At 47.6% G+C, this 139,152-nt stretch overlaps 8 protein-coding genes, 1 non-coding gene and 2 pseudogenes across 14 annotated transcripts in view; 7 read left to right on the top strand and 4 right to left on the bottom strand.

Annotated features, from left to right (window-relative positions):
* The first annotated feature begins 4,151 nt into the window (after positions 1 to 4,151).
* LOC133060057 (U1 spliceosomal RNA) lies at positions 4,152 to 4,315 on the top strand. The gene has a single exon (XR_009693722.1). It is a non-coding gene; the product is annotated as a U1 spliceosomal RNA (small nuclear RNA).
* Positions 4,316 to 13,282: 8,967 nt separating this feature from the next.
* Positions 13,283 to 17,805, top strand: POU5F1 (POU class 5 homeobox 1). Its single transcript, XM_061146128.1, has 5 exons — positions 13,283 to 13,687; positions 16,397 to 16,517; positions 16,819 to 16,949; positions 17,277 to 17,435; positions 17,539 to 17,805. Exons 1-5 carry the CDS (start codon positions 13,283 to 13,285, stop codon positions 17,803 to 17,805), a joined length of 1,083 nt encoding a protein of 360 aa, XP_061002111.1.
* Positions 17,806 to 19,116: 1,311 nt separating this feature from the next.
* TCF19 (transcription factor 19) lies at positions 19,117 to 23,086 on the bottom strand. The gene is made up of 4 exons (XM_061147127.1): positions 22,749 to 23,086; positions 21,761 to 22,328; positions 20,144 to 20,699; positions 19,117 to 19,889 (listed from the first exon to the last, which is right to left on the bottom strand). The coding sequence occupies exons 2-4, from the start codon at positions 21,996 to 21,998 to the stop codon at positions 19,649 to 19,651; spliced, it is 1,035 nt and encodes a 344-aa protein (XP_061003110.1). The 5' UTR covers positions 21,999 to 22,328; positions 22,749 to 23,086; the 3' UTR covers positions 19,117 to 19,648.
* Positions 23,087 to 23,165: 79 nt separating this feature from the next.
* On the top strand, positions 23,166 to 34,516 carry CCHCR1 (coiled-coil alpha-helical rod protein 1). Of its 5 annotated transcripts, none has more exons than XM_061147123.1 (18): positions 23,169 to 23,319; positions 24,367 to 24,433; positions 24,512 to 24,725; positions 26,840 to 27,143; positions 28,499 to 28,662; positions 28,778 to 28,913; positions 29,099 to 29,209; positions 29,413 to 29,562; positions 30,040 to 30,150; positions 30,235 to 30,341; positions 31,671 to 31,783; positions 31,955 to 32,000; positions 32,159 to 32,295; positions 32,429 to 32,617; positions 32,714 to 32,815; positions 33,641 to 33,792; positions 33,944 to 34,073; positions 34,277 to 34,516. In XM_061147123.1, exons 2-18 carry the CDS (start codon positions 24,418 to 24,420, stop codon positions 34,384 to 34,386), a joined length of 2,292 nt encoding a protein of 763 aa, XP_061003106.1. In that variant the 5' UTR covers positions 23,169 to 23,319; positions 24,367 to 24,417; the 3' UTR covers positions 34,387 to 34,516. The 5 variants fall into 5 exon arrangements, with proteins under 5 accessions (XP_061003107.1, XP_061003106.1, XP_061003104.1 ...); XM_061147121.1 differs by having other exon boundaries at positions 23,170 to 23,319; positions 33,902 to 34,073; XM_061147122.1 differs by having other exon boundaries at positions 23,199 to 23,319; positions 24,301 to 24,433; positions 33,902 to 34,073.
* Positions 34,517 to 36,585: 2,069 nt separating this feature from the next.
* PSORS1C2 (psoriasis susceptibility 1 candidate 2) lies at positions 36,586 to 37,639 on the top strand. The gene is made up of 2 exons (XM_061146129.1): positions 36,586 to 36,637; positions 37,284 to 37,639. Exons 1-2 carry the CDS (start codon positions 36,586 to 36,588, stop codon positions 37,637 to 37,639), a joined length of 408 nt encoding a protein of 135 aa, XP_061002112.1.
* Positions 37,640 to 52,093: 14,454 nt separating this feature from the next.
* CDSN (corneodesmosin) lies at positions 52,094 to 55,900 on the top strand. Its single transcript, XM_061146130.1, has 2 exons — positions 52,094 to 52,178; positions 54,267 to 55,900. Exons 1-2 carry the CDS (start codon positions 52,094 to 52,096, stop codon positions 55,898 to 55,900), a joined length of 1,719 nt encoding a protein of 572 aa, XP_061002113.1.
* A 3,894-nt stretch (positions 55,901 to 59,794) lies between these two features.
* On the top strand, positions 59,795 to 60,915 carry C7H6orf15 (chromosome 7 C6orf15 homolog). The gene is made up of 2 exons (XM_061146260.1): positions 59,795 to 59,861; positions 60,095 to 60,915. The coding sequence occupies exons 1-2, from the start codon at positions 59,795 to 59,797 to the stop codon at positions 60,913 to 60,915; spliced, it is 888 nt and encodes a 295-aa protein (XP_061002243.1).
* A 17,880-nt stretch (positions 60,916 to 78,795) lies between these two features.
* On the bottom strand, positions 78,796 to 80,051 carry LOC133059263 (ras-related GTP-binding protein C-like; annotated as a pseudogene).
* A 4,045-nt stretch (positions 80,052 to 84,096) lies between these two features.
* On the top strand, positions 84,097 to 87,714 carry LOC133059691 (BOLA class I histocompatibility antigen, alpha chain BL3-7-like). 2 transcript variants are annotated; one of them, XM_061147145.1, is made up of 8 exons: positions 84,098 to 84,287; positions 84,572 to 84,841; positions 85,044 to 85,316; positions 85,931 to 86,206; positions 86,323 to 86,430; positions 86,869 to 86,901; positions 87,042 to 87,097; positions 87,262 to 87,714. In XM_061147145.1, exons 1-7 carry the CDS (start codon positions 84,215 to 84,217, stop codon positions 87,071 to 87,073), a joined length of 1,065 nt encoding a protein of 354 aa, XP_061003128.1. In that variant the 5' UTR covers positions 84,098 to 84,214; the 3' UTR covers positions 87,074 to 87,097; positions 87,262 to 87,714. The 2 variants fall into 2 exon arrangements, with proteins under 2 accessions (XP_061003129.1, XP_061003128.1); XM_061147146.1 differs by lacking the exon at positions 86,323 to 86,430 and having other exon boundaries at positions 84,097 to 84,287.
* A 26,405-nt stretch (positions 87,715 to 114,119) lies between these two features.
* LOC133059693 (histone deacetylase complex subunit SAP30L-like) lies at positions 114,120 to 114,635 on the bottom strand (annotated as a pseudogene).
* A 37-nt stretch (positions 114,636 to 114,672) lies between these two features.
* MUC21 (mucin 21, cell surface associated) overlaps positions 114,673 to 139,152 on the bottom strand; it is a 25,250-nt gene continuing 770 nt past the window's right edge. Inside the window, exons 2-6 of the mRNA XM_061146261.1 lie at positions 138,984 to 139,152; positions 138,268 to 138,399; positions 121,734 to 123,181; positions 121,195 to 121,372; positions 114,673 to 115,028 (exon numbers count right to left, since the gene is read on the bottom strand). The exon at positions 138,984 to 139,152 is cut by the window's right edge and continues 25 nt beyond it. Of these exons, the coding sequence (XP_061002244.1) occupies positions 114,673 to 115,028; positions 121,195 to 121,372; positions 121,734 to 123,181; positions 138,268 to 138,399; positions 138,984 to 139,152 (2,283 nt within the window). The remainder of the gene's footprint in view (positions 115,029 to 121,194; positions 121,373 to 121,733; positions 123,182 to 138,267; positions 138,400 to 138,983) is intronic.

Below are 139,152 nucleotides of genomic sequence, written 5' to 3' on the forward strand. Positions count from 1 at the left end.
TATATGTAGCCTGGCAGCTTTGAGCAAGGAGTTACAAAAACCTTATGAAAGAGACAGCATATATGAGCTGCATTTTGAGTATAAGTAGGAACCCAATGGACACACAGGACTAATGAACACGACTCATAATCCAGGACATGCATTCCTTTGCCTAGGCCAGGACACGACTCAGACTAAGCTGACTGGGGAGCTTTGCCAGTTTCTTTCCTGGCAAGAAAGAATGCCCCCAACATCTGACTGCTCAGGAATCACAATTACTAAATATTGAGATGAGGAGTGGGCAGGGCAGGGCTTGATTTGAACAGGAAAATTCTGCTGGAGGGATTGTTAAAATGCAAAGGCCTGGGCCCCCACCCCTGGAGTTCTCATCTGTAGGTCTGGGGTAGGTCCTGAAAACTGCATCCCAGGTGATGCCAGTGTAGCCTGTTTTGGGTCTGCACTTTGAGAACTACACTAGAACCACTTTCTTGCAGGAAGAGCAAAGGTTTGTGAGTCTAGTTTGGTTTCTAATATCAGAAGGTAACTATGAGGTGTAGAATAAACCAGACCACACCTGACCCACCCTGGCACCGCATGTACCCCAGTGACCCAGTGTTTGATTGCCTTGGGGTCACAGGAGCGGCAGATAGCCAGGAAGGGACCTGACATTGAGGTCAGAGAGGGTGCCCTGGAAGCAGAGCTCTACACTCATCACCTGGGGCTGCTGCAGCTCCACAGACTGGCTCCTGCCCCCTCAGGTCCTTCCTCACCCCTCAGGACACTGACCTCCAGGCCTTCCTCTCACTCTACCTCAAATGTTTGGGCCTCTGATGACAAAGGAGCTCTGATCACACTTTCTGATCCAGACAGGGAAACATAAGGTGACAGACATGGACAAACTTGCAAGTTAACAGAATGGGCTAATAATGAGGGCCCTGAAAGTGTTGGCAAATGGCTTCAGTCAGGTATCCTAGGAGAAACACCAAAGAGGCACGTTGTTCTAGGAGTGTGTCTTCGCTTCGGGTGTGAGAGGTCCTGGGTTCAAATCCTGGTTGAGCCCACATCTGTTTGGGCTTCCCTGATGGCTGGATGGTAAAGAATCTGCCTGCAATGCAGGAGACCTAGGTTTGATCCCTGGTTTGGGAAGATCCCGTGAAGAAGGACATAGAAACCCACTCCAGTATTCTTGCCTGGAGAATCCCCCATGAACAGAGGAGCCTGGCAGGCTACAGTCCATGGGTCGCAAGGAGTTGGACTTGACTGAGCGACTAAGCACACAAGAGAAACACCTAAGTGATTTATCTAATTATTGAGACCTTGACATGGACGCTAGAGGGCGACCTGAGATTGCTGAAACTACAACGGTTGGTCCAAACACCAAAAGAATGCTTTGTAGGTTGGGCGAGCATGCTCAGTCATGAACCACTCTTTGTGACTCCAGGCTGCCAGGCTCCTGTCTATAGGATTTCCCAGGCAAGAATACTGGATTGGGTTGCCATTTCCTCCTCCTTGGGTTGCCATTTCCTCCTCCAGAGGATCTTCTAACCCAAGGATTGAACCAGGGTTTCCTTCATTGGCAGGAGAATTCTTTATCACTGAGCCACCTGGGAAACTCCTAGATTGGGCTTTTCTGCTTAAATCAAAAATTTGTCAAATACTATTAAAAAAAAAATAATTTTTTAAAGTGGGAATTGCCTGGCAGTCCAGAGGTTAAGGGGCTTCCCTCTGACTCAGATGCTAAATAATCTGCCTACAATGATGGAGACTCATGTCTGATACTTGGGTTGGGTATGGCTACCCACTCCAGTATTCTCACCTGGAGAATTCTATACAGAGGAGCCTGGCAGGCTACAGTCCTTGGTGTCGCAAAGAGTCACAAATGAGCGACTATCACTTGCAGTTTCACCAGTGGTTAAGACATGGAGCTTTCACTGCTGTGGGCTGGTTAGCATCTCTGGTCTGGGAACTAAGGTGCCACAAGTCACACAACTAGGCCAAAAGAATAACAATAAAATAGCCAATTTCCTTGACCAAACAACTTTCATTTGTTGATTAATTGTGCCCTTATTTTATCTTTTAATGAACGAAAGACAGATATGTAAAGAAAGAAAATGCAACTAAAAGAAAAACAACATACTAAAGTAAAATGGTAGTAATAATTCAAGGACTAATATATCTATTTCCATACCTTAATCTATTTTTCTTCCAGTTTTACTGAGATATAATTGACATACAGCAGTACTGTACACATTTAAGATGTAGAGCATACTGATTTGACTTACATACATTACGAAATGATTATCAGAGAATGATATAATTTTGAGACATTAAAAAACCTTAATGAAGGTTAAAACTCTTCAAGTTATTTTTAATTTTTTTCAGTTCCATTTTTCTCCTTTGGAATTATCTTTTACTTTATATTTTGATTTGGTTCAAAATTCAAATGTGTCAAAAAGGCTAGGAGTCTCTCTCACTCTTATCCCATCCTTAACAGGCAACCACTGATAGGAATTTCTTGTTTAATCCTCCAAAGACATTTCATGCATATGCAAGCAAACAAAGTTCTATACATATATATTCTTTTCCCCTTCATATAAGACAATATATGCTTTCCTGCAACGTACTTTTTTACATTTAACAAGATACCATGAAGATAGATATCAAGAGCTTCCTATGTCTTTATTTTTCGTTTTTGTTCTTGTTTGTTTGTTTGTTTTGGGCTGCACCAGGAGGCAAGTGGGATCTTAGTTCCCCGACCAAGGATCCAACTAATAACCCCTGCAATGGAAGCAGAGAGTCTTAACTCCTGGATCTCCAAGAAAGTCCTTTTATTTTTTTAAAAATTGCTTATGGTACTTTATTTATAGATATGCAGTGTTTCTTAACCAGTTCCTTACTTGTAGGCATCTGGATTTTTTTTCTTTTAAAGTGAATACCACAACATATAATTTTGAATACAGTCATTTTGCAGATATGCCAGTATGTTTTTGGATATACTCCTAGAAGTTGTACTGCTGGGTGTATGCGTTTTAAAAACTTGGACAGAGATTGTCATATGCCCTTTGAGAAAACACTACAAGTTTACAATCCCATCTGTAATATATTTGAGTACCTATTTTGATATGGTTATTTTCTAAACTATGAGAATATGTGTGTGTGTGTGTGTGTGTGCGTGTGTGTGCTTAGTTAAGTCCAATTCTTTTCGACCCTTTGAACTGTAGCCGGCTGGGCTCCTCTGTCCATGGAATTTTCCAGGCAAGAATACTGGACTGGGTTACCATTTCCTCCTCCAGAGGATCTTCCGGACCCAGGGATCAAACACTGGTCTCCTGTATCTCCTGCATTGGCAGGCGGAGTCTTTACCACTGAAGCACCTGGGAAGCCCATGGAAATATGCAGGCATACATATTTGGAAGCCATCTGTGTATAGATGATATTTAAAACCCTGGGACTGGATAGAACTAGACCAATTAGGAAGTTAGTAGGAACAGAATAATAAGCCCAGGTAAAGCTCTTAAACATGCCAAAATTTACAGCAAAAGGAGCCAGCAAAGGAGATTGAGAAGGAACAGCCAGTGTGGTAAGAAGAAAGCTAGAACAGTATGTCATAGCTTTAAGGGTGCATGGGGTGGGGGTGGGGAGTTGGATCATAAATATAAATTCATACAATCACTCTGGAGAACAGTTTGGCATCTCATGGTAAAGATGTGCAATAATTCCACTCCTACAGACATATTCTAGCGTGACACATAGGGACCAAGGAGACGAAAGTTCACTGCAGGCAGCAGGTCTGCGATAAAAAACAAAGGAAAAGTCAATGAAAAGTAAAAAGAGAGATAAATTGTAGCAAATTCATACCATTCCCCAGGTGGCTCAGTGGTAAAGAATCTGCCTGCCAATGCAGGAGACACAGGAAACAAGAGTTCCATCCCTGGATTGGGAAGATCCCGTGGAGGAGGAAACGGCAAACTACTTCAGTATTTTTGCCTGGAGAATCCCATGGACAGAGGAGCCTGGTGAGCTACAGTCTATGGGGTCAAAAAGACAGGATTGAGGGACTGAGCATGCATTCATACCATGGCTATTATCCAGCAATGGAAACAAATAAACTATTCGCATAAGCATGGTTCATCTCATATACAATGTTAATTTAAAAAGTAGGCTAAAGAAGAATACTTACCTGGCAGGGGAGATACCATGATCACGAAGGTGGTTTTCCCAGGGCGAGGCTTATCCATTGCACTCCGGATGTGCTGACCCCTGCGATTTCCCCAAATGTGGGAAACTCGACTGTATAATTTGTGGTGGTGGGGGACTGCGTTCGCGCTTTCCCCTGGTAAAAAAAAAAAAAAAAAGTAGGCTAAAGAATGATAGATTAACAAGAAACAATTTAGACAGTCTTTCTACACAGGGTCTGGGCTGCCACATGCAGGATCTTTTTAGTTGCAACAGGCAAACCCTCAGCTGGCAAGCTTTGGGAGAGCAGAGTTTTAGTTACTGGACCACCAGGAAATTCCCCAGAGTCAAAAAATGCCAAACAAAAGGACTTAGTAAATCCTTTTTACTAAAAGTCTTTAGTAAGATAAAAGCATACATCAAATTCAAGACACACATACACACATCCCAGGCCATCCTGGCCAGGAAAATGTTAACCGAAACATGAATATCAAAACCACAAATGAAGACTGTCTACATAAGTTTCTACTGTTGACTATGCATACCACATATTACAAGTAATATTAAAATGTTACAAACTGACAAACCTGGGTGGTGAGTCTATAAAACTTTCTTGTAGTTCTTTCTCTATTCTAATACTTTGTAAAAAAAAATTGTGGAGTAAATCCAAAAGAACTGAACAAACTAAATAAAGGGAAGAGTTGCCAAATGTGGGGAAGGCTGCTGAGAGGTAAAGAAAGATGAGGACATAGACATCTCCACTAGAATTAATAACACTTTGTTAGTGACCTTGACCAGAAGGACTTCCTTGAGGAATGTGAGCAGAAACCAAATGAAGTGACTGAAACCAAGAAAGAAGGATGAGGTAAGGACCACAAGCACAAATAGGCCTTGGGTGTCAAACTCTGGGGGTGGGTGGGCAGGCAGGACTGGGAGGCGGGGTTGGATTCTGAGCATTCTTTGGATCCAGAGCCTAGAGAAAGGGAATTAACATTTATTTAGCTCTTTCCACAATCTTCAGAGAGATCTTCTGAAATAGGTTTTACAAACTGAAGAATGAATTCCTCCAATAGCTCCTGGGTCCCTCAGAGAAATGAAGTACTTCGGCCTGGTTTCTGAATACAAAGACAATAATGTGAAGTTCCTGGGGGCTAGCTAGAAACTCACACTCTGGTCCATTTTCTCAATAATGTGTGAAAAATCAGTAGATTTTGCTCACCTGAAGCTTTAAAAAAAAAGTGGGGGGGGGGGGGGTCTTTGTTAGAATGTTTGCAATAGAGTATCTGACAAAGGATTTGTATCCAGAGTATATAAACAACTTTCATGACTTGATGATAAAAAGACAAACAACACAAATAAGTAAAACCCTTAAATAGGGACTTTACAAATGTAAGTATAGTGAACACTTTAGTGAATCTATTGATGATTTTTTTTTATTGATGATTTTTAACAAATACATGCAGCTGTGTCATCCACAGCCCTTTTCACAATATAGAATGCTCCCCCCCAAAAAGAGAAAAAAAAAAAAAAAGACTGTTGCCTTCACCCTAGAACATTCCCTTTGCTCCCTTTCATTTTCACTGATCTGGTAACTATCACCATAGAGTCGTTTTACCTGTTTTAAAACTTCATACAAAGGCACTCACAGAGTATGGCCTTCTCTGTGTCTGGCTTATAATAAAGATACATGAATTGAAATTCGTATGTGAAAAAGTTCTCAGAAAAAAAAGTCAGGGCAAAATACAAAGTCAAAACTTAGAAATCACTGGCTTCCCCTGCAGCTCAGTGAGTAAAGAATCTGCTTGCAATGTGGGTCAGGAAGATCCCCTGGAGAAGGAAATGGCAATCCATTCCAGTTATTCTTGCCTGGAGAATCCTATGGACAGAGGAGCTTGGCAGCCTACACAGTCCACGGGGTCACAAGAGTCAGATACAACTTACTAAACCACCACCACACACCCATCAAAAAGTAAAAAGATTAATAACTATAAATGTTGGCAAAAATGTGAAATAACCTGAACTCTTATCCATTGCCTATAGGAATATAAAACAATCACTTTGGAAATTATGTTATGGATCTTCAAAGAAAATAAAACAACAAAGACTTTATAACCAGTATTACATTATGTCTGTGTATTTACTCAAAAAAAATGAAGATGTCCCTGAAAACAATATATAAGGATGTTCTTAGTTGCTTTATTTGTAGTAGCTAAAAACCGGAAATACCCTCAAATGTCCAAAAATCATGGTCCAGTCTGCAAAGGAATGTGGTATGCTGTGTTCCGTTGCTTCAGTGGTGTCCATCTCTGAGTGACCCTGTGGACTGTAGCGTGCCAGGCTCTTCTGTCCATGGGATTCTCCAGACAAGAATACTGGAGTGGGTTGCCATGCCCTCCTCCGACCCAGGGATCAAACCCATGTCTCTTAGGTCTCCTGCATTGGCAGGCAGGTTCTTTACCACTAGTGTCACCTGGGAAGCCCAGCAAGGGAATACTACTCAGCAATTAAAGCGAAGAACTACTGATGCATATAACAACATGGATCCAATATCTATGGATCACAGAGATATTATGCCAAATGCAAAAAGCCAGACACAGAGAAGCATACTCTGTGAGTACATTTGTATGAAGTTTTAAAACAGGCAAAACGACTTTATGGTGATAGTCACTAGATCAGTGAAAATGAAAGGGAGCAAAGGGAATGTTCACCATTCACTAGAATGGTGAAGGCAACATTCTATCTTTTGATAGGGCTCTGGATGACATAGCTGCATGTATTTGTTAAAAATTATCATTAGATTCACTGAAGTGTTCTATTCATAAATACATAAATCATACCTCAATTTAAATGTGTTTGTAATAAAAAAAAAATTCTTTCTGTTTTGTTGTGGTCGTGCTGCGAGGCATGCCTGATGTTTCCGAATTTCCCAAATCAAACCCAATCCTGGCAGTGAAACAAGGAGTCCCAACCACTGGATCTCCAGGGAATTCCCTGCCAGGAATTTAAGATTACTGTCTCCTTTAATCTTCACAGTGTTCCTGTGAAGAGGAACTTTCCATTTCAGAAATCTATACCTGAGATTCCAGGGTTTAAATAATCAGTCTACAACATTGCCCAGGAGCAAAGCTGGATGGGTACCCAGGACTCCTCCCTTCAGGCCTGCCTTGTTTCCATGATCCTATCTCAGGACCCCAAAGAAGGAGGAAGACTTTGAATGGGTGGTGAGACTGGGGATAATGAATCAGCTGCATCTGCGCCAAAAGAGTGGAGAAGCCTCCTCTCTCCCCTCCCCCATCCCCTCCAAGGAACTAAACTCAACCCCTCTGATTCACCGGGCACCCCTCTCTCTACAATGGCTAGAACTGGGAAGGAAGGAAGAAGAAATTGCTTTTGCGTTTTGTGGGCCCTTCTCCTTCTGGGGTCTCTGCCTTTCCACCTTTTATGCCCCACACTGGCCCATCCACTTCACAACTGAGTGCCTACTGAGTTCCAAGAGCTGTGCTTGTCTCTGGGGGTAAGCAAAAGAGTAAGACAGCTCCTGCTCTCAAAGAGTTTACTGTCTAGGGGCAATGAAGACACTAGAGAAGGCTGCAATAATCTTCTGTGTTCAAATTGGGTGCCATCCCCATCACTGGAGTGAGGGGGCTTAGTATCTTCAGTCGTGTCCGACTCTTTGCAACCCATGGACTGTAGCCTACCAGTCTCCTCTGTCCATGGGATTTTCCAGGCAAGAATACTTGAGTGGGTTGCCATGCCCTCCTCCAGGGGATCTTACTGACCCAGGGATGGAACCGGAGACTCTTATTTCTCCTGCATTGGCAGGCAGGTTCTTTACCACTAGTGCCACCAGGGAGGACACGGACAATTCAGGGAAGGTCACCTGGATAGAGCTGATACAGAGGTTATGACAGGTTCCAGAACTCTACTGGAATTCAAGTCTGGACACAGGTAAATAATGTCTTTCTGACTGAATTCTTTTCAGGCTTCCTGAGAGATGAGCAAGCTCATTTCAGAACAAGGAAGACAGGTGGGGTGAAGAGACCATTCCCCAAGGACATAGGCCCAGGTCACTTCTACTAGTTACCACTGCCTACCCACACTTCACACTTGTAGATCCAACCTTCTTCCAAACTTCTCAAAGCCCTTGACTACATTCTGTGGTGTTCAGCATGGGTACCATGACCTTAGCCAGCTGCAGAACCAGGCTACTGAGGAACAAAGTAGCACTGATCCTGGCTGAATTACTAGGGGAGGTGAAGTCCCTTTGAGGCAGAGATAAACTTGGCAGTTCAGCCTCATTAAAAGCTTTAATTATAATTCCAAATGGTCTACAGACTCATGAAAGATCACTCAACTGATTAGCCATAACATCTACAGCTGATAAAGACAGGGACAGGGGTGTTCTTTAAAATGGAAACTTTGGAGACTGGAGACAGTTTCCTTGATTATAAACATAATCTGACAATGTAAACGAAAATACTTACCACCCTCTGACCCAGCAATCTACGGTGGGGAGTATCTCCTATAGAGATACCATGTTAAGAACATTTAAGGATGTTTATTGTAGATTTATTTGTAGTGTTGAGCTGGAAACAGATCAAATATTCATCAAGTGAAAGGCTAGATAAATTGTGATATACCCATATTATAGACTGATATGCAGTTATTAAAAAGAGGAGTTTAATTTATATATACAGAGGGACATCTATGAATTGCAGACTATTATGAACAGTAGGTTCATAATATTAATGAACTCAAGTTCGATTTTTGGGTCTAAAAGATCCCCTGGAGAAGGAAATGGCAACCTGCTCCAGTATTCTTGCCTGGAAAAGTCCATGGACAGAGAAACCTGGTGGGCTACAGGCCACAGAGTCAGAGATGACTGAGAGACTGAACTCATGAACAGTATTAGCCTATTTCTGTAAGAACAACAACAAAAAACCCTCAGATATGTAGACATATGCTTATATGTCATTAAAGAAACATTTGGAGGGATATAGTGCAGACTTAATGCAGTTACCTCCTGGTGGTGGTAACAGAATATATTTGTTACCTTTGCTTTTCAACTTCTTCTCCTGGCTTCCCCTTCCTCTTACTCTCACCTCTCTATCTCCCGGCAGACTACAAGCAGAGAGCTGATTCCTAGATTTGGGGTAACACTATCTGGATTTGGGAAAAGATTTCAGTTTGCAGACCTCTCAGGAGAGGTCATAGGGTCAGTTGTTGAGAAGAAGGGGGTTGGTTTACTGTGAGCAGTGGAATATGAGTAAATTGAGATACAGGGAGTATTTTCCCAAACTGCACAAAGCCTGAACCCTTCTCTCTTCAGTCCTCCATTCTTTCCCTTTCTTCTTTCTGCCTTGATAGAAGCCAGAAGTCAAAATAAGTGGTTTGCTACCCTGGTTTAGAGCAAGACTCCATTGGTCCCCATGAACCATTTCAGCAGGTTCTCCCAACCAGTGAAGTGATGGCTGGGCTGACAGCAGCAAGACCACCATCACACCTTTAGGCAACCTTGCCAGGCCAGCCACACTTGGCAGGGAGTGGTGGCCCTCACCTGCCCTCCCTGGGTCACGTTCTATAACCAGATACTTGCATTTGTCTTTGTGCAGGGTCTAGACATTGCACTCATAATAAAGGATTATGTGGAGAGTTTGTTAGCCCAGCTCTAAATTCGCTTGGAGGACTTGTTTTTTAATGACTCCCTAAGACCCAAGAGGACTTCCCTGTAGCTCAAATGGTAAGGAATCTGCCTGCAATGCAGGAGACCAGGATTCGATCCCTGGGTGGAGAAGAACCCCTGGAAAAGGGAACAGCAATCCACTCCAGCATTCTTGCCTGGAGAATTCCATGGACAGAGAAGCCTAGCGGACTATAGTTGGTGGAGTCACAAAGAGTCAGACACGATTGAGCATCTCTCTCTCTCTCTCCCTCTCTCTCTCTCTCTCTCTCTCTCTCTCTCTCTCACACACACACACACACACACCCAAGAAGGGCTTCCTAGGTGGCGCTAGTGGTAAAGAACCTACCTACCCTACCTACCAATGCAGGAGACTCGAGTTTGATCCCTGGGTTGGGAAGATCCCCTGGGGGAGGGCATCGCAACCCACTCCAGTATTCTTGACTGGAGAATCCCATGGACAGAGGAGCCTGGCAGGCAACAGTCCATGGGGTTGCAAAGAGTTGGACACAACTGAAGCAAGTGAGCATGCACCATGCACGCACAAGACCCAAGAGGGTGGAGGAGCCAGGTCTGATGACTCAATTGGCTTGCAGTCTCCTCTGGGCTTGCAGAGAGCTGGCCTGGGCAGAAGTGAAGCTGCCTACCCTTCAGGTTTAACAGGAGGGTGGGGAGGGGAGGGGAGGGTGCCTCAGCCTTGCCAGCCTCAGCACCCCAGGACAGGGCTGGAAAGAACTGCAGACAAACTTAACTTTCCACTAAGGTTCTGGGTCGGACTCCAGGCAAGCACAGGACTGATCTGACTCAGATGTCTGGCTACCAGCCAACCAGGCACCCAGGCACCCTCCCCTCCTGTCTCTCCCTCTGGTATGGGACTCTTGCCAAGAAACATACCACTTAGAGCAATCAGATTACTGATTGTAATCTCAAAAGGGTATTGTTGAGTGGGGGGAAAGGCAGAAGGTGTTTCAGGGGCTGCTGGGAAGACAGCGGTGCAGGGGCCACATGGGGAGAAGGGATTTTGGGAGCCTAGAGGGTGGCAAGGAGCGCTGCTGTAGATTTCCTAGGTCCGCCCCTCCCCCTCCTCTGGGAGGCTGTCTTCTCGGCAGACAGCAGATAGATGCATGACAAAGGGGCCCTGATGGCTCTGTCTTGGGGGTTGGGGAGATGGCTGGGGAGGGGCCCCTTCTGGTCCAAAGCACATCTCCCCACCCCCACCAGGTCCCTTAATCTATCAGTTTTTTTGGTAGTTAGTGGTTTAGAGGCAAATATAGCTCCAGTTTCGCTGCCCTGTAGATCTTTCATCAGATCTATGGGAAGTCTTGAAATGCACGCATATATTAGTTGCCCAAAAAGTACTCAGATGGGCTGGAACAGGGGCTATGTGATATGATTTTAGGAGAGAGGGGGAAAAAAAACAAAAACAGGCTCAAAGGATTCCCAGATGTGACCAAGGTGAAGGCGGCAGGCCACAGTCAAGAGGACCCCCAACAGGACCCCCAGCACCTCAGAAGGCAGATGCTGAGCAAACAGCCTCAGACAGGGCGGGGATTAAGAGATGTCTAAGTCGACAGAGTTCCATGTTCCAGGCTCAGGATTCTGGCCTTCCAAGGTGTATGGAGCTCTGGTCCACAGCCTTTCCGGAGTCCCCCCAGTTCACCTCGGGGCCTTCATCTGGGGCAAGTTTGGGGAGCAGACAGACAAACATCATTCCTAGCAGACAGGCAATCTGAAAGCTATTCTCTTGCAAACAGAGAATAAGCACTAAGCCTGCAGTGTGAGCCCTTAGGACCAGCCCAAAACCTGTGGGAGAGCTTAGTTAGGGCAGGCTTCCTGCACCTCCACCCCAAGTCACTCTCCAGCTCCTCCTCATCTTTTTGCCAGCCCCCCTAAACAAAGGCCTGGGGGGCTGGGGGAGGGGTAGAAGATGAGGCTGGATGCCTGTGTCCTCTAGAGGGGGACGGGATACCTAGGCCCCAGTGGGCGGCCCTGTCTGAGGCTCACAGTCTTTGAGGGGTTGGGGGGGGTTGCTTCAGGAGCTCTTTTAGCTGCTCTGAAGGGGATTCTTGGGAGGGGATTGGGGCTGGGGGTTGGGGGGCAGGAAGCTGTCCCCAGGGGAGCCATCCAGGCCCATTCAAGGGTTGAGCACTTGTTTAGGGTTAGAGCTGCCCCCTCTGGGGACCAGGATTGTCCAGCCAAGGCCATTGTCCGGGCCCCTTCCCCCAGTCCCTCCCAAGCCCCTTTGAACCTGAAGTCAGATATTTTTTTTTCTCCCCTTCTCCCTCCTAGGCTTTCCCCACCCAGGGCCTAGGGCTGGAGGTCTGGGCTGGTAGGAGGGGGAGGGAGAACCTTCAACTATGGTTCTAGATATCTGGGTCTCTGAAGAGGGGGGCAAGGAACTTGATGTGCGGGACCCACAGTGGGGGACCCGTGGGGTGGTGTGTCCAGTCCCTCTGGCTGGACAAAGGTAGGGAGACTCAGGCCTAGTCAGTCCACATCCCGGCCCCTAGAAGGGAAAGTAGGGTTTCCATCCCTTGGTCTGGTAGGTGAGGGGCCTCTGGAGTCAGGAAAGCTGGGGATGGAATGGAAGCTGGTCTGGCAGCCTGTCCCTGGTGATGGGGTGGATTTTAGCAGGCTGGGCAGAGGGGTGCCAGGCATCACAGTTTTGAAAAGTGAAAGTGTTAGTCATGTCCGACTCTTTTCGACCCAGGGATTGTAGCCAGCCGAGTTCCTCTGTCCATGGGATTTCCCAGACCAGCATACTGGAGTGGGTTGCCATTTCTTTCTTCAGGAGATCTTCCCAACCCAGGGATACAACCAGGGTCTCTGGCATTTCAGGCAGACTCTTTACCATCTGAGCCACCAGGGAAACGAATCTGGCCAGTTGTCTAAACGGGAATTGCCTAAGTTCCTGGACTGCAATGCTGGAGGACAATGGGGAAGGAGCCTGTTAAAAATTGAGGAGTAGCCCCAGCGGGACTTGACACATACAGCATAAATGTTTGAGGAGTTGAGAGGGTGGCAGGGCTCGGGTGAGGAGACGGTGCCAGGGTGTCTGTAGAGGGGTCCTGAAGAACGTGCAGGGGGTATGGAAGGGACCCCTCACCCTGCTGTGTGTGAGCGTGGGGAGGGCTGGGCGGCCTGTTGGGAGTTGGAAGTGAAGGCCCGCATGGGGGACCTGCACCGAGAGCCTAGGAGTCTGGGGCCTGGAGAGGCGCCTGGGTGGAGATCCCTGGCTTTCCCCTTCCAGACACCGCTGCCACCAGCAGGCAAACACCCTCCGCCTCAGTTTCTCCCACCCCCACCGTCCCTTCCCCCAACCCATCCAGGGGGCGGGGCCAGAGGTCAAGGCTAGTGGGTGGGATTGGGGAGGGAGAGAGGTGTTGAGCAGTCTCTAGGAGATCCCTCGTTTTCCTAGGCCCCCGGCTCGGGGTGCCTTCCTTCCCCATGGCGGGACACCTCGCTTCTGACTTCGCCTTCTCGCCCCCGCCGGGCGGTGGAGGTGATGGGCCGGGAGGGTCAGAGCCGGGCTGGGTTGATCCTCGGACCTGGATGAGCTTCCAAGGGCCTCCCGGTGGGTCGGGGATCGGGCCAGGGGTTGTGCCCAGCGCCGAGGTGTGGGGGCTTCCTCCGTGCACCCCGCCCTATGACTTGTGCGGAGGGATGGCCTACTGTGCGCCGCAGGTTGGAGTGGGGCCGGTGCCCCCAGGCGGCCTGGAGACCCCTCAACCCGAGAGCAAGGCGGGAGCCGGGGTGGAGAGCAACTCCGAGGGGGCCTCCCCGGACCCCTGCGCCGCCCCCGCAGGCGCCGCGAAGCTGGAGGAGGAGAAGCTGGAGCCGAACCCTGAGGAGGCGAGTGAACTGCTGGGGGCGGGAGACCGGTGACCGCGCGGGCCGGGGGCGGCCACGCGAGGGGAGGTGGTCGGGGACCCAGGAAGGGAGCGGGCGGAGGCAGCTCCCCGGAGCAGGGACTGGTGTGTGGCGGCTGCAGGCCGCTCTGAGCTGGAGCCAGGTGGGAACCAGGGGCCGGAATTTAAGAGAGAACCGCAGGTGAGGGCAGGGCGGCCTGGGGCAGTCGGAAGGCGGCCTTGCTTCCCCCCTCGGCCCTTGTCAAGTAGGTCCTTCCACTTCCTAGGTCTGACCTGGGTCGGGTCACTCATTACCAGCCAGCACCAGACCTAGCTTGGGGTCTGAGCCCCTTCTACCTGGATCCCTTCTGGGAAATTTGCGCCTTATCAGACCCGGGATCTCGGGCCTTAGGGTTAAGTGTGGCCCGAGGGTGAAAACAGTGCTTATCCCAGGGTTATTGTTCCTGAGAGTCTAGGGTGTGACTGGTTTCTGATAGAAGCTCCTGTTTGGGCTGTGTGAATGTGTGGAGTCTGGGTTTTCCTTCCATCAAGTTTAGGGCTTGTCTTCCCTTGACCTCTGCCTTGCTCCCAATAAGTCACAGTCAGGCAGAGTGCACACCCTGACACCCCCTTATAAGAAAGCTGGAACACCAATTTCAGCCATAATTACATAAGCAGTGAACAGGGGGAGAAAAGGGGAACAAGTCATCTGCAGGCCATTCCTCAAATGGAGAGTTTGCTGAGGGATTGAAGTCTTCTGCATCTAACCCGCTGGGGACTATTAAGGATATATCTTCTAGTCTGAGGAAGAGACAAGTGCAAGCAATTAGAGATGAAGTACTAAGCCTTTAGACCTCTCCGGAGGAGGTGTGATTGGTTTCAGCTGACCAAGTAGCTCTAGACTCTCTTTGCTGGAGGCGACTGCTGAGCCTTGAATGATAATGGCTGCCAATTGTGGTCCATTTCCTAAGTGCCTGGCTGTGGGCTCAGTTTCTACATCATTATCTCATTAACCAGCACAAAATCTCCTAGGGAGGTATTATTAGCCTGTTTCATGGGTCTTAACTGCTAAATGGTGAAGCTAGAATTTGAACTGGGGTTCATCTTATTTCAAATCCCCAAAATATGATTCAGAAAAGCCAAGATGGGAGGAGCTGACATTTACAGGCTTGCGACATTGGTTGAGCAGAAGTTGGCCTATTTTGAGTTTGACGGGACTGACGTCCCATCAGATAGTGGGTTGGCCGCAAAGTTCATTCATGCTCAAATGAACTTTTTGGCCAACCCAATACTTCTTTAGGTTTCTAGGACTGCACACAGGCCTGACTACTCTTCTTCATCTTCTGGCCACTGGCCTGCTATTGGAGAGGCTCCATTCATCCACCTTTGTTCTGTCTACCTTTCCTTTCATCCACTGTCAGGGCTCAAATGTCTTGTAGACATAACCACCACATGTTCAGTCTCCTTCTGGGATGGCTCCCTGCACTGCCCCCCCCTGTCCATTACCCAGAAACTCAAGGCTCAAATTAGTCATCCTCATTCCTTTCACATCCTTACATCCAGTCCTTTGGAAATACCGCAATCTTTACCTTGGATAGAGATGCTGAATGGATCACTTGGAGCCATCCTGGTCCCAGTCGCCATCATCTATTTATGCTGGGATTGCTGCAGTTGCCTCCTTACTCTGTGGTCAGTACATCAACCAGAGTAATCAAGAGTCAGGTCATTTCACTGCACAAAACCCTTCAGCGACTTTCCATTTCTCTGAGTAAAACTTAGTCATGATGGCAGCTGCAGGATCTGTCTGGCTCACTTCTCTGATCACATTAGCTCCTCTTCCCTTTCCTCAGCCCTCACCCTTCTCTGGCCATGCTAGCTTTGTTACTGGCCTTGCTGCTGACTTTGCTACTGCCCACCTCGGGGCCTTTCCACTTAACTCCTTCCTTTTGCTCAAACATGACCTCTGACTGTCTTATTCAAAATTGTCCCCTTCCCCATAATTCCCTACTCTGCTTTACTTTTGCCCGTAGCACTTCTAACCTACTGAATAAGAATTATTTCATCACGATGAAAGCTCCATGGGGCCAGGGTTTTTTGTCTACTTTGTGTAGCCACTGGCTTACAGAAGGTGCTTAATAAATCTGTGGAATTTGTCAATGAGGATGCTTTTATATTGCAAGAAAATAAATAAAAATATTTTATTTAAAAATAAGGGATAATCAGGTTTTTAAAAATTGAGCACTAACTATATAGAAAACACTTTATTCATACCTCGTATGACATGTTTTGTAGTGTGCATGTGTTTGTGAATGTGCATATCTTGTTGTGGTTTGTGGGACCTTCAAAGTAATCTGGAGAGAATCAGAGACATGGTGCTCTGTATTTCTCTAGATGCAAAACTTCCTCAAACTGGGGTTAATACTAGAGTCAAAAGCTTTTGTGAGTACTAAAGAACTGAAAGGCAGGAGCCCCCTTCCTAACCTGACATGTGTCCTCATTGAGGTTAGGGCTTCTGTTTCCATTATTGAATGGTGTTCTGCATCTGGTGGATGTGTTGCTTTCTGGGCTAGATGACATTTGTGTTATTTCTGGTTGTTAGGTGGGCAGCCTAGAGGCAGAGATACTCTCACATACCTTGGGGCCCAAATGGAAGAGAGGGTGAGGTGGATAGCTGTCACATGTTCTTACATATCCTCTGCCTTTTAAAATGCAGTCCCAGGACATCAAAGCTCTTCAGAAAGACCTTGAACAATTTGCCAAGCTCCTAAAGCAGAAGAGGATCACCCTAGGATATACCCAGGCCGATGTGGGGCTCACCCTGGGGGTTCTCTTTGGTGAGTCTCCTGCAGCATGTTTTGACCCATGAAACACGAACTACATCTGCCCTGGAATGAACATCCCTGAATTGGGGCCTTTCCTCCCCACCAAGGGAGTGGGGGAGGGTGTTGCTACCCTCTTTATGGGTGAGGGTGGGGTGGGGGGAAGATACTCGACATGGACTTTTGAGTTCTCTGGGAAGAGTATCCGGTGTGGGGTCTTGGAAGGGTGGGAACAGGTGGCAAGGCCTGTGTCGGTCTTGGGGCAAAGGGGCCCTACCTGCTACCTCACTTTGCTTCTTCCAACCCACCTCCCCAGGAAAGGTGTTCAGCCAAACGACTATCTGCCGTTTTGAGGCTTTGCAGCTCAGTTTCAAGAACATGTGTAAGCTGCGGCCCCTGCTGCAGAAGTGGGTGGAGGAAGCTGACAACAACGAGAATCTGCAGGAGGTGAGGGTGGGAGGGATGCACAGGGACGGCCCTATCTCGTCTGATTTTCACTGCTTTCATCTCTGGCTGGCAGCGTGCCCTCTGGGAGCCAGTGGCCCTCAGTGGCATGAAGTGTGATTCCTCTGTTCTGCTGAGAGCAGGTCCAGGGTCACTTGTCTAAACCTGTCTTTCCAGGATCTTTTTCATACCTCCTGGCCCTGGTGACAACTGGCTGGTACTCCTGAACAGTTGGCTCTTAAAGTCATTGTCCCCCTGATACTGATCCTTAGCACGTTTGGGGCTTGCCCACCCATTTCTTTCCTTGTCATCTCCTCCCCACCTGCCCAGATATGCAAGGCAGAGACCCTTGTGCAGGCCCGGAAGAGAAAGCGGACGAGTATTGAGAACCGAGTGAGAGGCAACCTGGAGAGTCTCTTCCTGCAGTGCCCAAAGCCCACCCTGCAGCAAATTAGCCACATCGCCCAGCAGCTCGGGCTGGAGAAGGATGTGAGTGCACCTGTCTCTGTTCCCGTTTTCCATCTCCTCCTCCCCAGTCACACCTCCCAGATCTCATGACCCAATGCCCCTCTCCCGTGTCCTCCACTCCTAGGTGGTCCGAGTGTGGTTCTGCAACCGTCGCCAGAAGGGCAAACGATCAAGCAATGACTACTCCCAACGAGAGGATTTTGAGGCTGCTGGGTCTCCTTTCGCAGGGAGACCCGTATCCTTTCCTCTGGCGCCAGGGCCCCATTTTGGTACCCCAGGCTATGGGGGCCCTCACTTCACTACGCTGTACTCTTCAGTCCCATTCCCTGAGGGTGAGGCCTTTCCCTCGGTGTCTGTCACCGCTCTGGGCTCTCCTATGCATTCAAACTGAGGTGCCTGCTCACCCCAGGAATGGGGGGCAGAGGAAGGGGAGAGCTAGGGAGAGAACCCTGGAGTTTGTGCCAGGGCTTTGGGATTAAGTTTTTCATTCACTAAGAAAGGAATTGGGAACACAATGGGTGTAGGGGCAGGGAGTTTGGGGAAACTGATTGGAGGGAAGGTGAAGTTCAATGATGCTCTTGACTTTAATCCCCACATCACTCATCACTTTGTTCTTAAATAAAGAAGCCTGGGACCTAGTAGGTGGACATTTTTGTCTTTGGTTTATCCTCTAGTTATTGAAGAGTGGATAGGATATTTAATAGTGTGTGTTAACAGCTCTCCGACCCAAACGACCCCGAAACGAAGGTTGCTGTTTACACTGCGCAGAGTCACAATGTCAGAGGGAGGTGTGGGGTTGGATCCCAAGTTTATATGGATAGGGCTCTTTATAAGTGTGAGCTAGTTCTTAGGAGCCTGTGACTTGCGGTCCTGTGGAAATTGGAGATGGAACACCTTTGCCCAAAGATGCAGTTATTACATAGTCTGCTCCCTACTAGGATCTGGTTTTTTGCTTTCCCCCATTCTACTCTGTAGTCCTCAGTGGCCTTTGTGCTAAGAAATCAAGCCTTGACTCATTTCTTCTGTATATCACCCCAACCAGAAACTCCACTTTGGGCTTTCTTGATACTGGGGTCCATTTGGTTTTCACTTAAGGTTTTTGCCTTGTCTGTGACTCACCTACCACTACACACCCTTTAGTCCTGACTCTGCCACTTCCTAATTAGGGCTCTTGCTCTGGAGCCTTTCCTTGATCCATAAAAAAACTTTGGTTGGTAAGTCTAAGTAGAGAAGGAAGGGGATGGACATGCAGGTTGCAATAAGATAGGTCAAGACAGGACTTTCCTAGTAAGAACTATAGAAACACTGCTTTGACAGTGTGCTGGCTTGGTGTGCGACTCAGAAGAGACTCAATGTAGCATATGTGGGTTATATCGATACTGGACCAGGTTGGCATCTGCTCTAGCTGGTGTCTCAGGTTTTCTCTTCTTGGTAGTACTGATGAAACTTGTAGAAGTTCCACCACCCTCATGAATTTGACCAAATCCAATTTACCTTATTTTAACGGCAGTGAATGTTTTCCTTTAAATTAGCAACTGTAATTACCTAGATTCCCCTTTTCCTGTTTTCCTCTGCCTCATCTGCTTGTCTCTTCCTGTAAGTATCTGAATTAATTTTCCAGACTTTAACCAACTCCATTCTCTCAAGAGCTGGAAAGCAAGGAGTATCAGACCCACACAAAGAGCAAATACCTTAGAGCGTATGAAGCTGCTCATTCTTTATTTGGAAATGGAAGCAAAGCTCTGAAGTCAGGTCACAGTCAGCAGCAGGATTACCCACAATGTAAGGAAGTTTGGGGTCTGTGCTCTAGGTTTTCCCAGAGATACCTTAGGCGATACCATCAAAAACATTAAGAACTTGCTTGTTCAAGGCTGGAGCTTATAACTTCCCAGGCATGACCTGTACAATTGATGGGTGCTCTTGACCACAGACATTCTAATGTCCACACAGCAAGGACCCACAGCTTGTGACAGTGGGAATTTCCAGCTCACTGGTAACATCCTGGAGGCAGCAGTATCTTTGGCAGGAAGCCATCTTTTCTGTCACCGTGGCCACGAGGCCCTGCTCCAGGCCTTGAATTGATAATCCACAGGAGTGGACACTTCTCCTGTAGTCATTCCCTCCTGGAGAGGCAAGGACAGAAGAGGGCAGCTCTTAGCATCCATTGGCACCCTTAGTGTCCACCCCTGGCCTGGAGGTGCCGGCTCTGTCTTCTGTTGCTTTGGTGGTGGGCCTTAGGTCTGGATGCCTGCACGACAGCCTGGGCACCGGAAGTCAGCCTCCCTTGCAGCCTGAATGCTGCAACCAACACAGGCCACGTGGAACCAGATGTCACAGCCATCACACTGAACCCAGGCCACTGTCTCTTCTTGGGGTAGGCAGCAAAAAGGGGCTGCACAGGGCTCCCCGCCCCCAACTGCAGGGGGAGCCCTGGGGTTGCTCAGTGGGTGCTTCCGAGGACGCCCACGTCGATTTCTGAAGAATGGGACACAAAAACCAAGGTCACTGGAAACCTGCAGAAGCCTGGAACTTCCCCCCTGGGATAACTGCAGAGGGAACCCATAGAGATTCACTAGACTAATGGTGAATCTGGCTAGCAGAGCTATCCCAGATCTTGTCATTGCAACAGGTGTTCTACCTCCCATACCCACCACCCAAGCAGATAGGTACATCTCAGCCTAGGGCTCTAAAAGAACCAAAGGCAGTGAAATAAAGCCAAGTTCACTTACCCACTGGGTGTCAGTGGGGTTTTCTCTACACGGAGTTTCTTCTTAGGCTCTGTCAGGACTGGTGAGGGGCACTTGGGAGCCTCTCTCTCATCATCCAGTTCTTCCAACACGCGGTGAGCAGACTTCCTCCGGTTTCTTGGGGGTGGGGCAGAAGGGGCGGTCCCCACTTCCCCGGTGGGAGTGGGAACAGGCAGACTCTGTGGCCCACCCCCACTCCGTGAGAAGGTGAGGGGCTGGGAGTGGAGCTTGCTGAGGCTGCCAATGGAGTTGAGGATCAGCGTTGCTTTGGGGGCTGGGGAGAGGGTGCTGAGGAGGCGCTGTGGAGCCCCCTGGGAGGGCAGCATGGGCCGGAAACCAACCCCGGTTCCCTCTTCTCCCCTAGATCGTGGGGTAGTAATGGCAGCAAAATCTTGAGGTTTGACTCGGACTTGCTGAAACAAGTAGAACTCTGAAGGGCTGGTTCCTGGGGGCCCTTCAGGGCCAAAGGTCAGAAGATCACCATCACTCAACTCCAGCCTGTGACCTCTTGGGAGTCGGACGTTATTGACCAAAGTCCCTGTTGATTATGGGGCACCAGACAGATACAGAGAATGAAAAAAACAAACGACCGGTCAGAAGTGGAGAAATCTGGTCCTGTCTGGTTTTCTGGGGAATACGAGGAAGAACACATGCATGTCATGAAATCCTCACATTCTAAGTCCCTCAGTAGTAGGTGTCATCAGATAAGAAACTCCCTGTGAGCTAAGAATGAGTTTTTCTCTTTTTTTTTCTTATGCTTTCCCTCAAGGCACATGGAATGAACTTCCCTCAATCCACTAAGGTCTGGGTCTCAGAGATGCTCACTCTCAGCTCCAACTCGGCACTTATCAGCATAGCTCAGACTATCTGGGTTCAAATCCAAATTCCACCATTTACCTGCCACGTGACCCTGGACATGTCAGCCTCTTTATGCTTCATTTTTGTAAAATGGGGCATTTGTGCTCACCTATATTTAATGCACATAAAACAGTTCTTGTCTCATAATAATCAGGAAATGAATGTTGGCCAATTGAAGTTGTCCACTCCCCACTTGCAAAGACATATTTTATTTTATTTTTTTCAAAGATATATTTTAGCTAAGAGGAAACTAAGACTTAGAGAGGTGAAGTGGCAGGCCTGAGTGATGTTACCAGGGGCCAACAGCAGAACTCATGTAAATCCAGGCCTTCTGAGGCTGCCTAACTGCCTCCAAGACAGAGAGTAAGGCACATGTCCAGATAATTAAAACAATTCAACATATATCACAACTGCCCTAAGGCAAGAACAAGTGTCTAAACAATCTGGAAACTGAAGTCTAAGCTTGCCCCTCCTCCTCCCACCATGGTCTCAGAACAACCCCACTGTGACGCTCCAGGCTGTGGATCTACCTCCCACCCCCTCTAGGAGCTAAACAGGATCAGCCCCACAAAGAGCTTCTGACACTGCACATTTCTGGTGGAAAGACAGTCTGCATGACAACCGTCCATCCAACCTGATGGGGAGTTTGGGAGGCCGGCAGAGTCCCTATGGAGTCTCTTAATTCATTCCAGCCCAGAACTGCGACTGCCCCGGCATAAGGCTGCCCTGCTCACTCCTCACCTTGGCTGCTGTGGTTCTCCAGGCTGACCCTCCAGTCATCACCCTGGCGCTCCGCATGCAGCTCTGCGTGGACCCCAGAGATGAAGCCTGGCTCGTGCTGTGGCCGCAGGGTCACATCACAGAGATCGGCCCTGCAACCCAAGCGGTAGGTGCAGCCAGCTCCACTGGGGGGGTGGAAGGTGTGGAGATCGACATCCTTGCCGACCCCTATGCGCAGCAGCTGGAAGCAGGGCAGCATGGGCGGGGCCCCCTCGGCACCACCTCTTCACTTCAGGAATCCATCACCTTGTCCACGCCCTGGGCCATGCACAGCTGGCCTAAATTCACTTTCCGTCTGATGCAAACTTGAGCTATCCTTCGTGCAATTTCGACTTTGAGCACACTCCCTGAGTAGGGCAAATTCAGGGTGCAGGGACCCTAGGATGCGATGCAAAATTGGCTGTCAACAGCTTTGCGACTGAAAAAATTTGGTGAAAGTTCCAGTGTAGTGCAAAATAGAAGGCGTCCTGTGGCACGAAGTTGAATCGGATCCTCCCTCAGGCCGCAAAATATTCCAGGAGCCTTCAATCTGTGCAAGTCAACAATACATTAGGCAGCTTCTAGGGCAATTCGAAGTGTAGGTGTGGGGGGCGGGGGAGGGGTGCTGCCTCTGTGTGATATACTAACTTGTCACTTCAGTGTAATTTGGAGAAGCTTCTTCCTGTCAAACCTGCTTTTCCTAATAGAGTAACCCTCCTGCTAGCTCACGCTTCACTCTTCTAACCAATCCCTCATTCATAACTAGCTAGCTTGAACCCCAGTGGGAAGTGTACTCAGTCACCCCTCAAAGGCAGTGCAAACGGGGCTCTACGTTGTCCAACAAAGTGGAGCCAAACCCCTGCTTTCTGGTTTCTCCAGGTGGGATAAAAACAGAGGAAAGGGCTTCCCGGGATGATTCAAGACAAATCCAGCCTTTTCCCTCCCCGCCCCAGCCCGGATTTGTATCTACCGCGCTGTGCAGTCTCGGAATGGTTCCCTCTCCAGGCAATGCCAGCCTGTGCCGCAGCCCAGGACCTGTCGGGATACGGCCGGGGTTGGTGCTCCTGCGGCTGTTTGACAGCGAAGAAGCCAGGGCCAGGAGGGGCGCGGCCTCCGCGCGCGGGCATCGCCGACCCCGCCTTCGGAATTCCCGGATCTGGACTTCGAGCGGAGCGAGCCCGTCCCCCGAGCCGTTTCTGATTGGCCATCTCGTTTGCCCTGCTTCTCTCCATTGGGTGGCGCCCTGGGATCTCCCGCCTTCCGCTTTTTCTGATTAGTTCACAAGTTTTCCCGGGTTCCCGGAGTTGGGAGGAGCCGCCAAGGCGCGGAGATGCCCCCAACGCCTTAATTGGGCCTGGCTTTAGACACTACTGCGCCTGCGTGCGCCTCTTCCCCGCCTCCTTCCGGAGTGGTAACCCTGCAGGCTTTAGAGCGTCCCGCCAACTTGCCCGCTTTGCGCAGGCGCGGTCAGGGACCCTGGCCGCGACCGGGAGCTAGGTGTAGGGGGTGTGGCCAGAGGACTGTGGGGTCTCTCGCGCTGGGTAAGGGGCATTCGGGAAGAGTCAGTTGGGGGCGGGAAGGGGCTGAGAGGGGGGTGCGGGGGTGGGTTCAGGGGTCCACAGGGCCGAGGTGTAAGAGCAGGGTAAAGGAACAAATGAGGTGGTCAGAACAGCCTTAGAGCTCAGCGTCCAGCAGGGCGAAGACTCAGCAGGATCTGGGGGAGAGGAGGGAGGGAGTGCAGGCTACTGAGACATGAGAGGGTGAGGGGCCAGCATAATTCCTTCAGGATAAAAGCAAGTAGTGATGTAGGGAGGGATAGGGGTCCCAGATTGGGAGAAAAATAGATGAATTCGGGTGGGAGGGTGGGGAGATCTTGACAAGACTTCTCTCTGCTCTAGGACTCTGGAGAGGCAGGTGGGAGGTAGGAATGGAAGCTGAAGGGGCGATAGAGAGAAACTGAGTGGAAAGTTGCTGGCACGGTTTGGATGAGATGTCCGAAACTAGCTGACTTTTCTGCTAAGGAGTCTAGGACGCCTGGATTCCCCCAGTGATTCTGGGGAGGCATCCTGTGCTACATGTGGCCACATTCATCAGGGGCCAGGCCTTGGGCCAGCGCTTTGATAGGGAAGGACCCGGGAGTCATGGCTTGGTGGTGTCTGGAAGGGCTTCCCCAAGGCCTTGGTGAGCCATGGAGAGAACTCTGGAGACTGGGCTCACGGCCCCTGCATCGCATACCTCAGTTGTCACCTTCGTCCAGGAACTGCAGAGACTATAGAAACTTAAGGAGGAGGGTAAAGGCACTGTCCAGAATTCTAAAAGTATGAGTAAAACTTCACAGCCCCTCAGCCTGTCTCAGTAAATTCTCTCCACCTCATGGCTGTTGCCATAGTCTGTCAGGAACCAGACTGAGACAAGCAAGGGATCTTGGGGTACTTCCTGCTTCTTTTGGGAAGTAGGATAAGAAGAGCTAAGAGTCGGATGGACCTGGCTGTTGTTTAAGGATTATGACTTTGTTATTGTAGGGGCCCTCTCTTTGGAAGGAGGCCTGAAAATTGAATTGGAGTGTCCTTGTTTCTCCTATTGTTCAGGGGGGCATAGATGGCTGTAGACCGACTCTAGAGACTTCAAATAATGTGGAGATGTTTCGACCTTCAGGTCAGTGGGACCTGCCATGGGGACTGGTGATGGTGTCTCCCTGGAGAACTGAGTACCTTTGTCCTTATGATTCTTTAGGTTCCACTGGGCTGATTCCCCCATCCCACTTCCAAGTTCGGCCCCTTCCAACTCTGCCGAGAATGGCCCCCACATGGGCCTCAGACACTCCCCTGGTCCAGCGCCCAACCCATCAAGATGTCTTAGAGAGGCGGCCAGACAACCAGAGACCTCAAGTGACCATGTGGGAACAAGAAGTTTCTGGCAAAGGGCAGGAACCAGAGTGGAGAGGCAGGTACGGATCTAACGTTACTGTTCTCTTGGACTTGCTTGTCAATGACCCTTCTTCACTGTAATAGAGTCCTTAGGCTATTTCAACCCTTAGTTCCACAGTTTGTTCATTTTTTTAATAAGCAGTTGTTGGTGTCTACAATGCATAAATAATAGCAGTGTGCTAGATGCTAGATAACAAAAATAAGAGATCATGATATCAAAGAATTTAAAATCCTAAGGGAAAAAATTGGTTGACCCACAGCTGATTGTACTAAGCATAGTATAAGGCAGGCTGAAGAAGTGTGGGCTGGATATACAGACTGGGTGCTGTGGTAGCATGAGTTCATTTGGTGGAACTGGCCATGCTCTCTGTCAATGTGTTGTCTATGAAAATTCTTATTCTTGATGTTTTATGTGAGTCTTTTTCCAAATGTACTGGAACATCCTTCTGCCACTTAGTTCTTGAGCAGGATTGCAATTGGTTCTACTTTGGACCTTGTCAAAGGGAAAGAAGCAGGATGATGAAAGGGGAGTGTGAGAGCATCAGGAGATGGAGACTCTCTGTGGCTTGTTTGGCTACCCCCTAGTGCAGATGACACCACCCTTATGGCAGAGAGTGAAGAGGAACTAAAAAGCCTCTTGAGGAGAGTGAAAAAGTTGGCTTAAAGCTTAACACTCAGAAAACTAAGATCATGGCATTTGGTCCCATCACTTCATGGGAAATAGATGGGGAGACAGTGGAAACAGTGGTTGACTTTATTTTTGGGGGCTCCAGAATCACTGCAGATGGTGATTGCAGCCATGAAATTAGAAGACGCCTACTCCTTGGAAGGAGTTATGACCAACCTAGATAGCATGTTAAAAAGCAGAGACATTACTTTGCCAACAAAGGTCTGTCTAGTCAAGGCAGACAGACCTTGGTTTTTCCAGTGGTCATATATGAATGTGAGAGTTGGACTGTGTTGGACTGTGAATAAAGCTGAGCGCTGAAAAATGGATACTTTTGAACTATAGTGTTGGAGAACACTCCTGAGAGTTCCTTGGACTGCAAGGAGATCCAATCAGTCCATCCTAAAGGAGATCAGTCCTGGGTGTTCATTGGAGGGTCTGATGCTGAAGCTGAAACTCCAGTACTTTGGCAACCTCATGCAAAGAGTTGACTCATTGGAAAAGACCCTGATTCTGGGAGGGATTGGGGACAGCAGGAGAAGGGGACGACAGAAGATGAGATGGTTGGATGGCATCACCGACTCAATGGACATGGGTTTGAGTAAACTCTGGGAGTTGGTGATGGACAGGGAGGCCTGGCATGCTGCGATTCATGGGGTCACAAAGAGTCGGACACGACTGAGCGACTGAACTGAACTGAACTGAAGGAGCCTTTGTCCAGTCACTTAATTTCTGTAGGCTACAGATCCTGTACAAAAGTGTTGGGGAGTCCAGTGGTTAGGATTCCAAGCTTTCACTGAGAAGGACACGGTTCAGTTCCTGCTTTGGGAACTAAGATTCCATAAGCTGCACGGCACAGCCAAAAAAAAATTTTTTTTTTAAGTGCTGTGGTTCTGGGCCTCAGTGAGGGAACTGTGTGAAGAATCATCTTATAAGCTGGTTTCAGCTCTCTAGAGGTTGAGACTTTGTAATTTATTGGGGTGATGCCCTCTCAGACTTCTCATGCAGGATATCTAACAGTTAAATAATCCTAACTGGCACCTGGCCTTGCCATACTGATACTGGAAGCCATCACTTCTCTTTGTACCTCCATCAAACTTTTCCCTGCCCTTAAGTCAGAATTCAGCAGTCTCAGTGTCCTTCAGACTTCTCCAATTCAGAATGTGTAGCCTAATGATGTACACTTGAGATGGTTAACACATCTGCCTGTATATTGCCTTCAAGAGAGGTTATGGTCCATTAACTCAGCTAACTTTTGAGGTCCTGTGGACCCAGGTATGCTTAGTAGGGCTGCCTTGAATGATGATGGTGACGGAATGCAGAGATCCCCGTGGCCCAGCTTCATTCCCTGCCATCTCTCCACATAGGAGCAGAGGGATCCTCTCCTCTTCTCCTATCTCCATTTATGCCTTGGCTGCTTTCACCACCAGACTAACCTGTCTCACCTATGCTAACCTGTCTCTGAAGGTCCGTGGAGCTGGCAGGATCGCAGGCCCTGAGCCAGCAGGCTGAGCTGATCTCTCGGCAGCTGCGAGAGCTGCGGCGGCTGGAGGAAGAGGTCCGGGTGCTACGGGAGACCTCGCTTCAGCAGAAGCTGAGGCTGGAGGCTCAGGCTGTGGAGCTGGAGGCACTGGCACGGGCGGAGAAGGCTGGCCGTGCTGAGGCCGAGGGCTTGCGTGCTGCCCTGGCTGGGGCCGAGGTTGTCCGGAAGAACCTGGAAGAAGGGAGCCAGCGGGAGCTGGAGGAGGTTCAGAGGCTGCACCAAGAACAGGTGAATGTGGGTGTGGGGAAGGCTCGACTGCCCAGTGGGGAGCTGGGCAGGAGCTCCCCAGCAAAGAGCAGGCTTTGCCGAAAAGAGTGATGAGGTGTTTGGTGAAGGTAAAAAAAATAGAAGTGACCTGGAAAGAGGGAGAACTTTGGTGTGTTGGTCTTATTCAGATTGCCTTTTCCACTCAGACTCAGGTGACTTCCCATCACCTGAAGCCTTGCTTCCTCTTCCAGGGGGAAGTAGTTTGTCTTTCTGCTTTACTCCAAGTACCCAGTTCATCTGGGAGCATCGGGAAGGGGAGTGAGGGGTGTGGAGGGGTCCTGAGGTGGACTGGGAAGGGGAGATTATTCAGTCAGCAGGCATGTATCCATGCTTCCTCTTTGCCATTCCTGAGACAAGAGCTGGGACACTGGGGTGAGCAAATCAGTCAACTCCCTGTCCTCGTGGGTGGAGCTGACAACTCAGTGGAAGACACACACATTCGGTGCCTTATTTAACTATAATTAATTAACTGTGATCGGGAGAAGTACCATGAAGGAGAACAAAGGAGCCCCACTGGTCTAGGGGCTGGGGAAGGCCACAACATGACTCCTTCAGCGTATCTGACACCTTTATCACTGCTGGAGGTGCTGTGAGAAAGAGACAAGCTCTCTGCCTTCCTTGGGCTTCCTTCCGGATGGCAGGAAGTAGATAGTAAGCAGGTGCAGAAGCAGGATCATTTTGTAATGATAAGTGCAGGAAGGGCACGAACAGATGACAGGACCGGGCAGGTGATAGGTGGGGAGTAGCGGCCCCGGGAGGCGATGTCATGGAGATCTGAGGAGCTGGGGGAAACAGGCATCTGGGTAGACTCTGAGGTGGGAAGGAGCAGACTTGTGGGGGACGATGAGAGAGCACTGTGGCTGGAGCAGAGTGGGCAGTGGAGAGACAGGATGTGAACTCAGAGGCCAAGAGCTGGCTGAGGCCAAGGCATGACACAGGCTTCCCTGACCCAGGGGAGAAGCTGGTCTGAATGCCGTGGGAAGCCACTGAAGGATTCTAAGACTGGTCAGGTGATTGCTGTCATTGTCCAGGCCAAAGATGAGGTGGTTTACCTTAAGTTGGTGGCACTGGATATGGAGAGAAGTGACAGTGTTCTGGGGGGATACCTGACAGGAACTGCTGATGGACTGGAGGGTGATGGGAAGTGAAGCACCAAGGATGGTCCCTGTTTTGCTGTGGCAGTTAGATGATTTCTCGGGTGATTGTCCAGGGTCACAGAAAGCGGGAGTGAAGGCCAAGGTTGAAGCAGGGGGCAGATTTGGAAAGCCCAGATGTGGGCCAGCTGGCTCCTGCTGAGTCCTCCCTTCTCTCTGCAGCTCTCTTCCTTGACCCAGGCTCACCAGGAGGCCATTTCCAGTTTGACCAGCAAAGCTGGGGGCCTGGAGAAGTCTCTGAATAATCTGGAAACCCGGAGGTCAGGGGAAACCAAGGAGCTGGCTGCAGCCCAGAGGGAGGCCGAGCTGCTGCGGAAGCAGCTGAGGTGAGTTCAGGGGAGTGGGTGACCCGAGGGGGACCTGACAGTTGGTGGGTTGGTGAAGAAAGTGGGTCTCCAGGGTGGCCCCCTGATGGCTACTCTGCTCCTACCCCAACCCTAGCAAGACCCAAGAGGACTTGGAAGCTCAGGTGACCTTGGTTGAGAACCTGAGGAGGTATGTGGGGGAGCAGGTCCCTCCGGAGGTCCGCAGCCAGGCATGGGAATCAGAGCGACAGGAGCTTCTAGAAACCGTCCAGGTGAGAGAGTGCCCGACCTGGGACGGAATATGAGGGCTCAAGTCCTGGGCAAGGGCCCCTAGAGAAGAGCACAGTCCCCTGGAGAAAAGGCAGTGCCGTCAAGGGGTGCACAGGTTGGACGCCACCTGAGGGCCACTGGCAGACCTGACGGAGGTGGCTGCCCTCTGTCCCCACCCCGCCCGCAGCACCTGCAGGAGGACCGGGACAGCTTGCACACCACCACCGAGCTGCTGCAGGTGCGCGTGCAGAGCCTCTCACACATCCTCTGCATGCAGGAGGAGGAGCTGGCCCGGAAGGTAGGCCCCTGGCCCAGGCCCCTCGGCCCCTGTGCGCGGGAGGGGTTGGTGTGCCACTCCCAGAACCTGCCGACATCTTTCTTCCCCTGAACACCTCTCCTTGCTGTGGCTCCTGATGCCAGGGCAAGATAGGAGAAACCAGACCCACCTCCTTCCTCTGCTCCCCCAGGAGCCCCCACTCTCCCTGCTTCCTCCATCCGCAGGTTCAGCCTTCAGACTGCCTGGAGCCCGAGTTCACCAAGAAGTGCCAGTCCCTGCTGAAGCGCTGGCGGGAGAAGGTGTTTGCCCTCATGGTGCAGCTGAAGGCCCAGGAGCTGGAGCACAGAGAATGCGTGGAGCGACTGAAGGGACAGGTTGCCTGGAGCCCACTTCCTCCCGTGCTCTCCCCCAGCTCCCTGCTGCTTGCGGAAGGGATGGCGTTTGTTCACCAGATACTTGGGTGGCTCCCCTGTGCTGGCTGCACAGCCCTGAGTAAAGGTCCACAAAGACCTGCTCTCATGAGGCTTACACTTTGTGAGGTGGGTTGGCCTTAGGTAGGGTGGTTGGGGATGGCCTCTTCAGGAGGTGAGTGTTTAAGGATCAGTGGGTGGCATGGGCCGAGGCTGTGGGTCCTTATGGGCAGGTCACAGGGCAGTTCCTCAAGATGTGGACCATGGAACATGCTTCTGAAAGGAAACCTGGACCCAGACTCCATTCTCAAGAATGGGGCTTCTTGTCTCCCAGCGTAGCCTTCTTTCAGAGACCTCTGCACTTGCCCCTGCCTTCCCAATGCTTCCCCCACCCCCGCCTTACAGCCTTCTGCTCTGGACCTGCCTCCTTTCCTTTCCCAGGTGGCAGAGCTCCAGGAAAGAGTGGAAACCCAGTGCCAGGAGCAGGCCATCCTGCAGCGCTCCCTGCAGGACAAAGCTGCCGAGGTGGAGGTGGAGCGGATGGGCGCCAAGGTCAGCGTCTGAGACGGGCAGAGGCTGAGGGAGGGTAGGGAGACCCCAGGCGTGGGACCCCTTTCTTTACCTCATCCTTCCTAGGCCCTGCAGATGGAGCTGAGCCGCACTCAGGAGGCCCGGTGCCGGAGGAGGCAGCAGATGGCCCCAGCGGAGGAGCAGCTGAGGCTTGTGGCCAATGCTGTCAGCAGGTATCTGGGGTGGAGGGTGGGTGGAATAGCGTTCCTGCTTCCTAGACTTCCTGGGCATCTTGAGGTTTAAGAGCCTCAGGCAAGCGGGGCTGGAAGGCTGGTTGTCTGGAGGAAGCAGGGCTGGAGGTATCTAGCCCTGTAAAAGTCTCTGTGTTTGTTTTTTATGGGGCACCCCCCACTCCACCTGGCCACATTCTCACCACGGTCACTTGTTATGACTCCCACCCACTGCATGTTTGGCTGAGATGAGGTTAACTTCCACCTGCAGTTAATAACAGCTTGAGCTAAACAGAGCACCTAGTAGGAGATGTAAGAGACGCAGGTTTGTTCCCTGGATCGGGAAGATCCCCTGGAGGAGGGCATGGCAACCCACTCCAGTGTTCTTGCCTGGAGAATTCCTTGGACAGAGGAACCTGATGGGCTACAGTGCATGGGGTTGCAAAGAGTCAGACATGACTAAAGCAACTTAGCACAACACAGGAGGATCTCTACCTTCAGAACTGTTCAAAGATGGGGAGTATAGATCTTTGTTTCTTTCTTTGAAATTTTGCAGGTATGCCTTGTTGGGTTGGGAAAAAATTAAACCTATTTTTTTTCTTTTAAAGTTGAACACCAAAACAATAAATAAATAAGTAAAGTTGAACACCCACAGGCATACTTTGTTTTATTGTACTTTGCTTTATCATTCACATATATTGCATTTTTTACCAGCTGAACGTTTGTGGCAACTCTGCGTCAAGCAAGTCTTTTGGCACTATTTTTCCCCAACAGTGTTATTTTCAAATTAATGCTGTTTTTAAATATCTAATTGTTTGTTAAGACATAGTGCTATTGCACACTTAATGGACTACAGTGTGGCATATGCATAACTTTTATAAGCACTGGGAAACCAGAAAATCTATTCCACCTTTGCTTTGCAGTACTGCTTTGCCATATTTGCTTTGTTGCAATCAGTGGTCTGGAACTAAACCCACAGTATATCTGAGGTCTGCCTTTACTTGCTTACTAGATATTCCATCTGTTAATAAAGCATATGCCAGTTTCCTTTTTAATCAGTTGCAAGCCTGTCTCTCATACCAACTTCCTAGGTGTTTCCTTCACAGCTGTTGTTGTAGAACCTTTAGAAACTAGACTACTGAGAAGCTCAGGTTTCTTTGCACAGGTAACAACCCTTCCTCGGCTTTGGATGTCGGCTTCAGCTTCTCTTCCCCTTGGACTGATTCCCCTTCCCTACTTTCTCCATGTATGTAGCAGCACAGGATAGAGGGGGTTGAGTCCTTTTGGAAATGAAATGGGGTTGAGGGTTTGGTGACCTCGTGTCCTCTCCAGCTTTCAGACCTGGCTCCAGGGCACCGTGGCCGAGGTGGAGCGCGCCGCAGCCCGGCTGCCCAGCCTCAGCAGCCGAGTCAGCTACGCTGTCCGCAAGGTCCACACCATTCAGGGTGGGTAGGGTGACTGCCAGCCGTGCCCTGCCCCTGCCCCTGCCCCACCAGCTCTCTCATCCTACACCTACCCTCCTGCCTCCTCTTCCCCGGTCCGAGCATCTCCTTACGCCCCTGTTTCCCCTCCTCTCTGCAAATGCACCTCTCATGCTCTCTGCCTTTTCTCCCCAGGCCTGATGGCTCGAAAAGTGGCCCTTGCTCAGCTGCGCCAGGAGAGGTGAAGTCCAGGCCCCTTTAGATTTACTGGGGGCAGGAGTGGGGCTTTAGGGTGTTGGTTGCTGGGACCCAAAAAACAGGAGGATGGAGGAAGGATAAGGGCTTAGAGGTCAGGCAGCTGGGTGATTTCCCCCATCTCTGTTTCCCTTCCTGTCTCAGCTGCCCACCACCCCCACCGACCACAGACATGAGCCTTGAGTTGGAGCAGCTGCGGGAGGAGCGGAACCGTTTGGACGCAGAACTGCAGCTGAGCGCCCACATCATCCAGCAGGAGGTGGGCCGGGCCCGGGAGCAAGGTATGCCTGGTGCTTGCAAGTTATCGAGCACGAACCGGGGGCCAGAGTCAGGGGGCCTTAGGGAAGAAGAGGAGGAGGGAAGACCTGGGGTCTAGGGCAGGGAAGAACCTGAGTGGGCACCTCCTCTTCCCAGGGGAGGCGGAGCGGCAGAAGCTGAGCGAGGTGGCCCAGCAGCTGGAGCAGGAGCTGCAGCGCACACAGGAGTCCCTGGCTAGTCTGGGGCTGCAGCTGGAGGCAGCTCGCCAGGGCCAACAGGAGAGCACAGCAGAGGCTGCCAGCCTCCGGAAGGAGCTGACCCAGCAGCAGGAGATCTATGGGCAAGGTGTGCAGGAGCGGACGGGGGCAGTCCCGGGGTCGGGGAGCGGTGGGAACCATGAGCCCAGACTCCCCTGACACCCTGTGTGCAACTCCACCCCAGCGCTGCAGGAGAAGGTGGCCGAAGTGGAAGGTCGGCTGCGGGAACAGCTCTCAGAATCAGAAAGGAGACTGAACGAGGCTCGCAGGGAACACACCAAGGCTGGTGAGAGTGGCTGGGATGCACATGGTGCTTCCAAGAAGGAGGAAGTGTTGAGATTATTGTCAAAACTTTATTTTGAAAGCTTTTTCTGTTTGAAGTGTGCAAGTCATGAAGTTATCAAGGAAGACTAATTCTCAAGTGGTAAACACACCTGTATAGCCAGTGCCCAGATCAAACAATAGCACTTGACCAGCCCCAGATCCCCCCAGCTCCTCCCAGTCACCCCTCCTCCACAGAGGCAACCTGACATACCAACGATTACCCCCAATTCTTATTGGGAAGAATTTCAAACACTTAGCCACGTTAAAAGAATCATGTAATGGTACTCATCTGCCTTCTCCCCTTAGAGCAGCAGTTTATAACCTTTGATGACCTTTCCTGTCTATCTGTATATTTACACATATTGATATATATACATCTAGGGGCGGAGTTACTGAGAGTAAGTTGCCAACCTGACTATTCAGCTGCATCTCCCACAAGGAGAATATTTTCCTATGTAACCTCAATACCATGGTCACACTTTAAGAAAATGAACTTGAACTGCACAAAATCTGATATCCAGTCCCTATTCAGATTTCCCCTCCTGCCCTCCAGGAAGCTTCAGGGATGCAGGAGGTACTTGGGGTTGACAGATTCACAAGATTCTAGAGCATCCACCACCCCACCGTCTGTACAGCAGAGACTGCATGCCACAAAGTGCCATGGCTCCCTGAGTCACAGAGCTGGGGACCCAGTGTGCCCGCCCATGCTTCTAGGCTGGTGTTCTCAGTGCCCCGCAGCCTCTGGGCTGCCAACACCCATCCCCTCTGTGGCCTGGCTTTCCTGCAGTGATCTCCCTACGCCAGATCCAGCGCAAAGCCACCCGGGAAAAGGAGCGGAACCAGGAGCTCCGGCGCCTGCAGGATGAGGCCCGGAAGGAGGAGGGGCAGCGGCTGACCCAGCGCCTGAAGGAGCTGGAGAGGGACAAGAACCTCATGCTGGTAGGAGGCGGAGAGACTGGGCCCTTCTTGGGCTGGCTGGGGAGCAGAGCTGGGGAGAGGGGAGGGGGCCCTGCCTGGGCTCGGTGGCGTTTAACCCTCTCCTTCCCAGGCCACCTTGCAGCAGGAGGGTCTCCTCTCCCGTTACAAGCAGCAGCGACTGTTGGCAGTTCTTCCTTCCCCGTTGGATAAGGGCGTACCTGTGGAGCCCAGCCCGAAGCCCTCAGAGTCGTCAGCACCCACACCCCCAGCAGTGGCCCTCTGCACCAAGGAGTCCATCAAAGGTAAGGGACGGAGGGCAGGGGGACCCTGGGAACCTTTCCTCCAGGCACTCTGCAGGGCTTGAGCCTTGTTCTCTGTGACCCTGGAGGCCCACAGCCTGCCTTGGGCCAGGAGCTTTCTTTCTCATAACCCTCCCACATCTGGTAGCAGCCCTGTTCCTTGGCACTGTGACTGTGACGGCCTTGTCCATCTCCTGTCCCTCCAGGATCCCTTTCTGTCTTGCTTGACGACCTGCAGGGCCTGAGTGAGGCCATTTCCAAAGAGGAAGCCATTTGTGAAGGGGACAGCCAGACCTCTTCTTCAGTCTGCCTCTGACCAGCTGTGAGGACCAGGAGGATGAGGATGGAAGGGGAATGGGTCGGGGAGGGGACTTCCTCCAGCCGCCCTCGGGGACACCAGCTGCCAAGATGTCATGAATTCTCCCGTGGCTCAATAAAGATGACAACAGTAGGAGTCATGGTTTGGACAGTTCTCTTTGGGGATACAAGGAAATTTTCTCCCCGGAGCCTCTCTTGTCCAGGAAACATGAGAACCAGTCCCTTATACAGCTCTTTCTTCTAGATGGTTCCTTTTTCAAAACCCTTTTCCTAGGCTGCCCGGGAGGTTTTTGGAGAAGCTCCAGGTTTTGTTTTATTCTTAATTTTTGTCTTAAAACTACCTCTGGGAAATGGTCAAGGCAAGGGCATGAGGCAGATAAAACATTCATGCGCTCAGCAGGAATCACAGAGCCAGGCAGCATCCTGCCTTGGTGGGGGCACTGGTGGGTTTGATTGACAGGTGGGTCCCTGCTCACGAGACACTTCTGGTGGGAGAGACAGACGACGGGCAGGTACCTACATGAACAAACGAGTGTTTCAAACAAGTGCTGTGAAGAGGAAAAAAATGAGTGACATGATAGAAACTAGTTCTGTGGGGAGGGGCCGCTTTAGATGAGGGGACAGGCAGGGCTTCTCTCAGGAGGGATGTGCTGCTGAGGCCAGAGTGAGGTAAGGAGCGGGCAGTGCAGCCACCTTGGAGAAGCATGAGGACGGACGGGTCCAGAGGCTGGAGGGAGCCCAAGGGAGGATGCCGCAGAGAGAGGCCAGGCCTGGTGGAGCTAGGGTTTTACTCTTAAGTCAATAAAAACCCCTTGGAGGGACGTTCCTGGTGGTCCAGTGGCTAAGACTCTGCGCTCCCAAAGCAGGGAGCCCAGGTTCGATCCCTGGTCAGGGAACTAGATTTCTACATGCCACAACTAAAGATCCTGTATACCACAACTCAGACCTGGTCCAGCCAGATTAAAGAAATAAATAGACAGCCCCTGGAGTACTTTTTAAACTGAGAACAGCCACACAATTTAACCTACATATTTAAAAGAGCTATCAACTGGCTGTGGAGGACGGGCTTGGGGGCATGGGATGAGGAGAGAGAAGAATGGAGTCTTCGAAAAATTGAGTCGCAGGGGACAGTGGTATTCCTGACCGCTGGGGAGCAGACCAGGTTGTGGAAGAAGAAGTGAGTTCAGTTTTGGACATTTGCTTCTGAGTGGCTCATGAGACATCCTGACAAAGGAGTCCTTGCTGCGGAAAAGTTCAAGGGACATCTCTGAGTGACTCAGACCAGACAGACTGATGTCTGAAGGATGAGGGGAGAGAAGCGGGGAGCGGAGAGTTCCCACCAAGGACCAGGGGAAGGGCGGTGAAGATTCTAGAGGGAGGCGGAAGAGGCTGAGGTGCCAGGGGGAGCTGAGGCAGCTTCTTCCAGAGCCTCTGGGTGTGACTGACTGGAACCAGCCTTGGGGTGGGGAGAAGGAATCAGGATGTCTTGTACTTCCTTCTTCACCTGCAGTCATCTCAGGTGGCTCCTGGATGAAATTCCTCGTATGTCACTACTTGGGAGGCCCCCTTTGAGCATGGAGAAGGTGTATGCTGGGGAGTGCAAATTCCAGGAAGAATTGAGCCCCAAGAGAGGGTTATCCTGGGGTGGGTGGAGGAGGCTCGGCGTAGCAGCTGAGATGGCCCTGGCTGTGTCCCAGGTGTTTGAGAGAGCACCCCCGCCCATCCTCTCCCTCCTTGTCCCCCCAGTTGCCCGCCCTCTGCCCTGCATCTTGCCTCTCAGCCCCTGTAATTACACTGCTTCCCCAAGCATGCTTGCTCCCATTCCTTGGCTTCCAGGGACCTCGAGGGATGAGAGGTAGAAGTCCCTGTTATTAGGATTTGCTGCAGGGTGTGTATGAAGGGGGACATGAAAACAAGGGTGGGGTGGCCAAGGTCTAGGTCATCGATAAAGCCTGGTGGCTGGGTCCTGAGCTGGGGGACTAAAATGAGGGACGCCACCATCAGTGGTTACACATCAGCCGTGGGCTTCCAGACGGGTTTGACCAGTCAGGTTTGGATGCAGTTCCTTGTGTGACAGGCCCGGCCCCTCCCCAGAGATCAGCCTTCACCACTCCCTCCTCCCCTATAAAGCCTCTTAGGGTTCTCAGTCTCCCAGACTTAGCTGACCCCTGACTTTGGGGGCCAGGAGATAGCCAAGATGCTCAACTGGAAACTCCTGGGGATCTTGGTCCTTTGCCTGTTTGCTGGAGGTGAGCTGGGAACAGAGGCCTGGAGTGTAATTTGGGGTGATGGGGAACAGTCAGGATGAGGCGAGGCTGAGATGGATGCGTAAGGACAGGGAGATTCTGGGAGATCCTGGGAGATGCATGTGAGGGGAAGAGATAAGGGGACAGAGGTGATGTGACTAGGTGCATTTTAGCACAGAATAAATATTTTGCTGGTTTGGCTTTAGCTCCACGTGGCAATTTAGATCAGCATTCAGGTATGCAGGCAAGTGTTCATCAGAGCTGAGGTCTCTGTTAAGGGGAGAAGGTCATTGTAGAGATGGGATCTGGGTGCCACATGGGGCCAGGGTGTAGACAGCTTTGGGACCTCAGACATGTATAGGGGTCCTCCCAGTGGGGTGTCCCAAACAGGGTTGGAGAGAGCTTATGTGGGGGAAGGGAGGTCATGTCAGTTTAAAGTTGGTCTAGTCAGTAGTTCAGGACAGGGTTTTATGTCATTTTAAGATTGTGTTGGTATTCTGCAAATGCAGGGAGAGTTACTTTTGAGTTTTGTTTGTTGGATCAGCTCAGGCTGTGGTCCATCACAGAGAAGCGATGTTCCTGGGGTCCTAGCTGCCAGGAGAGGGGTGGACCCTCACAACCTCTTATCTTCCTCCTTCCTCCTCTACAGGCATCTCAGGCAGTGGAGACAACCCTTCTCCCTCATCCAGAGAGATCTCAGAGGAGGAGGGCCCTCCACCATTGCCTCAGGGCCCCCCAATCCCTGGTGACCCCTGGCCAGGGGCACCCCCTCTCTTTGAGGATCCTCCACCTCCAGGCCCCAGTCGTCCCTGGAGAGACCTGCCTGATTCTGGAGTCTGGCCTCCTGAACCCCCTAGAACTGATCCCCCTCAACCTCCTCGGCCTGACGACCCCTGGCCCGCAGGACCCCAGCCTCCAGAAAACCCCTGGCCACCTGCCCCTGAGGTGGACCACGGATCTCACGAAGAGCCAGACCTTGACCCACCCAGGGAGGAGTACAGATAACGGGGCCGCCAGAGGCATCCTGGACCCCTGCTCTCAAACGCATCTCCACTCTTCTGATTCCCCTTGAATTCTCCCCAATTTAGCTTAACTCCTTAATTCCTTTCCTCATTCCTTCAGTTTTATTCTGAAGATGTTGTCCATATTTTCTGTCCCTTCTTGAGATGGGTATTTAAGCCCCACTTTCCCTCTCCTTTTTTCTCTGACAGCAGAACATCCCTACCTCTATCTCCTCTTCCCCAGCCCTGGAACTCAGGGGCAGGGCTGGCAGCACTATGTTCTCTCTGCTGCCACATGGTGGCCAACCACTGGGAACTATCAGGAGCCGTGGTGCTTCCATGAAATGGAAAAATAAAAAACCATGTTTTCTTAATTTTGACTCTAGGCTGCTTCTTTGCCAATGAGCAGGTCTTTGCATGTTCAGATGCACTTGTCACAGCCACAAACCTACAGAGATCTGGAAGTCATCTGAGTTCCTGTCTTGCCCATATGCATAAGGATGGGGACTCAGCAGGAAGGTTGGAAATGCAAGAGTTTCAAGGAAATTCAGAGCCATTCTGAGATCCCTATTTTGGAGAATGAGAAACCAAGTTAAGTCTCTCTTTAATTAGTTGACAGTTTGCCTCCTCTAAGTGAACATGATAACTCTCCACGGGCTTTCATGGGCAGGACCAGGTTTTAAGGGGGATCAATTTCCACAAACATATGTGTTCCTTTGTAAAATAAATCTTGAAAACTGCGTTTTCCACCTGCCTCTGTTAACTGTTCTCCCACTAGACAGAGGAAGGCTGAGCTCTCTCACCCACTCTGAACTGGACCACAGTGCTCTTTCTGGAGCTGGTAAATGAAGTCAATAGAAAACAAGAATCAGCCCTTTCCATCTCATTAAGAGATGTGTTTTCAGTAAAATTTACTTTTTTGTTTAATCACTGTCAATATTGGTTCAGTTCAGTTCAGTTCAGTTGCTGAGTCATGTCCAACTCTTTGCAACGCCATGGACTGCAGCAAGCCAACTCCCAGAGCTTGCTCAAACTCATGTCGATGATGCCATCCAGCCATCTCATCCTCTGCTGGCCCCTTTTCCTCCTGCCTTCAATCTTTCCCAGCATCAGGGTCTTTTCCAATGAGTCAGTTCTTCGCATCATGTGGCCAAAGTACTGGAGTTTCAGCTTCAGCATCAGCCCTTCCAATGAATATTCAGGACTGATATCGTTTAGGATGGACTGGTTTGATCTCCTTGCTGTCCAAGGGACTCTCAAGAGTCTTCTTCAACACCACAGTTCGAAAGCATCAATTCTTTGGTGCTCAGCTTTCTTTACAGTCCAACTCTCACATCCATACATGACTACTGGAAAAACCATATCCTTGACTAGACGGACCTCTGTCAGAAGAGTAATGTCTCTGCTTTTTAATATGCTGTCTAGTTCCATCATAGCTTTTCTTCTAAGGAGGAAGAGTCTTTTATTTGGTTGCACTGAGTCTTAGCTGAGGCATGTGGGATCTAGTTCCCCGACCAGGGATCGAACCTGGGCCCCGTGCATCGGGAGCCCAGAGTTTTAGCCACTGGACTACCAGGGATGTCCCCCGGAAGAGTCTTTTAATTTCATAAAAATTGTTGTAGTTTTGATCAATTGCATCTTTTAATAATTATAATTTAAAATCCAGGACAGAGTAATTGTTTTTAATACTTACAGTCTTATGGTCACACAAAGTAAATTTAAATTTATGTACATATTTTTGTTAGAGATATACAATAAAAGACTTTTCAAAAATACATTAAAATACAAAAAAAGTGATGCAATGGAGAAAAAATATTTCATTAGGATAAAACTATAGGGGGAAATGAAATGGAAAGAGAAACTAAAAAGAAAGATAAATGAGGTAAATTTGCTGGCTGGCTAATGGATTTGTTCATTTATTAAAAGGGTGTTAATGAACATGAAAGGGCTATGTGTCATATTCCATCCACTAGATTGAAAAGAGTGATATGACTTTCTAAATATATAAGTATTTACAATTCCCCAGAAAGTGTGCCCTTTCAAGTATTTAAACTTAAGATTAAAAATGTTAGTTGTTGACCTTAAAATGGGTAAAAGGTACATAGTTTCCCCAAATTCTTTCAGAGTGTATTTGAGCAGGAAAGCTGGAAGGGGTGGGGCCTAGAGATCCCAATGACCTAGGGTCAATCAAGTGGCTGGCTGGGTGGGATTGAAGAGGGGCTAAAAGAAATGAGGGTTCCCTGACTTTAAAATCCACCCCTTAGGACTCAGTTTGCTTATGTGATAACTCCCATCAAAACCTACATGTGATTGGTTTGAAAAACAAAAACAAACAACAAAAGACCATCTAAATTGAGAGTTTGGAAATAATCTTAAAACTGGTAAGAACAGTAGAGGCGAGTGTGTAATTTAATAAACTTCAAAGTAGACTAGATTCAACCCATTCATTCAATCATTACCTCATACCCTCAATATATCCTCCAATGTTAGGTGCCACAGGGTAATACAACGAATAAAAATATACATTTCCCACTCTCAGGAAGCCAAAATTAGGTCAAGGGAGACAGAATCTACATGCAAAGTTAAATAACAATGTCACAGACTGTAAGGGTGCACTAACTTCATAATTACATGAGTAAACATCACAGTAAAAAGCCTTGGCAGTAAACGCCATGAGTTCAGAACAGAGTCGCCCTGGAGGAGCTGGAGTAGTCAGCGGAGGCTTCCAGGAGGAGGCCCCGAGCCGGGCTCGGCAGGAAGGCCTGGTGCCAGAAGGGAGGACCCGCCAGGAAGGGGCGGGCGCGGGTTGCCCGCGCAGGAGCAGGCGCGGAAGCTCGGGTCTCGCAGCCCCACGCCCACTCGCTCCAGGAGCCGCCCTGAGCCTCTGCCCGTGTGCGTGCTGTTTCCGCTGCCTGGATTAATCCTCCTCTCCCCACCCAGTTGCGTTTATCTTCCGCGACGCCTCTCCCACGCTGCTCCCGGCCCTCAAGCGTGCCCCATCTCGGGCCAGCTAAGTTCTGCGGTGCAGATGTGCCTGGGACGATCTTAGGGGGCGGGGTTTATTGCCATCTCCCCTCCCCTCCCAGGCTCTGACCCCCTTGGGCAGAGACTGTTCCGCGCATTTCTTCTCGGCCCATCTTGGTGCCTACTGCTGGTGTGTTGTCACTGTCAGCAGCCCACCTGTACCTGGAAACCTTTCTCCCCGACATCGTTCCGCTCTCCCACCCCGCAGCCCTTAATGGATGACAGATAAACACAGGAGTATCAATACTCTAGTCTTCTGAGCCCGGGTTGCCCTCCGTGAGACTTCGCTTGGTTCCACGCAGTTGCTTGGCTTCTTCCCTTCCTGGTCCCACTTTCCCACTCCCTTTCTCGCCTCCCCACCCTTATAACTTTGCTTTTTTTTTTTTTTTTTGGCTGAGCAGCCAGTCCTGTGGGATCTTATTTCCCCCACGTAGGATGGAACCTAGCAAGGGGATCCAACCAGTCCATCCTAAAGGAAATCAGTCCTGAATATTTATTGGAAGGACTGATGCTGAAGCTGAAACTCCAATACTCTGGCCACCTGATGCGAAGAACCGACTCATTGGATAAGCCCCTGATGCTGGGAAAGATTGAAGGCAGGAAAAGGGGACGACAGAGGATGAGATGGTTGGATGGCATCACCGACTCGAGGGGCGTGAGTTTGAGCAAGCTGCAGGAATTGGTGATGGACAGGGAGGCCTGGCATGCTGCAGTCCATGGGGTTGCAAAGAGTTGAACCCGTGCCCCTTACAGTGAAAGGGGGGAGTCTTAACTACTGGACCGCCAGGAAGTCCCCATAACTGTTCAATAAATCCTTTTTACTTGGATTTTTATTTTAGGATTTGTTTCTGGGACATCCTACCTAAGACACTTAAGGTTTGCTACAAATCCTTGCAGCTACTTTTTACTGCGCATGTGCAGTAGGGGCACTGTTGCCTGAGGCTACAGATTCTCTCACTTAATTTGCACAATAACCCTATAGTTATCACCGTTTCTCAGAAGAGAGAAACAAAGCCCCAGAGAAGTACAGTGACTCATGCAAGGTCACCCAGTGGTAGGGGTTGGGGGGTGAGGTTGGGGGAAATGGCAAAACTGGGATCTGAACTGAGGTCTGTCCTGATTTTAACTACATTATCCCATCTCTTTAATCATCTGTCTAACTCCCTGGGACTGCATGAGCACTTAATATGTTGTATTAGGGTTCTCCACAGAAACAAAACCAATAGAATACACATGTTAAATAAAAGTCGCTCAGCTGCGTTCGACTCTTTGTGACCCCATGGACTGTAGCCCGCCAGGTTCCTCTGTCTATGGAATTCTCCAAGCAAGAATACTGGAGTGGATTGCCATTTCCTTCTCCAGGGGATCTTCCTGACACAGGGACCTGAGTTCAGGTCTTCTGCAACATGGAGATTACTATAGGAATTGTCTCTTCGGATTATGAAGGCTGAGAATGCCCGTGATCTGCCGTCTGCAAGCTGGAGGACCAGGAGAACCAGTGCAGCAATTTAATCCCAGTCCAAAGGCCTGAGAACCAGGGAGCCAATGGTTTTAAGTCCCAGTATGAGTGCAGAGGCCCAAGAATCAAGGGGTTAATGGGGGTAAATCCCAGTCTGAGTCCAAAGACCAAGAACCAGATGCCTGAGGGCAGGAGAAGATGGGAGTCCAGCTCAGAGAGCAGAGATGCCCTTCCTCCTCCTTTTTGTTCTATTCTGCCCTCAGATGGATGCCCACCGACCCTGATGAGGGCAGTCTTCTTTACTCAGTCTACTGACTCAAATGCTAATGTCTTCCAGAAACACCCTCACAGATGCACCTGAACTGTAAGGTTTCATCAGGTCTCTGGGCATTCTTTAGCCAAGTCAAAAAAAAATTTTTTTTTCAAATATATTAATTTAGCTGCCAGGTCTTACTTGCACCCCATGTGGGACCTAGTTCCCTGACCAGGGATCGAACCTGGAGCTCCTGCGTTGGGAATGCAGAGTCTTAGCCACTGGACCATCGAGGAAGTCCCCTGGCCTAGTCAAATTGACACATAAAATTATATCATCACATACATGTTTTATGAATGGCTGAATTCATTAGTGAGTGGAGAGTAGATGAAAATGGTGAGAGTGTGTGTGTGTGTACATATATATATATAATTTTTTTTTCCTGGTTGGCTGCACCATGCAGCTTATGGGATCAGTTCCTCAACCAGAAATTGAGCCCAGCCGTGGCAGTGAAAGCGCAGAATCCTAACCACTAGGCCACCAGGGAACTGCCCGAATGAAGGGTTTATAGCCTGGAGAAGAGGGCGAAGTTGTGGGACAGGTAGGTTGAGGGGAATTAGAGAAGGTCTCGGTGCCCGGCTCAGGAGCTCATATCTGAAAGCCTTTCTCCTCGGATAGAACTGTGTTCTTTGTAGGGAGGTGTACATACCTGGCTGGTGTAGGGTGGCAGGGAGGTATGGAATGGAAGGGAAGAAGGAAATCTGAACCCCTCAAACTGACTCTCAGCAACTTCCCAAGCCAGTGTAGTGAAGTTCGTTGGGAATGGAAAGAGAAAAACATTCTTAAAACGTAGAAAGTGTGAAAGTGAAGTTGCTCAGTCGTGTCCGACTCTTTGTGACCTCATGGACTGTAGCCTGCCAGGCTCCTTCATCCATGGAATTTTCCAGGCAAGAGTACTGAAGTGGGTTGCCATTTCCTTCTCCAGGGGATCTTCCCAATCCAGGGATCCAACCCGGGTCTCCTGCATTGGAGGCAGACACTTTACCATGTGAGTGGAAAAACTGAGTCCCTGGAAAGGATCTCAGGCTCTTAACATCGTTTCCACATGTTGGTTTCCATGTCTTTCTCACCTTGTTAAGTGTGAGTTTCTTGAGGGCAAGGATTGTGTCTGGTCTGTCTTTGTATGCCTTACTTTTCTCCTAGTACTTGGCCCACGAGGTGTTCAATAAAGCAAATTATTAGCCCCATTTCACAGATGAGGAAACTGCTGACAGAGGTAGCTCACCTTCTAAGACAACACACGTGCTAAAGTCAACACTGGATGTAGGCTCTAAACCAACTTTTCCTAATTTGACCCAATAGGTGGATGAGTGGGAGAATGAAGGGAAAGCAAGAAGTAATTGGGGATTGTAATTCTTGTTACTAGGCAGAAGATATTGTCACCTAAAAATGCTGTGTTTATTAGCTGGGAGGAGGCCTGAGTGGGACTGGATGGTATGGAATATTAACACAGGGGAACCCATTGTGCCAGCTTATCCATTCAAATTAGACAATGCTGATTCTTCCCCACCTGCCTTGGCTGACCTCACCTAGGAGTGAATGCAGTGGGGACACTATTACATCTTATGTCAACATGGAGTCATAGAACTAAATAATAGAATAGGATCAGAAAATCAGAGAACAATGGCTCAGTACCTTGGACATGGTAGGTAGTCAGTAAATGCTTAGCCAATGAGAGAAAAGAAACTAGAACTAGTATCATGGTATAATCTAATTATAGAAGTTGAGTTACCTTGAGAAAGCATTGGGCACAGCCTTTGGGCAGACAAATGACGTCGTTGGACTAGACAGGAGAAATGGCTATGTGCTCTTCTTTGAAGATCTGTAGGCTGGAAATGCCAAACCATTCATTTGTTTATCCATTTGCCCCTATAAGTTCAGTTCAGTTGTTCAGTCGTGTCTGACTCTTTGTGACCCCATGAACCGCAGCATGCCAGGCCTCCCTGTCCATCACCAACTCCCGGAGTCCACCCAAACCCATGTCCATTGAGTCGGTGATGCCATCCAACCATCTCATCCTCTGCTGTCCCCTTCTCCTTCTGCCCTCAATCTTTCCCAGCATCAGGGTCTTTTCACATGAGTCATATAATGGTTATTTATTGAGCATGAACCGTGTGAGGTGCTAGGTGATGGTGACAATCCCAAGAAGTTTCAGTCCTCCCTGCCTTCAAGGAGCTTTGTGTCTCAAGAGGAAACTAAGATGTAAATCATGACAATAAAATGTGATAAAAGTTAAATTAATAAGATACAAGCCCAGAAGGGAAGTCCTAACTCCTCTGCCAATTTCATGTTTCACTCATTTGATTGAAGACTTGTTTTGGTCTAGTTCTCTAGGTAGAAAATCCACCTGCCAATGCAGGAGACACAGAAGATGTGGGTTCTATCCCTGAGTTGGGAAGATCCCCTGGAGGAGGAAATGCCAACCAGCTCCAGTATTCTTGCCTGGAGAATCCCCATGGACACGGGAGCCTGGTGGGCTACATTCCACAGGGCCGCAAAGAGTTGGACACAACTAAGCACATTCCTCTTCCTCCTAAGCTTTCTTGCTGTACATTTTATCCCTTTAGTCTTTAATTAAATGCCCACCAGGTGTCTGGTTCAAATAACTTGTTAGAAAGAAAGAAAGAAAGTGAGGGCACTCAGTCATGTCTGACTCTTTGCGACCCCACGAACTGTAGCCTATCAGGCTCCTGTGTCCATGGGATTTTCCAGGCAAGAGTACTGGAGTGGATTGTCATTTCCTTCTCCAGGAGATCTTCCCAACCCAGGGATCGAACCCAGGTCTCCCTTGCAATAACTTGTTGAATTAAACCAAATCCACTTCCAAAGGTTTATCCAGCTAATACCCTTCTCTTTTATGGCATAACCTCAACTCCTGTGACGGAGGTAAAACAGGATAGTGTAGTGGTGAGGGCATCGTGTTGTGATCTGACTCGTTGTTCCTATTCTGCCGTCTGATCTCTGTGTGGCACTTGGATGCAACTTTAGGGGATTTCTTTAGTAATCTGTAAATATCCACGCAAAGCTGAGAGTCTCAACTCCTCCTTTGTGGTGTTCCACAATCTGCCACTGGAGGGCAGCATAGAGACTCCTCCAAGGTGTTTTCCTCCAGAGTCCTCCTTGCTCCTACTTGAACATCAACCACTCCCCCCGCCTCTGTCAGGCCCCACTAATGCCCTCTTAATCGCCAAGGTGAGTCCTTTAAGGTGAGTCAGGTACATGAGGTGAAATGGGGCAGGCACCGGGGCCCTCAGGAAAATTCAGGCCAGGATGCTTGCCCTAGGGGTCCACACCTTCATTATCTATTTCATTATGAACTGAGTTTCCTCCATCAGCCAGGCAGGGCTCTGGAGCTGTGGAAACAGTGGTGAGTCAGAGAGGAGGGTCCTGCCCTCACGAGGCTTACCTTCTAGTGGGGGAAGTGAACAATGAGCAGATGCATACAGGATGTATGTGATAGGAAATCCGTGTCCTGAGAAGAGCTATGGAGAAAAAGAAGGCAGAGGAAGGACATAGAGAATGATGGTCCCTGAGTGTGGGGATGGGGATGGGGGAGTACAATTTTAAATAGAAAAATCAGAGAAGGCTTCTGAGGAGGTGGCAGACTGCAAAGGACAGAACGAAATGAGAGACACTGCCAGGTCATGTAAATATCTGGGGAGAAGAGGAAAAACTAGCTTGGTGCTAAGTATTGGCTACAGCATCAGGATTCCAGGTAAAGTCCCCAGCTTCTGGTAGTAACCGTCATCTTAACACCCTTATGTCTGCAGCAGCAAAGGATAAACAATAACCTCGGTCCCCTAGGAGCATTGAGAGAATTAAGATAAATCCGGCATGTGCAGATGTTGGTGATGAGCTGATTGTTACACCCCATCAGGCGGGAGTCAGTGTCCTTCTCTGGTTCTAGTCCTGGGGCCCCAAGAGCAGAGCTGGACACAGGATGCCAACCTCTCCAATGGGATTCTGTGTTTCCTGCTGTGCTAACCTCCATGTGCGGGTAGTTCTTCAGGCTCCAGAAACACACTGGGGGGTAAGAGATGCTCCCTGCCCGCAAAGAGCTCTCAGCATGAGAGACTGAGACAGGCGGGAAGAAGGAGGGAAGACTGACCCCTGCAGATCCCACCCCGGAAACTCCAAGAGCCACACCCTGCCTAGATGTCCCTCTGACACAATCCTTCAGCCTCACCCGAATACACATTCAGGTTGCACCGAGGTCCCCTCTCTCACCCTCTCCTGCTGGATCTGGAGGGAGCTGGGTCTGTAATTCTGGGTGACCAATAACAATAAAATGCATGAATGGCAACAGTGGAAAGAATGACTATTTAATAGCTGAGCGTAATGAGTGGACGATGAGCCCTGGTTTCCCTAGCGCTTGCTCCACAGAACAGAGAAGAGGAAAAATATTGTTGTTACTCCGAGAGCTAATCACAGCCTCCACATTCACCTCGTCACAAGACAGGAAGGCCAGTGGCCAAATCAGATGTGGCTTAAACAGAGCTGTGAAGTCTCGGACTCAAGGAGCATGACCATCACTCAGCTGACTCCCTGATTCGTGCAGGAGGGCAGGAGGAGGAAGGGGAAAGAATGGGGCTGGGGGGACAGATAGCCTGGTGGGCAGAGCGCCCACCTGCCAAGTTCTTCCTCTGCGGGATTCACTGGCTGAAGTCCTGGCCCTGACCCCGGCCCTCACTCCCTGTCCCTGCTCTGGTACCCGGGTCTCTTGAAGTGTGTCAGCGGAGCTGCCAGGATGGTGAGGACAGGGCCAAGAGGAGCAAACGGGGTGCTGACGTGCTGACCAGGCCAAATTCCAGGGGATCAGTCTTAACGGAGAGAGTGATGGACCAGGTTGCCGAGGGGAGAAGAAGGGAGGATATGGCTGAGTAGGGACCACATCGTGGAATATATATATATATGTGTGTATATAATATTTATTTATTTGGCTGCATCTGATCTTAGTTGTGGCATGTGTACTTTTAGTTACCACATGTGGGATCTAGTTCCCTGACCAGGGATTGAACCTGGTCCCCCTGCATTGGGAGCAAGCAGTCTTAGCCCCTGGACCACTGAGGAATTCCCCCATGGAATGTATTTTGAAGATCACTCTCCAGAGCAGTGATTCTCACATTATGTCGGGGTGAGCTCCCCTGAGTCACATAAGGGATTTTCTGACACAGAACCACCCTAGCATCAGATGAATCCTTGTTCAGGGGGAAATCCCAGGACTTCCTCCTCGGGGCCATGTGAGCTCTGCTCTCTGTTAATGGAAGTGTGCTGCGTCCCACAGAAGAAAAAGCTCATCCAGGGGAGAGAAGAGAGGCTCAAGGGGGCCAGTCACTCACGAGGAATGAGGGCGGGACAGACGGGCCCATGAGAGAGCACGGCTGAGTGGCTGTGTGTCAGAGCCAAGTTCAAGTCCTCCACAGGTGGAGGAAGTGTGTTGGAGAAGCGGAGAGCAGGGGAGGAACATGGGTTTGGAGCTAAAGGAGGGGAGAGCCCACAGGCCCTGGAGCCCAGAGTGGCCCCGCTGGCCTCTCCACCTCTCCCCGACACAGAATAACCTCCTCTTTCAGGCTTTTTCTCTTCCTATCTAAAAAAAAAATATTTATTTGATCTTTGTTGCGGCACTCAATCTTCTTAGATGCGGCACGTGGGATCTAGTTCCCTGACCAGGGATCGAACCTGGGCCTCCTACATCGGGAGTACAGAGTCTTAGCCAAAGAGCCACCAGGAAAGTCCCCTATTTTTTTTTTCTCATTCCTTTTCCCCCTCAAGCGTAAGCCTTAGCTCTACTGAGGACTGCTGCATGGAACACTCATTCTAGAACTGCTGTCATGACTTTCAGGCCCATGGGTGAAATGCAGAGAAGAAAAGGTTGAGTGGGAGGACTTCCTCACTCAGGATTTAACTTCTGAGACTTCGATGACAGAGGAATTTGCACATCTTCTTACAGTGTTTAAGGATCCGCTGAAGCCTGTCCATGGACCGCTGCCATTAATGTATGGCACAGGGCCAGCTGCATGAAGAAATGAGACCTGAGTAGACTGGGTTTGAGTCCTTTCCAAACACTTTTGCTTATTATCAGCTGGTTTGGGCAAATAATTTAAACTCAGTTTTGTCATCTGTGAAATGGGGGAGAAAAAACGCTCATCCACAGGGCTGTTGTGAGGATTAAACACCAGAGCAGGTGTTGGCTATGTGGGACCAAGTCTGGCCCACAGTCGGCAATCAGGAAACCGTGGTTCTCTACTCCAAACCTCCTCTCCCCAGGCTGTTCCCACTCAGACCCCTCAGTTCCCTCACCCTCCTCTAACCTGGTTATGGGCACCGCCCTGCAGGTCCATTCCTCCAGCCTGCTATTCTTCTGTGTCTACACTTCCCACACCAACCCAAGCCAGCGCACCTTCTAAATATTCTTTCAGCACCGCCAGGGCCCCGAGTCTGAGCTGCCTGCTCCCTCTCTTCTCATCATTCCTCAAGGGCCAGGGAAAGTCCTGCCGCCTCCTCGAAGCCAAGGCCGGCCTTCCTCCTAGGCTGTGAGTTCGCAGCTGGAACGTAGCTCCTCAAGGGCAAGGACGGGTCATCATCCCCCACCTGCCTTGCAGTTTAGGACGGTGGACACTGAACCTGCACCCCATGCAGAACACGACAGCCCTGGGGAGGCTTGGAGGGAACGCAGCCTGCCTTCTTCAGACAAGGGGCAGGGACCCTCTGGGCGGCACGTGCTTTAAGCTTGACCTTGTCTGATGGGGGGCTGTCCCCTGCCTCCCACACTCACTCACTCCCTCCTTTCACTGGGCAGGGCGCTTGCTGGCAGGTGAGAGGTAGACTCAGCGGCTGGAGAACACAGCGGACCCACCTGGGCCTCGTCTCACCGGTCAGTGTCCTGAGGTGGCCCCGACTTGGGCAGTCCCCGAGTCAGTGCCCTTCCCTGCCCTCCTGGGTGCCATCAGCTTCAGATTTTTGCTGCCTGAGCTGAGAGAGGGGTTAATGGGGAGATCCAGGGACATAACAGAGTAAACCACGTCGGGGCTGATTTCAGAAAGAAACAAGGGGCTCAGAGGGCCCACGTGTGGCAGGCGGTGGAGGGATGGGGCAGACGTGGGTACACGATGGGGTGGGAGGGTGGACAGGAGGACAGCAGTCGGGAAGAGGAATGTGGCCACACCACTGTGTCGTGTGGGTGGCTGGAGATCTGGCGAGAGGCCCAGAGAGACTGTGCCTCCTTCAGCCCCAGCCCCGCCAAGGTCAGGAGGGACGGGAGGGAAAAACAGGACAAACATCACCACCTCTGTTTGCGCTGGGAAAGAATAACCCACAGAGCTCGCTGTTCCTCCTCTTCTCGCCTCCCACGAGGCTCCTCTCCTCTCGGCCGCTCCCCTCTCTGCTCCCAGGGCCCCCTCCCTCCTTGCCCGCTGAAACTGGAGCCAGTGGGGCCTGAGGGTCTAGGAAGGAGCAGCATTTTAAATAGCACCCCTGTGTGCAATGTCTGCTGCCCTGTAGGAGGGGAAGGGGGCGGAGAGGAGCCTCCTCGAGGTCAGCTGGATTGGAGAGGGCCTGGGGCTGTGGGTGAGCCCAGCCTAGTCGCCTTCCCCCGGTGGAGGACATAGACAGGACACAGGCATCATTTAAAATACTCCCATTTTGCAGATGGGCATATTGAAGTTCAGAGAGTTTGGGTGAGGTACCCAAAGCTGGGAGGTTAGCTGGGACTTGAACCCAGGTCATCCTGATTCTGAAACCAGTGGGGGTTTTTTCCCCTCCCCACTGCATCAAGCCTCTTCAGGGACTGCTGTCTGGCTACCCCCACAGCCCGCCCTCTCTTCCACTGTCATTTTGGGTACTAGCGGACACTCAAGGGCTAGATTCAACCGACTGTAGCCACTAAGCACATGCAGCTGTTTACATTTAAATTCAAATGAAAAATTCAGGGCCACCCTAGTGGCTTCGTGGTAAGGAACTACCTGCCAATGCAGAAGATGCAGGTTCCATCCCTGGGCAGGGAAGATCCCACGTGTGGCAGAGCAACTAAGCCCATGTACCCTAGAGCCCGGGAGCCGCAACTACTGAGTCCACGTGCGGCAACTACTGAAGCCTGCGTGCCTGGAACCCGTGCTCCGCAACAAGAGAAACCAGTGCAATGAGAAGCCCATGCACTGCAACTAGAGAAAGCCCGCACACAGCAGCAAAGACCCAGCATAGCCATCAGCGAGTAAATCTTTAAAAAAGATTCGGTCCCTTCAGTCATAGTAGCCCCATTTCACATGCTCAGTGGCCACAACGTGGCGAGTGGCTACCATTTTGGACAGCACAGAGTCAGAACAATTCCATGGTTGCAGAAGATTCTGTAGACAGTGCCGGGCTGGGTCAGGACCAGGGCAGGAGATAGAGAAAAGGACAGAGGGGCCTGGGGCTCCGGGCGAAGGGCTGCCTCTGTGAGGAGACTGGGTAGTATGGGACTGAGAGTCCGGGCGAGGGGGCAGGGAGAGGCCTGGGTGGGCTTGGGAAGGAGGCAGAGAACCTGACCCGACTCCCAGGTCCCTCCCTCTGATACTGATACTGTGGGCAGTATCACTGAGCAATTAATTGGCTGGGGTGGGGCCAGGGTTAAAGGCAGAGGGTGGGGAATACAGGGGAGAGGGACCATCCCCCTCTTAGCAGACCTCAGAGCTCTGCTCCTCCAGGTCTGCCCTTCATCCTCAGGGACCCTGGAGTCCGCTGACCCTCCTTTGTCCTACCCAGGATCCTACCCAGGCCGAGCCAGCTGCTTCCTGTTCGCTCATTCAGGCCGGGCAGCCGGTTAATGGGCGGCAGGGCCACCACCTTCCCAATTAGTCTTATTAGCCTCTTGCTCACCCACTGGAGTCAGGGTCACCCCTGGAGGAGGGGCTGTGAGTGGCCTGTGAGTAACCGAGGCCCAGCTATGACAGGGGTCCCCAGCCCAGGCCTGTCCTCAGGCTGAGGCCCTGGAGTCCAGCGCCCACGTGCTGTCCTTGGAGCCCCCCAGAAGGGAGAGGTCGGGGGCCGGTTTTGGGGTGCAGACTCCGAAGGCCCACTCACTGATGGAACACAGGAGCGTGGCAGGCATGGGACCTGGGCTGTGACAGCAGGAGGTGGGGAGGGAGGAGGAGAGGGGAAGCTGAGTGATGGGTCCCCAGGACAGGGACGAATCCAGGAGCTGTGGGTGGGATCCCAGGCGGGGTGGGGGCTGCAGCTGGTACCTGAGGGCAAGCTGACATTTGAAAGCTCTCCATCTGTGCACGGAGAGAGGATGGGGTGTCAGACACGCCAATACTGGGGAAGGCAGGAGAGTGAGGGAGCCAGGTGACTGGGCCCTGTGGTGAGAGTGGCCGCCCCGGAGTGGGCGGCCGCTGGGGCAGAGCGCCTGGTTCCGGGTTAGGCAACGAGGAGCCAGAGCCGGCCGGCCAACTGGCCCCTTGGCCAGGGCACACGCCACACACTGCAGCCGGCCCTGTTGCTGAGTAGGCAGATGCTCAAACTGATTGCTTCAGCTCCTCCCGGCCACACCAACTTCCCCCAGGCGCCTACCCCTCCGCCCCTCCTCTCCTCCCCACAGTGACTCCTGCCCCGAGAATGTCCTGCCCTGGCATAAAGGCCCCGGGTGTCCAGGAGCTGCCGTCAGTCAGGAGGCCATGCGGTCCAAGATGGGCTCTTCACGAGCATCCCAGATAGGGTGTGTGGGAGGGCGAGGGGTGCTGGCTCTGCTGCTGGCTGGTCTCCTCCTGCAAGGTAGGAGGTTGGGGCCCTGGGAGCGGGGAGAGTGGGGAGAGGAGGGAGATTCAGACAACTGGTCAGGGAAGGCTGGAGGGAGCCCTGCGGGGTGAGAGTCCAGGAGAGGACCCAGAAATGGGGGATTGGGGGAGGGCTGAGGCTCTGGAACCTGATGCTTGAGTCTAGAGGCTGCTCCTCACTGCCTTGGCACCTCAGGCAAGCTTCTTAAACTTTCTGAGCCTCCCTTTCTGAAAGTTTAAAAATGAGCTTAATGTTAACACCTTGCTCTAGTTTCTCTATGAGCCTCTAATTAAGTAATGCATGTGACACTGCTGTGGAAATTCTAGACGGTTATATGTTGATGGATGTTGTTGTAATTATATTATTATTAGGGTGCTAGAAGATGAAGATTGGACATTTAGTAGTCATATTAATTGCTACCATTCATAGAGGCCCTTTTATATGCCAGACACTATTAGCACTATATTTATTTTTATTTTTTAACCATGCCGCGAGGCCTGTGGGATCCTAATTCCCCGACCAGGGATCAAACCTGTGCCCCCTGCATTGGGAGCACAGCAGTCTTAACCACTGGACTGCGAGGGAAGTTGCATGTACTAGCACTTTAAGTACATTAGCTTTTTTAATCAGTAGAAGTACATTAGCTTTTTTAATCAGTAGAAGAACGGTGTGAGAGATTTGTTAATTCCCACTCTGCAAAGGAGGACACAGAGGTTGGAGAACTGAGGAAACTGGCTCAAGATCACAAATTAGAAAACAGTTAAGCTGGGCTCCAAACCCCAGGCTGGGTGACTCTGGGGCCTGTGTTGGGTGACCACAGCTGCGTGGCATGGGGGAGCAGAGGAGAATAGTGGGGTGCTGGCTGATCGGTGCAGCGGAGTGGAGGGGGCTGCGAGCAGAGCTGGGGGTTGGTGTGAAGGTGGATGTGTTGAATTTCTTTTTGAGGAGAGAATGGGAACTGCACGGATTGTGGAGACCTGGTTTTTGGTGGAGGTTGAAGGAGGAGTAATAAATCATGGATAATGCTGTCTGTTTTTGTAAAGCAGCTTCTAATAGATGATCACATCCATGGTCACAGAAACGCTGTGAGGAAGGCAGGGCAGATCTGGCCTCTCCAAATGTATAAGCTGAAGCATGTGGCTCTTGGGACCGGAGGGGTTCGAGGAGGGGAGCAGAGGAAGGATGGGGGGAGGGTGTGCCGGGGTGAGGAACAAAGGGTCAGTTCAGGAAAGACATAAATGCAGGAGCAGTCAGATGTGGGCCTGGGGGCAGGCAGGCCTGCAGTACTGATGAAAGTCAGAGGCCTGGGGAGGGTTTCATTCCCATATCCCTGGGCTGGGCTCAGGGTGCAGTGTCCCATCGCTGCGCGGGTACCAGCAGATTCTGAAGCAACAGTGCATGCCCCTGTGTCCTGGCCCCCGCCCAGGCTTCCTGGCATGGCATGCTGAGATGGAAAGCAGGATTTCTATCCTGTACCCGAGTCTGGCCTTTTGAGGGAAGCGAGTGACCGAATCATGGTCCTCACGTGTCCTGTCCTTTACTGCTGTCCCTTTCTCCTGTTTCTCTTTTCCCTGTTTTCTTGTTTCCTTTCCCTGTTTCCCTGCTTCCTTTCCCCTGTTTCCCCTATTCCTCAGCGTCCCTTTGGCTATTTCCCCTCGCTTCTCAGTCCTCTGTCTTCCTGTCTTTCTTGTCCTCCTTCTATTTGGTCCTGAGGTCTCCCCCACCTCTCAGAGCCTCACTCTCCCCCACTCTCTGTCTCTTTGCTATTCTGTTTTTTAGACCTATTCATTCCTGCCACTTCTTCATTCCCTCTCATCTTCCTCTGAGGCCTCCTGCTTTGGAGTCGCATATTCTTTTTCTCTGGTCGATCTCCGGCTTCCCTCCTGCCTCTTCTCCCAGAATAAGCTGCCATCTCATTTTTCTTCAGGTGTGAAAGCCACTTCTCCCCGCCTTTCCCACCCCAGACTCTCTCCCTGGGCTCCTCTCAGCGAGAGATCAGAGTGTCAGATGTCTGAGGTGGGCCTGGGAGGGGAGGGAGAAAGCCCAGCCTCTCTGGCCCTTACTAACCACTGCTTTCCTCACCAGGGACCTTGGCCAAGAGCATCGGGACCTTCTTAGACCCCTGCAAGGACCCCACACGTATCACCTCCCCCAATGACCCCTGTCTCCTGGGGAAGGGGGACTCCAGCAGCTCCAGTGGTGGCTCCAGTGGCAGCTCCAGTGGATCCAGTGGCAGCTCCAGTGGCTCCAGTGGCAGTTCCAGCAGTTCCAGTGGTGTTTCCAGTGGCCTGAGTGGTGGCCCCAGTGGTGGTTCCAGTGGCAGCTCCAGTGGCCCCAGCGGTGGCTCCAGTGGATCCAGTGTTGTTTACAGTGGCCCCAGTGGTCGCCCCAGTGGCGGCTCCAGTGGTGGTTCCAGTGGCTCCAGTGGCTCCAGTGGCCCCAGTGGTCGCCCCAGTGGCGGCTCCAGTGGCGTCTCCAGCAGTGTCTCCAGCAGTGGCTCCGCTGGATCCACTGTCGTCCATGGTGGTTCTTCTGGATCTTCGTTATTTAAGCCAGGAACGGGGTATTCCCAGATAAGCTACTCCTCTGGACCAGGCTCTACTCTACAAGGTGCATCGAGCTCCCTCCAGTCAGGAAGCATCAGCTCCCAGTCAGGAGGAGGCTTGAGCTCTTCTAGCTCCCAAACCTCCTGGGTGTCCAGCAGCGGGGGCCAGAAGGTCAGCTCCAAGCTGCGGCCCTGTGGTCCCAACATCCCTGACTCTCCCTGCAGCGGGGGGCCCATCGTCTCACACTCTGGCTCCTACATCTCCAGCTCCCACTCTGTGTCCGGGGGTCAAAGGCCAGTAGTGGTGGTGGTGGAGCAGCATGGCTCTGGTGGTCCCGGTGGCCCCGGTGGCCCCGGAGTGGGTCAAAGGGTCCCCTGCCTCAACGGAGGCCCTCCAGGCAAGCCCTGCCCCCCCATCACCTCTGTGGACCAATATGGCAGCTATGAGGTGGTGGGTGGCTCCTCCAACAATTATCTGGTCCCAGGCATGACCTACAGTGGGGGCAAAATCTACCCGGTGGGCTACTTCACCAAAGACGGCCCCATCAAAGGCTCCCCAGGAGTGCCCTCCTTTGCTGCTGGGCCCCCCGTCTCTGAGGGCAAGTACTTCTCTGGCAACCCCATCATTCCCAACCGCAGCTCTTCTAGCTCCAATATCTACCAGTCTGGAGCTTCCTCGACTGCAGTGTTCCAGCCAGTGGGCTCTGGTGGGGTCCAGCCCTGTGTGGTTGGCTCCCTGGGCTCTAAGGGGCCCTGCTCCCTCTCCAGCTCTGGAGTCTCCAGCAGTTCCAGCGTTTCCAGCAGTTCTGGTTCATCTTTCCATCCCTGTGGTGGTGTTTCTCAGGGGCCCTGCTCCCCACCAGGCACTGGCTCCCTCGGCGGCAGCTCTAGCTCCCTATCTGGTGGCAAAATCATCCTTCAGCCCTGTGGCAGCAAGTCCAGCGCTCCTGGTCACCCTTGCATTTCTGTCTCCTCCTCGACCCTGAGTGGAGGTCCAAATGGCTCTCCCCAACCTGACCCCTCAGCTGGTGCCAAGCCCTGTGGTCCTGGCAACTCTGGAAAGAACCCTTGTCGCTCCATCCGGGACATCCTAGCCCAGGTGAAGCCTCTGGGGCCCCAGCTAGCTGACCCTGAAGTTTTCCTACCCCAGGGAGATCTACCTAACAGTTCATAAAGCAGATTTTGCCTCCATGTGTGTGTAGGCATACACCCACACCCACACACACACACACACTCCATCTCCCAAGTGGGAGAATTTCAGGGGTAGTCCAGGCATGGGGTAGCTCAATTTCCCTCCTCCCTCCCAAGAGAGCTGCCCCCACTTCCCCCATCGCCCCAGTGTGGTGGACTCTCCCTATCACTTCTTTTTTTACCTCCCCAAACTGTAGGCTCCAAATCCAAATCTCCTCTTCTACTGCAGTGTCCCCCCATCCCCACCAGATTTCCACTCCCCAGAATTTCCTCTGCCATTTCTTTGAGATGGTATAGTCTACTGGCTAACCCTACCCATTCAGATTCTTAACTGGGAAACCCCCCACCCCCCGCCCCCGCCCCCGAAATCTCCTAGAGTAATTGTGATGCCTGGACAAGTCATCCCCTCCCACCCTCATCCCTGCTTTGCCACATAAAGCACAAACCAAACGATTATTTGAAAACAATGACCATTTTCCACTGATCTCATTCCACCATCTGGTCAACCAGCGAGATATGCTATTGGGTTCTCACACTCCCGGTTCCACTCCCACCTTCCATTATAGAGCTCACCACGCCCTTTGTGAGTTCCCAAACACTCCTCCTTGTCTCTCAGTCTTCATCTCCATCCCCTCTCCCTGGTTGCCACTTCCCTCAGCACTCAGATGCTTCGTGCCCTTTGTCGGGGGAGATACCAGGCTCTCTGCGGAGACTGGGACAGCCTCCCTGCTGTCACTGGGTCTGGCACAGATGTTTCAATAAACTGTGAGAACTAGATTAGACTCTTTGCCTTCTTGGTGTCCAGGGTCTCCTCTTAGGACCTGGGTGATGCTCTCCTATACCTCTAAAGGTCCTGTGTCCCCCACTTTTGTTTGTAAATTGGCCCCAGTATCTCTTATATCTTATATCTCCTCCCACAAAGGAGGAAAACAATAAATATTTGTTGAACCGAAAGCAGGAGGCCAAGCAACCTTGGTCTCCCAGATCCTTCCTCCCATGCCTCTTCTCTCTCACTCCCCAGGAAATTCATTCTCTCCACCGCCCATTCACCCGGGGGTCCTCCCCTCTCCTTACGAAGAGCCCTAATGATTCCCTCCCCGCCCCACACCCGCTCCTTCTCCTCTACCTTTAGTTGGCCTCATCTTTCAGATGCCATCCTCTCTGGGTGTCCTGAGCATTGATTTCCTAGGTTTCTGGGACACCTGGAGCCTTGGGAAGGCTGGAACACAACAGCCCGGACCAGATTCCTGGGGCCTGAGTAGGAGCCCAGGTGGGTGTTGTTTTGGGAGCTGTGGGTGGAGAGAGTAAAAGACAGAGAGGACGAGAGCACGACGGGTGTGCAGCCCAGCGCGGTGACTCACTGGCCTACACTGACATGCCCCAGCCGTGGTAGAACACAGCCAGCAGTGTCCTTTCCACCTTCACTCTCCTGCTGCCTCTGCGGTGGGTCTAGAGTGAGAGCTGGAGAGGTGAGAGGGGAGCGCTACAGTGGGAAGGGGGGGTGGCCTCCCCCAGAGAAGACCAAGATTGTGGAGAACGTACCAAGGGCCATGTGACTCTGTCCTGGAGACAGCAGGGGAGATGCCAAGGCCGAGGCAGCTCTCACACCCCAAGGAGGGGATGGTGAACTGTGCTTATCCCTACAGGAAGGGCCTCACCCCAAAGCACAGGGCACCTCCCAGAGCCTCTGCTTGGCTGCAAAGGAACTGACCCTTGCCCTAGGAGCCACTTCATTCTCTCCTGTTGAGATGGTATTCAGTTCAGTTCAGTCACTCAGTCATGTCCGACTCTTTGCAACCCCATGGACTGCAGCACACCAGGCCTCCCTGTCCATCACCAACTCCTGGAGGATACTCAAACTCATGTCCGTTGAGCCGGGGATGGTGTTAGCTGGCCCCAAATTTTGGACTGTTGTTGAGATTCCTGAACCAGCAGAAATATGTTATATTGCTCAGAAGTGACCTGGAGCAGTGAGCCAACCTGCAGGGTTGACTGAAGACAGAGGAGGGTTCCAGAACAGTCCTGTCTGGGTTATCACTCTGGAGTTGCCCTTGGTTACTATTACCTGGACTGCAGCCAATGACAGGAGTCAAGACCCTCACAGGCTCTGTGGACCACCACTGTGGGAGGGCTGCAGCCTCTGACCTGGACATTCCTTTAGTTTCTGGTGTGATCCAGGTCAAAAAGTTTTGTAAAACTGATGGATGTCATCCCAAAAGGCTGCTGTCCTATATCACTGGCCACATCTGCATCTTCTATTTTTTTAAAATTTTTATTGGAATATAGTTCCTAGTTTTAAAAAATTAAGCATTATTAATATTTACATTAGGCTATTCAGATTTTGGTCTTCCCTGGTGGCTCAGTGGTAAAGAATCCTTTTGAAAATGCAGGAGCCTCAAGTTCAATGCCTGGAATACTGGGAAGATAGTCTGGAGAAGGAAGTGGCAACCCATTCCATTATTCTTGCCTGGGAAATCCCATTGACAGAGGAGCCTGGCGGGCTACGGCCCATGGGGTCACAGAGTCAGACACTATTTAGCAACTAAACAACCATAAATGAGGATGAAATGGTAAAGTCTAGCAGCTAATATTTAGACTTCCTGCAACAAGGGAAGCCTAGTCTGGGTGTGTCCTGGAAACAAGCAATAGAGTAATAAAGGCATTTAGATACTTTTTATTGTAAAAATATCAAGCAGATTTCAGAGTAGACAAAATAGTTAATGAACCCCTATGTTCTCATCACTCAGCCTTAACAATGATCAACTCCTGGCTACTTGACAAGTGCATATCAATGCCCTCCTTCTACTTAGCTGGAAATATCTATTCTCTCTCTGTCTCTTTCTCACTGTATCTCTTGTATTCTGTGTACATATTTGACCATCTGAGGTAGGCAGAATGGTGCCCTCCCCATCAGCTAAGATGTCCATGTCCTGATGCCTGAAAACTAGAGTATGTGAGGTTACATAGCAATGGGAAATTGTTTGCAGGTGGAATTAAGGTTGTTAGTCAGATGACCTTAAAATAGGAAGATTATCTGGGATTACTTGGGTGGGCCCGATGTAATCATAAGGATTTTTAAAGAGGGAAGAAGAGGAGGTCAGACTGACGCAGTATGAGATCCTACTATTTATGGCTTTGAACATGGAGGAAGTGGACCATGAGCCAAGGAGCCTGGGTGGCCTCTAGGAGCTGGAAGATGCAGGGAAATGGATTCTCCCCTGGGGGCCTCCAGAAAGGCTCTACCTAGACTTCTGATCTTCACAATTTAAGATAGTAAGTTTGTATTGTAAGACATTCAGTTTGTGGTTACTTGTTATAGCAGCCATAGGAAACCAATATACCACCATCTTTTAAGGATGGGAACCAGGTCTATTTCCCAAGACACAGGGTCTCATCTAGGAGCAGCCCCTCAGATGGGGGCCATGCAGAAGCTCCTGCAGTTCGAGGCCACGATGATGGAGCTTTAGGGGTACACAAGAAAGGGGTGCTGGAAGGGATAATCTGGATCCCAAACAGAATCAAGTGTTTCTATTGCTGAGAAGTGAAGAGTTGGAGAGAGACCCCAAGGGTGAAGGTCCTCATATGGTTGGCGTAGGGAACCAGGATGAATAGGGCTGGCAACCCATGATGAGATGCAAGCCAGAGCACCTGGATTCGGAAGGGGTGGGGAGGTTGAGGAAAAGAGCAGGGTGGGAACACCTAGCTTCCCTGGGTCATTCAAGTGGCACCTGTTGCCACAGAATGAATTAGAAATGAGGGTGGAATGTGGGGATTTATTGTTTCCATAACCACTGGCTCAGCCTGTTTCTGATGTCCCCCGCCCCACTGACAGGATAAAGGGCTGGATGTCTAGGGGCTGAGGGAGATGCAGAGCAAGATGCAGGGCCTTGTGGTGGGGAGCCGGGCTCCTCTGGGGCTGTTCCTCGTCTGTCTTCATCTCCCAGGTAGAGAGGCTCTGCCGCTCCTCGGGCCGGAGCGGACTGGGGGTCCTTGGGGAAACTGGGAATTGAGGGAAGGGGTAAAGGCAGGAGGCTATACACTTGGGTCCCTGAGGAGGTAAGAGTTGGCTCAGGGGAAGTGAAGGGACTTGAAAAAAATGGGCTCAGGGAATCAGGGAGGGGAGGGCATTGGGACCAAACATCTGGTCCACTGGCTGCCTCCTCTTCCCCTTTCCCAGGCCTCCTTGCCCGGAGCATTGGTGTGATGGACGAGAAAGTTCCTCGAGACCTGGGGATCAGCTTGCCCCTGCTGGGATCACCTCCCTTGACCGGCCCCTCCAACGCCGAGCATCCTCAACCCAAACCAGCCCCTGGGCCTAATGATTTGGCCAGGGCTGCTCTGAAGCCCAATCTTTCTCCACCGCATGGCTCTCAACCTGTAGGAGGTCCTGGGGTTCAGGGCTGGCCCCCCTCTGGGGGGCTGCTCTCCATGGACTCCTGGCCCTCGGAAGACCCTTGGCCGATGATGGCAGCTGCTGTCGAGGACCACGTCGGGGAAGTGCTGCCCGGAGAACTGTCTTACCTTTCTAGGGTGGCTGCCCTCCCGGCAGGCAGCAGGCCTTGGCCCGCAGGGCCCTCTGCACACCTCGGAGACCCCTCACGCGAGTCCTCACTCTTCCACCGGGACTCTGAGTCTAGATGGCCACTCCGTCCTAATGTGCTGGGCTCCCCAGGAGACATTCTTGCCCGATCCCCACTCTGGGCTCTCATTAACAGATTACGACAGCCACTTCTGCCTGGTCACCCCTGGAGGACCCTGAATCCCAGTGCGTCCTGGGGAGGTGGAGGTCCTGGCACTGGATGGGGAACAAGGCCCATGCCATACCCTGTGGGAATCTGGGGTAACATTCATCAATACCCAAGTACCAGCTGGGGGAATATGCCTCTATACCCAGGTATTAATCGATTTCCTCCCAGAGTTCTCCGTCCTCCTGGCTCTTCTTGGAGCATCCCAGCTGGCTTCCCCAATCCTCAAAACCCTGGGTCACAGTGGAGTTAGGAGGATGGCAGAGCAGGGAAAACCCTAGTTAGAAGTCAGAGGAGGAAGTCTGGCTCCCTCCCCTTGTGGCATGAGCTAAATCAAGATCCTATCAGTTGTTTTCTAGCATCATCCCCACTATCATTGCCTCCCTGCTCTCTGTACGCTGATCCCCAATAAAACACAGCACTTACTGAATCCACTCCTTCTCGGTGTCTTTGTTTCTGGGTGCAAACTGGAGTTTTGTCCATCCCCATTTTCTAGTCATCTCCATGTCCCCCCAGGGTCCTTCTGATGCTCTCTTTCTATCCCCATCTTTTGCAAAAGATCAAAGCCCAGGTGTCTGAGGGTAGGGTCTCATGGTCTCACCTGGGCCAGGTGGGAGAGCTGGCTCCACTGTCCTGGACTCTGAAAGGGAGAGGAGGGGCAGCAGGATGAACTGAGATGGCACCTGTGGCAGGAGGGAAGGATGAGGTCCAAGTGGGGAGTGAATGCCCTTTCATTCAGTGACACAGAGGGGCAGAGAAAGTCATTTAGTCCACATTTGTCTTTCTTCCCAGAAAGTCATGGTTCCTAGAAGTGAAGGAGGCACTGATCTCCTCCCTTACATGCATCACTTGGTACATTGTACCCCAGAGAATCATGGGCTTAGGGCATTTGCTGAACAAAGGGCAGACTTCTATGGAGGAAGAAAGAAAGGGAGAAGGGACAGGAACAGAGAAATGTGGAGCCAACAACCCCGCCTGTGGCTGCATTTAATGCTTTTGTCCCCACGTGATGACTTGGCCTCTTCTTCTGGTCACACTGCCCTCCCTCTGGTTTTCCCAGGAGCTCTGCATCCTTGTACAGGAGTTGGAGTGCGGTGATGAAGGCTCACTCTAAGAAAATGCAGAAGGAATTTAACAGAAGTTGGCAGGGGTGATGGGGTTTCTAGAAGGTGCAATCCCTGGTGTCCACCCATATCCTCCCATCACCAACCACATGACCTCTATCAACCTCCTCCCTCAATCCTTTCCCACTCTGGACTCTCAGTTTCTCCCAGTGCTGGGGCAGGCGATTCTGGTTCTGATTCAGCACCTGTCTCTTCACAAGCCCAAGTTCATTCTCTTGGGCTTGGTTTCATTTCTCTCTGTCCCTCTCTCTGGCTACCTCCTTCTCTCTAAGTCACTTCTATTTGCACTTTTCTTTATTTTTTTGGTTACACCATAGCTTGACTGATCTTAGTTCCCCAACCAGAGATCAATTCCACACCCCTTGCACTGGAAGCACAGAGTCTTAACCACTAGACTGTTAGGGATTTTTAAATTCTGTGTCAGCACTCCCCTCCTCCGTTCCCCACAAACTCGGCGGGAAAGGGGGTTTGTTTGGTTCACTGAGGAACTGCCAGCACCATGGACAGCGTCGGGACCAAGGTCAGCACTCAGCAAACACTGAGGCAACACTCCTGTTTTCTCTCTTCTTCCACTTTATTCCTGAGCCACAAGCCTGCAGGCAAACTCCCAGATGCTGCCCAGCCAGTAGCATCTGGACTGCTACCGTGCCCTTCCCAGAGCCTCACTGCCATCTCCCCAACAAAGCCTTTCTCAATCAGGAATGCCCTGTACATTCCATCCTTTAACCTTCATTAACATCTCTGAGGAAGGCGTTGTAAGTAAGATAAAGCAACTGAAGCTCAGAGAGATTAAGCAATTTACACAAGGTGACACAGCTAGCGTGTGACAGAGTCAGTGACTCAAACCAAGTATTTCTCATTATCTGTCCAGGGAGTGTTCAGGTATAATATGCAATTAACAAAAACCCACCTAATTTTTATTGAGCACCTGCTATGTGCCAGACTCCAGATGAGGTGCTTTCATAATATCCTTCCAGCTAATCCCCAAAACAATTCCACTGGGTAGGCACTGCTGGGCCCATTATACAGGTGGAGATACTGACGCCCAGATACAGAAGTGAGCCAGGGCTGACAGGGTAATATAGAGCTGAGGAAATGGACTTCGTCCACTACTCAGTGCAGATGGAGGGTCTTGGGTAGCTGTGGTCACCTTTGTTGGACTGGTCTTTGCTTTAAGGTTGTTTTGCTTTAAGTTGTTGCTATTTAAAATAGTGGGATTGGTCAGTAATCTGCAATATAATAAATGTCCTGAGGTTTGCAGTGAGAGCTGCTGCTCATGTACTGATTTGTATGCTTCTTGTTGTTCAGTTGTTGAATCATGTCTGACTCTTCGCAACCCTATGGACTGCAGCATGGCAGGTTTCCCTGTCCTTCCCCATTTCCCAGAGTTTGCTCAAACTCAAGTCCATTGAGTCAGTGAGGCCATTCAACCATCTCATCCTCTGTCGTCCCCTTCTCCTCCTTCCTTCAGTCTTTCCCAGCATCAGGGTCTTTTCCAATGAGTCAGTTCCTTGCGTCAGGTGGCCAAAGTATTGAAGTTTCAGCTTCAGCATCAGTCCTTCCAGTGAATATTCAGAGTTGATTTCCTTTAGGATTGACTGGTTTGATCTCCTTATAGTTCAAGGGATTCTCAAGAATCTTCTCCAGCATCACCGTTCAAAAACATCAGTTCTTCGGCACTCAATCTTCTTTATGGTCCAACTCTTATATACATACATGCCTACTAGAAAAACCATAGCTTTGACTATATGGACTTTTGTCAGGAAAGTGATGTCTCTGCTTTTTAATACGCTGTCTAGGTTTGTCAGAGCTTTTCTTCCCTGAATTACAAGGCAGAGTCTTTTTTTTTTTTTTTAACAAGGTAGTCTTAACCACTGGACCACCAGGGAAGTTCCATTATGCTTCTATTAGTGGTTAACTGGTGGAAGTGGTGACTGGAGTAAAGTCATTTCTTCTGCCCCAGGAGGGAAGGTCCCATAGTAGAGTGTGCTCGTCTGGAAGCTGGAAGATGAGGTTCCCTTTCCATGTGCCTGGACGGCTCTCTCAGCTGTGTCAGTTTAGCTGATCACTTGCCTCTGCAGACCTTGGTTTGCTCATCTGTAAAATGGGATGAAAGCAGATGTCCAATCTACTTCACAAGGTTGTTATGAAGTTTAAGATAATAATAAAGTAGATTAGAGACTGAAAATGGAGCAGTTGTGAAGATTAGAATGCAGGATGTTGTCTCAGTTCAGGAGATTCTGCTGGCATCACAGAGAAGGAAGTGTCTGTAGTTGATGTCACAATTGACTGTTGAGTGTGGTGTGATGCTTCCCCCTGGGAATTACACCCAAGAGAATTATCCCAAGATCAAGAAGGGAGAGTCGGCTTCTACTTGAACTATTTCATTCCTTGAACTGTTCTCTTAGATGTTTTTCACTGATGCACTTTCAGGTGGTCATAATAATGGCATCGATTAATCACATATATACCATGAACAAAACCTGTTACAGGGTCATCTTACTTCTCACAAACAATTCTAGGATGCACTTACTCTGATTATTTATATTTTACAGGAGAAGAAACTGAGGCTCAGGAAGGTTAGGTAACTTACCAAAGGTCACAGCCAGTGAGGGGGAAACTTAGGTATGGTACCATTTGGAAATAGCAAGCAAAGGCAGGCCAACTGCACAGAGCAGGTGAAAGCGCGATTCTCCAGCTCCTGTGGCTTAATCACCACCTGGAATCCTTCCTTTGACAAGTTCATCTTCACCCGTTTTCATGTCATCTGAAGACCAGCAGCCAGGCTAGTGGTTTCATCTCTCCGTCAAGGCCAAATGTCTCCTATGTCCCTCTCATTCCACTGGAAAGATGTCCCATATTGCTTATTTATACCACTTTATTTCTTTCTTCCTACCTCCCTTCCTTCCTTTCCATTTTTTGGGTACTTTCAGGATCTTAGTTCCCCAACCAGGGATTGAACCTGCGTCCTTGGCAGTGAAAGTGCTGAGTCCTAAGCAGTGGACCCCCAGAGAACTCCCTCTACCCCTTTCTAGGTTGGCTTTCCCCTTCTGCTGTCAGGAAACTGGTGAACACATCCAGAAGACACTCTTACGAACCCAGATCGTCAGACCTGAGAGTGAGTACACCAGCCCTTGGGAAGACGGGCCACATGCCAGGGTTTCTAGTTCCGTCCACTCACAGAATATCCTGGTCAAGGAGGTCTGCACAGGGACCTCCCTGGCGGTCCAGTGGCTAAGACCCCGGCTCCCGATGCAGAGGGCCCGGGTTTGATCCCTCGTCAGGGAACTAGATACCACATGCCACAACTAAGAGTTTGTATGCTGCAGCTAAAGATCCTGTTATGCCACAACCAAGATTGCAGATCCAGTGTGCTGCAACTAAGACAAGTTGCAGCCAAATAAATAAATATTAAAAAAAAAAAAAAACACAGCTCACTCTAACCTCTAAAAAAAAAAAAAAAAGGATTTCTCTGAGTGGAGAATAGACTGATGGAGAGTGAATGTGAATGAGCCAAAGGGGAGATTTTGAAGATGGAGAAGCTTCAGTCATATGAAAAATGGGTGCAGAAAAGGGCTTCAGATTTGTGGGCTGCTTGACTCCAGCTGGACAAGTCACCTGGAGAGGAAATGACTCCTCAGATGCCTCCTCGGGGCCTGGCACCATGCATGTTTCATGCACAGGGAGGTGCTTTTGTTTAATTATTAAATTTGTTTCCTGTTTGTGTTCTTCTTTCTCACAGGGGGATCCTCATGGCCTCTGGCCTGGGTGGTTCCAGCCATCTCCTGATCAGCCTCTTACACACAGGCCTCATCTCCTCCAGCCCATCCTAAGTCAGCTGGAGCTGGGGAGAGCAGAGAACCGGGAGGTATGGTTTAAAAGGTATAGGCTTTCAGACTTACAAGATGAAAAGAGTTACGGTGATGGATGGTGGTGACAGCTCCACAACAATGCAACTGTTTTTGATATTACTGAACTGTACACTTAAAATGGTTAAGATGGTGTATTTTATGTTATGGGTATTTTATAATAGTAAAACTTTGAAAAAGTCAGCTCTAGTCAGGCCACTCCCCTGCTCAAGGATCAGCCAGCTGCAGAGCCCAGAACCTGCACTGAAGGTCATCACCACGTGGCCAACTGCCCCTCTGACTTACTCTGCTCCTCACCCTCATTCCTGGCCCTGCTCTCTGCCAGGGCAGACACCACTGGAGGAACTCAGAGAGGCTTTAGAACTGATGAATGTAAGCAAGCAAACACCTAGCTCCCTGCCCTGCGCACCCACGCAGAGCCCAGCCTTCAAGCCCCTGGCCATTCTGTATCCTTTACTTCTGTCATCCACCCCTCTTTTCAGTGAAAATGAGGAAAGAAAAAAAAAAATGATACCTAGGAAAAAAAGAGAGACATACAGCTAGATCTCTTTCAAGTAGTACATTCATGGAGAAAGTTCAGTTAGGATGTTATTCAGCAGTTACTCCCTGCTAGTGGAAGCTGAACTTTGTAACCATAAGCACTGTTCGAACTTTTTCAAGGAGCAAATACATACAATCCTAGGTTTACAATGAAAACAAAGAAACCAAACCAACAAACAGGCCAACCCATCTGTAAATGACTCCTGGTTCAAGAAGTCTTTCCTGACCCCTCACTGAACTCTCCTGCCCTCTGCCTTTTTTGTGACATTGATCCATTATGGTTATGACTGCTGTAACTAATGGGCCAGGTACTAAACTCTCCAAACCTCAGTTTCCTAATCTGTATAAGGGGGACAGTCAGTTCCCATGTGATAGAATTGTTGAGATGACTCAAGCAAATAACTGCTTGTTAAGTGCTGACCAGAGCATCTGCCAGAATAAGAACTTAATATATCTTTGGTTGTTTTTACTATTTTTTTTAAAAAAATTATTTATTTACTTTTATTTTTTGGCTGTGCTGGGCCTTTGTTGCTGCACGTAAGCTTTCTAAATTTGCAGCGAGCACAGACTACTTTTCATTGCAATGCTCAGGCCTCTCATTGCGGTGACTCTTGTTTCAGAGCACAGGCTCAGTAGTTGTGGCTCATGGGCTTAGTTGCTCCACAGCATGTGGGATCTACCCAGAACAGCAATTAAACCTGTGGGCCCTGCATTGGCAGACGGATTCTTAACCACTGGACCACCAGGAAAGTCCTGCTCTTACTATTATTATAATTTATTCTAATTCCAAACAACCTTTTAATGTAGGCATTATCAACATTATAAATGATGAAAATAAGGCTCAGAGAGGTTTGGTAACTTGCCTAAAGTCACACAGCTAATAAAGGGCTTCCTTTATTAGTTAGATGGAAGTTCATCAGCCATAAGTGAAAGTTGTGGTGAATTTGCACAGTATATGAGAGACACCATTTGGGGAAGGAATTGTAGAGGTGCTAAGGAAGTTTAGGAATAACTAAATCCAAACAAAGGAAACATGCCTGGTTGGAGACTAAAACTCAGGAAGAAAAAATTGATTTCAGGGTACAGGACTCTATCTGAAGAAAAAAATGTGGCTGCAGAAAAGGGTGAACTTCATGGGATCCAGGAAAGGGAGACCCAGGGGATACAAATTGTGAGTTGTTTAATTGCTCCCTGTAGGGAGGCAGGCTTGTTCTGGCCATGAGTATTCTTTCTGTTGTAACCTACTGTTAATCACACCAAATGGCTGTGATGTCAAGTGTATAATAGCACTGAACCAACATTCATGCTCTATGTATCAAAAGATGGGTGGAGAGAACTTCTTATGTCAGTTTGATGAAGAATTCATGATTACACTAGAATCTCTTGATGGGTTAAGCTGGACCAACAGCAGAGGCACATGGATTGCGTTATTTTGAGCGACTCTGCCTAAATGTGGCACCACCAGCCATCACAGGGACACTGGAAGAAATGAATAAATCATGTGAAACTTGTATTCATGATAAAGATGTGGCTGGGATTTTGTTCACTTTATCCCACCACTTCTATGGGGACCTCCTTATGCCAGGAAAAGGAATAGCTGTGCATCTCCTGAGAGACTCTGGTCTCTTTTCTTTTTAGTTTACAGACGTTGGGTGCCAGTTAATGACTGTGTTTCCCTCTTTGAACTGGCTGCTAGAGAGCTCAGTTACAAATTGTAGTTTTCCTTCCAGCATGATGTATTATATTAACCTTACTCTTGGTTTTATCCCATTTTTCTAACTCTTCATTTCCCTGGTTGTAATTTTTATTGTTTAAGCTATTTTAGATTATGTTTAAAACAAGACCCTCCTCCAGGGGAAATCTTCCTGACCCAGGGATCGAACCTTCGTCTTCTGCAGCTCCTGCATTGCAGGCAGATTCTTTACTGTTGAGCTACTGGGGAAGCCCTGTTTAAAACAAGGCTGGTATAAGTGAATACCATGTTTATTCCAGGACTGGTATTTACTGTAACCTGGATGAAATGTTTCCAAAGAACCCACCTCTGTTGATTCTGATTTCTTGGTCACCAAGCAATATTCTGATTGGCAGTCATCTTTTCCCTTCTAGGAATCTTACTACTAGGAGGGCTGCATGCTGGATAGTGGGCAAAAGTATTCCATCTCAGAAGCTAAATGGTTTCTAAACCAGAGATTCAACAATATCTTGCGTGTGTCCCAGTTTCTCTTTGGGTGTGGGGATTATTCTAGAGCTCAGAAGGGAGCTTCCTGAGCAAAAGCACAGTATAACCAGTTCTCTTACTTCATTTTATATGAGGTAAACCCTTCTGTGATGCTTTCCAGGGGAAGACAGAGGAAGGAACCAGCATTAAGGAGAGACGGAAAGTACTAGTCAGCTTACTGTGTGAACACATTCATTTTGGTACTAGTAGCTGCTAACCTGGGGCAGGTTAGAGAAGCTAAGTGGAGATAAAAAATGGAGATAATTTATAAAATGGAGATAATAAAGTCGCCTCCCAACTTGCAGCTTCCCAGGTGGCGCTAGTGGTAAAGAATCGGCCTGCCAATTGCAGGAGACTCAAAAGAAAGAGACGCAGGTTAGATCCCTGAGTTGGGAAGATCCCCTGGAGGAGGAAGTGGCTACTGACTCCAGTATCCTTGCCCGGGAAAAATCCCATGGATAGAAGAGCCTGGTGGGTTACCGTCCGTGGGGTTGCAAAGAGTCGGGGACGACCGAGCACCTGAGCACCCAACTTGTATAGATTAAAAAAGACGACTCATGTAAATCACTTAGCGTAGCTGCTACAACTATTGCCATTTCTATCGCTGCCAAAACTGTAACCATCAATGATGCTCACTACCATTCTACGAGGTAGGTTGAGTGAAGCGAAAGTTGCTCAGTCGTGTCGGACTCTTTGTGACCCCATGGACTATACAGTCCATGGAATTCTCTAGGCCAAAATACTGGAGTGGATAGCCTTTCCCTTCGCCAGGGGATCTTCCCAACCCAGGGATCGAACCCAGGTCTGCCTCATTGCAGGCGGATTCTTACGAGGTAGGTTAAGATGACATATTTTGAAGACTGGACGCGGGTAATGCGCGTTCCTGTCACTCCGCAGGCTGCCACTAGAGGGCAGGCTGAGGTAGGGCGTGCGGGAAGGAGCAAGGCCTATGGTTAGCTCTGTAAGCCGGAACAAGCGGCAACAATGGGGAACAGAAGCAACCAGCTCTTACCGAATAAGTGTGAGCCCCGGGGTTTTAAAAGTACTAGCCAGGGCTCTGCCTCTTTCTCCCCGTCCCTCTGCTCCTGAAATCTGTCTGTCCGTCTCAAGGTCTCAGGTGGTCTTTTCTTTTCCGATGACTCAGCTCACAGGACACCTAAATCCACCCCCTCTCATTCATTCTTCTCTCCATATTCTCTGGGACTTAAGGACTCTTTTACCCTCAGATTTCTTTCGCTCAAATAATGAGAGACTGGATACCAAATCCCCACTCGGGCAACTCAGGTTTCTCCTGTAGGCAGAGCGACAGCAAATAACATGCATCATTCCGTCCTGCAGACCCTCAGATCCACAAACTCACTTGATTCCACCACCATAATTCTGGTGACGACCCGCGTCTAGAGCCTCGTCCCATCCTGCCTTCCACCCACACTCTCCAAGCCCCAAGGGCAGTCCGTATGCAGAAGCTTCTGGTAATAGAGTGGGTGTGGGGAAGGCTTCATGCCCTTCCGGGTGCAAGATAGGCAACATCGAGGTTTAAGGAGTTACTGCTAGTGTATTCTAAGCACAATTCTAAATGCACCAATAGTTGCTCTTTCAGTCCTGGATTCTACTGGTAAAAATTTCTGTGAATGCACGCTGTTTCACTTTTAAATGTCTCAGGCAACAGAAGGCATCACAGATTCTTCGGACCCACTGAGAAAGCCCTGGGCTGTCCATTTAGCAAGAGGACATTTCAAGAGGGGACTCTGGCTCAAGAGGATTCTGGCCAGTCTGGTCCCCAGACTCCTAACACTGGAGCCCAGTGAGGATCCAGTACAGCAAGTTTGGTTCTGTGAGCACCACAGGGAAAGGGCCTTTTTCTGTTTCCAGGAGGAACAGCTATTCCTGTGTGTGGCTTGTAAAGATCACATACAGCACAAAGGCCACTGGGTGCTGCAGAAGGAAGATGCTGGGCCTCATGAGGAAGGTAAACCTTTTACTGTTAAACCAGGTACAAGCCCCGGGGTGACTGGCTGTATTACTGACCTATGTGCTAGTACAGAAAAATAAACTGCTCTATTCTCTAAACACAATTCTAGATGCAATAACAGTTGCTCTTTCAGTCCTGAATTCTATTGGTAAAACTTTCTGTGAATACACACTATTTCACTTCTAAATGTTTCAGGCAACAGAAGGCATCACAGCCTCTCTATCTGCAGAATTTATAACTCTGAGTGCTGCTCTGAGATTTCACACACCCTCCAGAATCCCCTTCAGATTTCTGAGTGTGAAGCAGATGTGATCGGACCTGAAGTTGTACAAATAAAAATGTTCACAATAAATAAGGTTTTCCTTGAGGTTGGCTCTATTATTTGGGCAAATAAAAGCTATGTTATTTCTAGAAAAATGAAACCAGATATATTCATCAGCTGTGTTTCTACTGAAAGGCAGAAATCTGACTCAGGCTTGTCAAAGGGTGAGTCATTGTCTTACTGAACAAACCAAAGAAAAGCCAGGGAGCAGGTGAACCTCAGGTACAACTAGAACCAAGGGCTTGAATGCAACTAAGACTCCCCATCTCTTGTTTCCTCTTTTCTCCCACAGGGGAGCTGTATGGCTCCTCCCTGGAAGAATGAGGGCTCTATCCTGCTTAAATTAAGGCTACTAATGTTTATCACATTGATACAAAGTGGGAAAAGTTATTTTCCTAAAACAAAATCTTCATCATTCTCTACTTATTTCTTGGGATCCATATATTGGAACCTTGGGCAAATAGGCCCTAAGTTTTCCTTCAAACAATAAGACTCTATTCCTAATCTCCTGTTGCTTCAATTGCCTGGGAAACCAAGGAGGTATTAACCTTGAGTTATACCGGTTCCATTTCTTTTACAGTTTCTTCTCTTCACTCTCAGCACCTGACTCTCTCCTTCCTCTACTACGCCCGCTGGCTCACTCTGCAAATCATCCTCTCAGCCTGCAGATCACCTGCTGTGCCGGATGCAGGCTCTTGATGTCATCAGTGAATCTGAGAAGCCATGATAATCCTGAGAACCAAGGAACACTTTTCTGCAGGATTCCAAGTCCACGAATTAGAGAGTAGAGGCTTTTCCTCTCTCTTCCAGGAGGTGGCGCCAGAGGACAGGTTTCCGCCTTCACTCACTTGTGTTCCCTGCCTGTGAGACTGGGCACGTTCCACCCCTGCACCTCACTCAGTCCCCGTCAAGGGTGTGGCCCCTCATTGCTTCTTGTGCCTCCAAAGTCTTTGGTTCCTTGTTGAAGCCAGTGCCGCTGGCATCGTTGCCTGGTAAACTAGGATAGTAGGTCCTTCGCTCGTGTCTGGGATCCTCTGACCCATAGCGGGAATGAGTGAATGGAGGCGGCCGGGATGGTGCAGGCATCTCTGCCATGTGCTGGGTTGTCAGGTTCTCCTTCTCCACTGCTGTGAGTTGGGGGTGGAGAGGCCGAAGCCATGGGCATCTCAGTAGCTGGTGGTTGGGGCCCCAGGACCCACTTCTGTGGCTGCCTTGTTACCTGGGGCTCTGGGCACCACTGAGGCTGGAAGGCTGAATTCCCGGTCACCTTGCTGCTACTGTTGGGGGTTCTGGCTCTTCCGGCTCCGCGGCCGCAGCTGGAGAACAGGATCGGGGCGCCGCCTCGGCCCTTCCCTCGGTTCCGCCTCCTCTCTGTGTCCCTGTCCACCCACCTTCACGCACAGCGTGGGATTCTCCGCATCCTGGGGCGTTGGGCAGAGGCACCTCTGTTTTACTGTGCATGTTTACCGGTTGTGGATGGAAGGTGAGAGACAAAGCCAGCTTTTCGCTCCTCCTTCTCCTCAGGTTCCAGTTTTATGTGCAGAATCTGCTGATCCTGTTTAGCTGGAGGCCTGGCTCAGCTGGAGCCTGAGGGGCCCTGGGGAGCCTCCCTGACCTGTGACCCCCAAAGTCCTAGGTCACCATCAAGGCCAGAAATTAGATTTGGGTGCAGGACTGCAGGGCCTTTAATGTCAAGTTGGAAAGTAATCCACACACTGGAGATTTCTGGCTGCCTTTTCTTTTTATTGTACATCTTCCTGCTGCTGCCCAAGTGCTGGAGCTTTTTCTCTCTAAGGGGAGGCGCTCAGACCTCAGTGGCCTCATCCTGCACTCTCCAGATGCCACTTCCTGGGTCAGCTCACTCTCACACCTACTGAGAGGCTGTTCTCGCCTCCATCTCCCTCCTCAATCCTCTTCACTGCCTCCCACTCCCTGTTGTTAATAGTGAGCTTCTTAACTCAGAAAAGAAAAAAGGACTCAGGTGAGAAGTCCATCCTCATCCCCCACACTCCCACCCCTGCACCTGCCTCCTCACCTTCCACAGTGATGATGGACTGGACGGTGCCCTCCTGTCTAAGGCTGCCCCTCAGCGTGGGCACAGGATCCAGCTTCATCCTCCCCTGTATCATCAGTTTCCCACGTTCTACTGGCTCCTTCAGTCCTGCATACAAATGTGCTGCAATTCCTTCCACTAAAAAATAAAAAAAAGTCCAACAAAGCTAAATAAATATAACAAAGTCCTCCCATAAACATCCACCACTCTGTGCCCAGTTTCCTTCCAACTACTGCTCCATATCTAGGACTCCCCTTGCAGAAACAGTTCTCTTACCCACTGGGTTGTCTTTTTATTTTTATCTAATGAATATATGCACATAGATTTCAAAAGTAAAACTCTTCTGTAAGACTTGATATCAAGACTGATGTCCCTAATCTTCCGTGTCACCCCATCTCTTGAATCTCAGAGACAGCTGTTTTAGTTCTTTTGGCTGATTCTGTGATTGTCACCTCAATGCCTCTGAATAGCATGCCCCTTACCATACTCCTCTGTTTTTCAGTTTTATGTATCATTTTTCATTCTGGTTCTTCTTTCACAGACCCCTCTCCTTCAGATATAATTAGAACTTTATTTTCCCTGAAATAAACAATATTTTAGCTTTGTTGTACTTATTTTAACTCATTCCCACCTCTCCCTAGAGTCCTGTCTTCATGAGTATCTGTGAACACTTTTGATGTTTCACCAACTTCAACTGTTTGCACAGACTCTCCTGCAACCCTCAGCACTGCCCCATGGGGACAGTTTCCTGGCACACCTGGGGTCGGATCTCCTCATCTCAGCCTGGGCAGCCCTCTGCCTCTGGGTTCTGCTCCCCTGTGATCCGTTTATGTTTATCCAGTGAAGGAAAACAACACCAAAAGCTCAATGTAATATAGATAAGGATTATCTCCAGTGATGGGCAGTTTTGAACAATTATAACCTTAAGGTGAAAAACTTCCTTGTAGCTCAGTAGGTAAAGAATCTGCCTGTAAGGCAGGAGACCTGGACTCAATACCTGGATGGGGAAGATCACCTGGAGGAGGAAATGACAACCCACTCCAGTATTCTTCTCTGGAGAATCCCATGGATAGAGGAGCCTGGTAGGCTACAGTCCATGGGGTCGCAAGAGTTGGACACGACTTAGCAACTAAACTATGACAACTTAGCAACTAAACTATGACAACTTAATGTCTGAACATGCTAGTTGTTAAAACACATATTAATGAAATTTTCTGTGCATGCTGCATTTTAAGACTCTTAAGAATTTCTATGTGAAGATTGTAATTTAATATGTATCAGCCTATGAGTCACACAGTATCCTTTGAGGGGAAGAAACTGAAAATTAAGAATACTCTAGATATGCACTATCCAATGTGCTAGCTACTAGCCACATATGGCTATTTAAATTAAATAAAATTAAAATAAACACAGACTTACAGATATAGAGAACAGATCTGTAGTTGCCAAGGAGGGGGGCTGGGGGAGGGATGGACTGGGTGTTTGGAGTTAGTAGATGCAAATTATTACCTATAGAATAAATAAACAACCAGGTCCTACTACTGTAGGTACAGTACCTAATGTATTATAGGTAGGTACATACCTACTGTATGGTACAGGGAACTATATTCAATAGCCTGGGATTAAACCATAATGGAAAAGAGTATAAAAAAGTATATATATGTAAACTGAGTCATTTTGCTATACAGTAGAAATTGATACAACATTGTTAATCAACCATAATTCAATAAAGTAAATGGAATATTTAAAAACTAATTAAATAGAATTAAAGTGCTCAGCACAATGGCCACTTTCGAGGTGCAAAATAGCCATGTGTAGCTAGTGGCTACCTGCCTGGACAGCACAGATATAGAACAATTCCTTCATCACAGAACGGTTTGTTAGACCGGACTGCTCATCATGATTTGTGGCCCTCAAGTCAGATACATTAGACACATGGGAGATGAAAGGGCTAATATTATTTCTCTTAGACACTATGTCAGATTTCTGTATGGGATATGAACACATATTAAGCTGGTGTGTAACAAAAGCAGACTAGGTTGTGAGTAGGTCTGGAGCCTTCAAGTACAAACTCTTCCCAGGTCCAAAGGAAACACCTGTCCCTCCACCTCCCTTCCCAGACTGAGGACACTCTCTGGCATCACTTACTAGGGGCTGAGTTCTCTCCTAGAGAACTCAGGAGAGAGTTCTCTCGTGAGGAGAGGAGGGCAGGGCAGGGCTCTCAGCTAAGTTTGGGGAGGCAGTGAGTCCAGCTCAGGAGGAAGGAGTCTTTGAAATGAAGAGAAGGCAAAGGCAGGGATCAGCTGGGAGACCCCCTGGTTTATTCAGAAGAGCAGTTCTCAGTGTGTGGTCTGTGGAACCCTTGACATCAGTGAGACCATTTCATGAGATCCATGAAGTGAAAACTACTTTTATAACATCACTAAGATATTATTTGACTTTTCACTATGTTGAAATTTGCTTTGAGGTATAAACAACAATAATAGAGACTATGGCAGGATACAAATATAATGCACAGGAATCTCTTGCATTCCTATATACTAACAGCAAAAGATCAGGAAGAGAAATTAAGGAAACAATCCCATTTACCACTAATAAAAAGAATAAAATATCTAGGAATAAACCTACCTAAAGAGGCAAAAGACCTGTACTCAGAAAACTATAAGACACTGATGAGTGAAATCAAAGATAACACAGATGGAGAGATATACCATGCTCTTTGATTGGAAGAATCAATATTGTGAAAATAAATATACTACACAAAGCAATTTGCTGACTCAGTGCAATCCCTATCAGATTACCAATGACATTTTTTACAGAATTAAAACAAAAAAATTGTACAATTTGTATGGAAACATGAAAGACTCCAAATAGCCAAAGCAACCTTGGGAAAGAAAAATGGAGTTGGAGGACTCAGGCTCCCTGACCTCAAACTATACTGCAAAGCTACAGTAATCAAAACAGTATGGTACTGGCACAAAAACAGAAATATAGATCAATGGAAATGGATAGAAAACCCAGAGATACACCAACACACCTAGAGTCACCTAATTTATAACAAAGGGGACAAGAATATACAATGGAGAAAAGATAGTTTCTTCAATAAGTGGTACTGGAAACCTGGACAGCTGCATGTAAAAGAATGAAATTAGAACACTCCCCAATACCATACATAAAAATAAACTGAAAGTGGATTAAAGACCTAAATGTAAGGCCAGACACTATAAAACTCTTAGGGAAAACATAGGCAGAAAATCCTCTTTTTTTCTTAATATATGTATTTTTTTCTTGAAGTATAGTTGACTTACAATGTTTCAGGTGCACAGAAAGATGATTCAGTTATACAAATACACATATATTATTTTTCAGACTATTTTTTGTTATAGGTTATTACAAGATATTGACTATAGGACACTGTTTGACATAAATTATCAGCAAGGTCTTTTTTGATCCATCTCCGGTAGTAATGAAAATAAAAACAAAAATAAACAAACCGGACCTAATGAAACTTAAAAGCTTTTGCCCAGCAAAGGAAACTAAACAAGATGAAAAGATAACCCTCAGAATGAGCTAAAATGTTTTCAAATGAAGCAACTGATTAAGGATTAATATCCAAAATATACAAACAGCTCATGTACCTCAATATAAAAAAACAAACAACCTGAACTTTTTGTTAAAAGTGGACAGAAGCCCTAAATAGACATTTCTCCAAAGAAGACAAACAGATGGGCAACAAACACACGAAAAGATGCTCAACATCACTAATTATCAGAGAAATTAAATAAAAACTACAATGAAGTATCACCTCACACTGATCAAAACGGCCATCATCAAAAAAAATCTATGAACAATAAATGCTGGAGAGGGTGTGGAGAAAAGGAAACTCTCCTACACTGTTGGTGGGGAGGTAAATTGATACAATCACAATGGAGAACAGTATGGAGATTCCTTAAAAAACTAAAAATGGAGTTATCATGTGCATACTAAGTCATTTCAGTTGTGTCTTTGCAACACTATGGACTATAGCCCACCAGGCTCCTCTTGTACGTGGAGATTCTACAGGCAAGAATACTGGAGTGGGTTGCCATGCCCTCTGGCCCAGGGATCGAACCTGTGTCTCTTATATATCCTGCATTGGAAGATGGGTTTTTATTTTTATTTTTTAAACCACTAGTGCCACCTGGGAAGCCCAGGACATATATTAAGTTAACCTCAAAAATGCATTCCAATATACATTGGGTGCAGAAAATTACTGTTTGATTCCACTTATATGAGGTACCTAGAACAGTCAAATTCATAGAGTTAGAAAGTACATTGGTAGATGCCAGGGGCTAGGGAGTGGAAAGGTGGAGAAGAGGAATGGGGAGTTACTGTTTAATGGGGACAGAGCTTCAGTTTAGGAAGGTGAAAATTTCAGGAGATGGATAACGGTGAGAGTAGCACAACAATGTGAACGTACCTAGTGTCCCTGAACTGTACAGTTAAATATGGTTATAACAGTATGTTTTACATTATGTGACTTCCACCATAATAAAAAAACACTTTTAAAAAGTGGAGACTAGGATAGCAAACTGACATAGTAATTATTTTCACCACCACCTACATGCAGAAAAAAAGCAGGTTTGCTTTAATAACTCCTGATTGACACATTACCAATTCTTATCTTTCCTTAATAAACCACAATGGTAAAAATATGAAAAATAATATATGTATAAATGAATCACTTTGCTCTACGGCAGAAATCAACACAACAATGTTGTATTTCAGTAAAACAAAATTAAAATGTATAAAAATTCTTATCTTTCCTAAATTATCATCTTAAATCCACATTGTGAAAGTATCTTCTGAAGCCTCTGAGATGCAGGAGCTTCTGGAAACCCACTGTCTGAGGAAAGGGAAGCTGGAGACTAAGTTGATCCCCAATTACATGACGCTTCCAGCAGGGGAGCAGCACAAAGACGATGATGAAGACATCATTCTTTGAATAGGTTGATACAGAGCCCTTGTTTGAGTTTCCTGAGCCATATAGAAAATTCCCATTGGCTATCTATTTTACATATGGTAATGTAAGTTTCCATGTTACTCTTTCATACATCTCACCCTCTTCTCCCTTCTCCCCATGTTCATAAGTCTATTCTTTATGTCTGTTTCTCCATTGCTGCCCTGTAAATAAATTCTTCAGTACTATTTTTCTAGATTCCATATATACTGCATTAGGATACAATATTTATCCTTCTCTTTCTGACTTACTTCACTCTGTTAAATTCCCTTTTTTAACAGTGATCAGAATCATTTATCTAATGTAGGGGAAGGAACCCAGATATCTGGTACCTAAAACACAGGTGCAAAATTTTCCTTTTGTCTTAAAGCTTATTCCTCAACACTTCCTAGGGAACAAACACAGCAGCCACTGTTGAAACTTGCTCTCAACTGAATGCAGCATAAAATGTTCTCATTTCTTCAGAAACAAATATAGGAATGTCCTTTGCTACAGTCAGACCATGTGTCTTCTGAGTTAGCAAGCAAATGCATTTAGAAGGTTTGAGGTGTGCAAGGTCCAAAATTGAAATCTGAGAGACAGTGCTAGAATTTAAGCAAGGCAGGATTTTTAGAGACTACTCAAATGAAAATCTAAGTGAAGCATATGAAAATTCAGTTCTTTTTATTATTTTTCAACTGGTAATTGATGGCAACATTCCCTGGTAAGGATGGGTAAGTGGTGTTATCGCCAGGTACAAAATATCCCAGCTACTTAAAGTAGGGCCCCCAAGAGGAGAAAGACACACAGTGGTCTCTGGAATTGTTTTTTGCCCTTTTTTTTTTTTTTTTTAAAGAAATAGTAGTGTCAGTTGCACACCACTGGCTGAAGGGGTTTTCATCCAAATGAGAAACTCTACCCCTTATCTCTAGTGGGACAGGCACCAGGTTCCCAGAAGCAGCAACTCCCATGTCCTGCAGCATGTGGTCTTTGACCCTGGCATGAAGAATAAGCTGGCATAGAGCCCTGACTGCTGGCATCCAGGCTAGATGATGTTTCATGGTGTGCAATTGTGTGTCAAAGCTTTCAGGTTGGGGGCACTGGTCTGGTGACTACAGCTCCCGTGAGAAGTCACATCCACCTCAAAAACCTCATGAATAGCTTTTCGGAAACAATGGAATTTATAGTCTATTAAGCTTTTTCATTCAAAACTTTCTTCCCTATGGATGCAAACCAGTGCCAAAAATTTAGTCACCTCCTTTAAATACAGGACAGTTGTGTTATTCAGCTTGATGATGGCCTTGGATTCTTTGTGGTAAGCACTTCCACTTCTATCTTCTTTTAACCCAAATGTACAACACACATCAATTACAATATCAATCATGTCACAGCAAAGTTCCTATGACTGCATATCCACAGAACTGTCTGTTGCAATGTAGATTTTGCTGACAACATCAAATAGAAAAGCTTTTTCAATACCTGAATTTGATATACAGATATTTAATAGGTTTTCCAACGTCGGTAGCTGTGGGAAAAATTTCTGCAGCACCTTACTAAAGGCTGCAAATATTGAATGGTCATAAATACTAGTAAAATAAAAGCTAAGATGGAGTTTTTCTAGCCCAGAATCTGCAAGGTTATCATTGGCCCTTTGATTGTCCCTCTGTGTTTATATTTTGTAACCATCAGACAGACCATCAACTTTGTGAATAAAAACCTCAAAATTCATGTCTAGGTTAACTTTGTAGGCTTTAGAAACAGTAAAGTTTTGTTAAAGCTTCCATGTAGTCATCCTGTGCATCAATGACATATATCAGTATTTCTGTCCCCCTAAAGATGATCTCAAACCAAAAGCTGGGTCAAAAAAGTCCATTTGCCCAGGAAAACCCCATATTTGGAAATTCACAAAGGAGCTATTAGAAATGTCATCTTTGTAAGTCTTGATGGTCCTTTCCAAAAAGAGGGTCTCTTTGGGTGACATTTTATAAAACACCACCTTCTGAATGCAGGACTTGCCCATTGCTCCAGAGGCCCATGAGCAGAATCCTTGACTTGGAGCTGTCAGCACCCCACTCGGGCCACAACCTCCGCCAGCCCCGGTCCCAACTCTGCCTCCCGCCGCCTCCCCTTCCTCCTGCTTCACGACATAGTCAAGTCCTTTGGGAACGAATCCACCGCGAGGTACTTGCCGGCGAGGGGCGTCTCCTCCGTCCGGTACTGCAGGGACAGGATGCTGAAGCCGCCGCCCGCGCCCTGACAGGCCAAGCCAGACCGCTGCCTCCCCAGTCCGACGCCGCCTGTAGGCAGATTCATTACCATCTGAGCCAATATAAATTTAGATGAAATCACACAGATAGGTTGAGTGATAATTTTCTAAAATGCTTTATTATTAATATAAACAGAAAAGTGCCATAAATTGCTTTGCTTGGGTAGACTAACTTCTCCACAGTAGACCACAGAGCTGGGGTGTAGACAAGTGAGCCCAGGGTGTTCCCATCCTCCCACTGCAGTTTCCCTGAGGCAGTGACCTTCTTTCTAGTCTCCCCTCTAGGGCCTGACCCAGGGCCTGACTCAGGGGCTCAGTCAACACTCCCTGAAACACTACACTTGGGAAGTGGCCTCTTGTGTCCTAGTCAAGACAGTGACTTCCTCTAGTAGGCACCCCCAAATACTGACTCTTACAGAACTTTTGATTTGCTCTAACAGCAGGACTGTGAAGGTGGCAAGTGGAAACTTTGGCTTCTTTTGCTGACAAAACCATGGAGCTGGCAGCACTTGTGCTATTTCACAGTAGGCCACCAGAGGACAGAGTATGGCTGCTTATGACAAACACTCAGCCCCGCGACCCCGCCCCAGCCCCCCACTCAAAAGTTGTTTTTTCCCAAGTTAGCCTTAATCAGAACATGTTCGAACTTGGAGGATTTCTTGAAGGTGCATTGATTTGCTTTTCTTCTTTCATCTCACTTGGAAGCTAATAAAAGTCCACTCTAAATAAGTTGTCATAAGTTGCCCTGTGACACATGGATGGTAAAATTATGTGTCCAGTTCTCAATCTGTATCTAGCCTCTGTCCATCCTCTCTCTCTCTCTCTCCATCCATAAACATCTATCTATGCAACAATCTATGTAATGTACTAGAGATGCTTTTCAATCATGTTACCAAGGATTTGTGACATGAGTCTTTGTGTACTAAGTGTTCTGCTCAGAAGACAGTGGGAATGTCCCTGACGCCATGTGAAGGTGGGCAGTAGGTCTCAATGGAAGTCGTCCAAAGTGGAAGATCCACTCAGTGTAGTCAAGGTCAAGTCCATACTGTCTCCTGTCCCCAAAGCATTGAGTCTGCCTTCCTGGGGGAACTTTGTTAAAATCCTTCATATTCTAAGAAACATCAGGGTGCAAATAATGAGCAATATTTACAATAACTGTGGGGGAGAGAGAAAGTGATGGTTTTAATTACCTGCTACTATGTCAACAACAACCTTCACAGTATTCCATCACAACCGCTACTCAGCCATGTGAGAGCAGAGTCTATACCTCGGTTTCGAGTGTATTACAGACTCTCAGGCCAAAGCATGAGCCAAACTGGACAAAACATGTGTCAGTACTGCTGGATGAATACATTTGGGATCAGGACCTGACAGACTGGAGAATGTATTTGATATCAGAACTCTTCTGGAGCCGTCCTGACAGGAAGTAATCATAAATTGTCTGCTACCTCGCCTGCCAGGCCCTGGACACTGACAACCTTCCCATATCACCCCTCAGCCAGGACAACCCTGATCACAGGTATTCCCCACATGAAATCTCACTATCAACTCTAACTTCTTCAGCTCACTTTGTCCTCCTTGATTGTCCTACTGTGTGTTTACCACTCTAGGGATTCAGGGACACCTCTGATTCCCTTGGGGAACTAATATCAGATCCTATGGTTCCAAATAGGAAAAGAAGTACATCAAGGGTGTATATTGTCACCCTACTTATTTAACTTATATGCAGAGTACATCATGAGAAATGCTGGACTGGAAGAAGCACAAGCTGGAATCAAGATTGCTGGGAGAAATATCAATAACCTCAGATATGCAGATGACACCACCCTTATGGCAGAAAGTGAAGAATAACTAAAGAGCCTTTTGATGAAAGTGAAAGAGGAGAGTAAAAAAGTTGGCTTAAAGTTCAACATTCAGAAAACTAAGATCATGGCATCTGGTCCCATCACTTCATGGGAAATAGATGGGGAAACAGTGGCTGACTTTATTTTTCTGGGCTCCAAAATCACTGCAGATGGCGATTGCAGCCATGAATTTAAAAGACCCTTACTCCTTGGAAGGAAAGTTATGACCAACCTAGACGGTATATTAAGGAGCAGAGACATTACTTTGCCAACAAAGGTCCGTCTAGTCAAACCTATGATTTTTCCAGTGGTCATGTATGGATGTGAGAGTTGGACTATAAAGAAAGCTGAGTGCCGAAGAATTGATGCTTTTGAACTGCGGTGTTGGAGAAGATTCTTGAGAGTCCCTTGGACTGCAAGAAGATCCAACCAGTCCATCCTAAAGGCGATCAGCCCTGGGTGTTCATTGGAAGGACTGATGCTGAAGCTGAAACTCCAGTACTTTGGCCACCTGATGCGAAGAGCTGACTCGTTTGAAAAAACTCTAATGCTGGGAAAGATTGAGGGCAGGAGGAGAAGGGGATGACAGAGGGTGAGATGGCTGGATGGCATCACCGACTCCATGGACATGAGTTTGGGTAAACTCCGGGAGTTGGTGATGGACAGGGAGGCCTGGCGTGCTGCCGTCCATGGGGTCGCAAAGAGTCGGACACCACTGAACGACTGAACTGAACTGAACTGATGGAGCTAAAGTTTAATGATGAGACTTAATTGACAAGGCAAGAATTATATGGACAAGTAAAACTTTACATGACTTAACTTGATGGTGTTGTTTTCCTGGAGCAATGAATGGTAAACTTGATGGCATAAAACAGATTATGTTTTTTTCTTTGAAGTGAGTATGCTTGGTGAACATTAGCTTTACTCTGATGATGCTGAAAAGGATCTGATACACTGCAAGAGGAACAGAAGTAAGCATATCATGTTATAACAGGGCATAGAAAGGTATGTTAATTCTACAATCTGCTATTACCCACTTGTGTTAGAGTAACTTTAGAAAACCTGGTGTGAATATCGGCCTGTCAAAATTCTCATGTTTAGATGAAATTCAAAAGATGGTGTTTTAATCTTAACATAGGCCTTGCACAAATATTGCTATGTTGTATTTCCTATTGCAAAAATGAGCTGCTTCTTTCAGGAAAATCAAAGGCTTATAGTCATATTTCAAAAGGCAAATTAAGATATTTTCCTAAAAAAAAAACAAAACTTCTAAGATGACATAGGAAGTACACATCAAGCACTTCTGCTACATTCCAAAGTATTATATCCCAAGGAAAATAATTTGTGTGAGCTGAACTAGCCTCTTTTTCATGGAATACAATGTTTACTTGAAAAAATGAATGACACTGGAAGATCTACAAAACTTAGTGAAGCATTGTATTAGTTTAAAAAAATTTATATTAGTATAAAAGACAGTCAATGTGCAACATAAGCTTATGGATTTTAGTGTAATATAATAGGAAATATTCAATAATATCATTTCAGGCCACTTTCAAAATAACTTTGAGAAACTACCACTTTTGTAGTTTTAGTTTTGGATCAAAGATGAACTTAGATAATTATCTGAAAAGTGATTTAAAATATTATTATGTATGTGTGGGCTTTTTATTTTCATAGATTTCAACCAAAATAATGGATTTAACATAGAAGCAAACATAAACATCCAGAGATCTTCTAATGAGAGTGACAAGAAGAGACTTGCAAAAATATAAAAATGTAAAAAGCTTCACTGTTCCCACTGTAGTGTTTATTTGGGGAAATAGTTATATTCCATATTAACTGTGTGAGTTATTAATATTATTCTAAATAAATGAATAAACAAATTCTAACTCTATTTCTACTATGGAAAATATCGATAGAAGTATCTATAAACAAAATTACCCTTGGGGTCCTCACTAATTTGTTGGATTGTATAAATATTCTGACCAAAATGTTTTGAAAATCGCTGACTACACAGCCCCTGGACCAGGACTCAGGACGTGGGACAAAAAGCTCTCGGTGCAGGAGAGGAGGGATCAGGACAACGTCCCAGGTTCCCCGGAGGGCGAGGCGCTCAGGGTCTCAGGGTCAAGGGCCCTGTCTGGGGCCAGGACGCTCCATCTTGGGTTTCCCGTCTCCCCGAGTTTCACTTTCACTCTCACAACCCGTGTCGGGCCCTCCTGCCTGGACACACGTGACGCGGCCCCAGTTCTCACTCCCAGTGGGTGTCTAATTTCTAGCTGCCAATATTCATCTCCGCGGTCCCCGGTTACAAAGTGTCCATCCACCCGCTGGACTCGCTTCTCCCCACACCCGCTCCCCAGGAGATGAGGATCAAGGGGAAGAGAACTCTCCTCCTGCTGCTGCCGGGTGCGCTGGTTGTGACCGAGACGTGGGCGGGTGAGTGCGGGGTCGGGAGGGAACGGCCTCTGCGGGGAGCGGCGAGGGGACCCAGGGAAGGAACGATCCCGCCGCCCTCGGCCAGACCTGCCCCCTCCCCCTGTCCCGTCCTGTCCCTCCCTTGCTTCCCGCCCCCTCTTCTCTGCCCCCCAAGTCCTGGTCCTTCTCCGACCTTTTCGGTCTCACGAGCCCCTCGCCCCTCCCTCCTCCCAGTTTCGTCACCTCAGACCCGGGACCCGAACCGCGAGGAGGTCGGGCCGGGTCTCACCCCTTCCCGCCCCCAGGCTCCCACTCCCTGAGGTATTTCTGCACCGCCGTGTCCCGGCCCGGCCTCGGGGAGCCCCTCTTCATCGTTGTCGGCTACGTGGACTACGCGCAATTCGTGCGGTTTGACAGCGACGCCCCTAACCCGAGGATGGAGCCGCGGGCGCGGTGGGTGGAGCAGGAGGGGCCCGAGTATTGGGATGAAGAGACTCAGAGAGCCAGAGACACCGCAGAGACTTTGCGAGCGAACCTGAACACCCTGCGCGGCTACTACAACCAGAGCGAGGCCGGTGAGCGACGCGGGCCCGGGTCCAGGTCACGACCCCTATCCCCAGGGAACGGCAGGGGTCGCCCTGAGTCTCCGGGTCCGAGGGTCACCCCAACAACATTGCAGAACACGCCCGGCCCCCCGACCCGGGAGGAGCCGTCGGGACTTGACCCGGTTTCATTTCAGTTTGGGTTTAATCCCTGCGGATGGTCTGGGCGGGTCAGGGTCTCACACCCTCCAGGAGATGTACGGCTGCGACGTGGGGCCGGACGGGCGCCTCCGCGGGTTTGATCAGTTAGCCTACGACGGCAGAGATTACATCGCCCTGAACGAAGATCTGAGCTCCTGGACCGCGGCGGACACGGCGGCTCAGATCACCAAGCGCAAGATTGAGCAGGACGGTGTGGCGGAGCGTGTGAGGAACTACCTGAACCGCGAGTGCGTGGAGTGGCTCCGCAGATACCTAGAGAGCGGAAAGAACACGCAGCTGCGCGCAGGTAGGAGGGGCGCGGAGCCTCCCCGATCTCCCCTCGGGCTGGAGCTGGCTTCCCACGAGGAGAAGGAAGTGGGGTCCCTGTGGGAACCACACCCCAACTTCTTATCTGGAGAGGGAGGAATGCACCCAGGTTTTCATATTCTGTACAAGACAGTGACTCGCCAGTAGCTTCATTTCTCTGAAGGACAATTAAGGAATCCAGTGTCTTTGGAGAAGAAGCAAGAAACCATCCCTGAAATAACTGGTCAGCGGTGCCCTTTCACCCTGCCTGCCATCTTGTGACTCATGACTTTCTCAAGGCCTGTTCTCAGTCTGAAGCAGCATAAGAGGCCAGACCCCAGCTTTTCTGAGTCATTCAGTTTCCAACAAAGTCAGGACCATTGCTCTGTATTCTCCCCCTCAACGTGGAGCGTCCTACCTTGGTTCTCACCCTGACTCCAGAACTTTACAAGGACTAGGAGATTTTCCCAGACCTCAGAGCCCAGGCTGGTGTCTGGTGTTTGTGCTTTTTCTTTTCAGACTCATTTTCTCATCATTTCTCAAAATGGTCACATGATGCTTCCTCCGTGGCCCATGGGGGTAACATAAAGTATGGATTTTCTGATTCTTCCTCAGACCCTCCAAAGACACATGTGACCCATCACCACATCTCTGAACGTGAGGTCACTCTGAGGTGCTGGGCCCTGGGCTTCTACCCTGAGGAGATCTCATTGACCTGGCAGCGTGATGGGGAGGACCAGACCCAGGACATGGAGCTTGTGGAGACCAGGCCTTCAGGGGATGGAACCTTCCAGAAGTGGGCGGCCCTGGTGGTGCCTTCTGGAGAGGAGCAGAAACACACGTGTCATGTGCAGCATGAGGGGCTTCAGGAGCCCCTCACCCTGAGATGGGGTAAGGACGGGGATGGGATGGAGCTTATCTCAGATAAAGCAGGAGCCCTTCTGGATACAGTTCAGCAAGGTCAGGACTCAAGCCTGAGGTCAGGGCCCCTTCCTTTTCCTCCACAGAACCTCCTCAGCCTTCCATCCCCATCATGGGCATCACTGTTGGCCTGGGTCTCCTCCTGGTGGTTGTGGTGGCTGGAGCTATTATGATCTGGTGGAAGAAGTACTCAGGTAGGGAAGGGAGGGAGGCATCTGAGTTTTCGTGTCTCACTGAGGGGTTTCAAGCCCAGGTAGAAGTTTGCCTGCCTTGTTCCTGGGAAATGCCATCCACACATATGGGCTTGCTGGTCTAGAGCTGATGCTAACATTGACCCTTTTGTAAAGTACATGTGAAAATGAAAGATAGATTTTTCACCTTCATAATTCCAGTTGGGGCCTGTTTCTCAGTACTTGAAGGTCAGAGGGGAAGGTCCCCACTTAGGTCAGACCTCTAGAAGGGTTGGAGATGGTCCGTCCCCCCACATCTCCTTTCTTTATATTCCTGATTCTGTCCTGGATTTTTAGTTACAGTTCCAAAAAGTTCTCTGGGGTCCAGAAGTGGGGGGTTTCTCTAGGATATCATGATTCAGTCTTCTCCATGGATTCTCACGTGATGTTTTCTTCTTGCAGGTGAACAAGGAGGGAGCTACACTCAGGCTGCAAGTAAGTACAGAGGGGGTGTGATTCCTGAGACCCTTGTGAGGATGCAGACAGGAGGCCATGGGGGCTCACCCTCCTCAAGGTTCCTTCTCTAGTGTCTCTCCTGTGGGTTCTGACCACGTCCTGGTCTTGTTCTCCCCCAGGCAGCGACAGTGTCCAGGGCTCTGATGTGTGACCAAGGCTCTCATGGATCCTAGAGGTGAGACCCTGGAGGGTCCTGACTGGGAGAGGAGTTGGTGGAGGGGGGGACACACTGGGTGGTGGGGGTCTTTGAGTGGGACATGTGAGCACGTGGAGGGCTGTTGAGAATGTGAGCACTTACATGACTGACCTACACTGGTTCATGATTCTTTTCTTTCACAGTGCGAGACAGCTACCTCGTGGGGACAAGATTCCATGTCCCATCCCTGCATTATGACTTCAAGATCTTCTGACTTCTCTTTCTGCAGAAGTCATCTGAATGTGTCTGTGCTGCTATTAGCATAATGTAAAGAAGTGGTGAGCCTGGCACCCCCTCTGTTCACCGCGACCCCTTCCCACACTGTACTGTTTTCTCTTCTCTGACGGTCCTTCCTGATCCAACAGAGGCCGGAGTTGGGCTGTCTCCAACTTTGTCTTAACTTCTTTTGCAATTTCATATTTTATTGAAAATCAGGATCCAAACTACAGGTTTCCCCCTATGGGTCCTCATCAATCTTGTACCCTAGTGTTTGTCTATGTGGATCTGTTTTGTAAAACTGTAAAGATGTTTGTACACTTTTAGTATGTCTAAATGTCTTTAGTAATATTAAAAGCAAAGAAATTGCTTTTCCTGTATGATCAGTTTAGTCATCTTCATATATGCTTTATCCTTACTAATCAAGTCTTTTATTTCATTTTTCAGGTTTTTTTTTTTTTCATTTCCCTTGAAATATCAATGTTACTGGTTTCTAAGAACTCATTTATGACTAAGGGTAGTAGCTATTTGTCATGCAGTGTAAATGAAATACCATGTTTTATTGCCACCTGGTAAGCCCTTAAAGCAGAGTCTAATTTATGTTTATATTTGGTTGGAAAAGGACGGCTCCAGGGAGGGTGAGGCAGGAGGCAGAGAGGCCTGAGGGGCTGGACTGTGGCCCCAAGAGAGACGAAGGTGGCCAGTAAGCTGGGGGAGGTGAAGGAGTGGGTCTGGGCCCAGAGTGCAAAGAGGGCTGGTGAGGCCTCCGGTGGGGAGGTGGCTGCACCTGCCAGTGTACCCTGGGGGAGAAGTCAGTGCATTCGCACAAGGGTCATGGGGAATTAGGAGTAGGGTGGCAAGAGAAGATAGAACTGAGAGCCAAGGAGCACATTGAAAGGACCTACATAGTGGGAGCAGTTGGGGGGAGTCAGGTGACACCTCCACAGAGGGTTTGGGTCAGGCAGGCAGCACAGGGGCATGGGGCTCGGAGAAGACCCCCTCTAGGGAAAGACCAGTTGACCAAGTGGCATAAAGCAAAGATTTTGTTGAGGTAGTGAGAGCCCACTGGGGTGACGGTGATGAAGAGAGGGTGATGAAGGCCAAGGAGGTGGGCAGTGGACCAAGGGCAGTATTCCTACTGTGGAGGAGGGGCAAGAGGATGCAGAGGAGATAGTGGTGAGGGTCTGGGACTGGGGGACAGGGGGTGAACATGGCTCAGGGGTGACCCACCTTGGGTGAGGGTGAAGACAGGAGAAGAGGGGTGCCCTGGGTGAGGGAGGGTGAGGGTGAGGTGGTGATCTGGGGAACCACAAGAGGGGGCCTGTGATTAAATACTTGGTGAGGGCCCAAGGCACTCAGACAAGGGTGGGAGCAGGGCAGGGTGCCATGGGGGAAGCTGCAGAGGGACCAGATCAAGTGGAGTCCAGCACCTGTGGCCTGGAGAGTGGAGGAATCCAGAGGGTGAGGTTTAGGATGCAGGAGTCGGGGAGGGGCCGTGTTGGGTGAAAGGCCCCCCTTGGATGAGGGCCAAGAGCAGGTGCCTGCACGGGGTGCAGAGGTAGGAGGATGGGTGTCAAGCTGGGGACAGGTCCTCCCCCAGGGGCTGGGCACTGTGCTCAAGGCCCAGGGATCATTGGCAGGAGAGCTCCCTCTGGTGATGAAAATAGGGCAGTGAGGGTGGAGGGAAGTGCCCCTGAGCAAAAGTCACCCTGTGGGAAAAAAAAGACTAATAAAAGCTGAGGGGAGGTAGGAGCCTTGCAGGTGACTGATCCTTGCAGGTAAAGACCCATGAGGGGAAGAGAGGGACCTGTGGTGGGAAAGGGGATACGGGAGTGGGGACTCCCTAGGAAGGGATCAGGGAGCTGTAGGGAGGAGGGGGCAGCAAGGAGGGGAGGGCAAATCCCGAAGTGGCACAGGCGATGGCAGGGGAAGAGGTAAGAAAACAGTTGTAGGAACACCAACACAGCAGAAAGTTTGAGTTCACATTAGTGGGGAGGTGGGATGTGAAGAGGGAAGTGGGGAGTGGAGACCACAGATATCGCAGGAAGAGTCTTTTGGCCACAAAACCACCAGACTAATTTCTGTCTATGAAAATAATCAATAAACAGTCTGTAATAATAGAATGGCGTTTTATTTGATCCTAATTGACTAGCCTGTAAACCAGCTACTCAGATAATTCTGAGAAGCTGCTACAGAGATGCAGAATTTTCAGCACAGTTGATTTTTTGTTGTTGTTGCTGTTGGTTTATTTTGTTGTCTTTTGTTTTTGTTTTGGGTTTTTGTTTATTTTTTGGTGTTTTTTAGGCACACCAAAATCTTAGTTCCCAGACCAGAGACTGAACCCGGGGCCAACAGCAGTGAAAGTGCGGAGTCCTAAGTCCTCCACCACTAGGGAATGCCCTTTCAGCAGAGTGGTATCTCTTGTCACGACAAAGAACATTAAACAAGTGAGGAATAGATTTCTCCAAGGTTCAAAAAACAAAACCCAGACCACACGTGAGGCACATGCAGCAGGCCTTGGCCCTAGGAGGTGAGTCTTATGAAAGGAGGACCAGGGTCTGCGGCCCAGAAGAGGGGCATTTAATTTTTAGGAAGTGTGCTTCAGACCCTTGTGTCCTTCCCAGAGCTCCTGGTCGCTAGAAAAAGACCTTTAACTCTGAGGCCCCCTGAGCACAGTCAGCCTGGAAACTCCCTGATTCCTGAGACCAGAAATGAGAAGAGGGCAGAACTGGGAACAGGAGAAGACAGCACTCAGGGGCCTCGGAGGGCGCCCCACGACTGCTGGAAGTGGTCACCTGAGCCTCGGCCCTCCAGGAGCCCTTGCATGCCTCTGACAGGAGCAACGGCGGAGGTGGCGGGCAGCCTTCTCACCCAGGGGGGTCAGAGGATGGAGGAGTGTGAAGAGGAGGAAAGCGGGCAGGGGCGTGCAGCAGGGAGAGCAGCGGTTGGAAACTGGAAAGAGACAGAAAAGCGGGATGTGCTGTGGTGGCAACAGGTGGTCGCAGCAGGCGCGTGTAGACCTCGGCCGCTTCTCGACCTTACCTCGCCCCCCACGCTCCCCATCCTCGCACTGCCCCCACCCCCTCCCCAGGCCCCACCCCTCCCCGCCCCGCTTGTGAGATGGTTCCCACGACACTCACCGAATCCCACCCACACCTCTGAAGCCGCCCCAGGCTCCCAGCTGAGGACCTCAGTGAACCCCACTCACCCGCGCGGTAGCCAAGAGTATAAAAAGGCAGCGCGGGCCAGAAACGGCGGGACAATGAGCCGCCCCGCCGGCCGCGCGGAGCTGGACCGCTAGGGGGCGCTGCTTCTCGCCGGGCGATGCCGCCTCCTGGTGTGTGGTCAAGTGTAATCTCTGAGCCCTCTGCTCAGTTCCTTTGCCACTCGCTTCTCCTTCCTGCGCCTTCCTCCTTCTCTCTTGTTCTATCCTTTTCCCTTTATACACTCACCCTCAACCGTTGGAGGGTTTTAGCTGTGCTGGCCCAGGACCTGGGCGTTTTATCCTTCTGTGGCAGCTTCTCAGGGGCCTGTCTGGAGCTGTGATGGGAGGCCGTGATGCGGTGATGGAGGCCATAACCCGGCCTTGTCTCTGCTTGCTTCGTCGGTCTGGGGCTGTTAGGCGAACACCCCAACTAAGGCAGATACGTGCTTGAATTTAACACACACGGTTGAGTTCCTGTGTTTCTGCGCCCGTCTTCTTCAAAGAGAATAGTGTATCTCTTCAGATGGAATTTCATCCAGCAAAAATAAGTGGACTGGAATTACTGATGTTCCAGGAATTACCTCAGAGCCTGGAATAGACATGTTTCTTCTGTTTTAATGATATTTTACACCACCTAAACTCATTAGGAAACCCACTGAGGTGGGAAATGTCTCTCATTAAAACAATCCAGGTAACTTCTCCAGTAACCACCTGTATTAGCCCACTAGCTCCCCTCCTTGCTGAGGGCCATCCCTGGATTATCTTCTAAGATCCATCAGTTCCACACTCTCTGGTGACCCTTTAGTGATTCTCAGCTCTTCACACGCGAACTAGACCAGAACACTGAGGAGTCTTGTGCCAGAAGCATTGGCTTGGATTAGACTCAAAGCACTTCCTCTTCAAAGGGCAGCACTCTGAAAACTAGGAATCTATCATGTTAGTCCTGATGGAAAGAGATTTCTGGAGTTGCAAGTACCAAGTCTACCGGAGAGGGAAAAAAGGATTGATTCCCGGTTTCGATAACGTGCCATAGTACCTGAGATGCTTTCGTTGGGGTAAGTTGGTTGAAGGTTGAGTGGGACATCTCTATTTTTGCAATGATTTTTGGTGAGTTTAGGATTATTTCAAAACGAAAAGGAGGGAGAGAATCAGGGAGAGGAAGCAGAGGGAAGAGAAAGGAGGTGGAGGGGAAGAGAACAAAGAAGAGGAGGGACATTAAAAATGTCCTTAATGAAAAATTGAGGACTTTTCAGGAAAAGGGGCTCTCTTTATTCCTGAGGTTTTGGCCCCAACTCTATTGTGACTTCCCACCTGAGTGAGTGAACTGGATTAGTGAACATGCCAGATCACAATGACTTTTTCCTAGACAAGAGGCTGGGCTGTGTGGAAGCTCACCTCACCATGTTCTGTCATGCCCCATAAGTCCTTCCCTCTTAGGCCTCCACAAGAGGGGCACTGAGCCATCAGGAAGACCGTGGAGCTTATTTTTAAACCCACTATATGTCTTAGCACTTTTACATATATTATTTCCCAGATGTGTTTTTGCTTATTTGACTGTTTTTTTTAATCTTTTACCTAACTTGTACATGTATATATTTTTAAAGGGCAAAAAAGTCCTTTATGAAAAGCTGTGGTCCTTATACCATTTTCCAAATCTCTGATTCTCTTTTCCTAGATGCAAGCATTTCAATAATCAATTGGCTTTTATCTTCTTGTTTTAACAAGAAGTTGTATCACGGGAGGAGAAATTGGGAGGTTGGGATTAACATATATACACCACTGTATATAAAATAGATAACTAATAAGGACCTACTATATAGCATAGGGAATTCTACACTACACTCTGTAATGGCCTATATAGGAAAAGACTCTAAAAAGCGTGGATATAAGTTTATGTATAACTGGTTCACTTTCCTGTACACTTGAAACTAATTGTTGTTCAGTTGTTAAGTCATGTCTGACTCTTTGTGACCCCATGGACTGCAGCACACCAGGCTTTCCTGTCCTTCACTATCTCCCAGAGCTTGCTCAAACTCATGTCTATCGAGTCAGTGATGCCATCCAACCATCTCGTCCTCTGTCGCCCCTTTCTCCTCCTGCCCTCAATCTTTCCCAGCATCAGGGTCTTTTCTAGTGAATTGGCTCTTTGCACCAGCTGGCCAAAGTGTTGGAGCTTCAGCTTCAGCACCAGTCCTTCCAATGAATATTCAGGGTTGATTTCCTTTAGGATGGACTGGTTGGATCTCCTTGCAGTCCAAGGGACTCTCAAGAGTCTTCTCCAGCACCACAATTCAAAAGCAGCAATACTTTGCACTCAGCCTTCTTTATGGTCCAACTCTCACATCCATATGTAACTACCAGAAATACCATAGCTTTTACTATAGGGACCTTTGTTGGCAAAGTGATGTCTCTGCTTTTTAATACACTGTTTACGTTAGTCATAGCTTTTCTTGCAAGGAGCAAATGTCTTTTAATTTCTTGGCTGCAGTCACCATCCACAGTGATTTTGGAGCCTAAGAAAATAAAGTCTGTCACTGTTTCCACTTTTCCCCCTTCACTTTGCCATAAATTGGTGGGACCAGATGCCCTTATCTTAGTTTTATGCATGCTGAGTTTTAAGCCAGGTTTTTCACTCTCCTCTTTCTCTTTCATCAGGAGGCTCTTTTGTTCCTCTTCACTTTTTGCCAATAGGGTGGTATTATCTTCATATCTGAGATTGTTGATATTTCTCTTGGCAACCTTGATTCCACTTTTTGATTCACTGAGCCTGGAATTTAGCATGATGTACTCTGCATAGAGGGCTTCCCTGGTAGCTCAGCTGATAGAGAATCCTCTTGTAGTGCAGGAGACCCTGGTTCCATTCCTAAGTGGGGAAGATCCCCTGGAGAAGGGATAGGCTACCCACTCCAGTATTCTTGGGCTTCCCTGGTGGCTCAGATGGTAAAGAATCTGCCTGCAGTGTGGGAGACCTGGGTTTGATTCCTAGGTTGGGAAGATCCGCTGGAGGAGGGCATGGCAACCTACTCCAGTATTCTTGCCTGGAGAATCCCCACGGACAGAGGAGCCTGGTGGGCTACAGTCCATGGGGTTACAAAGAGTCAGACATGACTGAGCAACTCAGCACAGCACAGAAATCTGCACAGAAGTTAAATAAACAGCATGACAACATACAGCCTTTACATATTCCTTTCCCAATTTGGAGCCAATCCATTGTTCCATGTCCGGTTCTAACTGTTGCTTCTTGACCTGCATACAGGTCTCAGGTTATAGGTAAGGTGGTCTGGAATTCCCATCTTTTTAAGAATTTTCCACGCTATGTTGTGATCTACACAGTCAAAGGCTTTCGCATAGTCAATGAAGCAGAAGTGGAGGGTTTTCTGGAATTCTCTTGATCCAATGGATGGTGGCAATTTGATCTCCAGTTCCTCTGCCTTTTCTAAATCCAGGTTGTACATTTGGAAGTTCTTGATTCACATAATGCTGAAGCCTAGCTTGAAGGATTTTGAGCATAACCTTACTGTCATTCGAGATGAGCTCAACTGTATGGTAGTTTGAACACTCTTTTGCATTGCCCTTCTTTGGGATTGGAATGAAAACTTACCTTTCCCAGTGCTGTGGCCACTGCTGAGTTTTCCAAATTTGCTGGCATATTGAGTGCGGCACTTTAACAGCATCATCTTTTAGGATTTTAAATGGCTCAGCTGGAATTCTCAGTCCATGGGGTCACAAACAGTCGGACACGACTGAGTGACTTCACTTTCACTTTTCACTTTCAGCTGGAATTCCATTTCCTCCACTAGCTTTGTTCATAGTAGTGCTTCCTAAGCAACTAATACAACAGTGAGAGTCAACTATACTCCAGTTTAAAAAAGAAAAGTTGTATCAGTCAAGGTTGAGTGAAAGAACTAGAGGTTACTCTACGTATGTTAAATAAGAAAGGGTTTTACAGAGGCTGTCAGGAGCTTTTGACATCTTTAGAAGGACTGAGGGAGCAGATTGCCAGCTAAGCCTGATGAAACTATAACCAGAACAATGCAGATATATTAGATGTTCCTTTGACAGCTTGTTTATAGATTTATCAGTAATTTGTCACCAAATTCTCCTTCAACAATGTAATTTTCCTCTCCATTCAAATGCATGCTAATTAATCAGTTTATTCTTTTTCTTGGACATAGCTTTCTGTAGCTAGTAAAAGAATTCTTTTTATTCCTGAGGTTTTGGCCCCAAACTCCTGTTTCAATTTGGACCTGTTGACCCCTGCTTAACATCTGAAAGTGACAAGTTATTTCAGATTAGACATTTATGTATATAAAATAATACTGCTTAACACCTGAAGGTGACAAGAAAACTTTGGAACTTTCTTGACTCAGGACAGAAAAGAAAGATAGGACTGTTGGTTTCCAAGGACACTGTTTCCATTGCAGTTTTGACTGTCATTACATGTAGTTTGAAGGATTGTCCTATGGAGAAAAATGTAGCTTTTCCTCGATATAACAGTGATCTAAACTAAGGTTGAGAGAGATTACACTCTATTAAGAAGTGGAACTAGATTAGAACCCAGGTTTTCTGACTTTCTCTTCTCTGGTGTCTATTTTCACTCCATAACTTACCTACACTCAAAAAATGACTGACTCATTTGTGGCAAAAGTCATCAGAAATCCTACAGTCACTAGAACAAAAACCCCTGCAGAAGTGGGACACCCCGTCACTACTGTAGCCTCAGTGCTGAAGTCAATCCCTGTCCCAGAGCAGGTGCTTAATAAATGTGTATAGATGAATGAATAGGTAAACGAATGAGTGGTGTGGCTGTTTATAAGTGGGAAAACACAACTCCTGAAATGTTAAGTAACTCTCTGAAAGCCAGTTATATTTTACAAATTACAAGACGTGTGTGAACATACGCTGTGCTCAATGCCAAGCAAGTGCAAGACAAGGAGGGAGCTGGGGTGCGACCCTGTGAGATGTAATGCCAGCCGGGCCTCCCCTGAGACTACAAAGGTGATGCATTTCCAGGAGAGGCTCACCTCTCAGAGGACCACTACCCAGCCATTGCCACTAGAGGGCGCATCGAGACATTTCATCAGGAAGATACAGGCAGCCCAGGAGCCTCTTTTTGTTCAGGCCATTTGTTGTCATTGTCAGTTTCTTTGACTTTTTTTTTACTATCCTTGTATTCCTTCTTCTTCGGCTCCCTGCACCCCCTACTCCCCACCTCTCACTACTTCTTTTCCTATGCTGACTATATTTTCAAGTTAAATCTTTGATTTAACAATTTTACCACATCGAAATTTTCCTCATGCCAGTTTTTATCATCCTGACATTTATGTATTTGACTTTACTAGTGAGTTCTACTTTTTAAATACTTGCAGGTCTGTGATCCAGTTTCCAACCCTGCATTATACCTCAGTGCCATTCACAAATTGGGTATCAACTGCAGGCAGCTAAACACAAGCAGTGAATACTAATCAGAACAAGGAAGAATGGATCTGCTATGGTCTCAGTGTGAGAGAAAACGCCTCTACTCAAGCGTGCATCCAGGCTCCCCTTGCCTGCTGCCCTTACGGTTACATGACTGATAGTAAATGTCACTGCTGAAGGCTCCATGACTTTTTTTAAGGTTCCCAAAGAAGGTTAGCACATTAAGAAATTTAACAACTTTTGCATCTACCTGACAGTAATGTCCAGCAGCTCCCCCCAGGCACCTTGAAGGCAGAAACTGTTTATATGGCTCTCCACTGTGTCCTTGGAGCCACACAGAGTAACTGGCATATGTGTCCTTAGTAAAGATCCGATGGATGGTTAAATGAATCACCATACAGCATCTCTCCCACAGGTAGAGCATAGGAGCTGAAAATCTCTCCTGAGTGGAGAAAGTCACAGTTCCTTGAATCTGCCCTGATTCAGGGCTGCTGCCTTGAAAACTCTTGGGGTGGGGTCCTGAACCAAAAATGGAGCAATTCAGCTTGTGTCCAGTCTTCTAATTCTTTCGAGGGTGGGGCCTGAGATGCTGCAACTATTTTAAAAAGCAGAATGCACCTGTCAAATAAATGCCCTCAGTGTCAAAACTGAAGACATATTTCCTATTGTTCATTACTCACATGAGCTCAGATAAGTTTATTTGTGTCTGTGTGTCCCAAACTCATTTTCAGGCTGGGGTCTCCCCAAGAATGGGGAAGGTGTCCAGGTTCTCTTGCTTGGCTCAGAACTCAAAATAGGTTAAACACTAGGTCCGAGAACCTGTCACTGCAAGCCTAAAGAAGAAGAGGCTGAAGGATAAAGGCTTGCTGAAGAGGGTGCTGAGGTTTGCTTGAGATTCAGCTCTAATGAGGAAAACAGTGAATGAGGACCTGAGTTTTACTCCGCCTCTTTCCGTCCCACTCTGCCACTCACAATTCATGTGTTGTTGTTTAGGCAGTGAGTCATGTCCAACTCTTTGCGACCCCCTGGACTATAGCCCGCCAGGCTCCTCGCCTCTGTCCATGGAGTTTTCCCGGGCAAGAAAACTTGAGCAGATTGCCATTTCCTTCTCCAGGGGATCTTCCTGACCTGGGGATGGAACCCAAGTCTCTTGCATCTCCTGTATTGGCAGATGGATTCTTTACCACTGAGGCACCGTTTGGGGAGAATTTATTTAACTCCTCTGAGCCTCAGTCTTTGAATTTCAAAAAGGGGGATGATTTTCCTACCTCACAGAGCCGATGTAAGGATCAAAAGAGACCAAGTGTGTGAAAGTGGCCCAGAGTGCCCGTAGACATGTCATATACCTCAGGTCAATTACCCTCTCTCCCTTGGGAAGATTTTCTGCGTCTGCAGCAGCTGAGGGACCCACCCTAGGCTTTGGGCTTCATCCCAATACATACCTCTATTAAAGCACCTTATAATGGAATTGTTGGTTTTCTTGTCCTCAAGGACAAGAACTATGTCATTTACTTCTGTTAGTCTGACATCCTTGTTCTCAAAAGAATCTACTGGACACTCATTAAAGAAATCTTAATTTCTTTGTGTTTCTGAACAAGACCAAAACTGAAGAAACAGCATCAAAAACAAGCATGTGTTCATTTGTTTATTCCAAAATATGTTTATTTCATCAACTCTAAAAAGACACTGAGTTTAAGATACACCATTACTCATGTCACACTAAGAAAGAAAATGCTGCCAACTGAATGAAGTAGGACATACTGCCAATGGTAAGACATGTCTCCTAGTTCTTTATTTATTTGCACCTCCTTTCCAGTGTTCTATTTTAATGTCAAATTGAAATTTCAATTTAAAATGATTTGTTTTATAATTTTGAGCGCACACACAGATAATAAATCCCCTAGAATGTAGTAAAGAATTAATATGGGAAAGACAATTAGCTAAGTGTTCTGAAGTTGTTCCAAAAGTGGGGAGGAGGGTGGTATATAGGTTTTGTATTTTTAGATTCGGGCATTTGTTTATGACATTATTAATTGGAAAATTTTTGTTCAATACAACATTGATCTAATGATAATTTCATTTAATATTTTTTTAGAAGGAAAACTGTTGCCTTATTAGTTTGTTTAGAAGTAGAATATAGTATTTTTTATTTCATCAAATTTTGGTGGAGATTTTTGATACTTTTAGATTCAGCACTTATGTGTGGTTAAGATTTAAAATCTTAAAGCTTCTGCTCTCTACAATATCTTACTATTTGTTATGGGAGCTTTCATTAATATTAGACAAAGGCAAATGCAGCAGTTAAAGGAAAGAGCTTAAATTGAAACTTTTTTTTTAATTGAAACTTTTAAGATGAGACTACTCTTTTTTTTGAAACTGAGGTATAGTTGAGATACAATATTATATAAGTTTCAAGTGTACAACATAGTGATTCACAATTTTTCAAGGTTATATCCTGTTTAGAGTTATTATAAAATATTGGCTATATTCCCTGTGTTGTATAATATATCCTTGTTGGATATATTATAAAGGATATAAAATATCCTTTTATTTTATACATGGTAGTTTGTACCTTTAAATCCCTTCCCTTATCTTTCCTCTCCCCTCTGCCTTCTCTCTGCTGGTAACCACTAGTTTGTTCTCTATATCTGTGATCTTGTTTTTGTTGTTGTTGTTGTTATAGTCACGAGTTTGTTTATTTTTTAGATTCCACATATAAGTCATAGCATATGGTATTTGTCTTTCTCTGTCTGACATTTCACTTCTTATATTGCAAGTTCATCCATGTTGTTAGGAAAGGCAAAACTTTATTCTTTTTTATGGTTGAGTAATATTCCATTGCATATGTATACCACATTTTCTTTATGCATCCATCAGTTGATGGATAGTTATGGTGCTTCTATATCTTGGCTATTGTAAATGGTGCTGCTATGGACACTGGGGTGCATATATCTTTTTGAATTAGTATTTTGGGGTTTTTTTTTTCTTTGATATATACTGAGGAGTGGAATTTCTGGGTCATATGACAGTTCTATTTTCAGTTTTTTTTTTTTTTTCTATTTTCAGTTTTTTGAGAAATTTCCATACTGTTTTCCACAAGAGGCTGCACTAATATACATTCCCACCTACACTGTACAAGGGTTTTCTTTTCTTCACATCCTTGCCAACCTTGGTTATTTGGTTATTTTTGATGACAGCTACTTAGATTATGTTTAAAACTCTAATGTAATAGGGGAGAATGAAGAAAATGATTATTGAATGCCAACTCTTATTTCTTATATTGCTCTCAAGATCCCTATTCTCAAGGAACTAACATTCTAATGGAAGGAGATATACAGTGAACAATGGAAGGAGATATACAGTGAAATGAAAACAGAGATTCAACTTGTGAACTTCTGTTGGGATGCTCTATAAAGGAAAAAAGTATGGTGATGTATAGACTCTAGAGTTAGGGGTTTTAGATAAATCACAGAAAAGGTCATGACTAGATTAGACAAATAACTACATGTTATGAAGGTATCAAACAACACCTTCTGTAGGGAGAATGTTGAATCACTTCTGCTGGACAACTTCACCAAACATTCTCGTTTGTAAAGGCAGGAGACTGGGCTGGAATGTGCACTCACAGACATTTCTGTGACACGGGTGTCACACCCAAACAGGCATAAATCCTGTTCAGGCACAATTCTTTAAGGGGTGTGCTTGCTCGGTCTTCCCAGTCTGGGCAGCACAGTAACAGCATCTGGCAGTTGGGGTCACCTGGATTTTGTACTTCTGTGTAACAATACCTAAAGAAAGACTTTCTCAATACATTGGGCTAAAGAAGAAAAGAGGATTAGGTGAGTGGGGCTGGACTCACACTGGATGAACTGTATACAGTCCCTGAAGAGATGACACGCATAGATACGTGTAATCAATTATAGTGTCACAACGAGTATGAGCATAATATGACGTGGAAGCCACTATCAAGCCTTGTATGCCAGGGTCCCAGGAGTGGTCAGGGAGGGATTTCCCTGACTCTTTGAGTCTTCCTATTTGTCCTTCGGGATGTTTCTGCAGCATCTTCACCTTGTCCTTTTCTACCTTCAGTACTACCCAGAGACCACATCTCTCTGTGGGCCCCCTTCCCAGCAGCACCTTGCAGAGGTGGTCACATTCTGGAGATGGAGGCTAGATGGTAAGACGAGAGAGGTGGACTTGGCAAAGCCCCCGCGCTTTTGGCAGAACTGCTGACCCAGAGGGACATGGGTGTCTTGGGGGTAATTGATATGGGCCGGTTGACTCTAAGAATCTCCTTTACCCTGGGTATCCTTATGCCATTATCCTATATAGTGATACAACCCCAGGATCCGTGGAAGCAGCAAAAAGAACAAAAATTGAATTTCCCTCTAGTCCACCTGGTATTCAGTACATACTTGATGAGTGACTAGTCGGCTTCATCCTGTAGATGACCCTACATCCTTGAATGTGTGCTCTTGAGAGAACAGAAAGCTGTATCCCTCAGCCAGATGGACCGAGATGAGCAGACAGAAAGGCATGGAGTGTTTGACCCATGCTGGGCCCTTTTGTTAAAATGACTGGATTTAGATACATGACCTAGACAGAAACAAGTATTTGCTTCATTTCTTTGATCAGACTTAATGAATATCTCTTATATCTGAGTTATGTGTATCTTCCCCAAATAGTTTTCACATCCAAACCTGGTAGATAGGTAAAGATAATTTTCTTGAAGACATAACCATGGCCAGAATTAGGCGATACTCAAAGTGGACGGCATTCTTCCAAGTGTCCCTAACATGCTATTCTCAGGGCTGGCCACCTTCCTCATCTGGTGGTTCCAGGGCTCTAGACTGGGGGAGGAGAGTGGAGGCCTAAGAACACATATTCACACTTCGTGGGTTCTGTAGAGGCTGGGAGGAGTCTGGTTTGCTCAACAACCAACCGTAGGCACTGTGGGGATCCTCCTTATGCTGCACTCCAATCCATGACGTGGGGATGATAAATAACTCTGGTGAATGGATTTAACGGCTGCAGGAAATAATTTTTCTAGGGAGAAAGAAAGTGGTTTGTTTTTAAGACTTTGTTCCTCTCTTAATCCTGGTGGTTGTAGTTTATAAAGACCTTCCCATTAATCTCTATGACTCCTTCCTATTTGTCACTTTCTTCAGATCCCAGGACTTACTGCAAAAGATGCAGTTTCCAAAAACGCTGAAGTGATGTTAGCAAAATAAAACTATTTTGATCAGCGGATTTGGGGGAGGTACAGAAACACAGATGATTCTTGTTTTTTCAACTTTTTTGGTTAAATATTTAAACGTTAAGAATTTAGTAAGTTTGGGAATACGAACTTTCCTTTTATTTCCTGTATCCTGGGTCTTTGGAATCGTCTCTTATTTTTAGTCTCTACAAGAGGTTAAGAAGGTGCCCTTTTTAGTGGCCACTCGGTGCCAGCACTCAGAGGCTGGTTTGGAGGGAGGAAAGTCTCCCCCAGCCTGGAGCAAGAGTATCTGACTTTTCATCATGAGCCTCATGATCAAAAGGCCACTTGTTTGTGATTCCAGTGAAGTCAAGAAGGGCCTCCATCTACTGATGAATATTGAATGTGACTCATGCATGTGTCAAGTACATATGAAGGCTTTCATTCCTGTTTTCCTTTTGTCAGCCATCTTTCAGAACGCTCTAGTTTCATGGTGTGCTCTTGGTAGAATTAAACATGAACACCTCAGCTGAATAAAGCCTTACGTTTGCCTTAATCACAAAAACGGATCCTGTGCTATGAGTTTGCCTCTTGGGACAGAGGTCAAATGCACACTGCCATCAATGACTAACAGGAATGAATGAGGTTTCAATGACCTGCGTGAGCTGGCTAATCATGTAAGCCGACCCTGCTGAGATTCCAATGTGCACGTCATCTTTCAGTCAGGATAGCCCCAAAGGGCTAGCCCTTCTATGTCCAGCAGAGGCCACAAGTTGAAGGCTTAGATTTTAGACCAAAGATCAACAGGAAGTCTCAGGGCTGGCACAGAGTCCTTTTATCTCCTGTTTTAGAAACAAGGCCCCTCAGAGACAGAAAAACACCTAGAGCTCCCCTTTGAGCACTGACATCCATTGTCTATCCAGAAGAGAGTAGCCCTGCTCATAAAAACCTACCCAATCTTAGTTTTAAAAAATCTGCAAAAAAAAAAAAAAAAAATCTGCAGAATTCTCCAGTGGGTAGCAGTTAATACAAAGTAACATAATTTCTGATATGCTGCTGCTGCTAAGTGGCTTCAGTCGTGTCCAACTCTGTGCAACCCCATAGACGGCAGCCCACCAGGCTCCACTGTCCCTGGGATTCTCCAGGCAAGAACACTGGAGTGGGTTGCCATTTCCTTCTCCAATGTATGAAAGTGAAAAGTGCAAGTGAAGTCACTCAGTCATCCGACTCTTCACGACCCCATGGACCGCAGCCTACCAGGCTCCTCTGTCCATGGGATTTTCCAGGCAAGAGTACTGGAGTGGGTTGCCATTGCCTTCTCCAAATTTCTGACATGAGTGGATGTCTAAAATGCTTTCATTTTTTTCCTCTTCTCTTATCCCTGCCCTAATTTCTCATCTTATAAAAATTTACAAATTTTTGCATCTGTACTTACTTAATAGTTCAAGCCTTACTCCAGCTCACATTATGTTTTAATATATTTGTGCTCTTACGGTCCTCTTTCTGTGCTCATTTTCTCTCTCCACACTTTCTTCCCCTTCCCTCCACTCTCCTTTTCCCTCTCTCACACCTTCCTTTCTCCCTCAGTTCTGCCCCCAGCTTTTTAAGCTTCTTGCTCCTTTTTCTCTCCAGTGTGTCTCTATCTTTGCAAAGCTCGCTCTCTGTAGGTTTTCTCACTTCTGACAGTTTTTTATGTTTCAGCTCCCCTTGCTCACCTCATCCTCCTCAGATGCTTTCATTCCCATAATGTCCTTCACATTTCAGGGCCAAATACTCACCACTAGGAAGCCAAATCCAACGAAGAGTGCAACAGCGACAGCGGTGGCAGCCAGGGAAATGAAGACGATTTTGACGGGCGTCAGGGGCCCAGGGGGCTTCACTGCTGTTACCGAGTCTGTTACCAAGTGAGTATCTGGATGTTTAGTGGGGTAGTCATCTGTGGTCCCTGGGTCTGGTGTGGTGTAGTCCTCCGTGGTCCCTGGGTCTGGAGTGGTGTAGTCCTCCATGGTCCCTAGGTCTGGAGTGGTATAGTTCTCTGTGGTCCTGGGGTCTGGAGTGATGTAGTCCTCCGTGGTCCTGGGGTCTAGAGTGATGTAGTACTCCGTGGTCCCTGGGTCTGGAGTGATGTAGTCCTCCGTGGTCCTGGGGTCTGGAGTGATGTAGTACTCCGTGGTCCCTGGGTCTGGAGTGATGTAGTCCTCCGTGGTCCTGGGGTCTGGAGTGATGTAGTACTCCGTGGTCCCTGGGTCTGGAGTGATGTAGTCCTCCGTGGTCCTGGGGTCTGGAGTGATGTAGTACTCCGTGGTCCCTGGGTCTGGAGTGGTGTAGTTCTCCGTGGTCCTGGGGTCTGGAGTGATGTAGTACTCCATGATCCCTGGGTCTGGAGTGGTGTAGTTCTCCGTGGTCCCGAGGTCTGGAGTGATGTAGTACTCCGTGGTCCCTGGGTCTGGAGTGGTATTGTCCTCTGTGATCCCCAGGTCTGGTGTGGTATAGTTCTCCGTGGTCCCGGGATCTGGAGTGATGTAGTCCTCCGTGATCCCTGGGTCTGGAGTGATGTAGTCCTCCGTGGTCCCTGGGTCTGGAGTGGTATTGTCCTCTGTGATCCCCGGGTCTGGTGTGATGCAGTCCTCCGTGGTTCCTGGGTCTGGTGTAGTATAGTTCTCTGTGGTCCCCAGGTCTGGAGTGGTGTAGTCCTCCATGATTTCTGGATCTGGTGTAGTGTAGTCCTCTGTGATCGCCGGGTCTGGTGTAGTATAGTCCTCTGTGATCCCCAGGTCTGGTGTGGTAATGTCCTCTGTGATCCCTGGGTCTTGTGTGATGTAGTCCTCTGTGATCCCCGGGTCTGGAGTGATGTAGTCCTCTGTTGTGTCTGGATCTGGTGTGGTGTAGTCCTCCTTGATCCCCAGGTCTGGAGTGGTGTAGTCCTCCATGGTCCCCAGGTCTGGTGTCGTGTAGTCCTCTGTGATCCCTGGTTCTGGAGTGATGTAGTCCTCTGTCATGTCTGGGCCGTCAGTGACATGATTCTCAGTGGTCCCTGGGCCAAAAATGACAGAACTTTGGGACTTCTCTGATGGTCCAGTGCTTGAGAATCTGCCTGCCAATACAGGGAACATAGGTTTGATCCCTGGCCCAGGAAGATCCCTCGTGCTGTGGGGCAGCTAAGCCCGTGTGCCACAACTACCGAAACCCTGGCACTCTAGGGCCCATGCTCTGCAACAAGAGAAGCCATCGTCCCACAACTAGAGCGTAGCCCCCAATCTCCACCACTAGAGAAAGCCCACACTCAGCAAAGAAGACCCAGGGCAGCCAAAAATTTAAAAATGATAGAGCTTTGTCTTGTCTTTGCGTCTCCAGGGCTGGTCTCTGGGTCTTTAGTGGAAACATTTTGTCTTGTTCCTACTCAAAAAAAAAAAAATTCTTTTAATGTGGATCATTGATGGTCCATCATCATCTGCTCTGTTTAATAGTCTTCACAGCTATCTCACCCTTACAAATAACACATCTCCCTAAATAATGGGATTAGATTTATTTGAGTTAAGGATCATCTGATATTTTAGATTTAATTCTGATAAAACATGTTCCAACAACATACTTGACAATATGGCATATCTAGAGCTAAGTCATGTCCTTAGAGGATCTTTTCATCCAGCCTTTGATTCTGCCCTTTGTGGTTCTGGTCTCTTCCTAAACTTCACTTCCCTTATTGGTGTTTCAGCAATCTGGGTAGACTCCAGGTTTATATGTGTCTCCACTCATCCAGTTATGCCTGGGTCTCTGGTAAACAAGTGAGACAGGAACCATGATTCTTACTAGAGACAGAATTCAGGTCATGGTTTGGTGTATGATTTAGAACGAGGCAGACCCTGGGTCACATCTGGAGCTGAAGTGGCAAGATTGAGGGCAGATAATATTCAAGGTGGTATGAGGTGGTGTGTGTGCTCAGTTGCTAAGTCTTGTCTGACTCTGTGACCCCATAGACTGTGGCCTGCCAGGTTCCTCTGTCCATAGAATTTCCCAAACAAGAATACTGGAGTGGATTGCCATTTCCTCCTCCAGGGGATCTTCCTGACCCAGAGATCAAACCCGAGTCTCCTGTGTTTCCTGCATTGACAGGCAGATTCTTTACCCCTGAGCCACCTGGGAAACCCCATTTTGAGGATAGGAGGAGTCATAAGGGGCTGTGGATATGGTCTGGTTGGGGTTGACAGCAGCATTAATTTGGGTACAAGTAGATGGAAGAGATGAATCTTTCCACCTCCCACCATGCCCATCTGCAGGATATCAGAACTGGGAGATTATGCAACCTACATGGCATGCATTTTGGAGTTCTGGGTTCCTCTGCTCAAAACAATTTCCCCCCTACCTCCTGCCAATTCCTCAGATGCCTCAAAAAGGGCTCAAATGTTTCATTTCCCAAGGGGAGTTGACATACAGAAACATAAAGTCTAAATAATAAAAAATAGAGCGTTTCCTTAAAAGAGGATGTGAGAAAGATAATGAACAGGCCCATCGGAACCTGCTCCCCTGACCAGCAACTGGGGGCAGGTAACAGGGTCCAGAGCTCCCCAAGATTCTCACACCTCTTCCACACCCTACCTCCACATGGGCCCTGCCTGAGTCCTAAGAGGTTCCTTCTCCAGGGGTCTCGACCCCCAGCTCTCCAGATCCTGGGGAACCTCTGCACTCTTCTCTCTAAACAGTTCACTCACCCAATTCCAAACACCTGAAGACAAGCAGCAGGAGGAGAAGGGAGGGAGCGGGGCCTTTTCTTTTCTTCATCTCAGGAGAATCCACATGGGCTGGAACCCAGGATGCCTTTTCCTCCTCCCTTCTCTCTACGTTTTCTGTCTTTCCTTCTCTGTCAGCGCACAGCGGGTGTGGGGTTTATTTATGCTGCCACCAAGGGAATCCAGGATGCCTGGGTCTTCCTTCCTTCTTTCGGGGAGGAACAACCTACTCTTTTACTGTCAATCAAAGGAAGAAGAATCTGGTGCAGAGGAGTGGCAGGGTGGAAGAGAGCTGTCCTAAGTGCAAGAAGGAGATCTTAGTGCTGCCCAGAGCCCAGAGTTGGGCAGTAACAGGGGATCAAGCTTGTCAGTGTGAGTGGCATTGCTTTCTGACGCAGAGCCCTAGACAGACACAATGCGTTGGTACTCAGGGAGGGGTTTGGCCTCCCTCGTCCACAGGTGGAGTGGTAAAGTGGTAAAGTTAACCATGGAAGGTTAACGGCAGGCCTGCCTGAGGGCTAGGGCATGGTGAGAAGACAGCAGAACATCCGAGGGTGTTCATAGAGCACTTGGTCCTTACCAAAAAGGAGGATCATTGATGAAGGGGGAGAAATACCCAACCTCTCTATCTAAGAACTGCCCTCATCTCGCAATCATTCATGAAAGTCCTTTCCAATAGCTCATCTCCCACCTGCAGATGCATCTCCTTGCTCCCATTACATGAATGCCCTCAGCCCACCAAGTTTTCCTCAGTGACTAGATGAAATTAGCTCACCTCTGAAAGTTCCAATTGTCTTTTAATGAGAATGGCCATATTGCTTCCTTTTCTGACTCCCATCCCGCCTCGTTCAGTGTTGTCCAAAAAACTGTAGCTGCCTGTCCTCATTCAGAGGTAGGACGTTTCCTGACATTTGTGGGGCCTATCTCTTTCCCAGTGTCCTCTTAAGTGGAAGCAGAACTGGAGAATTACAAGAGGGCTGTAGATTTCTCAGATTCCTCAAAAAGGGCTCAAATGTTTCATTTCAGAGGGCAGCTGATTCCCTGAAAGTCAATTTAATGAATGGTTGGTTTACCAAATTTAGTTGATTACTTCAACTACTGATTTTATTTGAATGGATTAAATATTTTCAAAGAGAATACTATTTAGATGAATTAAGAAAGTACTCTTATATGTTTACTATAACTAATGAATATATTTTAAAGAACTATCATAAGGAGTCAGTTCAGATTAGTTGCTCAGTCGTGTCCAACTCTTTGTGACTCCATGGACTGCAACACGCCAGGCTTCCCTGTCCATCACCAACTCCCAGAGTTCATACCTCTTGACTTATTTTTTAAATCAAGAGATACAATTTGCATTTAGTAAGACCCACCTTTTTTCATGTATAGATCTGTGAGGCTTTCTGCTTTGTTTAAATTTTTAAAATTTTGAGATAATTTTAGACTTACAGGAAAGTTGCAAAAATAGTAATGAGAAATTTGAAATTAAAAGACACTTGCTCCTTGGAAGAAAGGCTGTGGCAAATCTAGACAGTGTATTAAAAAACAGAGGCATCATTTGCCAATTAAAGGTCATAATAGTCAAAGATATGGTTTTCCCAGTAGTCATTACGGATGTGAGAGTTGGACCATAAAGAAGGCTGAGTGCCAAAGAATTGATGCTTTTTAACTGTGGTGCCGGAGAAGACTCTTGAGAGTTCTTGCAAGGAAATCAAACTGCCAGTCCTAAAGGAAATCAATCCTGAATATTCATCGTTGGAAGGACTGATGCTGAAGCTGAAGAAGCTCCAGTGCTTTGGCCACTGATGCGAAGAGCTGACTCACTGGAAAAGACCCTGATGCTGGGAAAGAGTGAGGGCAGGAAGAGAATCGAGAAACAGAGGACTGGATGGTTGAATGGCATCACCAACTCAATGGACATGAGTTTGTGCAAACTCTAGGAGTTGGTGAAGGTACAGAGAAGCCTGGGGTGTTGCAGTCCCTGGGGTCAAAAAGAGTCAGACACGACTTAGTGACTGAACAACAAATACAATGATAGAAACTAAGAAATTAATGTTGGTATAACACTACTCACTTAATTACAGAACTTATTCAGATTTCACATGTTTTTCCATTGATGTCATTTTTCTGTTCCAGGATCCAATCCAGAATTCCACATGGCATTTATTTATAGGTCTCCTTAGTCTCTTCTAATCTGACAGCTCCTCTGTCTTTGTCTTTCATGATGTTGACACTTTTGAAGAGTATCATCATTTTATAGGATATCCTAAAACTTTTTTATTTTTTATTAGATTATAGTTGATTTACAATGTTGCATTTGTTTCTGCTGTTCAGCAAGGTGTATCAGGTATACATATACATATACCACTCTTTTTTAGATCTTTTTCCATATAGGTCATGTCATTACAGAGTATTGAGAAGAGTTTCCTGTGCTATACAGTAGGTCACTATTAGTTATCTATTGTGTGTGTGTGTGTGTGTGTATATATATACATATATACATGTATATATATAGTAATGTGTTTATGTCAATCCCAGTCTCCCAGTTTATCCCCTACTTTCTTCCCTAGTGAAGTGAAGTCGCTCAGTCGTGTCTGACTCTTTGCGACCCCATGGACTGTAACCTACCAGGCTCCTCTGTCCATGGGATTTTCCAGGCGAGAGTACTGGAGTGGGTTGCCATTTCCTTCTCCAGGGGATCTTCCCAACCCAGGGGTCGAACCCAGGTCTTCTGCATTGCAAGCAGATGCTTTACCGTCTGAGGCACCAGGGAAGTCACTTTCCTCCCTAGGAATTGTCAGTTTGTGTCGTCCTGTTAAGAAGGCTCTGGCAAAGGTCCAGACTTTGAGAACCACAGCAAAAGCCAAGTTGATGAAACAAAGGTGAGTGATTCCTTGGCATGAGGAAGGGTCAGCGAGTGTGTGTGATGAGCAAGTTGCACCAGAATCCTTAATGAGGCCTTGGCTTTCAGCATTGTTGGGTGCTGACACATGGATTTTTTGGCCCTGTTCTGAGACCTGGCTTTGTGGGAAGTGCCAAGAACTTGGCTCCTGGCCGCAGAGGCTGAGCCCACCCTTGCAGAAACTGGGATCCCACCTCTCTGTTGGGGCTGTGAACCCGCAGGCGAGACAGGTGCCGACTCACACCTGCCTTTCCAGTGAAGAGCAGACCTGTGTGGCCGGGGAACCAGGCAATGTGCCACCTCTGGGGGCAACCCCGTCAGCAGCACCTTCTCTGCTTCACTATCTGTGAACTCGTGCTCTGAACTCGCACAGAAACTGTTTGTGCAACACAAACCTGTGAAGCCCAGCACTTTCTCCCCCCACCGTTTCCTGATTCCATTCTTCCATCAGCCTGGAGACCTTCAGGGAATGGGGAAGAGAAGGGGATAAATATACAGTCTGGATTTCACTCTAGGGATTTGAGAGCTGGGAGAACATAGGGAAGAAGGGTCTTTAGGAACGTTTATTCACAGCAATGTATAAATACACACCCACAGTGTCTGGTTCCACATATATTAGATGCATTTATTCAATAATTCAGTGACAGCTACAGCCTCCTTTTGTTGGGAGAATCAAGCTGGGAAGGAGGCTGAAGAAAAGTTGGGAGGAGCAGGAACAGGGGGGGCACTTAACCTCTCGATCCAGGTCAGCAGCCTCTCTGCCCCCGAGGACTGTGGTGCTTCTCCCTTCAGGGACACTCAGGGCCATGCTTGTCTCCCAGTCAGCTCTCTGGCTGCAGGAGAAGACAGCTCTCCTCTGAAGTCAGTTACGGTCACCCTGGACCCTTCTGGAACTTCATAACAGCCGTGAGGGCATAGCAGTGGGGGCGGCAAGAGATCGACGTTGAAGAGGTTTCTTAGGCTTGGGGAGTTTCTCTAGAAGACAAGAAGCTGAGTAATTTCAGAGTCTTGTCCCCCTCCTCCAGCGCTCGCCCCTCTCCTCATATTTCTTTGGTTCCCATCTTCCCCTCATCACTTTCCTCTGAATGTCTTGGCTTTTTGACCCTCTCTTGCTGACTTTAACCTGCTGTTTCTGTCTTTTCTGATTTTCTTATCCCGTTACCCCTGCAGTCACCCTGCTGTCTCTTGCCTAGTTCCTCCCTGACTTCCCTGCTGTCTTTCCCTCAGAAAGAAAGGGGTTTCTTGCACATCAGACACTCACGAAATAGAAGAGAAGCCCAGTGAGGAGAATCACAGCCATTGCAACCGAGGCCAGAGTAACCAGGACGACCTCCCCCGGCCTCAGGTGTCCGCTAGGGTTTTCCTCTTCCCTTGGTGGAGCAGTACTTGAGCTGGTGACACTGGAGATGGTAGTGGTTGTGTCAGTTCCGCTGGATAGTGTGGTCGATCCAAGGGAGGTGGTTGTAGTGTTAGCAGTAGAAGTTACAGCTTATTAATAAAGGATGGCTAGTTAGTTCCATTGGAAGTTTTGTTTGATTCTGCAACTACTACTACCACCAACGGCAATGATGTGTGTGTGTGTGTACGCACATGCACACACACACGTGCTCAGTCACACTGCTGCTGCTGCTGTCACTTCAGTCGTGTCTGACTCTGTGCGACCCCAGAGACAGCAGCCCACCAGGCTCCCCCGTCCCTGGGATTCTCCAGGCAAGAACACTGGAGTGGGTTGCCATTTCCTTCTCCAGTGCATGAAAGTGAAAAGTGAAAGTGAAGTCGCTCAGTCGTGTCCGACTCTTAGCGACCCCATGGACTGCAGCCTACCAGGCTCCTCCATCCATGGGATTTTTCAGGCAAGAGTACTGGAGTGGGGTGCCATTGCCTTCTCCAGCTCAGTCACACAGTCAATGACAATAATAACTATCATTGAATAATGACTGTGTTCCAGGTGTTGTGCTAAGTGCCACATATGAATTAGTACTTCAAATACTCACAATACTTCCATGAGATAGGAACTTTTTAACACTCCCACTTTATAGATAGAGAAATTGAGGTTTAGAGAAGTTAAACCTGGTCCCAGGTTAGACAGCTAGCAGGTCATAGAGCAGGAATTTAAACCAAGGCTGACTGACACTAACTCCAGCCCTTAACCTGTGTATTCTACATCCTAGGTCACATGACCTGGGAAGTCACATGACCTGGGGTCACAGGTATTATTCCTTCTCTAACTATTCATGATACTCTTCAGATAAAGAACATAAAAGAGCTAATTGAAGGGTCTACGTGTATATACACGTGTATATATTGAGCTACTCTCCAAACAGAATTGTACCTCTCTTCCAGGGGAGAAATAATCAAGGGGAGGTTTGGGAGAGGAAATAGTGTGTATTTTCACTACTATCAGGTAATTCTTATGCACACAAGTTTGGGAGCTGCCAGGTATGGGACCCCAAGTGACCTTGACACTTGGCCTGCCAGAGAACTTGCTGCAGGTAGCCGGAAATGATAAGATCTCCCAGGATTCTGGGAAGGGGCCCAACTTCCTTACTTAGTGAGTGAGAGTTAAGATGAGGCTTGTGCTCTTCCCCTCTATTTCATGTCTCTTTCCTACCCTGTTCTGATTTTCCATCCCAACAACAACCTAGCTCTTGGCCTCCCAGCTGCCTATATACCCTCACCTCATCTATGGCTCTGTTCTCCTGCTGAGATGTGGTTTTCATCCCCTTACTTATTCCTTCCATAGTATCATCTGGACTAACATAAATATCACACATTTAGATTTAGAGGAAGAATCCAAAAATCCCTTGTTAATGCCTCCGATTAGGATTATGATCAGGGTCAAGAGAAAAAAGAGGAATTTCCTGGCGATCCAGTGCTTAGGACTCTGTGCTTTCAGTGCCAAGGGCGTGAGTTCAATCTGTGGTCAGGGAACTAAAATCCTGCAAACGCAAAAGAGAGAAAGAGAGAGGGAGAGAGAGAGAAAAAAACTAAGTGAGAAATTGAGATGAGAAGTTGGCCTATGGAAAGGGAATAGATTTGTTTTGTTCAGGGGCATAAAAAGATGAGTCAAAGTCATGATGGGGCAAATTCTAGAAAGAATTCAATCTGTGTGAGTGTGGAACACTTACAAGCTTAATTAGAGACTAGGTGACCACTGTCAGGGATATTGGAAATGGGTTCTTGCCTACTGTGGGTGGTCAGACATTAAGATACCTTCCAACTCCAATGCATCTGTCCTTAGGGTTGATTTATTACAGAGGAAGTAGGCCAGACTTCTGGGCAGAAGAGTTGTTACTGGGAATAGAATAGAGAGCAAAGGCTAGGTTGGATGGAAGAGAATAAAGCAAAATATCTGTCCTTCTTTAATGAGAATGGGAGCTAACAGGCAGAGTATGCATGCCAGGACTGGGCAACATTTTCCCCAAACCCTATTCAGACTTCAAGATTATATCACTCACCATTTCCTAAAAGTAGTAGAAGATGAAACAACAGCCAGCATTCAAGGGAAAAAGCTTTTTCCTTCATCTTGAGATACTCTGACTGCCACGCCTGGAAAGGAGGTTTCCTGAGTCCCAGATGTGATAAGTCCTAGAATGGAAAGAAAAAAGGTGGAGATCTGAGGCTGGAGTGCTGGGAGTTTGGGTCTCCAAAGAATGGGTCCTCAACCTAAGGAAAAACACCAGTAGGGGGCACCTGGGGCTGCAGACTGGATGCCTGGTCTCTTAGGATCCCTCCACAGAATGTCACCTCTTACTTTCTCTTTCGAAGAAGGTCTTTATAGTATCATCGGGGCTGGGCAGGGGCTGGGTATGTGACCTATTCTTCCAGCTATGGGCAGGTAACAGAATATCTGAACTCAGAGAAGAGGGCTGTAGAGGCCAGGAGATGCATAAGAATGGAAAATGACGTGGTCCCCTTAGGCAGAGCCTGGGGAGGAGCAGGAAGTTGTACAGTTCAAGGGGATCAAATTGTCACGGTGGAGGGAACTCCTCCTCTGAGGCACAGATGGGGCTAAAAATCTGTTCAGCTCAAGACCTTGCTTCCTGGAGAGAAGTCCTGAGTAACCGGGATGACTGGGCAGGGCAGGGAGTGTGAGAAGAAAGACTTGATGAACAGAACTTAGTTGGGAGGACACATAAAATGCGATTCACTGTCACTGTGAATCTCATTGTCCGGTATCATCTGGACTAACATATCCAGATGATATGTTAACTTATCCACCCAAGGAACTTCAGTTGGTTCTTCTCATCAGTGCTGCATGCCAGACAAGTGGAATGATCGAAGAAATTCCTACACCTAGGACCGTGCCAGTTTGCCTGGGAGCTGAGGGCACATTACCACCTTGTTTGGACAGTAGATGAGACCAGCAGAAATGAAACAAAGACAGATGGAAGTGGAGGATAAAACAAAGGCAGTAATGGGGCTTTGACAATCCCCTGACAGGGGATTGACAGTGCCTTCATTCACGGTTCATGGCAAAAAAGTCAGGGAAGGATTCTATGGGAGTTTTAATTTGATATTATGTGTAATCAAAGCAAGCTGTCTCCACCTTCTCCAGCCACGGAGGTTTTCTGGTAGAGGAACCATTTCCGATCCTTTTTCTAAGGGGGGCTGATCATCTTATGGTATTTAGTTCCCAACGAGGGATCAAACCTGGGTCCTTGGAGTGAGAGTATGGAGTTCTAACCACTGGATCGCTAGGGAATCCTCCCATTTCAGATTCTTTAGATGTTTGGGTAAAAGAATATTTATTGCCTGTGAAGTCAGAAGGAAGTGAGCTGACAAGCAGGAGATGTATATTTATCCCACAAATATTGAGTGGTTTCCTACTATGTGTCAGACATCGTACTACAGTAAACAAAACAAGTTTGTGTTATTTTGGAGCTTATATCTAAGACAGAAAAGAACTGTGAATGAATGAGTTTTAAAAGCAGGAAGAGAATGGGTTGTGGTAGAAAATGAGGTGTTGGGTGGGAGGAAGCAGATTCTAGGATGTCCGAGGAAAGGCCTTGGTTGTTGATCTGCCCACTGTCTGTGATGGGAAGTCCCATGTGGGGATGGATGAGGAGTGTGGTCAGTAACAAGTTGATATTGGGATCTCAGGTAAAAATCCCAGGAACATTTCTAAGTAGAAAGATGTTTTTCTCTACAACATATTGGAGTAATAGGACTTGTCTTACAGCACAGGTTTACTTATATATTAGCTGTTTTTCTTTTTTTCATCTTTTAAACTTTTTTATTTACAATAAAATTTAGCAGTCATTATGTACTTAAATGGAGCAGATGTCGGCTGTGTATTAAGCATTATACTTCATTCCCTGAAGGTGTGCCCATCATCACTCAAGCTGCTTGTCACCCTCTGACTTCTGGTCCAGTCTACTCTTGTTACTCTTCACCATGTAGATGAAGAAAGTGAGGGTCTCCTTTTCATTCACAGGTATGTTCCTGAATTGTTGGCTGACAGTTTCTGCTAACTGGGCCTTTTTGAAGCCTGATCTGGTCTGCAAAGTGTCGTTTATAACGTCGGAGAGGGTTCACCCGCAGCTGGAACAGATCAGCCTCAGGAATGTCTGTGTCGTGCTCAGGAGAATCTCTGCCATCGTCACTTGTCTTCCTCTGCCTTTTATTCATACACCCTGGATGAAATTCTTGTGGAAATCGCAAATATACAGGTGCCTTACGCTCTGGTCGATGTCCAGCTTGTTTCTTCTGTGAGATGCTCTTCTGGACTCTCCCTGAAGGGGGCGTTGCCCTCCTCGATGAGGAGGCAGCTCAGGCCCGTAGCCCGGGGCGGCGGCGGGGGCGGCTGGGGACCTTTCGCGGCAGTTCTTCTCGGTGCTAAAGCCGTTCATCTCCTCGTCCCGGCCGGCCTCTCTGGGGGAAGGTCCCCTAGACCACTCCGTAGCCGTGCTTCCCGCGCGGCAGGTCGCCGAGGCCCCAGCACAAGAGGGTCCCAGAGCCCGTCTCCAGCCAAGAAGCTGCCCAGCCCCGCTCGCGGGAGGCCCGGCCCCGCGCCGCCGCGCTCCGGCTCCTTCGGTTCCCGGCCCGCGTCTCCACTGAGCCCCTTTCTCCCTGCTCGCGGCCCGGGGGTGGTCTCCCGCGGCTTGCAGGGCCCCGCCGGGAGTCTCCCTGAGGCGCCTTCTGCCGGGGGCCCTGAACCGTCACCCTTCGGCGGGGACGTCCAGGAGGGCGTCCCAGGAAGCAGCTGCTCCCCGAAGACTCCGGGCCCCGGTTGCCAGAGGGTTCTGAGGGCCCCCGCCGGCTCCAGCCTTATTTCAGCTGCGGAGCAAACTCGCCGCCGGGCAGCTGCCCCGGGGTGGCGCGGCCTCCCTGCGCTGCGCCCGGCCTCGAACCCGCGGCGCCCGGCCCCCTGTTATTCGTCTAGCCCGCCCCACCCCTGCAGCCGCTCGGTCGCGCCCTGAGTCCCGAGTCCCGAGGCAGTGCCTGGGCCGCCCGGCCTCTGCCCGCCCAAGGCTCCGCACCTTAGCTGTTTTTCTGAGTGACATTTTTCTCATCTACTTAATAGGGATTATAATTTGAACTTCGTGGGATTGCTGTGAGGACTAAATGATGGTATATTTTTTAAAAAAATCATGAGTGACTTCTGAGAAGTCACTCAGAAGCAAAATGATAGCGAAACAAACACAAAGTTAAAAAGATGACCATTTCATCTAGATACAACATGCATTAATAAACTTTTATTTCTTAGAGTATGTATATTTCTTAAAGTGGCTAGTAATTTTCTTCTTCATCGCACAACGTCTGGAGGAGACAGAAGAAGGGAGGAAGACTCTTCTTAAAGACAAAGTCAAGCTCTGGAGGGCACTGAAATGAACTGAGTGGAGGAAAGATGGGGAAGCAGTGACCATAAGAGTTGTTACTGTGCCCATCCCAATATCCAGTCAAGCAACTTCCTTGATCCTAGAATTCTAAGTTATGAGGAGAGCCCTGGGAACATACTTGACATCATTGCTAAGCCTGATGAAGCTATGAGTCTCTTCTGAAACAACACTCTGCTCCAACACTGTAACTTTGGTTGTCAGACATGGGAAGGCTTTGCTTATTCTTGTCCTTGACACAGGCTATAACCTATGGCTATTTCCTGGGAGCATTCTGGTCTTCCATCATGACTCACTCCCTCATTATGGTAAATCTTTGTCTTCACCTCCATGATCCTCTTCTCCATCAAGGTTTCCTCCCTTAAAATGTCTCCCACTCCCCAGCATCTATGGCCATGCCCTCTTCAATGACTCCACTAAGATCTGCTCTGTGGCTGTCACTGGTGTGTCCTTTTCCATGGTTTCGTCCATGACCCCAAGCCTGTGGTTTTCATCATGGCCTCTTCAGTAGAAACCTTGATGACTCATTTTCACGATCACCTTCTTGACTGTGACTCAATTCACGGGCCACATTGTAGCTTTCTTCATGGCCAAGGCCACAGGCCCCTCCATGACTCAGTTTATTGTCCAGGCTGCAGAACAGTGGATCCAGGCCAAAATCATGGGCATAATAAGTGTTTCTCAGAGGCAGAAGAGTATCCCCCTAAAAGAGAAAGATGTGACTATTTTAAGAGAATGATCCTCTCACATTTCACAATCCACCTGGTTGGTTGACTAAAATCACAAACTCTCATGTTTTTTTTTTTTTCCTCAGGTATTTATTTTACTGAAACTGAACCTGAAATTAACAACAGTAAGCAAAGCAAAGCACAGCAAATGTATTGTAGAAGATCTAGATTAAAAAGTCAGAAGTATAAAAATGAATGGTTTATCCTTTTCCAAGTTTCTCCTACCTTGAGGATTTTTTAAAATTGAAGTATAGTTAATTTACAATGTTGTGTCAGTTTCAAGTGTACAGCAAGTTGATTCAGTAATATATATATAATACATATTATACATACTCTTTTTCAGATTCTTTTCCATTATAGATTATACTATATTATTATTATTACAGATATTGAATATAGTTCCCTGTGTTATACAGGAGGTCCTTTGTTGTTTACTTTTTTTATATATAGTACTGTGCATATGTTAATCTCAAACTTCTAATATATCTCCCTCCCCCTAACTGTCTTTTTGGTAACCATAAGTCTGTGAGTCTATTTCTGTTTGGTAAATAAGTTCATTTGTGTCATTTTTTAGGTTCTATATATTTAGGATTGGTTAGTATGAATAATTTCAGCAGGCTTGGGCAATAGGGGTGGTCTTTAGTTGTCTGGTAGCTGACTCTTGGTGATGGTGATTTAGTCTCTCTGTTGTGTCCAGCTCTTGCAACCCCATGGACTGCAGCCCACCAGTCTCCTTTCCCCTTGGGATATCCCAGGCAAGAATACTGAAGTGGCTTGTTATTTCCTTCTCCAGGGGATCTTCCCAATCCAGGGATCAAGCCTGGGTCTCCTGCACTGCAGGTAGATATTTTACCGACTGTGCTACCAGGGAAGCCCCAAACCAGGGAATCTTCCCAATCAGGGATCAAACCTGGGTCTCCAGCATTGGCAGGCAAATTCTTTACCACTGAGCCACCTGGGAAGCCATATAAGTGCTATCATATGATATCTGTGTTTTTCTGTCTGACTAACTTCACTGAATATGATAATCTCTAGATCCATCCATGTTGCTACAAATGGCATATTTCATTATTTTTTTTATGACTGAGCAATAGTCCATTGTATATATATACTACATCTTCTTTATCCATTTATCTGTCAGTGGATATCTTCCATGTCTTTTATGGAAGTTTTCTTCCATGTCTTGGCTGCTACAACTAAATAGTGCTGCTACAAACATTGGGGTTCATGTATCATTTTGAATCAGAGTTTTCTCTGGATATATGCCCAAGAGTGGGATTGCAGGATCATATGGTAACTCTCTTTTCAGTTTTTTAAGGAAACTCCATACTGTTTTCCATTATGGCTGTACCAATTTACATTCCCACCAACAGTGTAGGAGTGTTCTTTTCTCCCTCATTTATTATTTATAGACTTTTCAAAAATATATTTATTTATTTAGCTGCATTGGGTCTTACTTGCAACACATGGAATCTTCATCTCATCATGTGGAATCTTTTCTTGTGGCACCTGGGCTTAGTTGCTCTGCGACATGTGGCCTCTTAGTTCACCAACCAGGAATTCAGTCTGCATCCCTTGCATTGGCAGGCAGATTCTTAACCACTGGACCACCAGGGAAGTCTGCACCCTGGAATTTTCTGCATCCCAGGGAAATGCACCATAATAATATAGGGGCTGGAAGGTAAAGGGTGGGTGGCTGTAGAAGGGGAACTAGAAAAGTATAACTAGCTGATGTTTTGACCACAGGCGAAAAAACCCATATGGAAGCTGAAAATTGGGAAGATGATTCCCATCCGTTAAGGCACCCCACTAATGCATAATACTCTTTAGAAGCCTTCATATATCTCCAAGAGTATGCACAAACTCCATTTAAAGATCCTTGTGCTAGGCCAGCAGTGCAAAAGTGCTTAATCCCATCCACTGCCTAGACCTCTGCTTGGGTCAAACCTGCTGGGTGAGCTGGGGTTTTGTCGGGTTCAAATGTGTTTCGTTCATGTAAGTGGATCCCATGATGAAAGCTGAGTCATGATGCTTCTTAACCCTACGTACACACTCCAGTTGCTGGGACTAATGAGATGTTCACAGCGTAACTATGTGATTTAACCACAAGCTGAGTTACTCACTGTGGTGCTCTCACTTTTCATTTCCCTCTATCTTGAAGTGCCTATTGCTGTTTATCTTTGGAAATCAAAATTTTTAGTCACAAGTTATGCCTGCTGGGTAACATTTTTACAGCTTTATTGAGAATATAATTTATATCACATATAGTTCATCTGTTTAAAATAGATATATTAATGAGGTTTGCAAAGTCGAGTGGGCCTTAGGAAGCATCACTATGAACAAAGCTAGTGGAGGTGATGGAATTCCAGTTGAGCTATTTCAAATCCTAAAAATGATGCTGTTAAAGTGCTGCACTCAATATGACAGCAAATTTGGAAAACTCAGTGGTGGCCACAGGACTGGAAATGGTCAGTTTTCATTCCAGTCCCAAAGAAAGACAATGACAAGGAATGTTCAAACTACTGTACAATTGTACTCATCTCACACACTAGCAAAATAATACTCAAAATTCTCCAAGCCAGGCTTCAACAGTATGTGAACGGTGAACTTCCAGATCTTCAAGCTGGGTTTAGAAAAGGCAGAGGAACCAGAGATCAAATTGCCAACATCTGTTGGATCATCAAAAAAGCAAGAGAGTTCCACAAAAATATCTACTTCTGCTTTACTGACTATGCCAAAGCCTTTGACTGTGTGGATCACCACAAACTGTGGAAAATTCTTAAAGAGATGGTACTACCAGACCATATGACCTGCCTCCCGAGAAATCTGTATGCAAGTCAACAAGCAACAGTTAGAACCAGACATGGAACAACTGACTGGTTCCAAATTGGGAAAGGAGTACATCAAGGCTGTATATTGTCACCCTGCTTATTTAACTTATATGCAGAATACATCATGAGAAATGCTTTGTTCACCTGATGCGAAGAACTGACTCATTTGAAAAGACCCTGATGATGGGAAAGATTGAAGGTGGGAGGAGAAGGGGACAACAGAGGATGAGATGGTTGGCTGGCATCACCAACTCAATGGACATGAGTTTGAGTAAACTCCGGGAGTTGGTGATGGACAGGGAAGCCTGGTGGGCTGCAGTCCATGGGTTAGCAAAGAGTTGGAAATGACTGAGTGACTGAACTGAACTGAATTGAGGGGTTTAGTATATTTACAGTCATTAATAAGCCCTTTCTAATTGCAGACTAAATTCTTTCTTCCCTCTTGTTCTTTTACTCCCTCTGGTCTATCTCTTCCCTTTTTCTCTGTTTTGAACTTTACTACTCATGTGTTAGTCCTCCTGAATCAATCCTCTAAGTGTCTTCTATTTTCTGGGTGATTTTCATCTCTGATTTCTTGTGTCTAATTGAGCTACTTTTCCCACTTGATCTTCCAGATAATTAATTTTATTCTCAGCCAACTTCCTTAAATTTGTCTATTACAATTTAAATGTGAAAATGCATGTTTTGTAATTTTTAATTATTTAAATGGACTACTTTAAAATAATTCTCCAATCTCATTTGTTTTTACATTTTTCACATTATACTTTCCACAGTTCACACCAGTGGGAGGCAACTTTCCAGGGGGTTCAACTCAGCTTATCCTTCTGGTTGCTGGGTCCCTTTAGGTAAGAGGATGGTGGTGGTGGTGGTGGTGGTGGGCCTGCATATGGCTCATCATGGCCTCATTGATTAGGATCAACTGTCTGGTTTGCTGACACTTGAGAAACCCAGTGAGTGGTGGAAGGCAGAGCAGTTCCCACTGCTGTGAGTTGGGGTGAACCCACCAAAAACCTGCTAGTTCTTTCCTGAGGGCTCTGTCCCAGGTGGAAGCCCTGTCACTGCCTCATGGATTCAGAGCCACTAGCCTTTTTCAACACAGCTCTTCTCTGTCTTCCAAGACCTGTAGGATCAGGTAGCCTTCTATCCTAGACCTTGAAAGGGGCATGTGCAGCTGCTGTGGAAGGGGAATTCATGAGAATCTTGGCTTAACCCCAGGTGTTCCTGCCATGAGCCTCTTGGTAAAGTCAGGAATTCTTTCCCTCAATAAAAACAGGAAGCACTTTCTCTCTGCTTCCAGAGGCAGCACTCTCAGAGTGAAAGGACCAACTAACACCTTTACTCTGACAAGTAATCCAAGTCAGGAGCAAGTGTAAATGGCATGAATACTGTGACTTTGAGTGACGCCACCCTGCCCACAGGAAACCACTGCCTGTCATGCTCTGGGTTCTGCATGTGCTATAATGTAATCTCTATGAACCGCAGGCCTAATCCCATGAGCCTGTAGGATCCTGGCAGCTGCCCTCCTTTCTCCTCTCTCCTGATTCAGTTCTGTCAGTCTGGGAGAGTCTTGCAGACATAGGGTTCCTGCTTTGGGCAAAAAGAATTAGAAAAAGGGGACAGATATGAATGAGGTATCCAAATTTTACCGTGGAGGTTCTGAATGCCAAGTGGATTCTGGTATGGGGTTCTCTCATACAACCGGGAGATTCAACTCAGCACAGCAGATACCCACTCATGTGCACACACAAGTTCTCTCTGTGATTTAATTTCATGTGTTTATTTCTTAGCTTAAAGACCAACAGAGTCTCTTTCCAACATCTAGTAAAAGAGAAAAGAGGAGAAAGAGGAAGAGAGAAAGAGGAAGTGTCTTCCCCAAGCCTGGCAGAGACCCAAATGAAGCTGGGAGGGGGCTCCTGAGGACGAATGAAAGGACACTCAGATCTCTGGTCCCCCAGGCTGGCTTTCTCTCTGAGGAATGTGGCTCCATGGCTTCAGCAGCCACTCAGAACCCACTGTGACTTTCTCTCATCTCCATGGTTCCTGAGGATATGGGTCTGTTCCAGGGCCTGGCAGGCCTCCACATTGGCCTGTGATGGGCTCCGTGATTCCCTCCAGGGCCCCGGCTGAGGTTGGGGCCATGGGGGCGGTAGACAGCTGTGTCAAGGACACTTCTCACGGACAGGGAGTTTCTCTAGAAAAAGAAGGCAGAATCCTTTCAGAACTGGGTCCCCCACCGCCAGCAAGCCTTCACCAGGGATACTTGCTGGAATCTTCTCCCCCTTTAAACCATCTCCCTCACATGATAGTTCTTTCACCAGTCCTTACAGTCTTTATTTCTTCTTTTGCCCTCCTGCCCCAAAAGTCAGTCGTTTCCTCTGCACATTGATTGGTTCCTCTGTTTCTAACTTCCTGTTTCTCTTTAAAACCTTTCTCCTGATCTTTCTTTCCTCCCTACTCACCCCTAACTTGATGGTCCTACTATTCACACTTCATTTCCTTATGTTCCTGCTACTCCTTCCCCCCAGGCACTTTCCTACGTATTAGGCACTCACCACGCAGAAGAAGAGCCCAACAAAGAATCCCACGACCACTACAACTGAGACCAGAGTGATGAGGAAGATTTCCCATGGCTTCAGGGACCCAGTGGGCTTCACTTCCTCCACTGGAGTTGCAGCACTTGTGTTACTTTTGTTAGACGTTGTGTGTGTTCCAATTAGAAAAGGTGTATCAGAGCCTCCTGTGATTGCACTGGATCCAGTTTTGGAGGATGTGCTGGCCCCTCCAGAGGTCACACTGGATCCAGTACTGGAGGCTGTGCTGGACCCTCCAGAGGTCACACTGGATCCAGTACTGGAGGTTGTGCTGGCTCTTCCAGAAGTCACACTGGATCCAGTACTGGAGGTTGTGCTGGACCCTCCAGAGGTCACGCTGGATCCAGTGTCAGAGGCTGTGCTGGACCCTCCAGAGGTCACACTGGATCCAGTACTGGAGGTTGTGCTGGCCCCTCCAGAGGTCACGCTGGATCCAGTGTCAGAGGTTGTGGTGGCCCCTCCAGAGGTCATGCTGGATCCAGTACTGGAGGTTGTGGTGGCCCCTCCAGAAGTCACGCTGGATCCAGTGTCAGAGGCTGTGCTGGACCCTCCAGAGGTCACATTGGATCCAGTACTGGAGGTTGTGCTGGCCCTTCCAGAGGTCACACTGTACCCAGTGTCAGAGGTTGTGCTGGCCCCTCCAGAGGTCACATTGGATCCAGTACTGGAGGTTGTGCTGGCCCCTCCAGAGGTCACGCTGGATCCAGTACTGGAAGTTGTGCTGGCCCCTCCAGAGGTCACACTGGATTCAGTACTGGAGGTTGTGCTGGACCCTCCAGAGGTCATGCTGGATCCAGTACTAGAGGTTGTGCTGGACCCTCCAGAGGTCACACTGGATTCAGTACTGGAGGTTGTGCTGGACCCTCCAGAGGTCATGCCAGATCCAGTACTGGAGGTTGTGCTGGACCCTCCAGAGGTCATGCTAGATCCATTGTCAGAGGTTGTGCTGGATCCTCCAGAGGTCATGCTGGATTCAGTACTGGAGGTTGTGCTGGACCCTCCAGAGGTCACGCTGGATCCAGTACTGGAGGTTGTGCTGGGCCCTCCAGAGGTCATGCTGGATTCAGTACTGGAGGTTGTGCTGGACCCTCCAGAGGTCATGCTAGATCCAGTACTGGAGGTTGTGCTGGACCCTCCAGAGATCATGCTAGATCCATTGTCAGAGGTTGTGCTGGACCCTCCAGAGGTCACACTGGATTCAGTACTGGAGCTGGATCCACTGAAGGTCTCTTGGGATCCAGCATTAGTGGCTGTGCTAGGACTACCATGGGTCATGCTGGATGCAGTGTTCGAGGCTATACTAGTCTCACTGGAGGTTGCACTGGATCCAGTGGTGGCTGTAGTGGGTTCACTGGAAGTTGGGCTGGATTCATTGTTGACAGTTGTACTAGTATTACTGGAGGTTATGCCTAATGATAATTATAAATGATGACATATATTGAGCATTTATACTTTCTGCTCAATGCCTGGTTAAATTCATTACCTGGATAATTCTATTTAATGTTTCAGTACAGCCCAATGAAATAGATATTATTATTATCAACAGCTAAGATGAAAAAATTGAGGCTTAGAAATGTCGACACTTGCCCAAGTTTATACAGCTAGTAAGCAGTAGAACAGGAATTTGAACCTAGGCTATTGAATCTGCATTTTTAACCACCAAGCTAGGTCATCCTCCACATCCACCTCTAAAACCAGGGTTACATGACCTAATTTCACTGAGAATGAGCTTATTCCATCAACTACTGTACAATATTTAACACAGATGTATTATAAAGGAATTGTAGAACCCAGGTGAAATGTATATATTGGCTAATTAATTTTTAAATTGGTATAACTTCTTTCTTGAAAAATATTTCTGAGTGTTATTCAGAAACCATCTATATCAGAATTATCTGGGAAGCTTGTTAAAAATAACGATTTCTAGGCAAACCACACTAGACTAAATGAATCAGAATCTGAGATGGGACTAGGTATCTGGGTGATTATATATGTATTCAAGTTCCAGGAGCTCCTGATCACAAGGCAAAGATTGGAAAAGAACAAGTTATATGTAGCTGAGATATAAAAGATCTCTCAGGATTAAGGTCTGCAAATCAAAATCTACAGGTACAGGGAAGCATTTCCACCTTCCTGAAGGCTCAGGTGGAGTTAAGTTTGTGCCTGTTTTTTGCCTCTCACTACCTTGAAGGACAAAGACACTCAGGCTCCCCACATAAAATTTATCTCATTTCTGGTTCATTTTACTACTAACTTGGACCTGAGTGCCTATCACCTCACCCCACACAGGTGTGTTTCTTCCTCAAGCTTATTTGAACTAACATAGGATTAGAAAGAAAGAAAGAAAGCGCTAAATTGTGTCTGACTCTTGAGATCCCATGAACTGTAGCCTGCCAGGCTCCTCTGTCCATGGGATTCTCCAGCAAGCATACTGGAGTGGGTTGCCATTTCCTTCTCCAGGGGAACTTCCCAGCCCAGGAATTGAACCCAGGTCTCCTGCATTGCAGATAGATGCTTTACGTACTGAGTTATATAATATACGATTAGAACTTAGCTCTATTTGGGGAAAGCCCCACTCCCCCGTGAAGTCTGCAATGGAGTACAAATTGGAGTTAAGATCAGAATCATGAGTAAAACTAAATAAGAAACTGAGATGAGGACTTCCTTGTGGTCCAGTGGTTGAGAGTGTGCCTGCCAACGCAGGGGCACAGGTTCGATCCCAGGTCTGGAAAGATTCCAGGTGCCACAAGGCAACTAAGCCCACTTACCACAACTAAGCCCATGTACCACAACTACTGAAGCCTGCATACTCCAGAGCCCTCAAGCCGCAACAAGAGACGCTACCACAATGAGAATCCTAAGCACAGCAACTAGAGAGTAGCCCTCACTTGCTGTAACTAGAGAAAGCCCTCTCACAGCAAGGAAGACCCAGCACAGCCAAAAACATATACATACACAAGATATAATTTTAAAAAAGAAACTGAGATAAACAAGAGTAGGGGTGACATGTAAAAGAGGAAATGGATTTGATCTGAGAAGTTTTGAAGAACAGAGTAGGTGCGTCAAAATTCTACGAGGGCTAATTTTGATTCAAAATGATGAATTCTCAGGGAGTTCCCTGGTGTCTAGTGGTTAGGATTCGGCACTTTCACTGTCAAATGGCTCAGGTTCATTCCCTGTTTGGGGAACTGAGATCCTGCAAGCCATGTGGCACAGCCAAAATAAAAATTAAAGGATTCTCTTAGAAGTCATGCTTCCTAGTTGCACAATAGAAGATGGCCCAAGGAGTGTTTAATAGAGTGTCAGAAGTGTGGAACAGAGTGGGAGTTAGTTTTGACTCTTAAATCCTTTTCTCCTTGGTCTGAGGCTGACTTAGGCTGATTGGGGAATCAGGGTTAAGGACAGGAGAAAAATTAAGTCTATAGAATATAGAAGAGGGATATTTTTAAATAAGTCAATTCTTCTTGTTATTAATATTTAGCTCTCTAGCCATATCTCATGGATTATTGCCATTTTATAGATGCATAAACTGAGGCACAGAGCAGCTAACTAACCTAAAGTGCATAGGTAACAGATGGAGCCATGATTCAAACACTGACAACTGGACACCAAAGTCCACAGTTCTAAGCACTGTGCTTGACTGCCTCCTGGGTGGTACCTTATTGGACTGAAGTGACTAGAGTGAAATGACCCTCAGTCTATGGAGGAAAACCAGAGCTGTTCCTAATGGTGATCATCATCTCCCATAATCTCTCAAAAGTTCACAGACCACCCACCTTTAAAGAAAAGCACTCACCATGTTGTAATAGTAGGAGATGCAACAGTAAGCAATACTTAAGGTGAATGTTTCTTTTCTGCATCTTGATCTTCCTCTTCGTGGCTGGTAAACAAGGTGCTTGGATCCCAGATGTGGCCAAGACCTAGAAGGCAAAGAAGAGTATCTTGAAAAGGAGAGTTCAAGGTGAAGAGATAAAGGCTGGAGCTTCCAAGAGCTTAGGTCTCCTAAGTATATGTTCTTGGAAAGAATCTTGAGCTTGAGTGGTGGGAGATGAGATGCCTGGGTTACTTAAGCTTTCTTCGCACGATGTTGTTGCCTCTTTCTTTATCATGGATAAACTGCAGGGGCCTTTATAGCTTCAAATAGGTTGGGGAGGAGTTGGGAAATCGACCTGTTTTTCAACCAGCTATGAGCAAGTAACAAAACAATACTGAGTCTGGGAAGAAATAGACTGGGGGTCAAGAGGAAGGTGAGAAAGGAGAATGATATGATCACAGTAGGCAGGGCATTGGGCTGGGTTTGAGCAGGAAGTAGGATTGGATAAGGAAATCAAGATTGTCAGAGTGGAAGGGACCCACCCTTGAGGCAAAAACGGGGTCAGAAACCTGTTCCAGTTCATGACTTTGTTTCCTAGTCACGAAGTGCTGTGTGTTTGCTTTTAGCATGAAAGAAACCCTAACAGACTGAGCTGAGGGGGCAGGACCCCACATCTCCGAATCAAAAAAATATGAGACTTAAAAGAGAGTAGTAACTAGGGATCTGGGCTCCTGGGATACAGGCAGAAGACAGATGGTACATTGCTGAGTATGCAGTAGGCACTCAACAATGCACAATGACTGAACAGGGAAAGAGAGACCCATGGGCAATGTAGTTATCTTTGGGGTCTCTAAGGCATGGGGGATGAGGGTGGGAGAGAGTGTTGAATATGCAGGAACAAACTACTTGTCATATTCATAGCAGGTGAAGGGGTGATGTAGGCCCTCCCTTTTAAAAATTTTATTGAAGTATAGTTGATTTACAATGTTGTGTTAATTTCTGCTGTAAAGTGATTCAGTTACACAGATATATAGATTCTTTTTCATACTCTTTTTCACTATGATTTAATATAGTTTCTTGGGCTATACAGTAAGACCTTGTTCTTTATCCATCCGATGTAGAATAGTTTCTATCTGCTAATCCCAAACTCCCAGTCTTTCCCTCCCCACCCCCAAGGGCCGCCTTTTGATTCTCAACCTTAGGGGTTCCCTTCTTGTTTGTCTTCAGAGTAATTCATAGGAGTTTTTCCTCCCTGGGACCCTTCAAATGTTCCTTCTCATCAGCCTTAATGAAGCATCTCCCAGGAGGGTATAGCATAGCAACCACATCAGGAGACCTCAACTCTGTTGGGGGAGGGAGATACATGGTCCAGGTTCCTTAGGAACTTCGAGCTGGGTGGACGCAGATCCAGAGGGAGAAAAGACATGCAGTTGGCTAAATGAGCATGACTGAAGAAATGCAAATGAGTGGAGGGTTTGAGGAGTTCATGGGGAAGACTTCTTGGGGCCAGGGCGAGGGGGTAGGGTTGATGGGAGTTCCAGTGCTGTCTGCACGATCAAAGTCAGCTGTCTCCATTCCCTGTCAGTGAGGAGAAGCTTCATGGAAGAGGCAACATCTCGGGTAATTTATTTATAGGTGAACGGGCATCCTTAACATGTCAGATCTGCTACAAAGAAGCTGGCAAGCAGGAGGTGGCTGGAAACATGAAGGTGCTTGGAATAATTGAGTCTGAAAGTCAGAAGGGACAGAGTGTGCTGGGAAAGGCTTGCATGCACGCCTGGATGGTTTCTGAGGCTGAGATGTGAGGTGCCAGTCAGGGATGGGTGGGCTTCTGGACCCCCAGTAATCCTGTCCTGTGGCCAGAAAGCCAATAGCACTCTAAGAAAGAAAACTTCTTCCCTCTAGAATTATTTGGAGGAGGAGGTCGTGAATTCAATTCCAGATTTCACCTTTTAGAGTTTTCCTAAAAGACATGCATACTTATCAGTCTAAATGTAATTAATATCTTTATGCTCCTTCAAACAATATAAGGACCTTGGAACACTTTCATTCTTATTACATCTTATTATGTCTCCCAACTCTTACATTATCAAGTATGTTAAGTCTATCTTGTTTGTTTTTTTTAACTTCACAAGAGATTATTGCTTACACACCATAAGAATATAGTCACACAGTTGACCTTTGTTGGCAAAGTAATGTCTCTGCTTTTTAATACACTGTCTACGTTTGCCATAGCTTTTCTTCCAAGGAGCACGTCAGTTTAGTCGCTCAGTCGTGTCCAACGCTTTGTGACCCCATGGACTGCAGCACACCAGGCTTCCTGTCCATCACCAACCCAAGAGTTTGCTCAAACTCATATCCATCAAGTCGGTGATGCCATCCAACCATCTCATCCTCTGTTGTCCCCTTCTCCTCCTGCCTTCAATCTTTCCCAGCATCAGGGTTTTTTTCAAATGAGTCAGTTCTTCGCATCAGGTGGCCAATGTATTGGAGTTTCAGCTTCAGCATCAGTCCTTCCAATGAATGTTCAGGACTGATTTCCTTTAGGATGGACTGATTGGATCTCCTTGCAGTCCAAGGGACTCTTAAGAGTCTTCTCCAACACCACAGTTCAAAAGCATCAGTTCTTTGGTGCTCAGCTTTCTTTATAGTCCAACTCTCACATCCATACATGACAATGGGAAAAACCGTAGCTTGGACTCGATGGACCTTTTTTGGCAAAGTAAGGTCTCTGCTTTTTAATATGCTGTCTAGGTTGGTCATAGCTTTTCTTCCAAGGAGCAAGTGTCTTTTAACTTCATGGCTGCAGTCACCATCTGCAGTGATTTTGGAGCCCAAGAAAATAAAGTCTGTCGCTGTTTCCATTGTTTCCCCATCTATTTGCCATGAAGTGATGGGACCAGATGCCATGATCTTAATTTTCTGAATGTTGAGTTGTAAGCCAGCTTCTTTACTCTCCTCTTTCACTTTCATCAAGAGCTCTTTAGTTACTCTTCCTTTCTGCCATAAGGGTGGTATCATCTGCATGTCTGAGGTTATTGATATTTCTCCTGGCAATCTTGATTCCAGCTTGTGCTTCATCCAGCCTGGCATTTCTCATGATGTACTCTGCATACAAGTTAAATAAGCAGGGTGACAATATACAGCCTTGACGTGCTTCTTTCCCAATTTGGAACCAGTCTGTTGTTCCATGTCTGGTTCTAACTGTTGTTTCTTGACCTGCACACAGATTTCTCAGGAGGCAGGTAAGGTGGTCTGGTATTCCTATCTCTTGAATTTTCCACAGTTTATTGTGATCTGCACAAAGGCTTTGGCATAATCAATAAAGCAGAAGTAGATGTTTTTTCTGGAATTCTCTTGGTTTTTCGATGACCCAGTGGATGTCGGCAATTTGATCTCTGATTCCTCTGCCTTTTCTAAATCCAACTTGAACTCACCATTCACAAACTGTTGAAGCCTGGCTTGGAGAATTTTGAGCTTTACTTTGCTAGCGTGTGAGCTGAGTGCAATTGTGCAATAGTGTGAACATTCTTTGGCATTGCCTTTTTTTGGGATTGAAAGGAAAACTGACCTTTTCCAGTCCTGTGGCCACCACTGAGTTTTCCAAATTTGCTGACATATTGAGTGCAGCACTTTAACAGCATCATTTTTAGGATTTGAAATAGCTCAATTGGAATTCTATCACCTCCACTAGCTTTGTTCATAGTGATGCTTCCTAAGGCCCACTTGATTTCAAAAATGTTTTTTAATTTCATGGCTGCAGTCATCATCTTTCATTGATTTTGGAGCCCAAGAAAATAAAGTCTGTCACTGTTTCCATTGTTTCCCCATCTATTTGCCATGAAGTGATGGGACCAGATGCCATGATCTTAGTTTTCTGAATGTTGAGTTGTAAGCCAGCTTCTTCACTCTCCCCTTTCACTTTCATCAAGAGCTCTTTAGTTCCTCTTCACTTTCTGCCATAAGGGTGGTGTCATCTGCATGTCTGAGGTTATTGATATTTCTCCTGGCAATCTTGATTCCAGCTTGTGCTTCATCCAGCCTGGCATTTCACATGATGTATTCTGCATATAAGTTAAATAAGGCATATATATATACCATTATCTAATATAATGGTATATAGTCACACAGCTACAGTAAGCTGCAAGAGAGTCTGGGAAATATAGTCCTTTGCTGGGTGGACATGTGCTCAACTAAAACTTAAGAATTCTATTGTCAAAGATGGAGAGTGGATACTAGTAGACAACCATAAAGCTATGACAATACTTAGGATTTTTTGTGGATCTGATCCAGCTATTTGTTTTGTTTTGTTTTGTTGCTGGCTTTCACTTGTGGTACCTCATTAGTGCTTTGAGATTTATGACTATAAATTTATTTTTCTTGTGCTATTATGTGTGTAAGTCCTTTGAAACCCGAAATGAGTTCTGACTATCCACAGTAAATTTGCATGTTTTTGCCAAGCATAGGGAGGCAATACCACTTGAAGATTCCTTTAAATTAAATCATAGGCTTGAGCTCTTCTGAATTACCAAGTTTGCATGATTTGGGGCTGCAAACCATGTAAAGTATTGTGTACAAATTGTTTCTGAAAAGGTACTTCCCCATCCTTCCTTCCTCTGCATTGATTTTAGAGGCAGACAATTTTGCTCACATTTCTTTAGAGGAAGAGTGGGTTAGTTTTTACACTCTCCCTGAAGGTTTCAGTTTTATGTGAAGGTCTATCTAGAGAGTCCTTACTTGGGTCAGTCTGACTGAGGCTGTGCTACCGGAAGCTTAAGTTCACTGATTGGACAAATGTTGGCTTGAGTATTCCCCTTACTCCTTGGGTTCCTACTTTAACTTTAGTCTTTCCTTTTAGCATTCCTTATTGTCCTGCTGAGTCACTGATACATTTAAGAAGAAGTTTTAGTACACCACCTTTAGTTTTTCAGTGTATTTTAAGTCAAGGCAGGGAGCCCATTTTAGAGCCAGACATTTAAGTTTTCACTGGATTGTTCTGAGAAATAAATGATGATGTATTTAAAGGCAAAGCACAGTGTTTAGTGGAGGCTTCCTGGTGGCTCTTTACTGCTCAGGTGGTAAAGAATACGCCTGCCAGTGCAGGAAACGTGGGTTTGATCCCTGGGTCAGGAAGATCCCCTGGAGAAAGAAATGGCAACCCACTCCAGTATTCTTGCAGGGAAATTCCATGGGCGGAGAAACTGGGCAGGTTACAGTCCATGGGGTGGCAAAAGAGTTGCACATGACTTAGCGACTAAACAACAACAATGTTTTGTACATAATAAGCAAGCAATAATAAAGGACAAAGGAAAAGCATAGATATATAGATGTTAAGTGTATTTTGAGATTTTAATTGTAGCACGTGGCAGTGATTTTCTCCTTACTTGTCATATAGCATTTGGAAAAGACAAAGTGGGGAGTGAGAACCTCCCCCCAAATAAAGGAGACCTGGAGGATATGAGTAGGTCAAAGGTGGCTTTCTGTCTACCCAGTTTGTATGATTTGAAGCTACAAACCCAAATGAAGAATGTCATGCAATTACAAATTTTCAGGGGAGGTTTTTAACTCCTTCCACTCAGCGGCAAGTTTAGAGACAAACATTTGTGTCAATCGCCAATACGCAAAGTGGGCAATACAATTTCCTTCTATTTAACCACAACACTGAGGCTTTAACCCTTTTAGGTCTCAGCTTTCTTTAGAGTCTCCTGTTAGACTCCACACCTTATGTAGGTCCTGGACTTTGTTTTCTGTACCTTATGTGTAAAGAAACTGTGAAAAGGTAAGTTTAAACACAAATATGATAAATGCCTTCAATATGAAGGTTGGTTCAAAGCTTTCCTCAGCCTCTCTGAGTCTCCGCATTCTCTTGGTTGTTGATCTAAATATTACTTACTATCTACCCAACTGATTGATAGTTTCTACCCAGGTGACTGACACATTTACAAAGATTTTTTTCAATATTTTATCCAGCAATGTTTGTTGCTTTCATTAAGAGGGGTGGTTAATGCATCCTGTCCACTAGTAGAAAAGTAGAAGTTCTCAAAAGATTGTTTTTAGATTACAATTTCAAACTTGTTAAATGATAGTGCATTTAAAGTTACCTAGTACAGTGCTAAGCACATAGTAAGCACTCAGTAACAAAGGGGAAAAGGAGGGGAAAGAAAGAATGCTCAAACAGGTAAACGAAAAATAAGTCATCTTGCCACCAGAAATACGAGTTAGTGTGTTTTTTTAAGCTGTAATAATGTTATCCTTCTTCCTGCCAGTCACATTGTGTCCTGAGGAAATAAAAAACAATTCCAAATTGAAAAGGGCACAGGTGATTACTTGAGGATTACGAAAGCAGAGAAATTGTTGCACGGTTGGTCACTGTGACTTCTTAAGAGGTTCTGAACTATGGTGAAGCTTTGGAAGTATCTTAATTTGAGCTCATGTCCAAATATGATGAGGCTGCAGGTCTCCTCCAGAACACTCTCTGTATTTCTGGCTATCCTGCCTCTGTGACCTCTGTCTTTTCTCTGGCTCTTGTTTTTTGTTTTTTTACCTTGCTCATGACCATCTCCATGGCCAATTCTCTGAAGACCATTGGAAGCCCATCTCGACCCATTTTATAATCACTCCCCTGTCTTCTATAACCCCCTTCTTCTGTGGTATTTCCTTTTCCAAAGCCTCCCTCATATCCAGTCTATGTCCACACTCCCCCTTCCTCTTAGTTTTCCTTGGTGGCCTTGTCTGTGATCCACTTTATGCCCCTCGTCATGGCTCCCTCCAGTCTTTGACTCCCTCCAGGATTCATGCCATAACCACCTCCTTCATGGTTGTTGTTCAGTTGCTCAGTCATGTCCAGCTCTTTGCAACCTCGTGGACTGCAGCATGCCAGGCTTCCCTGTCCTTCATCAATCCGTGGCACTCTCCATGGCCTACCCTGTATCTAAAGCCTATGCTCCTCCATGAACCAGTTCATTTTCTAGGCCATGGAACATTCCAGAGCCCAATCCTGAGTCAAGGTCCAGACCAATGCCACTTCTGTGGTCATGGAGGTTGTACATGCCTCTTTTTTTATCAGGGAAATAAAAATGTCCTTCTAGGGGCTTCCCTGGAGGCTCAGTGGTAAGGAATCCACCTGCCAAAGCAAGAGACACAGGTTCGATCACTGATCTGAGAAGATCACATATTCTGCGGAGCGTCTAAGCCCGTGCCTACAACTATTGAGCCTGTGCTCTAGAGCCCAGGCACCACAACTACTGAAGTCCGTGCATCCTACTAGATTCTGTGCTTCACAAGAGAAGCCACCAAAACGAGAAGCCCGAGCACCACAACTGGAGAGTAGCCCCTGATCTCCACAACAAGAGCAAAGCCCACACAGCAACAAAGACCCAGCACAGCCAAAAATAAATAAATAAAATTATTTTAAAAATTCTTATAAAAGAGAAAATATATATAATTAAAGTTAAATCCTTTTCTTTCAGATCTTTAAAACCTGGATTGCCAAAAATCACACATTTTCTCTTGTTATCCATTCTTTGTGTGTGTGTCTCTTCCTCTTATTAATTTTTTTTTTTTCAGCATCTCTGAGAAAGCAGCCTTCCTGATTACTGCACTTATATATTCTCTATGTGAATGCTACAATCATTGCTCTCTACCTTGGCAAATCCACAGCCAAGAGTAGAGTCTCCCAGAAATAGGGAGGCTTTCATTGTGTTTAGCAACCAAGAAAGTCACATGTTGATGAGGGCAGGTAAAAACAAGAAGCTTATGAGAGTTCATAAATTAGAAGTCAGAATAATACTTGGTTGGGCAGGTATTGACAGGGAGTAGACACCAGAAACTACTCAGATGCTAGGAATGTTCACTATTTTGAATGGGTTGGTGGTTATTCGGGTACGTACACATTTTTAAAGTAATTAAGGTGTACACTTGAGATCTGTGCACTTCTTGTAAGTTACACTTCAATTATTTTTTAAGATAAAGGAACTAAAGTTGAAGAACCAGCTTTAAACACTGAGGCTAAGAGCACAGACTCTTCTATGAAGCAGACTTGGGTTAGAGCCCCAGTTCTGTCACCACCTCGCCCTGTGATCTTCAACAAGCACCTTCAGTCTCCGACTCCAGTGTCTAGCCTATAAAATGGAATAATAAGAGTACACGCCCCCCCCCCCAAAAAAAGAGTACACGCCCCAAAGATGGGTAAGCAGAATTAAGGAGGAACAATGCTTTCTTGTACTTTAGACCAGGACCTCGCACCTAGTACACAGTTAATAAAGTACTAGTTATTATTATTACATCTTTACCTTAAACAATTAGAGGATTGTCCATGGCTAGTAAGTCACAATTTGTTCTCCCTGCTGGGAGGGATCAAAGAATCTGAAATAAGAAATGCAAGTATGTTGATTATAAATTATGCCAGCCATTTGTGGCTGGTGTGTGGATTTTTCATTTATTTATTGTGTATTTATTCTGGCTTATCCTACATACATTGAAGTATACTTCAGGAATACATACCGCCAAAAAAGGAAAGTGTATATATATATATATTTTTTTTTTTTTTTTAATTTTTCGTCTGCACTGGGTATTTGTTGAGGTATAAGGGCTTCTCTATAGTTGTGGCTCATGGGCTTATAATAGTTGCCCTGTGGCATGTGGGATCTTAGTTCCTCGACCAGGGATCGAACCCACATCTCCTGCATTGGAAGGTAGATTCTTAATCACTGGACCACCAGAGAAGTCCCCAGAAAGTATAAATATATTTTTAAAAAATAAAACAAGAGAGAGAGATTAGAGGGTTAAAACTAGGATGGAGAATAGAATGCAGGAATGCCGTCTGCCACTGGTATGTGGCTGTCACTCTTGTCCCACCCCCAGAGAACTGTCGGGGGCTTTAGGTCTCCAAATAGGTCAGCTCTCAAAGCTCAGAAGCCTCCTCTATACAAGAACGGGTGTTTCTGGGGCTCTGTCCTTGCTAAGGGTATTTTCTTGTTATCCTCTCTTACTGTGTCCAACTTATTTGAGGTGTGCTAAGAGGTACCCGCTGGTGGCTCAGACCGTAAAGAATCTGCCTTGCATTGCAGGAGATACACATTCAAAGCCTGTGTCGGGAAGATCCCCTGGAGGAGGGCATGGCAACTCACTCCAGTATTCTTGTCTGGGAAATCCCCTGGACAGAGCAGCCTGGTGGGCTACAGTCCTTGGGGTCACAAACAGTCAGACATGACTGAGTGACTAACATTTACACACACAAGAGGCACCTACAAAAGTGAATTTCTTTTCACTTGGGTAAAATCATAAAACAGGAGAAAAGAGCCCCTTACCCTCATCCTGGGAATTAGCATGTGGGGATATCTATGACAGTGAAAAATCTGTTGGGGGCCAAATGTTCATCCTTTTCTAAAGATCCCTTTTTTTAGTGCATAGTTCCAGCTTTTTTTTTTTTTTTTTACTGCTAAATGTTATTTTATTTACAGTCACACTCTTGGATAGGTGCGTTCAACATGAATGGCAGACACACTTGAGGATCTACCTGGGAGTACCAAAATGAAAATCACAGCCAAACATCACCTTAAAATTACTGGGATTCAGGTCGTAGGGAAGATGTTTTGAATTTATAGTGCTTCATACTCCATTCTAGACTTGCACCCAGATTTGTGCATAAAGGTCAGGTCACATCAGTTATTAAAATATTAAAATTCTTCTCTATCAGTTGATAAATAACCACTGTACACAGCCCCCTGAGCAAAGTCCCTCCAATCAAAGACCTTCCCCCAGGACCCCAGGACTTGCCACAATCAGATGAAAGAAATAACCCTGACACAGTAGGATTCTTCTCAGGCTCTGCACCAAAACCAAGGCCTGTGCCATTCTGCTGGTAAATATTTTAAATATTGCTCCTGAAATGAGAAATGGAGAACTTGAGTGGGCTGGATTTTAGATAAGATCAATTTAAGAAATGCCCCCTTTTTATATGTGCTTTGGATCCTTTACAAAATCATAGTGGAAGACAGACTCTATTATGAGTCTACTGTCTCATTACAGGATTCATGTGATAAATTTCTTGATTTCTTTGAGAGTGCCTTTTTTCTGGAAATGCAATTTGCTTCTCAGGAAATCTCTTGTGTCTTTAGTTTGGCAGACGGAATACATTACAGTGTAGTCTTCTTGCTTTGTCTTTTAGGAATTACAGAATTAAAATTAATACTCAGTTTTAGTTCCAGCTATTTTTTAAAAAAAGATATGTTTTCCTTTGTCCTTGCCTCTATCCACACCACACAGACCCACGTACTTACCTCTCTCTTGGGCCCCCACTTCATCTTTGTTTTCTTTTTTTCTACTTCTTGCTATATAATCTATCATTTATATTTTCTGTTTTGCTCCCTCTTGTGGCCTTTGTATTAAGTCATGTGAGAAAGTAAAAATCTGATGGAGAAGGTAACAAGTCTATCTTACAGTTCACCAGGCTGGGATAACAATGTAGATCAAACAAGATGCAAAGATCACTGAAAGTATTTTTCCCAAGGACACACTGCAGCTGTAAAGCATCAAAACATCCCCCTTCTTTGAGTGACTTACTCACTTTTGATGATTTTGTCAATGAAAAATTTAGTTTTGTGAAATCATAGACTATTGCAAATTTGCCATTTGAAATTTTATCAGTAAGAAGGAAATAGCCCATTCTTATCTGGAGAATTTAAGTTACTCTGCCGTAGAGAAGCAGCCTGGAATTCCTACCCCTGGGGGAGATGACACTTTCTGAATAACATTCCAGGTCTCTTGTAACTTTGTAGTTTCCAAGGAAACCGGGTCTACTTCACAGTCTCCAGTTGCTATGGATCCTCGTACACACAGTCCTGCTTTGTTCTAAGCTTATTAAAACTGCTTGATTTAACTTGCACCCAAATTCCATGCTTTCCTCAACACTACAGTGCCTCTTCCTTAGTTGGTAAGAAGCTCCTTAGTCCCTCTAGTGTGCAGTCTCCTTTGGTGCAACAAGCCAATAACTCTGACTTAGTGAGAATACAAGTTTGCTCCTGCTGCTCTCCCGTGTTGATGAGGTTAGCATTTGTGTGCCTTGCCACACACTGCTTTCTTGCTCTGAATGTCTTACTGGTCCCAGTTCTATTATTCCATTCCCATTCATGATTCATCTTCTAGGTGGGTCCCCTCATTTCCATGCACAGTAATTCACCAGACAAAACTCAGTCCTGCGTTAGTCCAACTCAGCCACAGCTGCAGCCAGAGAAATGAGGGTGATGCCTCAGGGCTGCAAATATCCACTTGGTTGAAGCACATGTGTTGGCATGTGAATCACACTAACTGTGTTTGTGCCCGTGCTGACAGGGCTTGCTTCATGGGAGATGGTGCTGGTTCCAGGACTGGTGGTTGGCTCATGGGGACATCCTGTCCTGGTGGTCCTAGTCCCTGCCACTGCGGTGGTGGATGATGCTCTAATAATGGATGTGCCCAGGCCAGAGGTATATGGGGCATCAGGGCTATCCCAGGGATGTGGAGTTCTCTCCAGGAGCTGGGGTGACAGAGATGGGGGTATCTGGGTTTTGTTGCAGGGATCCTAGTGCCTAGGAAATAGATTACCCAACATGATGCACTTGTAGTGGAGAAAATTAATGGAGAGGCAGGTGTACTTAGAGCAGAGGGGTTGACTCTAACACAACTGTGGTGCTGGTTTGAGGGAAGGTGTTGTGGTGGGAAGAGAGACAGTAGAAAGTGATTTTCCCAAGGCCACAGTCCCCAGAATAGAGACAAGTGTCTTACAGAAGAGGAGGTAGAATACGTGCATGGATGGTACTGAGGATGGTGGAGGCAGAAGATTGAGGAAATGTGACCATGGCTGATGGAGAAGTGGGAAGTCTATTCAATTATGGAAGTGGCCACCCACAGAGAAGAGGGTGTGCTGGGATAAAAGGAACAGGGTCTGATACTCTTGTGATCTAGTCACTGGGTATAAGGATAGTGCTGGAGGAAGAAATGACAGAATAAGATTTACCCAGGGATGAGGCAATGGTCGTGACTTGGAGCAGAGGTGATATAATTGAACACTGTCGTGGTGATCAACAAAGTTGAGCTGAGTGTGCTCCAAATAGATGTGGAAGAACCTGACCCACATGAAGAAGATGGTGACCCCAGGTACCGGGGTGGGAGGAGGGGGAACTCAGACAAGGAGGGAGGACCTGATAACAGAAGAGGCATTAGAGATGGTGGTGTCCGCAGCAATGTTGTGTTTAGGTGAGAAGTGGTATGCTGATAGAACAGTCTCAGTCACTGGAATAGGAGAAGGTGTCAGAACAAAGTGGGTAGAATCAGTTCCATTATGAGTGCTGGTGGCAAGTGCAGAGATGGGTTTTTTTTTACAGCAAGTGCCAGAGTATGAAAAAAACTAGTTTTGGTCTTGGACTAGAACAAGATTGGCAAACTCTTCCTATAAAGAGCTAGATGGTAGATTTTTAGGCTATTTGGTCACAGTCTCTGTCACAATTATGCAAAGTAGCTGGAAAGCAGCTATAGATGTAAACAAATAGGTGTGGCTGTGTTCCAGCACTTTATTTGGAAAGACAAATAACAAGCAAGATTTGACTTGTGAAGTATCCTTCGCATCCCCTGGACCAATACCAATACTCAGTATTTTGAGATGGCCGCAGTAGTTTCAGAGGGCTGGGTGGGCACAGACTCCACAGGGGTTCCTGAGGCTATGGTAGAAGTGATGGTGGGTGGTCTCAAAGCCTGTGGTGGTTTCACTGGTGGAGACCGTGATGGGCACAGATGCCACCATGGAGGCTGTGGTGGTCTCACTGGGCACTGTGGTAGCTGTGGAGGGCACAGAGGTTTTAGCGGAGACTGCTGTGGTGTTAGAGGCTGTGTAAGCAGCTGTCCTCCTCAGGGTTGCGGGCGGAGGCCATGGTGCCCTCAGATGTTGTGGTCCTGATGGTGGAGGCTATGGTGGACACGGACGTTGTTGCTGAGGCCCGGTAGTCTCAGAGACTTTGGAGGGGGCCTGGGTGGATTCAGAGATGACGATAGAGGGTGCTGGAACTTTCCCGGTGGTCCAGTGGTTAAGACTCTAGCGCTTTCAGCACAAGAGGCTGCGGTTCGATGCCTGGTCAGGGAACTAAATCCCACAGCATTCCCGCACAGCCAAAAACCAAGTGGAGCATGTTGTGGGCACAGATGTTAAGTAGAGGTTGTGGGTCTCTCAGAGACTGTGGCTGAGGCCAGGAGAGGGGACTCGCCTGAAACAGCCCCCTGCCCGCCTTCTCCCTGGTCAGAGGGGCTTCCAGGCAGTTGGAGGGCATCGGCCGGAGCCCACCAGGCCGGGCGTTCCGCTGGGGGAAGCTAGAGTGGTGAGTCTGCAGCCGGGGACTGTCGCCCTCTCGTGCCGCCCTCCGCCAGACGGTGAGCCGGGTTCGGGTTCCGCAGCCGCAGGTCAAGTGGGACCTCCAGGGACTGAGGGCCGCGTCCCCGCCTGGGGCACCCGGCGCCCCGGCTGCTCAGGCTCCCCCTATGCTCTCGCACCCGGAGCCCCCTCCAGACCTTGGGATCTTGGGCGCCCCCGGCCAGGGC

Source organism: Dama dama, chromosome 7 (genome assembly GCF_033118175.1).
Source record: "Dama dama isolate Ldn47 chromosome 7, ASM3311817v1, whole genome shotgun sequence".
Lineage (NCBI taxonomy): Eukaryota > Metazoa > Chordata > Mammalia > Artiodactyla > Cervidae > Dama > Dama dama.

What these genes read in the sequence shown, in the direction of transcription:
- CCHCR1 (XM_061147125.1), top strand. Translation starts at nt 23,854, where the DNA reads ATGTGGCCACATTCATCAGGGGCCAGGCCTTGGGCCAGCGCTTTGATA. An exon ending in AGAGGCTGCACCAAGAACAG is followed by an intron (nt 27,144 to 28,498) that starts GTGAATGTGGGT and finishes TTCTCTCTGCAG; the next exon opens with CTCTCTTCCTTGACCCAGGC. An exon ending in GGGACAAGAACCTCATGCTG is followed by an intron (nt 33,793 to 33,901) that starts GTAGGAGGCGGA and finishes TCTCCTTCCCAG; the next exon opens with GCCACCTTGCAGCAGGAGGG.
- LOC133059691 (XM_061147145.1), top strand. Translation starts at nt 84,215, where the DNA reads ATGAGGATCAAGGGGAAGAGAACTCTCCTCCTGCTGCTGCCGGGTGCG. An exon ending in TGTGACCGAGACGTGGGCGG is followed by an intron (nt 84,288 to 84,571) that starts GTGAGTGCGGGG and finishes TCCCGCCCCCAG; the next exon opens with GCTCCCACTCCCTGAGGTAT. An exon ending in GCCCCTCACCCTGAGATGGG is followed by an intron (nt 86,207 to 86,322) that starts GTAAGGACGGGG and finishes TTTCCTCCACAG; the next exon opens with AACCTCCTCAGCCTTCCATC.
- POU5F1 (XM_061146128.1), top strand. Translation starts at nt 13,283, where the DNA reads ATGGCGGGACACCTCGCTTCTGACTTCGCCTTCTCGCCCCCGCCGGGC. An exon ending in CACCCTGGGGGTTCTCTTTG is followed by an intron (nt 16,518 to 16,818) that starts GTGAGTCTCCTG and finishes CCACCTCCCCAG; the next exon opens with GAAAGGTGTTCAGCCAAACG. An exon ending in ACAACGAGAATCTGCAGGAG is followed by an intron (nt 16,950 to 17,276) that starts GTGAGGGTGGGA and finishes CCACCTGCCCAG; the next exon opens with ATATGCAAGGCAGAGACCCT.
- CDSN (XM_061146130.1), top strand. Translation starts at nt 52,094, where the DNA reads ATGGGCTCTTCACGAGCATCCCAGATAGGGTGTGTGGGAGGGCGAGGG. An exon ending in GGCTGGTCTCCTCCTGCAAG is followed by an intron (nt 52,179 to 54,266) that starts GTAGGAGGTTGG and finishes TTTCCTCACCAG; the next exon opens with GGACCTTGGCCAAGAGCATC.
- TCF19 (XM_061147127.1), bottom strand. Translation starts at nt 21,998, where the DNA reads ATGCTGCCCTGCTTCCAGCTGCTGCGCATAGGGGTCGGCAAGGATGTC. An exon ending in GGAGAACCACAGCAGCCAAG is followed by an intron (nt 20,700 to 21,760) that starts GTGAGGAGTGAG and finishes CATAATCAACAG; the next exon opens with GGACTTTGGTCAATAACGTC. An exon ending in ACCCCACTGACACCCAGTGG is followed by an intron (nt 19,890 to 20,143) that starts GTAAGTGAACTT and finishes CCCATTCTTCAG; the next exon opens with AAATCGACGTGGGCGTCCTC.
- C7H6orf15 (XM_061146260.1), top strand. Translation starts at nt 59,795, where the DNA reads ATGCAGGGCCTTGTGGTGGGGAGCCGGGCTCCTCTGGGGCTGTTCCTC. An exon ending in CGTCTGTCTTCATCTCCCAG is followed by an intron (nt 59,862 to 60,094) that starts GTAGAGAGGCTC and finishes CCCCTTTCCCAG; the next exon opens with GCCTCCTTGCCCGGAGCATT.
- PSORS1C2 (XM_061146129.1), top strand. Translation starts at nt 36,586, where the DNA reads ATGCTCAACTGGAAACTCCTGGGGATCTTGGTCCTTTGCCTGTTTGCT. An exon ending in CCTTTGCCTGTTTGCTGGAG is followed by an intron (nt 36,638 to 37,283) that starts GTGAGCTGGGAA and finishes CCTCCTCTACAG; the next exon opens with GCATCTCAGGCAGTGGAGAC.